General features: G+C 42.0%; 1 protein-coding gene and 5 non-coding genes across 9 annotated transcripts; 1 reads left to right on the top strand and 5 right to left on the bottom strand.

Moving 5' to 3' along the window:
- Positions 1 to 14,295: 14,295 nt before the first annotated feature.
- Positions 14,296 to 14,406, bottom strand: trnal-caa (transfer RNA leucine (anticodon CAA)). The gene is made up of 2 exons: positions 14,369 to 14,406; positions 14,296 to 14,341 (listed from the first exon to the last, which is right to left on the bottom strand). It is a non-coding gene; the product is annotated as a tRNA-Leu (tRNA).
- Positions 14,407 to 14,935: 529 nt separating this feature from the next.
- On the bottom strand, positions 14,936 to 15,008 carry trnak-cuu (transfer RNA lysine (anticodon CUU)). Its single transcript has one exon. It is a non-coding gene; the product is annotated as a tRNA-Lys (tRNA).
- A 716-nt stretch (positions 15,009 to 15,724) lies between these two features.
- On the bottom strand, positions 15,725 to 15,835 carry trnal-caa (transfer RNA leucine (anticodon CAA)). Its single transcript has 2 exons — positions 15,798 to 15,835; positions 15,725 to 15,770 (listed from the first exon to the last, which is right to left on the bottom strand). It is a non-coding gene; the product is annotated as a tRNA-Leu (tRNA).
- A 529-nt stretch (positions 15,836 to 16,364) lies between these two features.
- On the bottom strand, positions 16,365 to 16,437 carry trnak-cuu (transfer RNA lysine (anticodon CUU)). The gene has a single exon. It is a non-coding gene; the product is annotated as a tRNA-Lys (tRNA).
- A 7,229-nt stretch (positions 16,438 to 23,666) lies between these two features.
- trnaq-uug (transfer RNA glutamine (anticodon UUG)) lies at positions 23,667 to 23,738 on the top strand. The gene has a single exon. It is a non-coding gene; the product is annotated as a tRNA-Gln (tRNA).
- Positions 23,739 to 37,438: 13,700 nt separating this feature from the next.
- LOC142391904 (NLR family CARD domain-containing protein 3-like) lies at positions 37,439 to 105,893 on the bottom strand. Of its 4 annotated transcripts, XM_075478083.1 has the most exons (13): positions 105,490 to 105,893; positions 81,440 to 81,533; positions 80,450 to 80,560; positions 80,288 to 80,365; positions 78,803 to 78,864; positions 74,764 to 75,048; positions 70,433 to 72,218; positions 65,805 to 65,978; positions 59,326 to 59,499; positions 45,855 to 46,028; positions 42,717 to 42,878; positions 38,929 to 38,975; positions 37,439 to 38,802 (listed from the first exon to the last, which is right to left on the bottom strand). In XM_075478083.1, the coding sequence occupies exons 4-13, from the start codon at positions 80,335 to 80,337 to the stop codon at positions 38,264 to 38,266; spliced, it is 3,453 nt and encodes a 1,150-aa protein (XP_075334198.1). In that variant the 5' UTR covers positions 80,338 to 80,365; positions 80,450 to 80,560; positions 81,440 to 81,533; positions 105,490 to 105,893; the 3' UTR covers positions 37,439 to 38,263. The 4 variants fall into 4 exon arrangements, with proteins under 4 accessions (XP_075334198.1, XP_075334201.1, XP_075334202.1 ...); XM_075478086.1 differs by lacking the exon at positions 59,326 to 59,499; XM_075478087.1 differs by lacking the exons at positions 59,326 to 59,499; positions 65,805 to 65,978.
- Between the last annotated feature and the right edge of the window lie 33,902 nt (positions 105,894 to 139,795).

Genomic DNA, 139,795 nt, shown 5'->3' with positions numbered 1-139,795 from the left:
CTCTCAGATCACCTCAAAGGAGTCACTCCTGATTCTTGTGCTCAAAAGTGCTTCTCTTTGGGGTTGTCTTGGTAGTGAAAATGTACAAGATCTGAACCTTTGAGACAAACTGGATTACTTCTAGGGATGACATGTGATTTTCCAAGTCAAATTGAAGATCAATATTTTGGTCACGATTAAAATGACACTTGTTTTCTATCAGAAGCGAGACTTTGTCATGATAAGTGCCCTAATAGAAACACTGAGCTGTTCCTCATTATAGTAAGTGCTTCTTGTTGGGGTAGTTTCATGACCTGCAGATCTTCCTCGTGTGAGCTGAATGGCAAGCTCACCGTTATCCACATTTTTTGAGAACATGGTGGAAAGTCGTGTTAAGTTTGGGTGATATTCTGAACAGACTCCTTCAGCGATTGAAGACATTTCCTGGACTGTCTTCCAAAGAATACGAAATGATCTCAAATAGTGGTGTGGATACCTCAGTAGGACATGCACTTCAACTTTATGCACATTCTTTGGCGAAAATGGTGGAAAGTGCTTTGAAGTTGGGGTGGGATTCTTAACTGACTGCTTCAGCGATTGAAGACATTTCCAGGACTGTCTTCTAAATAGTAGGAAACTCTTGAAAATTCATGTGGATTCCTCAGTAGGACATGCACTTCAACTTCATGCACATTCTTTGGAGAAAATGGTGGAAAGTGCATGAGGTTGGGGTGGGATTCTTGCCTCACTGTATGATGAATCCAGACTCTTAAATCTTTCCACAGTGTGGGGAGCCAATTTACAATCCGCCCACTTTTTCTGTCTCTTACACTTGATACCAGACTATACATTTGGTTTTGTCTTGTTTTAAAGTACGTGTGATGGAACTCCAACTGGAGGCTTCCTTTGTCAAACAAGGAAATTTGTCCTCACTGAAGCCGCTTTCATATCTATGTGGAGGAGATGGAGTGGTGAAAACTATCTGCCTCATCCCCTCCCCTGGCAGCTGTTGGTACCAGTACATCAGGAAGTAAGCAGCATCCTTAGTGTGGCTGCAGTTCATCTTGGCAGACTGACTCTCGTTCTTCCACAGCAGAAGAGTCTGGCTCACATCACTCCCGTCAGTTAGACCTGCAGGAGTCAAAGTCACATTGTGTTACAGAAGCTCCAACAACTCTTCTGTGTGCAAATGAAAAAGAACAAGATGAAATTCTGATTATGAATTAAAAGAGAAGAGAACTTCTTTTCCTTTCAGTCCTCAGCATCATCATGTGCATAAAGTACCTGCAATACAGAGCAGAGCTGCAGAGAGTTTGATCAGAGCAGCTGGGATCATTATTGTGTTGGGAGAAGACTGAACTTGGAGACCACAGTCACTGTCAGTGTGTGTGATGGCAGCTCTGACATCACAGCACAGATATGAAGACTTGCATATGGGAGTGTCACATGACTGTGAGACATTGTCAGCTTGTACTTGAGCTCCCCCTACAGGAGAGCAGATAAATACAGATGGGAACAGTGTGCAGAGGTTTCTGTTCAGTGTTCACATGTGTTTGGATCACTGTGTTGACTCACAGCACAGAAATACCAGCCTTTATCTTCTGGCTGCAGATTCTTTACTGTGAATGTTCCTCTCTCAGCTTCAGTCTTGGTGGCTGAGAATTTGTCTTTGCTGAATTCTCCAAAGGTGTGATCTGTTTTACCTGTAGCTGTGAACACGATAAGTTTCATAGTTTCTCCAGGCAGCTCTCTGTACCAGTACATCTGGTGATAGCCTCCACCCTTTGTGTGGTTACAGTGTATTGTTGCATTTTCACCCTGCTGCTCCCACAGTATGGGAGTCTGGTAGACATCACTTCCATCAACATGACCTGTGAGTACAACAGAGAAAGTTACCACAAATGAGCATTTTACCAGTTAACGGTTTCACCGGTGCAGACACCATCTAACTGCTGAAATGAATCTGCTAATAACATACTACTTTACCTTTGAACCAGTGAGCAAGCACCAATAAGCTGAGGAGCCGATGTCTGATAGAGGTCATGCTGTAAAACTCAGGCTCTCAGTTACAGTATCTCACTGTGTAGTCACAGATATGAAGAGATGCAGGGAGGTGTGTCACTGCAAGGTGTGACCTTCTCTGATCCTGTGAACCAACAGGAGGCCACGTTTGTTATGTGGGAGGAGCTTAACTGAAGTGAACACAGCTGTGAAACCAGGAAGATTACACTGTGTGAAGTATGAATCAGCTGATGGAGAAGTTCCACCATGTGATCCGTTCTGATATTGACGTGCACACTTGTAACACTTTGAAATATTGGAATGAACATTTTTCTGTCCTTAACAGATATTCAAACACGTTAAACGGAGGCGGGTTTGTGTGTGGTCGGTACAGGAGTTCGTCAGTGTCTTTGGACATGTTGACGGAGCTGATGGTGCTTTAAAGACAGAGGCACATAGACTATCTGATATACTACAGATATAGATATACTATCTGATATACTACAGATATAGATATACTATCTGATATACTACAGATATAGATATACTATTTGGGGTTTGTCACAGAACTTCTGAGCTTTTTGTCCATTTTGTTTGTTTCACTGTCTGCACATTCACCAGTTTTCTTCACCGTGAAGTTAAGTTTGTGAATGACTCACCGTTGGTGTAGAAGACATCTTAATTCACAATGAAACAATCGCTACCTGTGAGGAAATGATAAATAAGAAACATGATGATCCTGTAGAAGTCTGACATGAGTGCAGTCACTCTGACGTCAGCAATGAAACACAGGAGTGGAATCATGACAGGGTTTCTCCTTTTAACTGAACTGAGAGTGATTTTATGAGCCAACCAATGTGATGTCAAGAGAGGAGTGGCTTCCTGTGGCTGTAAAGCAGACTGATGGCTCCCATTGTTGCCGCAGTTATCCATCATTTACCTGCATTCTGAAACTTTTGCTTTTTCAGAAAACATGAAAAAGGCTCATTACACTTTTTTAAAACCCAAAGTGCTGCCTTGTGTAGTGAGATCTTCCAAACTGGAAGATGAGGAGAGGAAGAAGAAAGAAGTCATTTGATTTATGGCAACGTGTCAAAAACACGTGACATCACATTTCCAAACGGAGCGGCCAACAAACAGTAAATCAACTTCAACAATCAACAGTGCGAGACATGTGATGTGTGTCTGGTGGGAGCGTCCCAGAGGTGAGGGGCAGCTCATCTGCAGATTCTGGATGCCATAGGGCAGGGGTCTTCAACGTTTTTCAGGCCAGGGACCCCCAAACTGATGGAGAGTTGGAGCAGGGACCCCCCTACTATTTATATGGCATACAATTGTGTTTTATATATAACGGGGCCTAGTGCTGTTTATAAATATAGCTACTCTGTTATTGTACATTCAATACTAAGCTATTCAAATAATACACAGGTTAATATATTCATGTTTTTATTTTAAACAAGTGCAAGGTACAAGGTGGCCGTGCCACTGCCATTTATAAACAAACATCTTGCATACAACACTGAGCTATTCAAATATTTCACAGATTTTAACTTTAAACATGCATGTAGATGGGACAATGAATCCTCAAAGCATCTGTGGATGGCACACAATTTGTGAGAAAAAACTGTTTGAAAAAAAAAAAAAAAAATTTTTAAATCTTAAAAATTGTCTAATCAACCAAAGATTTCGTGACCCTCCTGCAGTACCTCCGCGGACCCCCTGGGGGTCGCGGACCCCCTGTTGAAGACCTCTGCCATAGGGTACCAACAAGGACACTTCTGTTTAATGACTATTACCATGAAGGAAATTACATGAAAGAAGATGGAAGATGGAAGATTTAATTCCCTTTTTTTTTGTTTCTTGGCAAACTTCATTACGTTAGAAATTCTGTTTGTCTAAAGGATCTAGCATTTATACCCTCACACCCCATTATAATAAAACCACCTCAGCAGGTGTCCCAGAGCAGTTTTTTTCATCTTTTAAAATTCAAACCCACTGAAGTTGATAAGTCGTGTGCAGTTTTCGTAGAGTTCAGAGGGGATTTGTGTCATTGTGCATTTGGTGCAGCACAGTAGAAAACTGCACTGTGCTTTTGTTGGGCTGCTTTGTTTGTAAGAGAACTATTCTTCACTGTATCCCCGCTCAAATCTCCACAGATGTTGAAGTCCTCTTTATATGGATCTTCCATTGTTTTATCTTTTAAAAACAAATGTTTCATAGCTGTGTTTCCAGGTGACTGCTGGCACCAGAGCATTATCCAGTAGTCACTTTTATTGTGGCTGCAGAAAAGCTGCACTGTATCACCAGGATTTGTGATGACATCAGAAGAAGACTGACGGACCTCAAGACCCAGACTAACAGCTGGAGCAAGAGCAAAAGAGAACTTTAGATCAGGATAATGCATCAGAAAAACATCCACATGATAAAGAAGGAATACTTTTTCAAATGATCACCTGGCATGCAGCAACAAATGAGAAGGCAGAACATTTTCTCCTTCAACAGCACAGATGATTTGTTTAAAAGCCTTGAAAAAAACCCCACATAAAACTATGTTTCACAGAGTTTTGCAGATGTTTTTTTTTTTTTTTAAACATTTGTTTATTGATTTTTCAGTGACATAACAAAATCAAGAGATGATATTACGAGAGTCAAAACAGTGTCAAGTGTAACAAGTAAAAATAATAATAATAAAAATAATACATAAAATAAAATGAAATCAGATAAGGAATAACTAATAGTAAGAAGAATTAACAAAAAAAAAAAAAAAAAAAAAAAAAAATTATATAAATAAATAAATAAAAATGAAAACGAACAACAAATACACAGAACAAAACAAAAACACAAATAGGTCACCCACTGCTAAATACAAGTCTAATAATATGTTCAATTAAGCAGAGATAAATAATAATAAAAAAAAAAACATTCCCAGCATGCTACAAAATCACACAAGAAAAACTCACAACTAGTAGACAATCAGGGTGGCTACTCAGGAATAGCCGTAAAAGTCAATCCCTCAACATGTACGAAAAATGGACCCCAAGTTTTATCAAACTTTGCAAGAGAACCACGTATGGAGTACCTAACCTTCTCCAACTTCACAAACTGAAGGATGTCCCTGATCCAAGAGGAGTGAGAAGGCGGTGCAGAGGACTTCCATCTCAATAAAATCAAACGTCTAGCCAATAAGGAAACAAAGGCTACAAAGTCTGCTTTACATTTAGGAAGCTGCAAAGTAGGAGGTAAGACCCCAAACAAAGCAGTACATGCTGTTGGATCAAATTGAACCTTTGTACAAACAGAAATAGAGTTGAATATCTGTGTCCAAAAATTAAGTAGTGAAGGACAAGACCAAAACATATGGACATGGGTAGCTGGAGCCTGATGACATCTTATGCATGTGGGATCGACATCATTAAAGATTTTGGAAAGCCTTACTCGAGTAAAATGGGTACGATGTAGAATTTTGCACTGGGTCAGACCATGTCTAGCACAAATAGATGAGGAGTGAACGCGACGCAAAATGGCATCCCACAGTTCCTCTGAGATCTCCTCCCCCAGATCCTCCTCCCATTGGGTTTTAATTTTGTGCTGCGGGGTTAGCTGCAAAGAATAGATACGATTGTATAAACGTGAAATAGCACCCTTGATGGTAGGGAATGGGGTTAAAAAGGAGTCAACCAGAGAGGCTCCAGGGAGATTTGGGAAATCGGGGCTAAGATTGCGGATGAAACTACGAACTTGAAGATATCTAAAAAAATGCTGTCTAGGCAACCGGAATTTCTCTGAGAGCTGCTGGAAGGATGCAAATGTACCGGCAATATATAAGTCCCTAAATGCCTTGATGCCATAGTCAGACCACAAAGAAAAAGCCCCATCAATCAAGGAAGGATGAAAAGCCGGGTTAGCTGATAAAGGTGCCAGGAAAGAGAAGGTCTGTAGACCAAAGTAGCGTCGAAATTGCTTCCAAATCTTCAAAGTGGATTTAACTAAGATATTATTGCAAAAAGGGGAGAGAGAAAAACTAAGAGGAGCGTGGATGAGCGCAGTCAGCGAAGCAGGTTTAGCAGAAAACATCTCCATACTCAACCATGTAGGAGGAACTGGCGCCCCCTCCAGAGAAATCCAAAGCTGAATTAGCCTAAGGATGGAAGCCCAGTAGTAAAACCTCAAGTTAGGAAGGGCCAAGCCCCCCAGGAGCTTAGGTCTCTGCAACAGCTCCCTTCGCAAACGAGGGACCCTCCTGTTCCATATAAACTCAGTGATTAATTTGTCTAATTTCTGAAAAAAAGATTGAGGGAGAAAGACAGGTACACACTGAAAGAGATAAGACAATTTGGGGAGGATGTTCATCTTGACCGAATTAACCCTGGCCACAAGGGAAAGAGGCAACAGTGACCACCGTTGAAAGTCCTTCTGTATCTGATCTAACAAAGGAGCAAAATTATATTTAAACAAATCTTCAAATCGGTCTCTAATCTGGATACCAAGGTACTTAAAGCCAAATGGAACAATTTTGAAGGGGAAACCCTGAGCAGCTTCCCGCGCACCCTGATTTAAAGGAAACAGCTCACTCTTGTCCAAATTTAGTTTATAGCCTGAAATCTGACCAAATGAACTAAGGATATCAAGAGCAACCGGAACTGAGACAGGAAGATTGGACACATATAGTAATAAATCATCAGCATAGAGGGAGACCTTCTGTTCAAGACCATATCTTGTTATACCAGTGATGCGTGGCTCTGAACGAAGCGCAATAGCCAGAGGTTCAATAGCAACAGCAAACAGAAGAGGACTCAGAGGACAACCCTGACGAGTGGAGCGGTACAATGGGAAATAATCTGAATGTGTGTCATTAGTTCTGACTGAAGCCATAGGGGATGAATAGAGCAATTTAATCCAAGAAATGAACTCTTGGCCAAAACCAGATTTCTCCAAAGCGTAAAAAAGGTAACTCCACTCCACTCGGTCAAAAGCCTTCTCGGCATCTAATGAAATTATGGCTTCTGGCCCCATTGACGTAGACGGATTATAAACAACATTAAGAAGTCGCCTGAGATTAAAGAACCCATGTCTGTTCTGGACAAAACCTGTCTGATCAGGAGAGATTATCAGAGGCAAAACTGATTCCAGTCGCAGAGCTAATAATTTGGACAGAAGTTTTACATCCACAGATAGAAGACTAATTGGACGGTAGCTTGAGCAAGACAGAGGGTCCTTATTTTTTTTTAAGAGTAATGATATGGAGGCCTGATTTAGAGTCTGAGGTAAATTAGACAGAGTAAGAGATTCATTAAACATTTCAATCAAAACTGGTGCTAATTTGTCAAAAAAGGTCTTGTAAAACTCGGTCGGAAAACCGTCCGGGCCTGGACATTTCCCAGACTGCATGGAAAATGTAGCCCGTTTAAGGTCATCTATGGTGATTGGGCCCTCCAACTGCTCAGCAGTATCAGCATCTACCCTAACCAACTCCAGTGAGTCAAAAAAACTATCCAGGGCTGACAGATCAGACTCAACCTCAGAAGTATATAAAGAGGAGTAAAACTGTTTGAACTGATCATTAATTTTTTTTGGATCGGTTGTGATGCCAGAAGGGGTATGTATTTGTGGAATCTGCTGAGAGGAGGAAGCCTGTCGAAGCTGATGGGCCAAAAGTTTGGTCGCCTTATCCCCAGATTCATAATAACAATATTTAGCCTTAAATAAGAGCTCCTCAACCTCTTTAGTAGAAAGAACATCAAACTCAGCTTGAAGAGAAAGACGATCTTTATATATGTTAGGAGATGGGGAAGAAGCATAAATATTATCGAGCTGGGAGATTTGTAACCTCAATTCCTTTAATCTTTTTTTCCTTTGTTTGTTTGCATAACTGCTGTATGAAATGATTTCACCTCTAATATATGCTTTCAAAGTCTCCCAAAGAAGGGAGGCTGAGATCCCTGGAGTTCTGTTGGTAGCAAGAAAAAAGTCAATTTGATTAGAAACAAATTTAACAAAGTCCTCATTAGATAGCAAGCGCGTATTGAGACGCCAAGGGGGGCGGGTACATTCGCGCTCCTGAATGAATAACTCCAGTGTGGTAGGAGCATGATCTGATATTAGAATAGTATCATAAGAGCAAGACTGAACAGAATGGAGAAATCGGTTGTCTAGGAGAAAATAATCAATACGAGAAAAGGAATGATGTACATGAGAGAAAAAAGAATAGGCTTTACCAGATGGATTAAGAAAGCGCCATGGATCCGAGACTGAGAATTCATCCATAAAGGATAAAATGGTCTTAGAAGACTTTGAGGACACTCCTGGTCTAGCGGAAGAACGATCTAATACAGGATTAAGCCAACAGTTGAAATCACCCCCCATAATGAGTAAATGTGTGGACATGTCAGGTAATTTAGCGAACAATTGGTGGAAAAAATTGTCGTCATCCCAGTTTGGACCATACACATTAGCCAGAATCACAGAATTACTATATAGCTGCCCTGTTACAAACACAAACCTTCCATTAGGGTCAGCTATTACATTAGAGCACACAAAAGGAACCGATTTATGAATCAAAATTGCAACACCCCTAGATTTACCATTAAAACTAGAATGAAATACTTGACTGACCCACCTCCTCTTTAATCTGATATGGCTGCAAAATTTTAAATGAGTCTCTTGAAGGAAAACAATATGAGCACCTAATTGTTGAAGATGGTGAAGAACTTTACTACGTTTAATAGGCTGATTAAGACCATTACAGTTCCAGCTAACAAATCTGAGTCCTGTCCCTGATTGTCGTGGCATCCTAGGCTGCTGCATGCTGATCAAGTAATAGTGTACACAGCAGCGTGGAATGTATAACAGTCAAAGAGATAAAGTAAAACATGGACGACCTGACTAAACAGAACTCAAAACACACAGCAAGAAAAAAAGGCAGAACTCCCCACACACCCACCCTCCCCCAAGCTGAAGCATCTTCCCAAGCAAGACGCAAGCAAATCCCCCAAACTACCAAAAACATCCTAACACGCTCCGTTTACAGCACAAACTAGTAGTGCTCATCCGAGTTTGTAATAAAGCACAGAATGAATATGTAAACAAACACAGTCGCAAAATACGAAAAGTGGCTCAAGTCCAAGTGTCACAAACTTAAAGCAGGGCGGCTTACTAACAGGAAACGGGTTAACTTTACCCAGCTTACCAAACGAACTGCCAGCCGCTTTTAAACTGTAGCTCCAGAAGAGACACCAGACTTTAAGTTCACCTTGACAAAGTCCATTGCAGTGGCCGGGTCTTCAAAGGTGTGTGTAGCTCCACCGGGAAGAGTGATTCTCAATGTTGCAGGAAACCTCAATCCAAACTTTACACCAGGGCACGAATGTAACAGACGTTTAACGTCTGTGAATGCAGCACGTTTCTTTGCCACCGACGAAGTGTAGTCGGGGAAGAGAAACAGTCTCTTGCCTTGGAAGAGGATAGGGGAGTCCCTGGACGTCTCGCCGGCCCGCCGTAAGATGTCACTCCTCACGTGAAAAAAGTGAACACGGATCACAAAGGGCCGGGGTGGTTTACCGTCGCTGGGCCTGGGCCGGAGAGTGCGATGCGCACGGTCGAGTAGGGGCAGCTCATCCAGGCCGAGGGTGTCCATCAACAGCTGGGCAATAAATTCAGTGGGGCGCACACCTTCGGCCCCCTCCGGCACACCCACCAGCCGTATATTGTTCCTCCTCGCTCTACCCTCCAGGTCCTCACATTTATCGGCCAGCAATTTAACCTCAGCTTTCAGCGTGGAAACTGTTGAATCCAGTGAAGACAGTAGGTCACTGTGGTCCGTACATGCGCGCTGTAACTCCTTGATAACTTGATCGTGGGAGCTAAGTTTTTGTTTCATCGGTTCGATTGCATGCCTAAGCTCCTCTCTTACCGAAGAAATGTCCGCTCGAAGCTCGCAAGAGAGCGAGTCTATTTTACCACAAATGTCCCCTTTCAACTGGTTCAGCATAGTCTGGAGGTGATCCAGATTGGGCGCACACTCGGGGTCCGTCACCACCTTCGGCGGAGAAGCGGGCTCAGTCGAGGAAGAAGCCTTAGCACGGCCCGTACGAGCCGAATTTCCACGTGGAGCTGCCATTGTCGGTTGAAATTCCCCCAAAACACACCGAAACTGATCGAATACTTGTTAAACTTGTGCACCGGCCAAACTAATGAAGATAAACTGTGTTAATAAGTTAAAATAAACGCAAACTCGCGGAGCAAAAGGGCGACACGTCCTACATGCTCAGTGTCCGTGACTCCTCCCCCGAGTTTTGCAGATGTTGATACAGTCAGTAAAGTCTCAGCATCTATACTTGTGTTAAGGCTGAAATGAGATGAGTGAGGTTTAAAGAGGAATGAAGAGGATGAAGAAACACCATCACTGTAACTGATGAAGTGGAAGGAGGGAGTGGCTTCACATATTCTTGCTACTGTAGATCGCCTTCCTGGATGTATAAATCGTGCTAAAGTGAGACACCAAGTTAAAGTGTACAGAAACAGAGTTACTGAAGTGTGCTGCGAATGCATCAAACTGAAAGGCAACCACATAGCAGCTGCTTTGGGAGCCTGCAGAAAAAAACTAGTGTGCAGTTTTTGTAGAGTTCAGAGGGGATTTGTGTCATTGTGCTTCTGGTGCTGCACAGTAGTAAACTGCACTGTAATTCACTCCTGCATCTGGGATGTGCACAGATCCATTCTTTGCTGCGTCTCCACCCAAATCTCCAGCGAGACTGAAACCATCTTTATATTTGTCTTCCATTGTGACAGCTTTGTAGTTCAAATATCCAATGAGTTTCGTTGCTGTGTCTCCAGGTGACTGCTGGTAGCAGAGCATCACTCTGTAGTCACTTTTACTGTGGCTGCAGAAAATCTGCATTTTGGCACCAGGATTTCTGATGAGATCAGAGGGAGACTGACGGACCTCAAGACCCAGACTAACAGCTGGAAACAGAAAGACAATAGAACATTTTAGATAATGAGAAATGGTAAATGTCATGAATTTAGTGATTTCAGACAAATTATTGTAATGTACTTTAACCGGGCCGACAGTTGTCCATTACTGCAGTGATACATTTCTGTGGCTTATCTGTCATCAGTGCCCACCCAAAAGAATGATTCTTTTTTATTGACATTCAGAAACAAACATTCACATCCGGTACATGTGCATACATCTTACATCTCTTGTCTGTCCTAAATGCCAAAGTGATATTTTTATTTTATGTCTAAACGATAACAAAAAAAAAAGAACCAAACAACAACAAAAACACACAAGAATATGTACAAAGTGGGGAGTGATCCTTTTTATATGGCATAGTTATTGATTTGTAAAAATAAAATCAGGCCTATGGGGCGTGACATAGATGACCCAGTTTTCCCAGTATGAGGTGAATTTCTCCAGTTTAAAGTGAACAAATGCTGTTATTCTCTCCATTTTATATCTGTCCATTGTGATGTCCATCCAGATGTTGACAGTTGGGCTCTCTTGTGATAGCCATTTTCTTTTTGCAAGCCATTAGCAGGATATTTATGAGGTGCTTATCTCCTTTCAGCCATCCCTCCGGTATGTGTCCGAAAAACATAGTCTTAATGTCGAGGGGTATTTCACATTTGAAGATGTCCTGTAGGGCGTTGTGTATCTTTTTCCAATAGTCCTTCATGAGCGGGCAGTCCCAGAAAATGTGATAATGGTTTGCATTTTGATTTCCACACTTCCTCCAGCAGACTGAGGAGTTATTGTCATAGTGAGATTTCTGGGAGGGTGTAATAAAGCACCTAATCAGGCTTTTCCAGCCAAACTCCCTCCACTTCTGTGAGCTGGTACACATCCATTGATACCTCCATATTGTTGTCCATTCTTCTTCAGATATAATTATTCCTCCTTCCTTCTCCCATTTTGTTTTAATACATGAAGTTGAATGTGATTTCTATTCGACAGACTCTTATATAAACATGAAACAGTTCTATCAATAGTTTCTGAATTATAGGCTTTTGTAAACAGTTCAATCAAACATGTGCGAGTCTTTGTTACATTTTTCATCTTCGTATCAACGTAGTGCCACAGCTGCAGATATCCATAGAAGTCTTGTTTTTCTAATAAATGTGTCCTTTTAAGCGTTTCAAAACTGAGCATTTTTCCATCTTTCATTACCCTGCATAAGGCTGTTATACCCTCAGCTATCCAATCTTTGAATCTAGAGTCCAACTTATTAGGTGTAAACTCTGAGTCATAGGCGCACCATTTAAGAACTGTAATATCACTCTCGAGTTTATGTTCCTTTATGATAGACCCAAAAGAATTTTAAGACCCAAAGAGACAATTTACAGCATCGAGCAGTTGGTTGTACTCACGTTATGTCATCATCACTGAAGCGCATCATCTTCATTCAAAACTGAGAGATGCAATGGATGTCTGCAAGCTGTATATCAACAGTGTTGAAGTTAGTTAAAGGCTTTCACAAACTACTGAAACAGGTGTTACTCTGCACCGGTCTGGTAAGGATCCGACTGCCACGGGTTCCGTATTCTGTACATTAAGGGGGGTTCTGTGTGATGTCACAGGGGGCTCAGCGAATAAATTAGAACATTCTGGGGTTCTAATTCTGCACTAAGAGAAAGGGTCATGGAGTAAAGAGGTTTTTAAATCAAAACAAACATTTCTGTCCAGGCTTCTCATGTGGGAAGCTGAAAATCTGCTTTACTTGTACATACTCGTTCAGGTTCACAGTTCACACCAGTGAGCAGCTAACAACTACGTGAAAACAGCGTTATAGTGGCCATCCCCCTCTATATTCTCACCATTATCTGTTGGACAACCCATAATAAAAGTGGTGGTTCTTTTGACTCCAGGGATTCATTTGATGTTGATCCAAAACCTTCTAAGTACATCAGTCGGGCAGAGAACTTGAAACTGTTGATGAACTTGCTTCGAGAGAACAGCTGAAACATCCAGTTTGAAACGTTCTACGTCTTCAAGGTTTGCATCTAAATGTTTGATGTTCAACCACGTTGTCAACATTCAATACGAATGACTGGAATGTTTATTTAAAAAGGGAAACTGGGCCGCGAGAGGTCACCCAGCCTTTGTGCAACAAAGTTGTTAAATACTGATCTCTTAAATCAGTACCGGTCCGCGAGACATTCCAAACCGGGAAAATAAAAAAAAGTTTTAAAATTTAATTTTTTTTTTCTTTAAATTTAAAAAAAAGACATGGAACTCAGGAATTCTTTAATTTCACTCGCTCCTACACTCGATTCTATACTTGGAAATTGCATAGATTGCATTGTAGGAGGCCGTTGTGCACGTTTATTTTTTTCAATGATGTCTGTCATCATATCCTAATTATCCTAATTTGTAAATGCGTCTGCTAAATGTAATATAAAAGAAGTGAATGCATGTTGAAATACCCCCACCCTCAGTGTCTATTGAACGTAAAGTACAAAAAAAGTAGCTAATTTCGACTGTTTGCTTCTCTTCTTTGTACAGATCAGGTGGAGTCTGGCTGACTGTCACTGAGAGAGGAACCTGTGGCTTTTAAGATTAAGATTAAGAGTCTCATGCTCTACCGACTGAGCTAGCCGGGCTAATCGCATGTTATAAAATATGCCTTCCGAAAAAAAAGACGAGATAAAACAAGCCTAAGTCAACTTTCAGAGATTTAGAATGACATCAGAACACATTCCTCCTTTTCAACCTCTACCTACTCCACTCGACTGGATCCCACTCAGCTGTTAGGGTTTTCCATGAGGTAATACCACCTGGCACCAGGTGGTACAGTTTTAGCACCTACTCGGTCGGGGTCGAGTTGAGTTGAGCCGAAAATGTGACATCTACAGACTGCAGGCCACTGATTGGCCAGGGAGTGATGTCACTGGATGAGTCATGAAAGCCACTCCTTAACAAGAACCGGCAACAGCAACAGTTGGATTTGATGTATTCTGTGATCGTCAACGAGGTGGATTGCTAGACGCAAAGACATAGACCAAGCAGCAGGTAAACCTTTGCCTCGATGTCCTAAATTGTTGTGTCATGTTTGTGTCACATAAGACTGACATCACAGGACTTTTGGACCTCCTTGCTATAACGACCCCACCCACATTGAAGTGGTTGTGAGTAAGTACTGGTGGAAAAGAGCTTAATGTTGCAGGAGAACTGCCTCATCGCACATCAGAATTGTGTATGTTAATGGGAGGAACTGAAGGCCCGTCTTCAGAGATAAATGCCCTTTTTCACCATGGCCTGACATGGCTTTCTTCATGGTCTTCTAATATGCAAGTAAGATTTAAGCATGAAATTAATGTCAGGTGTGGGATTTGAACCCACGTCTCCTTTGGGAGACCAGAAGTCCCTGTGCTAAGGAAGGAATGAAGCCTTGAGTCTGGTGCCTTAGACCGCTCGGCCATCCTGACACCATTACTTCCCTGACTGTGTAAAATACCACAAACGTGAACCAAAATTCAAAACGCTACTCCACTTGACTATATTCGACTCAGGTTTTAGGGTTTTTCCCGAGGGAGTAACAGCTGGTAGCAGGTACATTTTTAGCACCTACACGGCAGGGATTCGAGTTGAGTTGAGCCGAAAATGTGACGTCTACAGACTGCAGGCCACTGATGGGCCAGGGAGTGATGTCACTGGATGAGTAATGAAGGCAAGAGAGGGCCAGAGGCCATGGGTCGTTGTTCAGATTTTTCTTATTTTGTTTTAAAGTGAATGATCATACTTGAGCAAAAAGGGAATACAGAAATGACGTAAGCCCAAAGAAAGGTAAACATAATGCTCTTGCGCAAGTTTGAATGTTTTTGATTCATATTGTGCATTTCAGGAGGTTTGTGATCATTCAAAGAGGCACCACTGAGGACGCTGTGATGGTGGTAACAGAGCTGAACTTTGACTTTAAGTGCTGGATCAAACATCTGTTGATTATTAAAACTGCTACGCCCAACGTGGGGCTCGAACCCACGACCCTGAGATTAAGAGTCTCATGCTCTACCAACTGAGCTAGCCGGGCTAATCGCATGTTGTAAAATGTGCCTTCCGGAAAAAAAAAGACAAGATAAAACAAGCCTAAGTCAATTTTTAGAGATTAAGAATGACATCAGAACACATTCCTCCTTTTCAACCTCTACCTACTCCACTCGACTGGATCCCATTCAGCTGTTAGGGTTTTCCATGAGGTCATACCTCCTGGCACCAGGTGGTACATTTTTAGCACCTACTCGGTCGGGGTCGAGTTGAGTCGAGCCGAAAATGTGACATCTACAGACTGCAGGCCACTGATTGGCCAGGGAGTGATGTCACTGGATGAGTCATGAAAGCCACTCCTTAACAAGAACCGGCAACAGCAACAGTTGGATTTGATGTATTCTGTGATCGTCAACGAGGTGGATTGCTAGACGCAAAGACATAGACCAAGCAGCAGGTATACCTTTGCCTCGATGTCCTAAATTGTTGTGTCGTGTTTGTGTCACATAAGACTGACATCACAAGACTTTTGGACCTCCTTGCTATAACGACCCCACCCACATTGAAGTGGTTGTGAGTAAGTAATGGTGGAAAAGAGCTTAATGTTGCAGGAGAACTGCCTCATCGCACATCAGAATTGTGTATGTTAATGGGAGGAACTGAAGGCCCGTCTTCAGAGATAAATGCCCTTTTTCACCATGGCCTGACATGGCTTTCTTCATGGTCTTCTAATATGCAAGTAAGATTTAAGCATGAGATTAATGTCAGGAGTGGGATTTGAACCCATGTCTCCTTTGTGAGACCAGAAGTCCCTGTGCTAAGGAAGGAATGAAGCCTTGAGTCTGGCGCCTTAGACCGCTCGGCCATCCTGACACCATTACTTCCCTGACTGTGTAAAATACGACAAACGTGAACCAAGATTCAAAACGCTACTCCACTTGACTATATTCGACTCAGGTTTTAGGGTTTTTCACGAAGGAGTAACAGCTGGTAGCAGGTACATTTTTAGCACCTACACGGCAGGGATTCGAGTTGAGTCGAGCCGAAAATGTGACGTCTACAGACTGCAGGCCACTGATTGGCCAGGGAGTGATGTCACTGGATGAGTAATGAAGGCAAGAGAGGGCCAGAGGCCATGGGTTGTTATTCAGATTTTTCTTATTTTGTTTTAAAGTGAATGATCATACTTGAGCAAAAAGGGAATACAGAAATGACATGAGCCCAAAGAAAGGTAAACATAATGCTCTTGCGCAAGTTTGAATGTTTTTGATTCATATTGTGCATTTCAGGAGGTTTGTGATCATTCAAAGAGGCACCACTGAGGACGCTGTGATGGTGGTAACAGAGCTGAACTTTGACTTTAAGGGCTGGATCAAACATCTGTTGATTATCAAAATTGCTACGCCCAACATGGGGCTCGAACCCACGACCCTGAGATTAAGAGTCTCATGCTCTACCGACTGCGCTAGCCGGGCTAATCGCATGTCATGAAATATGCCTTCCGCAAAAAAAAGACGAGATAAAACAAGCCTAAGTCAACTTTCAGAGATTCAGAATGACATCAGAACACATTCCTCCTTTTCAACCTCTACCTACTCCACTCGACTGGATTCCACTCAGCTGTTAGGGTTTTCCATGAGGTAATACCACCTGGCACCAGGTGGTACATTTTTAGCACCTACTCGGTCGGGGTCGAGTTGAGTCGAGCCGAAAATGTGACATCTACAGACTGCAGGCCACTGATTGGCAGGGAGTGATGTCACTGGATGAGTAATGAAAGCCACTCCTTAACAAGAACCGGCAACAGCAACAGTTGGATTTTATGTATTCTGTGATCGTCAACGAGGTGGATTGCTAGACGCAAAGACATAGACCAAGCAGCAGGTAAACCTTTGCCTCGATGTCCTAAATTGTTGTGTCATTTTTGTGTCACATAAGACTGACATCACAGGACTTTTGGACCTCCTTGCTATAACGACCCCACCCACATTGAGGTGGTTGTGAGTAAGTACTGGTGGAAAAGAGCTTAATGTTGCAGGAGAACTGCCTCATCGCACATCAGAATTAATAATAATAATAATACATTTCATTTATAGGCACCTTTCATAGGCACTCAAGGGGGGTATTCCTAGAAAGTAGCTAAAGAAAGTCAGGCTGTAGCCGGAAAGCGTCGCTTGAACTGACATCATCTCCCATTTAAGCCTCAAGTCGTTCCATGAAACCAGCTCAGCTGCATCTCAGTGAGGCTAATCCAAGCGAGGCTTACATAGCCTGGCTAAGTGCGAGTGTACGAGGAACGTAAGAAGCCCTGACGAGTGGATTGTGGAAAAACGGAGATGGCAGAAAAGGAGAGCAAGACAAGAGCTTTTATTTTTTCGGCAGCTGAACAAATAATGCTTATGGAGCTGTATGAGGATTTTAAAAGTTCATCACCAGAAATGGTAATACAGCTGTGATCAATAAAGCGAAGAAACGGCATGGCAAACAACTGCAGACAGACTAAATGCGTAAGTTATGAAAGTTTCATACCATTGTCAATTGTTAGACATTCATTTTACTGTCCTCATGTATTTATGCTCTCCTCTTTGTGTTATAATGTGTTTACATAAAGCATGCTGAATTGTCTCTGTATGAGATGTACAGTACACATATACTGGCCCTGCTCAGTTTATTAACAACCCAATAATCGACATGCATCATCATACTTTGTGACCATATTATCCTGTGTGTGTGACCCAGATATTAATTTTTCACTGTTACATCTCAACAGGAGCAATCTTAGCAGCCAAAAGCGTACCTGGCAGCAGGTGAAGGTAAAGTAAAGGAAAATATTTCAGAGTGGTAAGTAGCCTTTGAAGAAATGTGTTCGTCCAATAAAGAGAGCACCAAACTAGACATGGAATACAAGAAACTGAAAATAAAAAAGATCAAGCTAGAGATTATGAAACTGGAGAGGGATGTTAGTATATATTCAGATAAAGGAGAATTTCGTGTTGTGAACTGTATTTAATTCTGGTTTCTCTCCACAGCTTGAGAAACATGTAATAATAATTAAACAATTCAACACAACTTGAACTCAAACTTGTCATTATTGTACGGTTCATGCAACGTGTTAGAAATGTGTTTTTTACATTTATATTCACAGTGGGGTGCCATGACCTAAACGTGTGGAAAGTTATAAATCATCTCTGTCCATTTAGCCTTCTTACACTTGCTCTGACTTAAACTGCTACTGTGTCAATGCTAAATTATGAAAAGAAGTTCTAACTCAAAGGTCACAACAATAAGGATCAAAGGAAATATGTGTCCCTGTACAGATCCCTCACTGTGTCAGGAGAAACTGAGTCCTTTCAGGCACTAGAACCTCCAGGGACTCAACGAAGAAAAGACTTGAGCCTGAAAAGTTGTCCACAAGACAAAATGTATAAAATATGAAGTATACTATTAATTTAAGATGGCTCTGTCAGAAGTCAGCCATGGTGCCTGAGAACTTTAAGCAATGAACCTGTATTTAATTTGGCCAAAGGTCATTTCTATCCGTGCCCTTGTTTTAGCATGTGCATGTGCATGTGCATGCTTCTTTCTGAACACAACACGCAGTGTGGACACATCATGGCTGGGACAGCAGCAGCAGCCACAGACACGTCCAAACTTTCTGTATTCAGCAGATGTGGAGAGGGCTCCTCAGGAATATATCTGATGGAATATAGCTGATGGATCACTTTTTAAAGAAAGTCCACCAAAACTTTGGACACATTCTGAATATCCACAAAAGAAGAAGAGATGTTGTTGAAAAGTCAGTTTGTCATTTTATCGAGGTCTCTCTGCTCTATGTGTAACTTAGATATTCTACATCTGAAATGATTCTTTATAAAGTATTTTATTCAAATAAAACGATAACCTCTGATCTGAAGACAGCTGATTTAGTGCCGGTCACATGATCACATCAATTATAGGATTAAAAACATGTTAGATTTGTACAAAAGAGCCTCAGATTATCAACACTGATTATTTAAGATCTAAAGAAATGAATGATCACTTTTCTTTGTGCGACACGTTTCCATCAAAGTGTGAGACGATATGAATGAATGAATGAATGAATGAATGAATGAATGAATGAATGAATGAATGAATGAGTTCAGAGTTGGTTCAAACAGCTCTTCAACATGTTGAACTCATCAGTTACAGAGGAGACGGAGAGGTCATTTAAGGGCTGTAAATCATCTTTAATGGTGCCACATGTGTCCAGATTGTTTTTGTTATCATAACTGGACAAACACTGATGATCAGGACTGAATAAATGTTACTGATCCATGTTCAGTTCAGCTCTAATGTAACTCATATCTGCTGGAACTGGGACGGAAGGGGACTTTCCATTTATGGTGATGTCGCCCTCTTGTGGTGTAAATATAAACTGCATGATGTCAGTTTGGCCTCTCGGACTGCAGAAACTCCATATTTTACTGAACTGCCACAAAAAGGACAGATCTGTCAAAGATGAAGAAAATAAATGTAGAAATATAAAGACTTTTCTCATCTTCTTGTTGAAGCTCCAACCTCCATCACATCATAAAGATCTCATCCATCCTTTCCCTGTTCCTGCTGCACACACCTGTTGTAGTATAAGCAGCAGGATATCAGAGTCTCCTGAGGTGACACCACAGTCTGTAATACAGATGTTGGTCAATTGTTCAGAACAACATACTCACACTCACACACGCACCAAATGAAGCACAAGCTGTGTTTGTGGAACCAACAGGAGGCCGTTGATGTCTGCAGTGATTTTAGTGGCATTAAGACTCATTAGAGCGGAGTTATTGAATATTTCTGTAGCAGGTGTTGCAGCCGGCTGCACATGGAGACTAATGTTATTTTCCTGCTCCAAGGACAGCTTATTTGGATTCAAATGTTTATCTGATGGAGAGAGGTGTGATTTGATCTGGAACAACGCTTTATTTTGGAGGTATTTATTCAGCAAGTGCGAATCTGTCAATATGTGTCAAACTTTACCGAACCCTGTTGCTGTTGTTCTACCGCTGCCTTCATCTTTTAGTGTCCGCGTTAAAGCAATACGATGTAACTTCCCAAAAAGCCCATTATGGAGCTCCCCCTACAGGCTTGGAGGTAATGTACGGTTACACTGTCGTGTATACAACACCCTTTCACTTTTCACCGAACCGGCGAGGAGTCAGAAGGTTCAAGCTATGTCGACCGAGAAGGTAAGAGTAATGAAACCAAACAGCTGAAAACGTTCTACTGTATACACTTAAAAACATGGAGCCTCTTGTGTTTGTTCTTGTGGACAACTTTCCTGTGAGCTGAAACATTTCAGAGTTCTCCTCAGACTGTATTCAGTGGGCATAAAGGTGTCTTTAACAGAGGGAACGAGGATTTATCTCTGTGCTTCACCCCGGCAGAAGCAGACAGTGAGGGGGCGGGGCTTGTTCCAAACGCTCAGCTGGTCTCCCATTGGTTATTACTTATGACGTCAGAGACGGACAAAGTTCCTACTGGCTCCTGAAGCCGGTGTAGCGGAAGTGGTTCTGGAGGCAGCAGCGACACTTGTAATGTTCACAGCTTCTGTTTGACACCTCAGAGTTTATAAAACTCATACAACACTATCAGAACACATGGTCACCATGGGAACCTTTATAAGTTCAGGCTTTCTAAAGTAACGGGACACACACACATCAGTCCAATCCAGATGTTTTTCTCATCTTTTCATAGTTCCCTGTTTTGCCTTCATAACTCAGATGGAATCAGTCAGTGAAAAACACAGCAGGCTGTGAGAGAAAGTAAAGGTGTTCACCAGACCAACCAAGCCTGAACCTGAGGGATGTATCACTGAAATTACTGAGCACATCATCAGACAGGAGAAGAAGAAGCCCATTTTCACTGATATCAGCATCAGACAGCAGATCTGGAGGTGCTTTTCTCTCTACAGCTGGCCTTCACTCCTCTGTGTCTTCTCTCCAACCATCTTTGTCCCAACCATTGCATCTGTGGTGTTCAGCACATCTGCAGCATCAGGCCCGCTGGCTCCGTTCTGCTCGTCTTCTGCAGACGGAGCTTTTTCATGGCAGGAAACCATCCAGTGAGTCAGGATTCTGCAGGAACCACTGGAAGACTTTCACTTCCTCCTTTAGTTGAACGCTTCATCAAACTGACATCATGCAGTTCCTCTACTCACCACCAGAGGGAGACACATCTCCATAAATGCAGAGTCCCGCTCAGTATTACTGACAGTACTTCACAGCCACTGAGAGGACACATTTAAATCAGTAACATACAAAGAAATGATTTCTATATTTGAGCCAGGCTTCCACCTCCATATAAGACACACACTGTGTCCTCATACAACAAGCAGCTCTCCTGTCTGAGCTTCACATCTTTACAGTTAGCATCAGCACACACAGCATGTTGATGAAGATTCTCACTCATCCAGGTCATGGTAATCCTAAGAGCTCACATCCTCTGGCCTAAAAGGCCTCTAGCAAAGAGCCAGATAAGACCAGAGCCACCCACTCTCCAGATAAAGGGCCTTATGAGCTGCTGAAGTTCTTCAGATAAATAAGTTTATATTAGTTTCTCTTTTGGTCAGAGGCTCTGGTGCTCTGGAGTTACACCAAGTGTTTCTGAATGTTAGCTGCAACACCTTTAAAACCTGTTTTATCTCCATGCAAACAACAGCTAATCCTAACTGTCCTGTAGTTCGTAATGTGTCAGATCTCCATTTATTCCATCTCTTTCGCTGCAGTTTTAAAACTTCATTACATTTGTTTTGTTGTTGATATTGAACCACCAAACCGGCTCAGAAGACACAGTATTTAAGACATTCTGTTCTAGTTTTGATAAAAACACTATAAAATGTTTTTCTGCTGAAAAACGCTATAAGATGTACAAAAACAGGCTGACCAACATGTTGAGGCAAGCAAAGAAGCAACATTATGATAAAATGTTACAAATAAATCAAAATAATATGAAGCGCACATGGAACATCCTAAATAATGTAATGGTGAATAAGCCTTGATCACCAGATCAACCTAAGTGTTTCATAAAGGACAATAAGGTGTTTGGCAATCTGACTGAAGCGGCTGATGAATGTAACTCTTTTTTTTTTTTGTGAATGTTGACCGAGCTCGGCAAAGGAAATTACAAATAAACATGGAGATACAGGAAGTGGCTGGAAAGGAGAAAGTAAGGTGATGCCGTCAATGTTTCTTGGTGGACTAAGTGAAATGGCGTAAATCTGGTGTCTTCTCAGCCCGTGCATGTGTTTAAAATGCTCGTTGCAGTGGATGCAGTGATAGGGCCGATCGTCCGTGTGGCACTGTGTGTGTCTGTTCAGTGTTCTGACACAATCAAATGCTTTAGAGCAAACGGGGCACACTTTGAGGGCTTTCTTTGCGAAGTGAAGAAGTGTCAGGCCTAAAGAACTATCTACAGAAGATGAACAATATCTGAAAGTGATGTCCTTAAGAAAGAGGAAAAAATCCAGCAAAGACCTGACACAGGAGCTGAGAGATGCATCTGGACCTTCAGCTGATCCATCGGCTGTTGGCCCGAGCCTCATCAGAGATGGGCTCCATGGAAGGGTGGCTGTCAAGAAGCCGTTCTTAAGGAAGGGAAACAGTAAGCGTTGTTTCTAAGTGTTTGTTAAAATGACTATTTTAGATACTAATTATTGTTTTTTAGGCGATGTGAAAACCGTTTGCTGTGACTTTCAAATATGCTTCAAAACCTGGACGTGTTTCTTCAGATAAACTCCTGACCAGCTGTGTAAAAGCAGTGAGAATGTCTGGCCTGTAGAAACTTTGTGATGTCATACAAGATCAGAGATGACATCGATTGTGATGTCACTACAGTGATGACATAACAGCTTTGTGAAGGCTTCTGTTCTGTCTCTTCTGGTCTGTGGTTCCAACCACAGATTCTGGATGGAAGTGAAGTCCGGATTCCAGAATGTTGATTTGTGTTCTCTGTTAATCTCTGGACGACTTCAGCCAGCGACTCAAAGAAACTGAGCAAACTGCTAAAGAAGGCTGGCTCTGACCTGGGGACTGCTTTGGAGCTGTGTTTGATGAGCACTCACTTCACCGACTGCTCCATTCAACATCCACCTGGAAACGCTCGGTAGCCTACCTGTACCTGCCTCAGTCTCCAGCTCCTGTCTCCGTCTGCTTCAAGAGGAATGAACTCTTAAATCTGGCTTTCCTTGTTTACTGAACTGTGGAAAGAAATCAGGTAATAAATCATCTTCAAACTCGTTGGCTTTTGGGCCCTGGAGTCTGGTATCATGACACTAAACTGAACCCTCTGTAACATTAAAGCAGAACTATGTAACCTTAAGGAGAAAGTTGTCTTTGCTTGAAAGTTTGAGCAAATAAAACTTGTAGGTTGTTACTGCTTCCTTTTCTCTGTGCTGGACTCTCCCTGCTGAAACAGACTTTGACGAACCCCAGCTGCTGAGCAAAAATGGCACCCTCCCCATGAGGTAATTGAACCGTGTTCTTCCGCTTGACAGGCAGATTCTAACCTTTGACCATTGAAGAAGATACAGAATGTGTTGCTTGACTGTCGTGCCAATTCTGAGAATACAAGCTGTAAGAGTATCACTGAAAAATTGACAAAAAAAATCACATTGTTAAAACCCTTTCATTGTCAAGCATTTGCATGACTGAGAGCGTAAATTGACTGTGGAAGGGGTTCCATGGTGTAAAGGTCAGCACTCTGGACTTTGAATCCAGTGATCCGAGTTCAAATCTCGGTGGAACCTTCAGGTGTGTGCTGTCATGGTTGTGTTCTGGAAAGAAGATGAGTTGAGTAGGCTAGTCACTTGTCAAGTCACGCTTGCACGATTGATCAATTCCAGCTAAGAGGATCTGTGGTATGTGATGTCACACCTCTGTGTTGCTAGTTGAATCTTTTTTGGTTTCTTCTTGCATATTCATTTACGATGATTCTATTTATCCATGCTCTCCCACAGGAGTGTGTTACAATCCCACTTCTGACTCAATTTGTTGCAACTCCACAATCTCTTTCCGCTGGCAACAAAATTTGGGAAAACTTACCTCATTCTTTGGCTTCCGGAACACTCGTGAACAGATATGGCGCCAGTTTCTGTAGTGTAGTGGTTATCACGTTCGCCTAACATGAGAAAGGTCCTCAGTTCAAAACTGGGCGGAAACATTACTTGCTCCTCCTTTATTTATTTCATCTTTGTGTGAAGATGTATGACTGCACGTTAATGATAGCAACATCAACAGATTCATAATTATGGATAGGAGGGGAGCTTCATCTGCTATTCTTGACATGTAAAGTACATTTTTTCAGGTTATCAAGAGATTCTCCGATGCTAAGAAACGGACTTTGGCGACCCCTAGCTGCTGAGAAAATGACACCCTCCCTGTCACTGTGGCACGGACCACAGTTCTTTGATACTGATGATTTATTACAACAGCCACCACCGTCACCACCATCACCGTTGAACTATTAAACACAACGCACAATTAAACATGTTTCACACATACAGACACATACACAACACAGCACAAGAAATACAGATCACCTCGCTGGCTGCACCCATAGAAATAATATACGTAGTCGCCTCATGGCGTGCTGGAACGTAACAGCGCCATATTGGCTGGGTCTCCTCACTCTAGGCCAACAGAATCAATTGAAGTCGACGGAGAGTGAGCAACTATGTTCGTATTTAGTGCAGTTTATGGTTGCAATAACCGGCGCAGTATTAATACCATCCTAGTTCCTTACGCACTTATTTGTTCCCTAAATTGTCTTTGTTTTCTAAATTGTCTTCCCATGTGTCTAGGTAACCTGACTTATCGCACTTACTCTAGCACTAGTTTTGCTCTTAGCTGTTTGGTTTTGGAAGGAAATGCACTTATGATTTCTTGTGACCTGAAGTTCTTTTGCCTACCGATGGAGAACGCACTTATTGTAAGTCGCTTTGGATAAAAGCGTCTGCAAAATGACCGTAATGTAATGTAATGTAATGTAAGATCGCTTGGGATTACCTTTCACAAGTAAGATTGAACCATAACTTTGGTTATTTTACCATATATAATTATGTCATTCCAACTAACGTTACGTGCAACTCTCAATGGCCCTCATTTATCAAACTTGCGTAAGATGAAAAACGTGCGTAGGTCGTGTGTACGTTCTTTTCTGCGCAAAGGTTGGCATTTATCAAATCCATCGTGAGCGCAGGAAAGATGAAATCGCCACGACAGGTCTGAGGCCGTGTACGCACTTTTCCATTTTGACTTGCGGTGACTGCAATACAGCAGCGTCACTAGTGCGTGCTCAGGAGTCGCAACAAATCCCTAGGTTAAAATTACAGACTTATCACTTTAAAGAAGGCCCATGTTTTATTTGACTTCAACATAAATATAAACATAAACGCAAATTAAATAAATTAAACAAGTACAACTGTAGTACAATTGGAAGAGTGATGGCTCATTATTCAACCGCGCACCCTCACACCGAACAGGAGAGGCGCAACACTGCGCATACGCGCACGCGTGCCACTGTGGAGAGGTGTATAGGGCTCCTAAAGCTGGATCTGTCTCTCGGCTGCGGGGGGAACCCTATCCGCCCGAAAAGGTATGCAATATTATTATTGCATGCGGGGATCTCCATAACATTGCCCAAAAAAATGGAGTGCCATTTCCAGATGTACATCCAGAGTCCCGTACCCAGAGATCCCTTCCACCAGCCTGCACAGCCAAGAGCGCTCAGGAGGAGAGCGGAACTTATTCAGCGATTCTGACTTTCGGTAAGCATTCTGTTATTCAAGGAAAAAAGAAAGGAGAACAAGGATTTCTTTCAGCATTTATTCTGTGACTTCAGTGTTTCATTTATGTCTTTCAATGTACTGTCGATAGATTGCATGGTGTGTGTTAAAGCCATCATCCACTTCACGATCTCTGTTTGTCTTTCTAGGACCTCTGTGGTCAACACGGCTGGCCGGTGTGACGCTGCAGACCGGGGGGCAGAGGCAGGCAGAGGCTTCGGATGTTGACGGGGCCGCGTATTTGTCGCGCGGGTCAGGTTGCCCGGATGCCATTTCGGATTCATCTGTGAATGAAAAATATTAGTTTTATTAGGAACCTCATTTGTGTTGAATATTAAAGCAACTGTTTTATTTAAACGTCTTGGGTGTGCAGTCATTCTTACCATTCTCCAGCTCTAGCATGGGCGCATCAGTGTCAAGTTTCCCTGGCACGCCCGATGAGGACGTAGCTCCGATCACGCCAGCCACCCTCTCCTCCAAGGCACTCAAATCCAAACCTGGATCGGAGCCCCCCCACCCCCCACCCCCGCTGTCCGAAATGCTGCGTCGGACAGCTGCGACCTTCTTTTTTTGGCCAATTTCATATCGGACCACTTCTTCCTGATCTTATTGGAGAAAAAGTAAAACATCGTTCAATTTTAGATTTAATTTAATCTGGAGTTCATCACATTTTATTGACCATCACAGTAGGGGAAAATACATAACTCGTCCGGTCTGCGATTTACATGCCAACGCTGTTGACAGCCGTCCCAGCTGTCAACGCTGTTGGCAGCGTTTCTTTGCCGCCTTTCGTCTATCCATGTCGCAAATTCTAGAGGTGCGGTCTCTCAGCCCCCTTTTGTAGAAGGCGTGGTTAGGATCATTACGATGGATTTCAGCCGCCGGATTTATCAACAGCCGCTCGGTTTTACGATGGGATTGGTGTGGTACGCATGTTCTGTAAATCTCACTTGAGCCTCTGCGTACGACGAGTTCTCCGCTCATATCAACGATGCTTTCTACGACGGCTTGATAAATGAGGGCCATTGTCTCTTGCTGTTTTTTGTTTCTTCTTCATAATTTGAAGGTTTCCCAGTGATACAGGCTTCAGGAGGCAATTAGAAGTTGCTATAAGACGGGAGGGTTTTGTTGCGACAGAGCCGTCAAAGCTCTGTAGTGAGCACTTCAAGCCTGGTGATTTTGACAGGACGGGTGAGATTGTCAGGCTTAGAGATGATGCTTGTGTCATTTCTGGTGTCTGTATTTCACAAAGTAAGGCTGCACCACATCGCAAAATGAACTACCCTGAAGTTACAGAGTGCCAGCAAACACGAGAAGCTGTGCAAAACAGTTATTTTTCAAGGGTTTTAGCTCCCCAGCTAATTTTTCTAGGCCTTTAAAAAAAAATGTACTGAGCTGGTACAGTATATATGTGTAATATTATATTACATATACTGCGTCAATAAATGAGTAATAAGTCATGTAGATGATTAATGATTAAAGTATTTTTCTATTCTATTCTATTTTATTCAATGTTTACTTCCAATATATTTATAATTCGACCATTTTTAGAGACCCAGCCAAGATGGAGGCCGCACTGATACGTCAGCTGCAGTAGGCAGCGTCAGTCTATGAGGCGTCTATGTATATTATGTATATGGCTGTGTTCGAAACCGCATACTTCTCCTACTACTCCTACTACTCATACTGACTTTTTTCCCGAATGCATATTAGATTCGCTGAAATGTTGGGTATGCATCATGAGATTACTACTCATACTTAAACTACCCAAGATGCAACGTAACTTGACGTCGCTAATCGTTATTTCCTGTCAAAACGGCAGTTTCAAGTTAGCTACAACGAGGGTAGGTTCACTTCCTGTTTTCAAAACAAAAGCACCAATTGTATCATAATGGCTTTCCCTATGATAAAAGGCAACAGGTATTTTATTTTTGTGAAAATAACCGGAGGTGCGTTGCTCACTGCGGCTAGCTTTAGTAGCGCCGAATTCGTGGGAACAAAATTGTAAATAGCCGGTATTTTGTCAGGTTTTCAACAGGTTGGGGATCTAAATGCCTACTTTCTCGCCTGAAAATGTTTCAAATGTTGCTAAAGTTTACAGAGTTTAGAGCTTAAGCGAAATCAGCTTCAAGCTGGCTGATTTCGGCTCGGACAGGAACGAAATGCATTGTGGGTAAACGCTCTGCATCCTGTCTGATCGATCAGTATGCCGTATGCAAGTATGTAGTATGCGGTTTCGAACACAGCCTATGATCATAGACATAATATACGTAGACGCCTCATGGTGTGCTGGAACGTAACAGCGTCGCCGCCATATTGGCTGGGTTTCCTCACTCTGGGCTCGCACCAGAATCAATTGGAGTTGACAGAGAGTGAGCAACTATGTTCGTATTTAGTGCAGTTTATGTTTGCAATAACCAGCGCAGTATTGATACCAGATCGCGTGGGATTACCTTTCACAAGTAAGATTGAACCACAACTTTGGTTATTTTACCATATATAATATTATGTCATCCTAACTAACGTTACGTGCAACGTTATTACAGCAGGGACTGGTACTCTCTCTCATTGTCTCTTGCTGTTTTTTGTTTCTTCTTCATAATTTGAAGGTTTCCCAGTGATACAGGCTTCAGGAGGCAATGGGAAGTTGCTATAAGACGGGAGGGTTTTGTTGGGACTGAGCTGTCAAAGCTCTGTAGTGAGCACTTCAAGCCTGGTGATTTTGACAGGACGGGTGAGATTGTCAGGCTTAGAGATGATGCTTGTGTCATTTCTGGTGTCTGTATTTCACAAAGTAAGGCTGCACCACATCGCAAAATGAACTACCCTGAAGTTACAGAGTGCCGAAGCTGTGCTAAACAGTTCTTTTTCAAGGGTTTTAGCTCCCCAGCCCCAGTTGCAAGCCTAACAGGGTAGTATAACGCTGGAATGACCTGGAATTATAACGCTTATTTTTCTAGGCCTTTAAAAAAAATGTACTGAGCTGGTACAGTATATATGTGCAATATTATATTAGATAGATAGATAGATAGATAGATAGATAGATAGATAGATAGATAGATAGATAGATAGATAGATAGATAGATAGATAGATACTTTATTGATCCCAAAGGAAATTCAAGCATCCAGTAGCAGACATAATAAAGCAATAAAAATGTTTATACAATTATAAACACTTTAAAAACAATCAAAGAATTTTAAAAACAGTTTAAAAAAATAAAGTGACCAGTGAAGTAAGACGAAAGTGAAATATAAAGTGATCAGTGAAATTCAGAAGCGCCATCACTGAGAGTTACATATACTGCTTCAATAAATGAGTAATAAGTCATGTTGATGAATAATGAATAAATTATTTTTCTATTCTATTTTATTCAATGTTTACGTCCACCATATTTATAATTCCACCATTTTTATAACTGTATATATTGTAACGACCCAGAATAAGGTTAAAAGCACACGGATTGGCTTGTTTCCTCCTCTCCCTGTCAATCACTGGACCGCAGGTCATGTCACTCAGGTGTGGGCTGGTGATTGGGGGAGAGGAGTGGGCGTGGGCCAGTCTGTGTGCAGGTTTGGTGTTCTCCTGGGGTTGGTTGCGGCGCAGGACGGAGAGTCACCCGTGTTCTGCGATTGTACTGCTTATCTTAATAAAGAGCCGTTCGGCAACCGCCGTTCTCAGAGCCTCCGTGAGGTAATTACAATATCTTTTTCTAATATATTTATAACTGTTTTTATTACGCAACACTTTTTTTTTTTATTCACAACACTTTATTTTCCTCGTTGTTGTTGTTTTGTCTGTTGTTCTTGAGTGCCAGCAAAATTTTGCTGTAGGAATTCAAATAAAAAAATCCTTGAATCCTATTTAGAATTTCCCCTCGGGGATTAATAAAGTATAATTGATTGATTGATTGATAGGAGCTTGTATGTATATGTGTTACAGAAGGGTTGTGTGTGTGTATGTGTGAGAGAAATAAATTCAAATGAACAATCAATCTTGTCTCTTTATTAAAATATAAAATTGATATTTAAATTAATTTATACATTTATCAATATGCCATAGCCTACCATATGTCTTTGTTAAAGAGCATAATGTGTGACAGCGTCCTGTATCATAATTAAATCTCTGTTGTTTGTAACAAAGCAAACAGTGTGAAAATCCGGTAAATATTCGGGGAGTTAAGATCATTGTAGTTGGGGATATAAACCTTCCTCAGTCGAAATAAATGCAGTGTGGGGGCATTAGAGACCCAGCCAAGATGGCGGCCGCGCTGATACGTCAGCTCCAATAGGCAGCGTCAGTCAATGAGGCGTCTACGAATATTATGTCTATGCATACGGCAATCAGACTGGAGCACGAGAGGAAGAGCAAGTGACCTGAAACGAGAGGAGAGTTAATCTTTCAAAATAAAACGGGAAATGACGAGACATGACATGGAGACGAGACAAAAACCCACTTGACCTCACCTGCTGTAGGACATTTTCTTGTGGGACATTTTCCTGCTGTAAACATTCAACACATTAGTTTTTAAGAGGTTCAAAGCAAAATATTGCAAAGGTGAAAATCTTTCTCTCAGCGGCTGAAATCTTTGGGAATCACCTTGTTGCTGCAGAAATCCTATTTTCTGTCTGTCAAACTGTGTTATCTTTGCTGTTTTTCATAGATGCAACTAAAGAAATGGGAACAAATGATATGTCTCTGTGACAGGCTGCTAGTAACAAAGTGCCTAAAGATCCAATTTAAAATTTAAAATTCGCTAAGTTGTCTGTTCTGTGTGGACACAACACTGGTTCATACCTTCTTTCCCTCTTTTATAGCTGCATCTGTTTTAGGACGCCACTTTCTGTCAGTTTCTGTCGTGCTGGCTGATGTGGGAGTGTTGCTGTGTGCTTCCAAACATATCTATAACTACACATGCCTGGAACTATCCAAATGCATGTGTATTTATGATGTTTCTGCCCGTGTCTGGTGCAGAAATCCCTGCACAGTCTGTGGCTTTCACCTGAGTGAGCATCAGTCTTATGGGGAGCCGAGGTTAACACGAGGCAGCAGAAGCCACCAAACCAGCAACCTAACCACAATCTCTGCACCACTTTTAAGAAGAGATTATTTTCATTTGGAGGCTGCTAATGTAAAGTGAATTGCTTCATGATAAATGACATCAGTTAATAATGTGGCTCAAGCAGAGCTCGGATGATAAGAATGGTTTGATGAACTTCTGAGGAATAAGTTGGATTTAAAAGAGCAATAACTGTCTGATCTAAAATGCACTCAGATAAAGATCAAGTCCGTGCATTCATTCATTCAAGCTGTGTGTATACCACATTAAAAATGATCATGAACTAAACGTTTCCAATCAGCTGAGCCCTCATTTCACCTTCGTCAGTTCAAAATTGACAGAAAATACAAACTCCAGGCACAAACTCTGCTTTAGATTGATTTCAGAGGTGAAACTGCTGCACCTGCTAGTCAGAATAAAGCAACCTGAACCTGGGTCAGTTTCTGAGCTTTCACTCTCCACTTTAAACTTCAATAAAGATATATCAGTGTTTGCATTTTGGGGATTTTATGTTACTTTTGCCTTGTTTTTTTTAACCTGTTGGTGTTAATGTATCTGTATGTGTGATACTGTTATTCTTAGTGGTGGGCCGTTATCGGCAATTAACGTGCTGCGATAATTTGAGAGTCTCATCGGGCGATATAAAAAATATCGCCGTTAATCTATTCTCAAAGTTGGGTTGGGAACTGGGTCAAAATAGGTAAGCAAACTGTGATGACTTTTACCTTGATATTTTAGCTCGGGTGTAGGCCGATGTACGTCTGCCGTTAGGTGTGATGAAAACAGAAGAACTCCACTTTGCAGATCCTGTGCTAGGCAGTTTATGGAGGTCGCTAATCTGTGGGGGATAGTTGACAAAATCTGCTCTGTTGGAACAGACAGCGCTCCTAATATGGTGGCCGCAGGGAGGATACTGCCCTTCGAGCATCTGCCATGTGTTGCACATGTTGTACAGAGAGCGATTGTAATGTCACTGCGAGATGGTGGGACATTTCAAACACAGTCCGGCCAACGCAGACGAGCTGAAAGTCCAGCAAACCTCCCTTGGGCAAGTTCAGGAGCCGCTCGTGCAAGATGTTCCAACACGGTGGAATTCCACTCTCGAGATGATCAAGCGCGTGTGGCGCAACAGAGACGCACTGCACACAACGCAACAGCAGCACCACCTGGCCCTCCCAACAAGTGCTGAATATGAGAAGTTGGCGAAGCTAGAGAAACTGCTGGAGCCATGCATGTGAATAAGCTGCTCTGCCTAATGCTGCGTGTTCACCAAGAGCGACCTCGCTGGAGAAGCTTCGCTTGAGAATTTGCTTTGGTAGCTTTGGTAGCTCGTGACGTCACATTTAGAATGTTCAATTCTTAAAGGCCCCGTGGCTGTGCAGCACCCCCGTGAGAAAAAAACATGAGGAAAGTGAGGGCAGGGACACGAATAAACGTGTTGTTATTTACAATTTGTTATACAAGATATACATCACGTTACAAATGATGTAAAACTACATTAGGTACACCTGAGAAGAGCAGGAATAGCAGAGGCAGCTGTGAAAAAGAAACTAAATTCGAAATAAAATCCGAAATAAATCCAAAATAAAACTTAATTGCAGTGAGAAAGGTATGCGTGGGGTTACTACACTATTGTATTGAAGCACTCGACACGGCAATTGCAACAGTCTCAGGATTAAACGACTATTGTTTGGATAGGAACTAAAGTTTACACGTCTTTTTCCGCGAACCCCACGGATTGTCGGACCCCTACAATCTGTGGATTGTCATTGGTTTTCCCCGAAACGCGTCATAGCTCATTACCATAATGTTAACTTTAGTTTAATCGCTTGAATCCGCTCTGGTAGCCCAGGTAGCTCACCCTCCATAGAGAAATAATGATTTCCGGCGCTCAGGTAGCGTAGGTCGCTCTTGGTGTACACGCAGCATTAGTGACTGGTAGAAGAAGGAAAAGTAGCGCTTGGACTGATTAACAAAAAGCTACTGATGTAAACCTTGTAGGCTTACCGTACTAATATTCATGTTTAACTGAATAAACCGTTTAACACACGTACATTTTATTGAGAATGGTTTTTTTTCTTCACCAAATATCAAAGTAGAACAGCTTTCTCAAGCAATCAGTGATGGGTTTTGGAAACAGGAAATGAGCCCCTGGTTTAATGCACCCCCTGTATTAAGAAACCCTAACTCAAAGACTGATTTTTAGTCATTACTTGGGTAGCACACATATTCTGAATGAGCCATTTTAATCTAGATTAATCTAGATTAATTTCAAGATTTCAGTGAGATTAATCTAGATTAAAAAAATTAATCTATGCCCACCACTAGTTATTTTTAAAGTGAGTGAAATTTCTCTGTTTGGTGCAGCTAACATGAACACATGACAGATGGGCAGTAAACCTCCTTTTACAACATTAAATAATAGGCGTCTGTGAGGTGAATATGGAGCTCCTGGTTGCATCAGGCAGGTCTTTGTCTCCTCTGTGAGGAAGTTTAGAGTTTTTCTGTGTGAAAGCAGCTGAAACTCTAAATGATGAAGATGCCTGATGTGTCTCACCTGCAGGAATCCTGTGAAGACGTTCAGCAGGACAAAGACGGTCAGAGTTAGCCTGGCGACGCCATCCTACGTACTTCCGCCCAAAGATTTTGGCTCCGCACATAGTCTGGCCAAATCCCCCTACCTCGGTTCGCTCAGTGTTTTGCCAATCAGCAAACAGTTGCGAGTGGTGACGCAGAACTCACGCGCGGAGTCCATTGTAGTCCATATAATTGTAGTTCAACCGCAGCGGAAATAAACATGGCGACGGAAGAATGCTAGAAGCTATCCATGAAGTTGTCTCAACTCTGGAGATCATTACACAATTAAAACGAGAGCAAGAGGAGAATGCCTCGTCAATTTTGTTAGTGGCAAGGATGTCGTAGCTCTCCTTCCAACTGGCTTTGGGAAAAGTTTGATTTATCAAATGGTACCGGTATAATGAAAGCGGATGTGGGAAGCGTGATTCGCGAGCTAGAGCCTCGCGAGAGTAAGCATGAACCTCGGCGCATTACCAACGTCATTTCTAAACATTATGATTGGTTAAGGGAACTCCGTTACTCCAATGAATTTAAGTTGCTGGGTAAGGTCCCGCCCTCCATGGAAACGGATTCCTCTTGGGTTTTCCCAGACTGTTTGACAGAGTCAACAGTCGGCTTTCGCCCAGGCTAGGTCAGAGTATGCTTCGTCATGGTTCACCTGGAGACAAACAGACAGATGTTAACATGTGGCATCAGAGCAGCAGCTAAATCAGCATGATGATCAGCTGTCATTTCACATCTTTATGGTCCCACCAGAGGACAACAAAGCCTGAACCGTCTGTACTTAAACTGTAATGTGATCTTAAAGACTCTTTGTATTGTGAGTTCCACATTTGACCCTAATCAGTGTAAAATGAAAACATTTTAACAGCCTTAAAACATATTTAAAGAAGCTAATTGTTAGTTCAGCCAAAGCTATGGTACCTGGTTCTGGTTCTGGCTCCTGGTCCTGGCTGTGGCTCTGTGGTTGGTTGCTTTCAGCTCTCAGTCTGCTGTGTTTGAAGGTTTCTGCCCAGTTTTCCCTCCTCATGCCTGATCTGACCTCTCAGCTGCTGTTTTTCACAGCAGGACGACACTCGACTTCATGAGGTGGCTAAAACAGCAGCTTCATTGTTTTAGTGACGTTTCCAGTCCAGTTGGTCGCGGGACAGACATCAGACCGCTCAGAAAAACACAACCGCTGTGAGAGAAAGATTTTCATCTTTCAGAAATATTTTGCTTTGAACCTCTTAAAAACTGGTGTTGAATGTTTACAGCAGGAAAACCAAGAATATTGTTAACTCTTAAATATCTGAATAACATCAGTGATTAACAGTGATGCCGGTAACGCGGTAATTAGTAACACGTTACTGTAGTCGGACTACTTTTTTCAGTAACGAGTAGTCTAACGCAACTACTATTTCAAAACTAGTAGTCAGATTGAAGTTACTTATCTAAAACATCGTGCGTTACTATTTCTGCATTTCAGGGGAACATATATTTGGCTTTTGTCAACATATAGTCACGATTATTACAACCATACATTTGTATTGAAATAATTTGGGATAATTTCGTTTTCTTATGAGTTATATCAGTGTCCGCGACGGGAAGTCACTCGTTATTTTACATCTACCTACCCAGTAAAAGGGATCTGTCCCACTAAAATGTTAAACACCAGCGATATCATTTGTTACATTTTACTCACTTTCCCTAATCATTTTCAATAAATACACCAGTCTAAACCACAGTTTTCATCGGTGCCCGTCACAGACGATAGTTGATAGGTTTAGCTATTCGTGCTAACTTTATAACATATAGCCTACGTTTCAGGCAGTGCTATGGAGAGGGCTAGCTAGTTACCTGGTTGCAATTGATGACTCAAAGATGACTTGTTAACGTCTTTGTACTGTATTACATCTGATATCCAGACATCCCAAGTCTCCCGGAAGTTCCGGGAGTCTCCCTGATAGTGATAGTTAATCACGGATGCCCGCGAGTCGGATAAAATATCCCGGATTTTAGACTGTCGAGGGAGTTTTTTTTTTTTTTTTCAATGCGAGTGAGAGCGTGCAGGCAACACAATAACTCGTGCACCATGCGCGTTTGGACTGCGCAGGCACGAGAGAGAGAGGGGTGTGGGGAGAGGTGTGAAACCTGTGTGTATCTGTCCAAAGCGATGCTCTGTTCAACCAGCGTTCAGAGCGACTGCTTGTCAGAGGGCGCGCTGATTGGTTTAGTCAGCAAAATAAGCCAATAACGTTCGGTGTGGGAGGGCTTCGATTTACTCTCTGACAGTTACCTAAGTTACCACTCAAAAACTGTGCATCCTGCCAAATGGCAGAGGGTGAATCCTTAAGTAAAAAACGAAAATATAAGACTCATTTTACGGCAGAATACTAAAGTATACCCATGTGTAGAGAAGGTTAGGAATGATGACACCGTGGCGAGGTGCACAGTATGCAATAGTGACTTCAGTGTTGCCCACGGCGGACTTAATGACTGTAAAACATGTGGAGGTAGGCTAAGTTGAACGCGCCATCATCTGCATTTTATTTCTGTAGGTTAAATGCTATATATGTTATAAAATGTTATAAAATAAAGCAAAACGTATCAAATACTTATTTAAAGTATCAATACACATTTAGTTACTAAATTGTGTAGGCCTATATCTAACTAGCCAGCTACAGTATCTAACTATCTATATCCAGCCTGTCTAAGCCTTTTAAAAAAAATCCCCAATTTAATATGTTGATAAATAGGCAAAATTAGAGACCCCCAAAATTAAATAGGCGCGCGGGGTGGGGGGGGGGGGGGGGGGGGTGCAGTTGTAGGCGACTAGCATACAAACATTTCTGCAAAGCGACGGGTCTGACGATCAATCAGGTTTGTTTAAGCTTTTATTGGTCAACGGGTGGATAAACATGACATTTTTCGTTCAAAAACTTGACTGTCATACTTGGGCCCATAATTATCAGCAGGTTACGTGTTATGACCGTCCGTTTGTCTGCATCGCTGCGAGTGAATGACTGATGTTTTGTAAAACCACTCCTTGCTGCTCTGATGCGGGACAACTACATGTTCAATATAACTTAAGTGTTACCGTAATTCATAGATAGATGCAATCAGAGTTAAATGCATGGAGTCAAGAATGTCTATTGTATTTTTTTTTTTTTAAAGAAGTGTTTATGTTAAATTGAGTCAAGAAACGCTACTTTATTTTTAATAAGAAGTATTTAAGTTATATTTAATGAAGTCAAAAAAGCATTTAATTTGTAATAAGTATTTCAGTTAAATGAAGTGAAGAAAGAGTATTTAGATTTATTTATACTGTTTTTGTTTCATAAAACCACTTCTTGCTGCTCTAATGTTAGACAACTACAGGTTCAAGGGATGTTCAATATGTATTACTTTTTTACGTAAGAGGTTTGTTATATTTTAAGTAAAGTCAAGAAAGACTGTCTTATTTTTTTTTATTTAAAAAACATGTAAGCCTATTTCCAGAAAAAGTTTGCAAATGCCAGTGTCATTTTTGATGTTCCGGTTAAAATGCATGTCAATAAAGTGAGTATTGGCAGAACTGGTAGTCATTTTCATGTTATAGGGGCGGGGGATCAGCCTCGGCTGAAAGTAACTAAAAGTAATCTAACTTAGTTACTTTTGAAAGCAAGTAGTCAGTAACTTAACTAAGTTACTTTTTAAAGAAGTAGTCAGTAGTCGGATTACTGTTTCAAAGTAACTATGGCAACACTGGTGATTAAATAAGTGATCAAAGCTGTCTGGATCATCACACATGCGCAAATCTGCTCTGTGATGGATCCTGATGGAAAAGCATGACTCAGTTATTTCAGAATAAAACTCTCTCTGCATAAACAAGTTTTGTTTTAACGGAGAGGTGGAAGATTTACACATTTAATGGGGTAAAAAAGTCCAGTCAGATATCAATATATCCAAATCTTCAACAATCAGACAAACAACAATGTAGTAACATTTCTATGGAACATCAGCATCAGATTAATTGAATCATTTACGCTTTAAGGAAGCACGGCTGCATTTAGGTTGAAGTTCAGCTTTATTATAGTGAATAATCAGCAGAGAAGACAAACAGGAAACAGAACAGATATAATGAAAACAATAGTTAGAGTAGGTAACACCATATTAACACAAATACTCAGTTACGTTGCTTTCTTTATATGATCCATGTTTTTTAAAAGCTTTTACAACACAAACTAAAACACATTTGAATAGAAAGACACATCTGCTGTTTTTTTCTAACAATTTGACCCAATTTTCTGAGGTCCTAGTATGAGACAGGCTTTGGTCAAAATATCTGTTGGTGTCCTCACAGAGTCATCACGCCTATGACAAGTTAACCGGGGCAGGAAGAAAGTTTCTAACAGAACTCGACTGTCTCTGACAGAACTGAGTAATTCTATCAGTTTAAAGCAGAGTCCCTGAACATTGGAGCAGAATCAGTGAAGATCTGTCAGCAGGTTGGAAATTCATCTGGGCTGATTGCAGCTCAGTGATTCCTCTCTGTTGTCACAGTTTGTCACGTGTGCAGCAAACTAACTGCAGCTAACATGAACTGAATGGGCTCAGTTGAAGTGAGCTGCAGAGAAACGCAACATACTGATATTCAGTGTGAAGCTTTGACTGGAAACACACAGAAAAACAACATCCTGGAAGAATGGCAGCTTCCATCTTTAAAGGACCGGAAGAGGAAGAAGTTTCCAAGGAATCATTTAGAAGAGTTTCAAACAGAAACTGACTGAATCCATGAATCTGAAAAGGTGTTTCTGAGTGAAAGAGACAGACATGTACAGACTGAAATATCTGTTCAACAGTGATTCTCTGATAGGAGGAAACTCTTTATACTCAACACAGAGACACTGAGGAACCAGGAAACCAGAACTTAAATCCAGGATGCAGAGGTTCTTCAGTGAATGATGTGTTGAAGGTGTGGAGGTGGATCAGTGTGTCAGAGGAGACTCTGTAGAAGGACAGAGTGCCAGCAGGACGGTCCACATACACTGCTGCTCTGTTAGAGACGGAGGAGGAGGAGGAGGAGGAGGAGATCTGTGTTTCTCTGTTATTGTGACAGACAGAGTAACTTCCATCAGAGCATCTCAGACTCCAGGATTGATCATTCCATCCAAACACACAGTCACTGCCTCCTCTCCTTCTGATTCCTCTGTAACTCACTGATATAGAAACTCCTCCTCTCCACTCGACCTCCCAGTAACAGCGACCAGTCAGAACATTGCTACACAGCAGCTGAAGACACCAGCTATCAAATTTCTCTGGATGATCAGGATATGACTGAACCTCCTTCACACATGTCACCTTCCTGTTGTTGTCAGACAGTTTCAGTTTTCTGTTCACTGTGTTTGTGTCGATTGTGAGTCGGCAGGAATCTGATGGAAAGAACAAACACAATCCAGCTGCAGTTATTGATCCATCATCTGTTCACTTTGATCAATGAGTGATGTGACAGTGTGAAGATGGTTGGATGTCATGAATCAGATGAAGAACACACTTACACTTCCTCAGACCTGGTGTCAACCATCGTTCTCCAGCAGGCTCCACCCTGAAAGGAGGAGGAGAAAAATGAGAAAAGAAAAGAAAGTGAAGAAAGAGGAGAACGATGGATGGAAGGAAATCTGTCTGTGTCAGGATCTGGGTGTTTAGTGGTGTTTTTGTGTTTAGTTATTTTTATTCAGTGCTCTTAGTTCTTTCTTTATTAGATCAGCTTTTGTTTAACCTTAGTTCTGTTTCTCATAGTATTCAGTTATGTTTAATTAATCCTTGTTTATTCTTTGTGTTAGTTAGATTCATTTTCATGGTGTGCTCTCCCTCACCCCCTGTGCCATCTCTCTCTCCTCAGTCCGTCTCCTGCCCTCTGCTCTCTTCACTCTCACCTGCGTCCTGTCAGTAATTACTATATATGTCATTCTAGTTTCACCACTCCTTGCCAGATCCTTAGTCTTATTCGTCTTATTGGTCTTTCTTGTCTCGCCCATCTTACCTTCCGTTATCACCCCTAGCTTGTTCTTAAGATTCCTTAGTCTGCTTTGGATATTTTTCTGTGCTCCCCGTGTTCTTTGGATTTTGTATCATCATTTAATTTTCATTAAAACGTCATAATCTACTCCCCTTTTCTGACGTGTTCTGCATTTGGGTCTATTCCACAACTCCGCAGTGTGATAGTCTGAGCTAATTCTGAAGTTTAAAAGCACCAAATGTTTTGTACAGTCAGATTATGGAGATGAAGTTTCTGTCTCTGAATTCAACTCTTCAAGTTTGGAAGAATTTTCACTTTGATTTTTCACTCATTTCTGAATCCAAATATGAGCTTTAAAAACTCTAATGAAATCACTTCAGTTTCTGACATCATGGTCTCTCCTGATGATCACATTGTTTCTGCTGACTCCTCTTCTCAGTATGTTTCAGGGCAGCCAAACATCCAGATCCTTTCTCAGACCCATTGGTCCATCTGAAAGCTGCACAGCCAGCCAGGGGAAGACATTCATCTAGAAAAGTTAGACTAGAAACAATCCTCTCATTCTACCCTCCACACTGAACATTAAAGGCTCAAAATAAGATCAGAGGAGAATCTATAGTCATTGGAAGTATATTAGCTGCCAGATGTTGTGCTTTTATTGATTTTGCAGAGCTATCTGGCCTTAAGACGACCATCACCTGTGGAGGAACACCTGAGCACAGTGACTGAACAGCAGCACAGAACCACGTTAACAGAGGACACACTCAGTGCACACACACACACTGGCCACTGAGACGGGGCTCTATCAGAGATCATGGCTCCCTGTGGAGCAGAGAGGATGTACACAGTCCAACAGCAACACTTTGGAGACACAGCTACATTTTCTAACACAATGTGACTCATTTTAACAGCTGCCTGAAAAGGATCTGAAGAAATGTCCCTTCATATAGCCACAGTTCTCCCTTCTGCCCAGCACGGACAAACTGCCCGTTCTGTTAGGAGAAATGAAGCAGAGCTGGACCAGGCTTTGTCTCTGCTGTGGATGGCTTCAGAGAGCTGTGTGGAGAACCAAGGACTGGATCTGGTTCTGACTCTGTGCTTTTATAAGGGCCACATCTGTCAGCAGGAACATTCAAACACTGTGAGAAGTCTTCCAGAGTCACAGCAGGATCAGTAACAGAGAGTGTATGATCAGAGTCATTTCAAACATCCTGAAGACTCAAATGATTCTCATTTCCTGTGCTGATCATTAGAGACTGAGTGATTTTAGTGTCTGTGACACAGGTGATGGAGCAGTGATCACTAACATCACAAACTCCAGAGGCAGGGTATCTGTGTGCTCTGTCAGTAAGTCTGATATCAACTCATGTGGAGCTCAGAGGATTGTTGAAGTTTGCTCTGGTGGCTTTATCTCTGAGCTGAAACACATCCAGTTCCACACACTGTTCTCTGAATGTGTTGGAGCTCTCAGAGAGCCGGTCCAGGTCAAGATCCCCCATGTGGGCGTATGGAGGGAGGGACACAGGTTTAAAAATAGTTGAATCTTTAGTCTGCAAACAGGACTTGATTTAATTAATTAATTTATTTTAGGTCTAATCCACATGTACACATTTCCAGATGTATGGTGAACTTGGTTTTATAAATCTTTGTGCTAAGCTAGGCTAACACGTCCTGGACCCATCTCTGTATCTGATCCAGGGTCAGAGGACCAACAGACACTTCTCACTGTTGTTCCTGCAGATGTTCTCCTTGGAGACCTCCTCCACAAATATCTGCTGTTTATGTCCAACCAGGGTTTCTGCTGTGAGCAAAGGAAAAAGGCTCCTACATGTGTGATTGTTCATGTAACACTCAGCAGGAAGCAAAAACACAGGGCTGAGTGCAGGACAGAGAACATGTTTCCAGCTCTTCCTCCTCTATCAGACATTGGGCCTCATGCAAGAACATTTTCGTATTTTTATTCTAAATTTCTCTCACTTTTTTTGTATGAAGGTCTCGTACGAACACGCCACGTCAGATTCAACAAGCGCTCTTAACTTCAGAAAAAGTGTGTAAAGGATCTGCGTAAAAGATGAATCCCACTCGTGCGTATCTAAGTTCACGTGCACGAGGATAGTAGATTCGCATACTCCACGCCCAAAATGATACCATATTAGGAGCTGTGCTTCCTCACTCCTGTGCCTGGAAGTGTCGAGTGTTGAGTCATGAGAACGGCATCAAGGCACAAAAAGAACAACTTTACGGGCTCTGAGACTGAAGTTCTGCTTTCAGAGATCCAAAAAGGAAAATCTGTCATTTTAGCAGTGTAAGCAGTGGAATTACAGGACCTGCTAAAGTGAAGAAATGGGAAGCAATTACGAGTGCTGTTAATACCATGTCACCGAAATAAAAAATAAATGGTTTGATATGAAAAAAAACGTCTCGCCATGGGCAGGCGCTCGATGACTGCAACTAAAGCCGTGCAATCAGTTGTTGCCTCATCATGATGGCACTTTGATGGGGTGGTCCATGAGGGGGGTCTTCTGGCACCACACCTTCTGGTCTGCCTGGGCTGGTTCAGGTTTTAGGAGACCCTCGTTCATGGCAATATTGCGCCATGAACGAGGTATCGAGACACACCCACCTGGCCTTCAGCTCAGTGCGCTCCACGACAGCACGGGTGCTTTGATGCGTATATGTGTCTCATGCTCCAATTATGATTGGCAGTCCAGCCACGGCATGAAAGTCCCTCTTAATTTGTACTTGTTGGACAGCGGTGTATGGGAATTTGATAAACTGATGAGCGCTTTGATGACCAAGAGGAGCGCACGACTCACAGAGGACTGGGACACCCCCGATCTGTCTCCAATCTCCCTCTGAAAGGTTCCAGTGGCCAAAAATCCAAGGGTGGTGAGGACCTGGACTTGTGGTGGAATTGGGTTTGATCGGCGTGTTTTTCTCTGGAGTTGTGGCTCTAGCAAGCTGCATATTTGTAGCAGCACAGTCCTTGGCAATCTTAATCGCGATGTCAGCCATTCGTCTGTCTCCACACGGTCTCTTCCAAGAGCCTGACGCACTAAGGCATCCAAAAGTAGCAAGACAGCCGCTGGTTACGCTTCCCATTGACCTTGTTATATACAGAGTCAAATTAACCTTCAATTAGTGCATAATTTAAGTCAAACAGAATAATGTCAGCATCATTATTGGGTATAATGTATATATTTATTTATGTTTGCTTCAAAGTAATTAAATATACAATCCATTAGTCAAGCAAACTTGACTAAATCTGTGCGTACGAACGGTTCTTGCATGAGGCCCATTGTGTGGCTGCACCAGGCCTCTCCATACCTGAGTTTGTGTGGATCTTTCAGAGCAGCCGTCAGCAGCTTCACTCCTGAGTCTCCTGGATGGTTGTAGCTCAGGTCCAGCTCTCTCAGATGGGAGGGGTTGGAGGTCACAGCTTCAGCCAGAGAAGCACAGCCTTCCTCTGTGATCAGACAGCCTGACAGGCTGCAGACACACACAACAGAAACTCTGAGAGAACTGCTCTGAAACTGAAGCTGAATGTCATCAAATGTTGGCCTGATGATGGAACTGAATAAAAGTCAGAGAACTACTGTAACTGGTCCCTCTGAGGACGACAGGAAACAAATGACATCACAATCTATGATATGTTGAGACATTTCAGTCTGAACCAAACTGGTGGATCAGCTTCAACATTTCAAACTGTGGGAGATGTTAACAGCATTCAAACATGTTGAAAAGTGTTCCTGTTAATGGAAGAATAAAAACATGTTGCATGCTGAACATGTGACTTCACACACAGAGGAAAATAGTTGAATCTATAGTCTGCAAACAGGACTTGATTTAATTTCTTTATTTATTTGATGTTATTTATCAGATGTGTTTTTAAATAACTTTAAAGAAGATTTTCATCATTTTGCTCCAGTAACAAAGCGTTTAAGAGAAAATGAGAAGAAAATATGAACAATCTTCTGTGACAAACAAAGTGTAAACATGGCAGCAGTGAATGAAAAACCTGATGAAAAGAAAACCTCTGAGAATTAAAAACTTTAGATTATTGTGAATATTTCAACATTTCACTCTGCACTGTACTCTCACTGTTTTTCTTCACTCTGCGCACCTCAGGCTTCCAGTACACCCAGAGTCCTGTCATTTCCACAGATATTCTGATGACTCAGAATATCAGTTGTTGTGGCAGTGGTTGGCTGGATCAGTCAGCACAGTTACGTGCACATTTGAGTGGAGCTTTGCTCACAGCCTGACTGGAGCATTTAACTGGAACACCATCCTTGTAACTGTTCACATGCAGAGGAGCAGAATCCAGTTTCTGACTGAAGTCTGTCTGACACTGCAACTCTGTGGACTGAGTGAGAAACATCTACATCTCATAGTTGGACATTTTCCCAGCAGAGCACTTTGCTCTCAGACTGCAGGTTTACTGGTGGTTCCCAGAGTTTCTAAAAGTAGAATGGGAGGCAGAGCCTTCAGTTATCAGGCCCCTCTCTGTGGAACCAGCTGCCAGTTTGGGAGGCAGAGCCTTCAGTTATCAGGCCCCTCTCTGTGGAACCAGCTGCCAGTTTGGGAGGCAGAGCCTTCAGTTATCAGGCCCCTCTCTGTGGAACCAGCTGCCAGTTTGGGAGGCAGAGCCTTCAGTTATCAGGCCCCTCTCTGTGGAACCAGCTGCCAGTCTGGGTTCAGGAAGCAGGCAGCCTCCCAGACTGCTGGGGGACCTCCTATGATGCACCTCTCCTCCCTCTGCTCTCTTTACTCTCCGTGTACATATGACATTATTGTTGTCAGTAAAAGAGTTTTTTCAAGTTTTTATGTTCAAACATGAAAAAAAAAATCAGACAGCAAAACTACACTTCAGCACAGAGTGAAGAAATGCAGCTGTCTGTGCGGAGCTGCTTTTCAACAGCTTCTAGATTTAGTCTCATAAAAGCTTTAAATATCCTTTTTTGTGCCATTTCAAAATTTTAAGACTTAGTAAGCAGCTAGGACTTTAAGATCCTGATTGTAGTCATCTACAGGCATCCATCAATCCATTTTCTATACTCGCTTTATCAAACTTAGGGTTGCGGGGGGGCTGGAGCCTATCCCAGCCGCCACTGGGCGAGATGCAGGGTAACCCTGGACAGGTCAACAGTCCACTACAGGGCCACACAGAGGCAAATGAAACCCACAACCATGCACGCTCATTCTCACTCCTAAGGACAATTTAGGCTACGGCTACACGAAAACGAAACAAGGGTTTTTTTAAAACGGGTACGAAAATGATTGCGACCACACAGGGAAGCTTCTGTGTCCACATGGCAACGTGACGCTTGCTGAAAACGATGCAGTACACACGAAACACCTCTAGGTGCGCTGTAAGCCACCCCCACCGGTTACACCAGAACAATAGAAGAAGCAATGCGCATGCGTGTACGCCCCTACTTCTACCAGCGCGAAGCTCACATTGTTCCTTCAACAACGGCGCTGTAGTTAGCAGTGTCTGCAGCAGTGCTGCTATCAATGTTGTGGGGTCCATGATGATCGCTGTCTGTCCTTGTTGTGTTGTCTTCTTCCTCCGGATTTTGAATGGAAGCCGCTTTTTGTTCTGGTCACTGACGTATGTGTATACGTCACTGGCGTTGGCCATGTGGCTGTGACGCAGATGTAAACGAATCCGTTTTGGCTGTAACAATGGAAACGAAACGACGCCGTTCTCAGATCTTCCCACTCTGGAACCCGTTGTCCAAAACTATCGTTTTGGGGTAGTGGGAACACCGGCTCCGTGTGGCCGCGACAGCCAAACGATAAGAAAAAGTATCGCTTACAGTGAAAAACGTTTCCGTGTAGCCGTAGCCTTAGACGCATACACGGGGAAAACATGAAAAAAATGGCCTCAGCCGGGACCCCAACATGGAACCTTGTTGTTGTGAGAAGACAGTGCTAACCACCACACCACCGTGCAGCCCTCTATGGGAATCTGTTGAAAAAAATAACTTGGACATGATTTTTTTCCAGTGTGTTCAAACATTCTTATTCTTAGTCTTATTCACTTCCAGTAACACTTAGAAGGATTCTGTGTGTTTGGGAAATACATTCAGCTTCTGATTCACTAAAGGATTATGTGGCTTTGTTGCCCGTTAAATGGCAGCAAACCAGAGGCTGCACATCTGTCTAATTCACAAAGGGTCAGGTTCACCTCAAACCAAATAACCATACAGATATCATCACTGTGTTCCAGTGCAGTGTGAGGAAAAAACAGCTCATATTTCTGTAAAGTAGTTTACTTTGGGTATGTGATGGATCTGTGTTTTAGGACAAATCTACAGGAATGGAAAGGAGTAAAAGAGCACTTTGGTATTTATTTAAGCTGTGTGCGTTATATTTCATATATATATATGTTTCATTGATCAAGTTACCTGGAAGCCAGAATTATATCAGCTCTCAGCTGAAAAGGTCATGAATCCTTACCCGAGTGTTTCCATTCTGCAGTTTGGACTCTTCAGTCCAGCAGAAAGCTGCTTCACTCCTGAATCCTGCAGGTTGTTGTTACTCAGGCCCAGTTCTGTCAGGCTGGAGGACTGGGAGCTGAGAGCTGAGGACAGAGCTGCACAGCTTCTCTCTGAGAGGTTACAGCCACTCAGTCTGAGGAGGAAATGAGATGGAAGGAAATAACTTGATCCATTAATCAATTAAACTACATTCGTATTTGATAAGTGGAAGAATTCTGTTTCCCAGTTTGTTTCTGTTTATTTGTGAATGACATTAAAGTGTGATGGAAAATGTCTACATGTACTGTCTTAGCTTAGCAGATGGAGAAACCTAAAGATGTATCCTCTGCTGTTATTGGCCCATCCTGTTTTGTTAGTGATGATCTCAGCTCAGCAAAGAACACCATGTGAGCAAAGCATCTTCTCACACTAACAGTCAGCTGTTCTGCCGGCACCACTGTGTTATCTTGATCAGTTCACATTAACAAATGTGGCTGTTAAGGCCCTCGGCCTCTGGAGAAGTCACTCAACCTCCCTCCATGCAAAGTCGAGTGTCATCACACAGCAAGGATTGGCTCTTTTGACCCTTCTGCTCACCTACTTCAAGGGCACATTGGACTGGCCTCCAGACTCTGCTCTGGGAATCACGGCTGATGGCAGACCATCCATCCATTTTCTATACCCGTTTAATTCAATTTAAGGTCATTGGGCGAGAGATAGGTACACCTGGACAGGTTACCAGTCCATCACAAGGTCACACACAGACAAACGAAACACAAAACCATGCACGCTCACTCCCAAGGACTTAGAGTCAACAATTAACCTAACATGCATGTCTTTAGACGGTGGGAGGAAGCTGGAATACCTGGAGAGAACCCACGCATACACGGGGACAACATGAAAAAGGCCTCAGCTGGGACTCGAACTTGGAACCTTGTTGCTGTGAGGCGACAGTGCTAACCACCACACCACGTGCAGCCTGATGGCACACCTGAAGAGACCCTTTCAGGGGGCGGCTGCAGCTTGGTGTGCAGTTTGCTCCCTCTGCTTGTGTTCAGCTTTTGATGGTTGTAGCAGTTCCAGTGTTGGATTAAGAGGCCTTCAGCCTCTGAAGATACCAGCATTCCTGTGGGGGATGTTTTCTGGGTAAAAACCAGATCTTAAATTCTACACAAAGGAGAGAGACAGAAAACTGCCTAATTTACAACGACCTTCGGCCCTTTGAAAGCTTTTGGGAGTGGAATTAGCAACAGACACTTGCCATAAATTCGAATAAACACAATTGAACAAAGAATCCTTTTTGGAGACTTACCTATCTTATCTGGACCAATAAATCGAAGTTGACACTCTACCCCCATTTCCCCAGATAAGGGGACCAGCCGGAAAAGGGTGGAATGCCCTCTCCGGGTCGGGAACGAGATCCTTCCCCAAGTGGAGGAGTTCAAGTATCTCGGGGTCTTGTTCACGAGTGAGGGACGAATGGAGCAGGAGATTGACAGGCGGATCGGTGCGGCGTCTGCAGTGATGCGGGCTCTGCACCGGCTCGTCGTGGTGAAGAAGGAGCTGAGCCAGAAGGCGAAGCTCTCGATATACCGGTCAATCTATGTTCCTACCCTCACCTATGGTCACGAGCTGTGGGTAGTGACCGAAAGAACGAGATCGCGAATACAAGCGGCCAAATGAGTTTCCTCCACAGGGTGTCTGGGCTCTCCCTTAGAGATAGGGTGAGAAGCTCGGTCATCCGGGAGGGGCTCGGAGTAGAACCGCTGCTCCTCCGCATCGAGAGGAGTCAGATGAGGTGGCTCGGGTATCTGGTGAGAATGCCTCCTGGACGCCTCCCCGGTGAGGTGTTCCGGGCCCGTCCCACTGGGAGGAGACCCCGGGGAAGACCCAGGACACGTTGGAGAGACTATGTTTCTCGGCTGGCCTGGGAACGCCTCGGGGTCCCCCCAGAAAAGCTGGAGGAAGTGGCCGGGGACAGGGACTTTTGGGTTTCTCTGCTCAAGCTGCTGCCCCCGCGACCCGATCCCCGGACAAGCGGAAGATGATGGATGGATGGATGGGACCAGATGGCTAAATAAGACTGAAATAAGACTTTACCAAGACTCACTTTCTTAAATCTTAAAACTGTATTAAATGTGTTTGATAACTTTGTACAAGTTCTTTCAGGTTCCCAGTGAAGTTACAAGGTGCATAAAGAAACAATTTGCATGATTCTGGCTTAAAGTGTGACGAAGAAATAATCCTGTTGGAAAATGACCAACCCGCCTATGGAACCACATTGCCCCCTAGTGGTCTGTAGTGTTGAATAGTTAAATCCACACGGAGTCAGTAAACTGGACAAGATATATGCAACAATACAACTTCTAACGATGTCCCGTCGGTATCTATTTGTTATTGTTTGGTATCTCCATAGTTAACACAGAAAATTAACATTGTGTGGTTCGCTATTCATATGTCACAACTTTACAGATATTCATCTGAATTTTGAGAACTCATAATCATGTTATGTGTTATTTGATATCCTTATATCATAAGTATGTTATATCTTTAATCTGCATATCTTAACAAGTTGTGGTGTTTTCAGAATCATCGAGACAAATTTTCTATGAGACGGAATTAATGGAGAAATAAGAGTTTCTTTGTTATATTTAGAAGTCTCTTTAACGCTTTGACGCTGAACAGATCACCTCACACAGACACCCAGGCAGACGTCACCACAGTTCAGGCATATCATTGGCTGAAAGAGTAGTGTAATTCTACGTCATGGCCCGCCTCCACGAGTCAAACCACGGACCCCGCGAACCCAAAATCAGACTTGGATTAGATTTAGAGATTTGGAAAGAAGAGAAGAGTTCACCAGAGTTTTCAGTGTTTTACAGAGTCTCAGGAGAGAGCGGAGAGACAATAGAATGATGCGGAGAGGATGAGCGATGCAGACGGAGACAGGAGGGAGGAATAAGATGGCAAAGACTCAAAGGAAGACAAGAAAGAAAAATCGGAACAACGATAGAGACAGAATGAAGTAGTCTAAGAATACACGCTTTCTGTATTTTTGTTCGTCCATCGTCATCCATGTTCTTTTTACGTTGCACGTTTTAACCTCCGCTTTTGCACGCCATCACAGTTTTTCCTACCAAGAAAGCCAACTCCAAACAACCTTTTATTAATCTTCTGTGAACGTAAGTTCACTTCATCAGAGAAATCAACAACCGACCAACTCTGACACTCGGAGGATTTTATCATTCTGTACGGTGAGGTCCTCGACACCAGCATTCCCGTTTCCCGGTGAAAAGAAGCGACCAGGCAACTGCTGAGAAGTCCAAGAGAGTCCGCTGAAATCAGCCACAACCAGGCCCTGAGAGCGGAACCCATAAGAAATCCACTCGGACTGAGTGGCTACTACCTGCTGTGTTCCGAGCTGACTAAGGGCTTCAGTAAAGTAAGGCCGACCCGTTTTTCATCTTAGAGTGGGTTAGATGGATGTCTCGAGACTCTCACTCTCAATGATAAATGAATCCAAGATGTCAGTCTTTAGCTTCAAATAGTAAGCCAACCTAAACTATTTGAATAAATCCAGTATCTCTCCATTCCCCATATTTTTGTTTTCCATTCACTAAGTGTTGTATATAATCACCCATATTCAATGCATCTCCTGTTTGTTTAAGGTTCATGTCTTTGGTCATATCATTTTAATAAATAGTTCATATATCTATATACTGTATATGTATAATCACAGGTTGTGTCGTGTGCTTTCTTTACGTAATGTCTGTCCAACCAAACGAGAATTCACGAAAGTAGCGAGATATGAGACTGATTATTAATTGAAACATTAATTTAACATACCAGGATCGTAAGAGTTTGTGTTTTTCCTTCATTCGAAGGTGGTGCCCTACATTCGAGGTTTAAGGTTTATTGAGACTGTGAGAACGTCTGATAAATCCTTATATTTGATATATATATTTGCCCAAATATCGCTACATGGTCCAGCCATCTTTTTTTTGATCCTGGTTGATCTTCTTGTGGGATCTTGTAATTTTGATAAAGAGCCTCTAACTGCTTCTGAGACTAGGCTTGACCCGCATTAGTTTTGCAGCTTGTTCAGTTCCTTTGTTCTGCATCGCGGAGGTTTAGTGGTGCTTCTCTTTGGGTATTTCTGTTTGGTTCAGTTAGTGTAGAGAGGCTTTTTAATTGCTCTTCCTGAAAGTAAGTAGTTAAGTTACCAAAATGTTTTAATGATCTACTTTCTGCTTCTGAAGAGTGCAGACGTGTCTCTGCTTCCTCCTGCTTCCTCCTGCTGCTTACTGCTTTATTCGCTTTTAAATCATTCTACTTCTTTCCACAAGTCTTGGATCTAATTTTATTCTTTTATTCTTTTTCTTTTAATTGTATATTTGTAAACGGTACTAGCCCTCCTGTTTACAAAGCGAATGGGACAGAACAATGTCTCCTAACCCTGCAGTATCAGTGAGCTGCACACAGTGTGAGCTACTCTTTGTGGAGGTAGCACAGCTCGAGAAGAGGATTGAAACGCTGCAAGACATTCGTAACGACGAGGAATTTATTGAGTCTATTATAGCTCCTGTGCAGGCTGTGGAGCCTTCATGTGACAAAGGACTAACTCAGATCTTTCTACACGGGATCACAGCTGATGTGGAATCTCACACTGCAGCCCTGGCTGACACACTTCCCTGGATGTGTCCAAATGACACTGGAATATCTGGTGAAGCTCCCAAACCGAACGGTCCGACTGACATCGCCCACTGGAACAGTGTTGGTGCCAAACCCAAATCATCAACCCCAGCCAGGATCTGGTCTCATGTTGTCCGTCGCAGAGGTAAATCCAGCACGAAACCTAAACCTCCAGCACTTACTCCGCCACCTGAAGTTCCATTGCATAATAGATACGATCCGTTGATTTCAAATAGAGTCTGTGATGATGAATGTAACCCAAACATGAAGACAAACAAGAGAAATGGCCCCAAACCTCAACCAAGGGTTAACCAGATCATCAGGAGAAGCCCAAATCCCACAACCAAGGTGAGGACTACAGAAGCGATCGACACCTCCACACAGAAAGCAATAGACACCATTCTAATCGGGGACTCTATAACACAGCATGTCAGAATGGCAAAGATGGAAAATATAACTTTTTCTGATACATCAGTCAGGGAAGTGATAGATATTTTGCCGAACATTCTGTCTACTCATCCAGATGGCATGAGGATCATTGTCCATACAGGGTCTTTTGATATTCTGAGAAGGAAGACTGGCTCTGAGATCCTGAAGAAGGATTTTTCTCTGCTGTTTGAGAGACTGTGTCACTATGGAGCACACCGTGTCTCCATTTCAGGCCTCATTCCTAATGTGGGTAATGGAATTGAACTTTTCAGGAGACTTCTTGGCCTAAACACATGGTTGTCAAATGCATGCATCGCCCATGGGATTAAATTCATTGATAACTTTAATATCTTTTGGAACTGTAAGGAGCGTTTCAGACCTGATGGCGTGCATCTGAATCGAACTGGATGCAGATTACTTGGTGCACACTTACATCATGCTGTTGGGACGGCAAACCCAAACATGACTGTACAGATTAGACTGAAGGACACAGCAGCGAGGCAAACAACCTCCAGCCCTCCCCCTTCACCAGACCCTTTACTGCACATCACCCAAGGTCTCAAAAGGATGTCTCTATCCCAGCCAGGACTCCAGCGACCTAGCCTGGCTGACGCGTCCACAATCTCGATGAGATGGTGGTCTGGGAACTAGGTGTGCATTTTCTCGTATTTGAGGCGTGGTTTACGAATGCCTAGAGCTGTTTATTGGGCGCTACGAATGTCTATCAAATTGTGTCTGGTTTTTCCCATGCTGCTTTGCGCGCGATTCATAGCCAATTGTATCACTTATACCAGATGACGACAGAAATTCGACGAGGAAGAAGAAGAAAAAAAAGTAAAATAAAAGTAAACTTGCGCTCTAAGCTACTTAAAGTGATGGTTCAGAGTAGATTCACCCTAGGGTCATTTGAACCGTGACATCCAGCCAAGTTTTTCCGATATTGGCTGAACATCAGCCGAGTTACTGAGTTATTCCGAATAGCTTAGTACAAGCGCTAACTGACCCTGGCAGTATCTCCAAAATTACCACACTAAAATCACATGCCATGACACCAAACTTCTACAAATATGGTCTGTACTCACAAAACGATGCATTTGGAAGTTTGTACATAGTCCAGGAGTTTATTATTATCAACACAAGCCTAATAGCTTCTCTGCTGCTAAAGCTGTGTCGACGTCACTTCCTTGATCTGGGAGCTTAAATGTAAGATGAGGGTTGATCTACTACTGTAGACAACAAAGCAAGGCTGCTCAATTTCTCCATTGATAAAATAAATTCACAACTCTACAACATAAAAATTCATGTAGAATATAGCATATACTTTGTTGTCTACAGTAGTAGATCAACCCTCATCTTACATACAACCCTTACATTGAAGCTCCCAGATCAAGGAAGTGACGTCGACGCAGCTTTAGCAGCAGAGAAGCTATTAGGCTTGTGTTGATAATAATAAACTCCTGGACTATGTACAAACTTCCAAATGCATCGTTTTGTGAGTACAGACCATATTTGTACTACTGTAGAAGTTTGGTGTCATGGCATGTGATTTTAGTGTGGTAATTTTGGAGATACTGCCAGGGTCCATTAGCGCTTGTACTAAGCTATTCGGGATAACTCAGTAACTCGGCTGATGTTCAGCCAATATCGGAAAAACTTCGGGTGGGCTACTTGGCTGGGTGTCACGGTTCAAATGACCCTAGGGTGATCTACTCCGAAACACTTTCTAAGGCTGCATCGAACGGTAACGTTGTGTCCGCTGCCATGTTGGATTAACACTCTACAAGCTTCGGTGTAGCGCATAAACGTCGTCATCGTCTTGCTGCCCTCCCCCCGTTCTGTGATTGGTTCCCAAACTCAGGCAAAAATAAGGGCGGTGGTTTCCAGGCTGACTTTGCAGTGAGAATGAAATCGAGCGCAAAGCAGCATGGGAATTCCCAGGCTACCAGCGACCACCATCTACCAAGAAACGCAGGGCACCCCCTCCTCCTCTTACATCATCTGTCCTGGCAGAGCAGGACACAAGGGGATGTGCAGGATGTTCAAGGAGCAGCAGAACATCCAGAGTTCAAAACAAAGATATCATGCCATGATGTGTTCAGGGTCCCTGCTATAGTAGTCCGACTACTGACAGCTGTTCTGAGAACAAGCTGGGACCCAATAGGATTCCTGTATTAGTTAGTAAAAGAAGGAATCGAAAACAGTCAGCCTGCTGGGTGAATCCATCTAATCTGTTAACGGTACCACGTACAACTCAGAATACAACAGAGACCAGTGTAAACTCCACAAAGCTAGCCTTACTTAATATTAGATCACTGTCTAATATGTCACTGTTAGTTAATGACTTCACAATTTCACACAATTTAGATTTTCTTTTTCTGACAGAAACATGGTTAACAGAGAGCACAAGTGCTACTGTTCTTAACTCATTGGCTGCCAGCCATTTTCAGTTCAGAGCCACCCATACTGCCAAGTGTTTTTCAGTATTTTGACTGATTTTCCAAGACCCACAGAAAAGTGTGTCTTATGACTATGTACACACCGAAATTACCAAAAGAAAGAGTAGACTCTCTTCTTTGATCAGGAAAAAAAAGTTTGTTTCTACGATTTTCAGTCTTTTAGTAATAGACAGTAGAACATAGGTTGGTTTCACCAAAAACAGCTGTTTGACCCAAAAAATGGAGAAAACAAGCTCTTTTTTTTTGTGCATAGTGGCACTGCTGCCACCTAGCGGGTAATTTTGCCAGTATATTCTCTGTTTAGTGTTTACAAGCCTAAGATTTAGTGACGAACTCCGCTAGATTGTCCCCCAGCCCGCTCCGTTAAAAAACGCAATTGACGTCTATAGACGTCTTTGGCAGTGAACGTTTTTTTTTAAATTGACGTCTATAGACGTCAATGGCACCGAAAGAGTTTTTAATGAAGCAGCTCCCCCAAACTTTAGTTTTATGGATAAATGCCGAAATGGGAGGAAAGGTGGGGGGGAGGCTGCCTTATTTAAAGATACATTCCAGTGTAAAGAGATCTCATTTGGTGATTTCACTTCTTTTGAATATCTTAGTTTTATTTTAAAGGGTGTTCCTAAAATCCCTTTCTTAATCATTTACAGATCTCCAGGATACCGTGCAACTTTTATTGATGATTTTTCTGAATTATTGTCTGTTATTTCGACTGATTTTAACCATTTTATCTTGACCTGGGATTTTAACATTCACATAGTGTCACGCCCATGGACTTATGTTTTTAGTTTCATGTTTTAGGTTACGGTTTTGAGTTTCAGTCCATGTTTAGTTTTTAGGTTAGCCATGTTTTAGTTTCCCTGCACTCTATTCATTAGGTTCACTCACTTCACCTGTGTCATTCCCCTCCAGCTGCACCCAGTCACCCATCACTTACTCCCTATTTAGTTTCCTGCCTCCCCTCTCAGTTTGTTGGTTCTTTGCTTGTCTTCCCTGCCTGCCATGTTTTTCACCTGCCCTTCATGCCATGCCTGTTCTGACCTAAAGTTAAGTATTTATTTAATCCATGCCTTGTTGAGACCTTTGTTTGTTTTTTCACAGTTTGATTTTTGAATCCGGCCTAGCCGCGCTTTGTTGAAACTTTGTTTTTTGTTAATAAATCAGCCTTTGTTTTTGAAAAAGTCCGCATCCGTGTCCTCCCCACACATCACCCTGACACATTGATAATATGACGGATGGTAATGCCAAAGAATTTTCTTCTGTGCTGGACATGTTTGGTTTGTGGCAACATGTAACAGAACCTACCCACCTTCGAGGTCACATTCTGGACCTGGTCATTTCTAAAGGTGTTGATATTTCTTCTGTTGTGGTTATTGATTTGGCCTTGTCTGACCATTTTTGTATTTTATTTGATTTACATATTACTCAGAATGTTCAAACAACCAGCTTCTCAGTTAAGAAGAGGTACATGAGAAAACAAGTGCTCAGCTTAGGGAGGCCATAGCTATGTTACCAACAATCAGCGCAAAGTCGGTTGAAGGAATGCTGGATCATTTTAACTTAATAAATTTTAATGTAATGGAAGCTGTTGCACCGATAAGAATCAAGAGCACCTTGATCAAACAGAAAACACCACAACGGTCAAAAACCTGAAAAGAGAATGCAGGAAAGCTGAACGTAAATGGAGGAAAACAAAGCTTCAGATTCACTATGAGCTGTACAAAGAAAGCCTGCGTAGTTACAACAATGAGCTGTGCAAGGCCAGACAGCTGCATTTATCTGAAATGATGAATAAGAATGTCAACAATTCTCGAACTCTGTTTGTTATTGTTGAAAAACTCACAAATCCTCCTAAACAGTCAAACCCAGACCTCCTCTCCACAGAGAAATGCAACAAATTTGCCAACTTTTTTTTAGCCAAAAAATCAAAACGATTAGACAAAACATTCACGCAACACAGACAAACAAGAAAACTAATCTGTCTAAAACCTAGAAATAACTCTGACGTTATGTCACAATTTAATATTGTAGATTTAAAAATCCTAGAGGAAACAGTTCGGCAGCTGAAATCAACAACTTGTTCTCTGGACATAATACCATCCGACTTTTAAAAAACTGTTTTTACCTCAGTAGAAAGTGATCTCCTACGAATAGTTGGCTGGAAAACTGGGTTGGACTTTCTGGAGCGGTCCTTAACTGGTTCAGGTCCTACTTAGAAGGCCGGAGTTATTTTGTTACAATTGGCAGCTATGAATCTGAGCGAGTGGCCATGACTTGTGGAGTCCCCCAGGGGTCAATTCTTGGACCTCTTCTGTTTAACTTGTATATGCTCCCTTTGGGTCAGATATTGCAGAATTTTAACATCAATTATCACAGTTATGCAGACGATACACAACTTTATGTGTCTCTGTCACCGGACGACTGCAGCCCAGCAGATGTACTGTGTCAGTGTCTGGAGGAAGTAAACACCTGGATGAGAGAATTTTCTGCAATTAAATGAAGACAGAACTGAGATCATTCTGTTTGGTAGCAAAGAGAAGAGGGTCAGCGTTGGTAAATATCTTGAGACTCGGGACCTTACAATCATTGACCAAGTTCGTAACCTCGGAGTGTTGATAGACTCAGATCTGACTTTCAGCAGCCACATCAAAGCTGTCACCAAGGCAGCTTTTTACCACCTCAGAAATATCAACAGAATTAAAGGTTTCCTCTCCCAAAAAGACCAGGAGAAACTCATCCATGCATTCATCTCCAGTAGACTCCATCACTGTAATGCTTTTTTAACTGAACTTCCCAAAAAGAGCATTAAACATCTGCAGCTCATCCAGAACGCTGCTGCTAGAGTTTTAACCCGGACTAAGAGATCTGAACACATCACACCAGTTTTAAAATCTTTACACTGGCTTCCAGTCAGTCACAAAATAGATTTTAAAAGCCTGCTGATGGTTTACAAATCCCAGAACGGTTTAGGCCCAAAATACATCTGTGATATGTTCAGAGAATATAAACCTAGCAGAGCTCTTAGATCCAAGGACTCAGGTCAGCTGGTCCAGTCCAGAGTCCAGACTAAACATGGAGAAGCAGCATTTAGCTGTTATGCTGCAAACAAGTGGAACAAACTGCCAGTGGAGATTAAACCTTCACCAAATGTAGACATTTTTAAATCCAGGTTAAAGACATTTCTATTCTCATGTGTCTATGCATGAAATATCTTTTAACTTATCTAGACTGTTGTTTGTTTTTAAATTCATTTAAATGATTTTATTTGTTTCTCTTTATATTCTTTTATGTATTTTTAATGCTTCGTCCACTCCCCGCTGCAATGCTTTTATTTTATGTAAATATTCAATGTTTTTTCATCCATTTAAAGAAGTTTTTTTTTTTTTTTAACCTTACAGGCATGTTTTTGGTTGGTGGGAGGAAGCTGGAGTACCCAGAGAGAACCCACACATAACATGCAAAATGGCCTCAGCCGGGACCCCAACATGGAACCTTGTAGTTGTGAGAAGACAGTGCTAACCACCACACCACCGTACAGCCCTTTATGGGAATCTGTTGAAAAAAAATCACTTGGGCATGATTTTTTTTCCCAGTGTGTTCAAACATGTCTTATTCACTTCTAGTAATACTTAGAAGGATTCTGTGTGTTTAGGGAAATACATTCAGCTTCTGATTCACTAAAGGATTATGTGGCTTTGTCGCCACTTTGTCGCCATTCGGCTTAACCCTCATAGGGTCTTCGGGTCTGTGGGACCCATTTTCAGTTTTTAGCTTCATAAAAATGATACAAATAATTATTTTTTCAAACTAAGATTCATTGGCCTTGGCTCATTTTCTGTGAGGAATTTAAATCAGAAAAGAATTTCAATGACCCCCCCCCCCCGTATACCCCCCCTTCACATTTATATTACATACAGGGTCTTTGGGTCCACTGGACCCGGGACTAGTGAAAGTGTGGAAATCATAGCTTCTGTGCACCCATATTTTCCCATATTCCTCTCTGGGCCTCTGTATGTGTGTATGTTGGTAATTTACCAACTTTGTTGCAAAATTAGAGCACCCAACACTGTCTGAACCCAGATTCCCACACATTTCGACCTATGTCTTGCAGGAACCAATCTTGGGGACCTGACACTATAAATAGCTCTGTCAGCGTGGTTCCATACCACAACTGATCAAGATGGCAAAGCGACTCTCTGTTCAGGCTGCCTCACAGTTGATAGTTGAAGAGACAGAGGGTTTTGATGGTGATGCAGAGGAAGTAGAATGTGAGGATCACCCGAAATGATCATGGACCATAATGCCACAAAAGGAGGGATGGACAACCTCGATAAGCTGGTGACGGCTTTGATATGTTGGATATCTCCTCGTAGAACACCTTCGTCATTTGGATGTCACTGAGCCCAGAGTGGAATGGGGGAAAGCTGCAGAAGAGGCGTCTCTTTCTTGAGGAATTGGGGAAAATGTTGGTGAGACCTCAGATTGAGAGAAGACGACATCTTCCAAGAACCCCAATCTCTGCAACCATTGTGTGGAGGATTCAGGGGGAAGATGATGGTGCCACATCCTCCCAAATGACAGAACCACCATCTGCAGAGCCTGAGGTAAGTGTTTGATGCTGTTGCAGTATAAAAATCATGTTTCTGAGAGAGAGAAGTGTTAATAAAGATCCTTATCTTTTCATTATTCTAGATGGCCGGCAACAACAAAAAGACGCGCTGTGAAGTGTGTGGACCCAAGAAGGACAGAAAAACACAATATACATGCACCCAGTGCAAGAAGTACATATGCAATACACACACAGTGAAACTCTGCCCCTCATGTGTGGTATAGTCTGGTATGAAAGTAGCCGTGTTCAATGGGGCTACTGTGTTGTTCAGACAGATGTTGTGTAAACTGACCTGACTAGGTTGAATATCTAATGAAATTCAAATAAATAACACTTGCTTCATTTGTACATTTGTTGATTACTTTCCAGTTATAACTGTTTTATGATGCATTTCCTTATTTTGTTACATTTTAATAAGAAAATGAACAAAAACGAGTGGCATTTTTATGCATAAATTTAATTTAACAAAGGTAAAGGGAAAAAATTTAACATATGTGTTGTTTATAATACTTGCAATTGGGATGGAGTAAACATCTTCAGAGTATTTTAACAAAAAAAGGTTTGATTATGTTGAATTAAAAGCCCCAAAATGCAATGGGTCCACCAGACCCAGCAGGACTCTCTGTGTAACAAAAAGACGAGGACCCTATGAGGGTTAAAGTATTGGTGAAATAAAAACAGATAATGCCTTATTCAGGCTGTATTGTCTCTGCCCTGTTCTCTCCCCTTATATTCATGTAGAATATATGCTATATTCTACATGATTTTTTATGTTGTAGAGTTGTGAATTTATTTTATCAATGGAGAAATTGAGCAGCCTTGCTTTGTTGTCTACAGTAGTAGATCAACCCTCATCTTACATTGAAGCTCCCAGATCAAGGAAGTGACGTCGACGCAGGTTTAGCAGCAGAGAAGCTATTAGGCTTGTGTTGATAATAATAAACTCCTGGTCTATGTACAAACTTCAAAATGCATCGTTTTTGTGAGTACAGACCATATTTGTACTACTGTAGAAGTTTGGTGTAATGGCATGTGATTTTAGTGTGGTAATTTTGGAGATACTGCCAGGGTCCATTAGCGCTTGTACTAAGCTATTTGGGATAACTCAGTAACTCAGCTGATGTTCAGCCAAGATCAGAAAAACTTCGGGTGGGCTACTTGGCTGGATGTCACGGTTCAAATGACCCTAGGGTGAATCTACTCCGAACTATCACTTTAAGCCAGAATTATATCAGCTCTCAGCTGAAAAGGTCATGAATCCTTACCCGAGTGTTTCCATTCTGCAGTTTGGACTCTTCAGTCCAGCAGAAAGCTGCTTCACTCCTGAATCCTGCAGGTTGTTGTTACTCAGGCCCAGTTCTGTCAGCCTGGAGGACTGGGAGCTGAGAACTGAGGACAGAGCTTCACATCCTTCATCTGAGAGGTTACAGCCACTCAGTCTGAGGAGGAAATGAGATGGAAGGAAATAACTTGATCCATTAATCAATTAAACTACATTCGTATTTGATAAGTGGAAGAATTCTGTTTCCCAGTTTGTTTCTGTTTATTTGTGAATGACATTAAAGTGTGATGGAAAATGTCTACATGTACTGTCTTAGCTTAGCAGATGGAGAAACCTAAAGATGTATCCTCTGCTGTTATTGGCCCATCCTGTTTTGTTAGTGATGATCTCAGCTCAGCAAAGAACACCATGTGAGCAAAGCATCTTCTCACACTAACAGTCAGCTGTTCTGCCGGCACCACTGTGTTATCTTGATCAGTTCATATGAACAAATGTGGCTGTTAAGGCCCTCGGCCTCTGGAGAAGTCACTCAACCTCCCTCCTTCATGCAAAGTCGAGTGTGACATCACCCAGCAAGGATTGGCTCTTTTGGCCCTTCTGCCCCAAATTCCTCAGCTTTATCTTGTCTTTTTAATTCCCTTGTTCCCTCAATAAACCTTTAAACTCCAACTTAGCACGTAGAAATATTTCATTTTACTTTCCTCTAACCCTAGCCGAGCGGGGCTCTGTAGCTGCAGCCTTTGTCTGTCACTCTGCAGACCGCCATGCTTTCTGTAGGACTGACAGACCTTTCTTCCAAGATATTAATACAGAAAGCAACCCAGTCTCACAGAAAAACGTGTAATAGCTACGTTGGTCCACAAGGGAAAACGTGGTATTGTCACAATTTGGCCCCCAAAATTGTGACAATACCACATTTTATTTGGCCTATTAATTTACATTGCTTCGCAACCAGGTCACGTGACTATCAAGTTTCCCTCAGCTAAAAAAGGAAAATAGCCGACTGTCAACCTTTTTTCTGTGAAAAGCATAACATTTTAAGCAAGCATCTGCATTTGTATGCATTTCGATGGCATTTCTAGCGAGAACTATGCATAATATTTTCAGAATCTTCGTTCAGAGAATGTAGACGATCTTTTGTGTATTAGTTTCGCCGAAGAATAACACGTTTTTAAGGTGGTTACTATGGACGCTGCTATCTCTACGTCACCGACCTGCGCCGACATTCCCCGTAATTTCTGTTTATAAATAAAATAATAAAAAATGGGTATATATATATATATATATATATAAAGATATAGCCACATAACAATAGTGACCTTATCATAGAAATGGTTGATAAAACATTATCAACCATTTCTATCAGTGGGCCATTATTTCAGTGAGACAGTAGAGAGAGAAGGCCTGTTATCAGGCATGGGCTTTTTTTTTGTTTTTCAACTTTATTGACCAAACGTGTATCTTTCAAAATATATTCATCATAAATATATAATACGCACAAAATATATACGTATAATCTGTCTTTATGCGACTATAAATAACCCTTGCAAACTGGAAGTACTACGAGTATCGTGTTGATTTTGTTTGATATTACATGGTGCGGCTCTAAAAGTATCTGAAGTAAATTTATTTAATTTTTCTTTGTATTTATCATCGATATCAAGTGTAATTACTAGTTCGGCTGTACTTGATATTTGATATATTTAGTAGATGTATGTTTTTCCAACCCTACTTTGCAAAACGGAAGAAGCTGCTAACCCAAAACCACATTTCTACAATAACAGTTAGAATATCTAACATATACCAACATCTTGACTTTTTTCAAACCTCAATCATATAAATGAAGTATAATTACTAATTCGGCTGCACCAGATATTTGATATATTCAGTATATATATGTTTTTAAAACCCTACTTTGCAAACTGGGAAGAACTACAAATATGGTGCTAATTTGGATCAGATACATAGCACGACACAAGGAAATTGTAGTTTATTTAAAAAACGGGCGTATTTCTTATAATTTGGAATGGTAAATACTAAATTGAGAGTACAAGGAGAGATTTAAAGGGGTGGAAAACACATGATGTATTTTACCATATTTGATAGCGCCCCCACTTGGTGGCCATACCCATATGGGTATAGTCATATAGCTGAAGTCAAGAGCTCTCTATAACAGTTGGTTCCATATCGGTAGCCTCTTCTGTTAATGAAGCCTGGATGAAATCAAGTCTTTGGATTTTTTTTTCATTTTTGGTCAGAAAGAACCTTCAAGGTATTGATGATTTTCCTAATCATGTTCATAATTTTGGATTTGGATCATTTTACTCATAGGTGGGTGACAATGAGCCCCTGGGCATGGGTATGTAAACATCCCATACCCCATAGCAGGGCACTCACTTCACAAAAAATAAATAACAATAAAGATCATTCTTCAACAGGTAGCCCTCTCAGCACCTCAATTATCCTACCCTGCCCCTGCAATACATCTTCTGTAAAGACAGACTTATGTGTGTGTGTATGTTGTTTGTCCGCTATATTCACTAGTAAATACTACTACTCTTTCATCACTATATTAATCAGCCCAACTTCTTCCATCAAATCAGATACACATATAACCAAATAGACATATGTATGTTTATGTCGGCATACATACATACATAAATACGAGTCATGTTTTTTTGATAAGTAACTCTTTAAGCAGCTCAGTGTGGTTGCCAGGTTCGCTAGTACCTGCGTTTTTTACGCATTAGGTGACCAGTCCGTGTCTATTGCAGAACTTTAACATCAATTATCACAGTTATGCAGACGATACACAACTTTATGTGTCTCTGTCACCGGACGACTGCAGCCCAGCAGACATACTGTGTCAGTGTCTGGAGGAAGTAAACACCTGGATGAGAGAGAATTTTCTACAATTAAATGAAGAAAAAACTGAGATCATTCTGTTTGGTAGCAAAGAGAAGAGGGGCAGCGTTGGTAAATATCTTGAGACTCGGGACCTTATAATCACTGACCAAGTTGGTAACCTCGGAGTGTTGATAGACTCAGATCTGACTTTCAGCAGCCACATCAAAGCTGTCACCAAGGCAGCTTTTTACCATCTCAGAAACATCAACAGAATTAAAGGTTTCCTCTCCCAAAAAGACCAGGAGAAACTCATCCATGCATTCATCTCCAGTAGACTCGATTACTGTAATGGTCTTTTAACTGGACTTCCCAAAAAGAGCATTAAACATCTGCAGCTCATCCAGAACGCTGCTGCTGGAGTTTTAACCCGGACTAAGAGATCTGAACACATCACACCAGTTTTAAAACCTTTACTCTGGCTTCCAGTCAGTCACAGAATAGATTTTAAAAGCCTGCTGATGGTTTACAAATCCCAGAACGGTTTAGGCCCAAAATACATCTGTGATATGTTCAGAGAATATAAACCCAGCAGAGCTCTTAGATCCAAGGACTCAGGTCAGCTGGTCCAGTCCAGAGTCCAGACTAAACATGGAGAAGCAGCATTGAGCTGTTATGCTGCAAACAAGTGGAACAAACTGCCAGTGGAGATTAAACTTTCACCAAATGAAGACAATTTTAAATCCAGGTTAAAGACACTTCTGTTCTCATGTGTCTATGCATGAAATATCTTTTAACTTATCTAGACTGTTGCCTGTTTTTAAATTCATTTAAATGATTTTATTTGTTTCTTTTTTTATTCTTTTATGTATTTTTAATGCTTCTTGCACTCCCTGCTGCAATGCTTTTATTTTATGTAAAGCACTTTGAACTGTTTGTACATGAAATGTGCTGTCTAAATAAATTTGATTTGATTTTGATTTGATTGGGTCAACAACCACAATGCTACAATAGCGACCAGGCAAGCTAAGCATAAAAGACGAGATCTGGCAACCTGATAAAAAAAAACGCAGCAGGACTCATGTATGCTGATAACGTCTATTGAATAGACTGATAACTGTCAAATAGGGTGCATAGATATACTTATATTATTATTCATGATCAAAAAATTATCTTTTGTTTTTTGTGAACACATGTTCCAAAAAATGTAAAATGAACAGAGTAAAGCATATTAGAATGCATACACAACAGAAGTTCTGTTGTGTCATTTGTAACTACACACAATAAAATTGTTGTTCCTTCACGTCAGCCTAAATTCCTTTGCATTGTCCTGGTCGGGTTGCCGTGCCTCAGCCACTGGCGCATGCGCCACGCAGATATAGTGTGGCTATATCTAAAAAAAAAAAAAAACACCAAAAAAACCAAACCAAATATATATATATATATATATATATATATATATATATATATATATAAATATATAAATATTTATTTTTTTAAACAAAAAGTACGGGGAATGTCGGCGCAGGTCGGTGACGTAGAGATAGCAGTGTCCATAGCAACTACCTTAACAACGGTACAAAAAGTGTTATTCTTACGTTTTTTTTAAGGAGATACCAAAATCTTCGGCGAAACTAATAAACGAAACATCGTCTACATTCTTTATTATGCATAGTTCTCGCTAGAAATGCCATCGAAATGCATACAAATGCAGATGCTTGCTTAAAATGTTATGTTTTTCACAGAAAAAAGGTTGACTATCGGCCATTTTTCTTTTTTAGCTGAGGGAAACTTGATAGTCACGTGACCTGGTTGCGAAGCAATGTAAATGAAAAGGCCAAATAAAACGTGGTATTGTCACAATTTTGGGGGCCAAATTGTGACAATACCACGTTTTCCCTTGTGGACCAACGTAGCTATTACACGTTTTTCTGTGAGACTGGGTTGCATAAAGGACAACTTTTTTTCTCTTACTTTAACTCACTTTAAAAAGTTTCCACAGAAAAATACATTAAAAAGCTTAAAGCGGCAGTAGGCAACTTTTTTTGAGTCATATTAGCTTGAACTGTGATGGGATTCTGGAAGTAGAATATTAAATAGGCTGTTTAGGAAAAATAACGAAATCTGTAGCTCCCTCTGAAGCCTGTAATCCTGCTTACAAAAACCGAGCGCTCCCGGCTGTTTTTAACCAATCAAGTTAGGGTGGAGGAATCCTACCTGTCAATCACAGCTTGTGCACACGCTGCTGAGCGTGAGTCTGCCCCCAGCTTGTGTGCGCTCACACTGGTGTGAACTCACGTGCACAACCTCGTCCACAGAGGGGGAGGGGTTTGGGGGGCGATTCGGAGCTTGTTAGAGGTTGGGGGAGGGACCTGAAAGTTGTATCAGTTCGAATTTTCCGATTTTAGACTCGCAATTTTGAAAACTTGCCGACTGCAGCTTTAAACTGCACTTTGGTTATTTATTTATTTATTTTTAGAGTTTCTCATGTTCAAAACGGACAGCAAAACTAAATCTACACTTCAGGACGTACTGTGATAGAAAAAATCTGATCCTTTATGCTCACATTATCATTTCTACTTCTGTGTAACTGCTTAAATTTACGTATGCATTAGATTAATAGCTGCACTCTGGAGATCACCACTGTCCGCTCTAAGAACTGAGTGTCCCACAGCCTGGGCGGTATCAACACCACTATCTGCTCCCAGCAGGACAGAAGGAAATGTCTCATGCATAGACGCAAGCATCCGCCTTCTCTGCCCTATAAAAGCTTCCTGAGAACTCTGTATTTTGAATTTCAGACAGTATTCCTGAGTATTCTTATTCATTTTCCTGACATACTGAAAACATGCAGTCATCATGACTCTGAGGAGTCTGGGGAGGAAATATCTGATAAAAACAGCAACATTTCTGTGGACTGTGGGGAGCTGCTTTTGGACAGCTTCTAGATTTAGTCTGATAAAAAGCTGTAAAATATCCTTATTTGTTCCATTTTAATATTTGGAGTCAGACTTGGTGTGCAGTAGGACTTGGAGATCCTGATTGTAGTCATCTACAGGCATCTGTTTATAAAAATCACTTGGACATGAGGTTTTTTTCCAGTGTGTTCAAACATGTCTTATTCACTTCCAGTAACACTTAGAAGGATTCTGTGTGTTTGGTAAATACATTCAGCTTCTGATTCACTAAAGGATTATGTGGCTTTGTTGCCCGTTAAATGGCAGCAAACCAGAGGCTGCACATCTGTCTAATTCACAAAGGGTCAGGTTCACCTCAAACCAAATTACCATACAGATATCATCACTGTGTTCCAGTGCAGTGTGAGGAAAAAACAGCTCATATTTCTGTAAAGTAGTTTACTTTGGGTATGTGATGGATCTGTGTTTTAGGACAAATCTACAGGAATGGAAAGGAGTTAAAGTAAAAGAGCACTTTGGTATTTCTTTAAACTGTGTGTGTTATATTTCCTTATCAGAGTTATCAGAGTTATTTAAGTCAGATAATCAAAAGGCAGAACAGATCAACTTGTTTCATTGATCAAGGTACCTGGAAGCTGATTTTAATCCATTTAAGCTAGAATTATATCAGCTCTCAGCTGAAAAGGTCATGAATCCTTACCTGAGTTTTTTCAGTCTGCAGTTTGGACTCTTCAGTCCAGCAGACACCTGCTTCACTCCTGAATCCTGCAGGTTGTTGTTACTCAGGCCCAGTTCTGTCAGGCTGGAGGACTGGGAGCTGAGAACTGAGGACAGAGCTGCACAGCTTCTCTCTGAGAGGTTACAGCCACTCAGGCTGAGGAGGGAATGAGATGGAAGGAAATAACTTGATCCATTAATCCATCAAACTACATTTGAATTATATGTATTTGTTAATTTGTCCATGGAAATAAAGTATATAAATAAAATAAAATAAAAAAAGCTCAACATAGTTTTTTTTACAGAAAAACTAAATATAAATCTGTCTAATTCATATTGATTATTAGAGTTAGTTAAGCCAGATAACTAACTAACGAGATGGGAGCAAATAAACTGATAAATTAATTAATCAATTAAACAAATTTACTTTAAAATTGATAAATAACTGTCACCAAGTTCTTCCTCAGAGGAACTGCTGAGTTTCTATTTCCAACTGTCAGGTTTGGGAACTTGGCTGTGGATTTTTGGATGCTGCTTACAGTTTTGTTCCAGGAGGTGGCATTTGGCGTCAGGAGGCATCAACAGGTGCAACCCATTATCCGGTCATCAGGGGAGGCTTATAAGAACCACTGTTGCCAGCAGTTTCTCGTCGGAAATACTAAGCGACTCCACAATAGGGAGCGACCATTTTCCTGTAATGTGCAGAATAGGAATGGATGTCGGTAAGGAGGATGACTGGTACTCAGGGAGGTGGGGCTGGGAGAAGGCAGATTGGGATAAATTTAACCAATTCTGTGAGGCCCAGGTAGGCAATATCACAGTGGGAGGAAATGTGGACGAGGCAGTAAGAATGTTGGCAGATATGTTATCGTTGGCCACAGCAGCCACTGTGCCAAAGACTACAGGGAAACAAAAGAAGAAAGTAGTGCCGTGGTGGACACAAGAATGCTCCGAAGCCATACAAACAAGAAACAGAGCATTCAGGGTGCTGCGGAGGACACTTACTCCTGAGAAAGTTCTAGAATATCAAAGGACAAGGGCAGTAGCGAGGAAGGTCATCAAGGAGGCAAAAAAGAAATGCTGGAGAAATTACTGCTCCCAAATAGGGGAAGAGGTACAAGTACAAGAGATATGGGGCATGATCAAGAAAATGATGGGGGTAGCTAAATCAAAGAAAATGGCAATTCTAGTAGAGGGGGACAGGGTGGCCAGCTCCACCAAAGAAAAGGCAGAAATGCTGAAGAACGCATTTGTGAAGGCACATAGCTCCACCAACCTGGGTGCTGAGTGGGCAACACATCGTCAGACACTGATGAGGCAGTGGGGAGATGTATGCAGGAAAAGAACAGAGTTTGAGAGCCCTTTGGATGCAGAGATAACCCTGTTTGAGCTCAAAAGTGCTTTGGCTAGTACGGCCCAGACGTCACCAGGGCAGGACGGAATATGCTACGTCATGTTAAAACATGTGTCTGATGTAGTGTTAAAAAAGGTGGTGGAGGTGTATAACAGAGTGTGGGAAGAGGGAAGGGTCCCAGCAACATGGAAGCATGCATTGGTGATACCAATTGCAAAGCCAGGGAAGGACCCATCAAAGGCATCTAATTATAGACCGATCGCCCTTACCTCAAACCTGTGCAAACTAATGGAGAGGATATTGGTAAATAGGCTGGCATATTATATGGAAAGCAAGGGTTCATGTTCCAGCTACCAGTGTGGGTTCAGAAAAGGGCGGTCAACCATAGATGCAATGATAAGACTAGAAACAGACATTAAGAAGGCACTAGTCATGAAAGAGGTGCTAGTCGCAGTATTCTTCGATATCGAGAAGGCATACGACATGTTATGGAAGGAAGGATTAATGATGCAATTAAGCAGGCTGGGAGTGGGGGGGCGCATGTACAACTGGATACTTAGCTTCCTATTTGGGCGTACAATACAGGTGAGAGTAGGAGCAGACCTATCATCAGTTGCAAAGGTGGAAAATGGAACTCCGCAAGGCAGCGCCATTAGCCCGGTATTGTTCAACATCATGATAAATGACATTTTTAAAAATGTAAACCTAGATATAGTGGTTTCACTGTATGCAGATGATGGAGCACTTTGGAGAAGGGGGAGGAATGTTAACCTGGTAGTCAACAAGATCCAACAGGCCATTATGGAGGTGGAAAAATGGGCAGGAAACTGGGGATTTAAGTTTTCCATATCAAAGACCTGCTGTGAATTTTTTACTAACAAAAAGGTGGATACCAACGTGAAGCTGTATTTGTATGGCGAGCCACTGGAAAGGGTGGAGGTAGTGAGATACTTGGGACTATGGTTCGATAAGAAACTGACATGGAGAATCCATATTCAGAAAATTGAAACAAAATGTAAAAAAGTAATAAACGTGATCAGATGTTTAAGTGGACTGGACTGGGGGGCCGACAGAACCTCCCTAATGACTATGTATTATGCGCTGGTAAGGTCAGCAATTGATTATGGTTGCATGGTGTATGGATCAGCCTCAGACACACAGCTGAAGATTTTAGACAGAGTTCAATCCCAGGCACTAAGACTGTGTAGTGGAGCACTAAGGACATCCCCAGTCGTCAGCCTACAGGTGGAACTGGGGGAAATGCCACTGGCATTAAGAAGAAAGAAACTGGCCCTGGCTTACTGGGCAAACCTAGGAGGCCATGGGAGGGAACACACATTGCTCAGGCAGTCCTGGAGCAATGCTGGGAATACGCAGCAAAGCGGGGCTGGGGTTTTGGCTGGAGCATAGGGTCCTGGGTACAGGAAGCAGGGCTTCAGAGCATAACAATTGCTCCAACGGTGCCTTTATCTCCAGTCCCGCCTTGGGTTTTTCCACAACCGACAGTCGATTTGGCAATACTGCAATATATACATGAGGAGACAGAGACAGAAATAGAAAATCTGGCAGGATATGTCAACAACTACATTAGAGACACACACCACCCATGCACTGAAATTTACACAGACGGCTCTAAGGATCCAGTGACTGGGCGTGCAGGGGCCTCCATGGTGGTCAGGAGAGTAGGGGTCAGCCAGATGTGGAGACTGACAGATGATCTGTCAGTGTATGCTACCGAAATGACCGCAATAGTTAAGGCATTAGAGTGGGTGGAGGAGGCACGGCCAAGAAAGGTGGTGATATGTTCAGACTCTGCTGCAGTTATAAACAGCATACAGTCATCAAGGTCGTGTAGGATGGACTTATTGATTGAAGTGTATATGGGTTTATATCGCTTGGAAAGGTCTGCAATCACAGTGAGTTTCATATGGATCCCAGCACATGTTGGAGTGTGGGGAAATGAACGTGCCGACAACCTTGCAAAAAAAGCCTTAGAGAGGCCAGAACCTGACGTAGCAGTTCATTTAGGCCGGGGAGAAGCGAAAGCACTCATTCAAAGGGCAGTAGTGAAGCAGTGGCAGATGGTGTGGGACAGGGAGAGAAAGGGAAGACACATGTACAACATTCAAAAGGAGGTGGGGAAGGTAGCCAAGGTGGGTGGCAGTAGGAGAGATGAGGTTGTCATCGCCAGAATGAGGATAGGCAACACATTACTGAACAGCACTCAGTGTAGGTTTGGAAGAGTGGCATCAGGGCAGTGTGTGGGATGTAGGTTGGAGGAGGAGACAGTCCAACACGTATTGTTTGAGTGTCCTGTGTATGAAGAGGAAAGGAAACAGTGGAAGGACGAGCTGCTTGGGGACGGTGGAGCTGGCTTTGATCAGGCCACAGTGCTGGGAAGGGACGTCAATATAAGGGCAATTTTGAGGTACCTAAAAACCACAGGGCTATATGCCCGCATCTAAGCAGTAGGTAGCAGAATCTCCCAGGAACCGGTAGGTGGCGGTATGCGCAAGCACAGCGTAACCCGCCAATAACTCAAAGAAGAAGAAGAAGAAGAAGTTCCTCGTCGGAGTGTTCACGCGTGTGGCACGTTCGTTACCTCCTGACCAAGCTAAGTTCTTGTCCGAGCTCATGTATTTTGTTGTTGCTTTTGACATCAGGTGTTCACGGAACTATCACGTCTCTTGGATCAAGTTAAATGGACCACCTTTCCTGGACCAAGAAAGGAACTCAGCCGAGAAGATTACTTTTGCCCATGAGACCTTGCTGACTCTCTGGATTGCCTGCTCTGACCGAACGCTGTTCACCCTCCGACGCACGCCACCTTCGGATTCCTCAAGAGCCTCTCGAGACTCCTCCCTGGTGGATGTCCTGTCCTCATATGTAAGCCGTTCACCCACTTACCTTTCCAGTGTCTATCAACGATTCATCGCTAACTACCTCCTCTTGTGCAGTGCTAATCCAGTTCCCGCATCTGCGGTTACCTGACCATCCGTGTAATCATCAATAAACATTTATTCTTTACATTGGTCTCCTGGGTGTGTTCTGCTCGTGGACTAATCAGTTGCTAAAACCATGACACCAACAAAGTATCATCTCACATCACTTGTAAGATGATATTTTGATGTGAACTGACACTTTATAAATAAAGTGAAGTTCATTTGAAACTGAGTTTAATGCTGATTCTGCTGTTTTTCTCCAGCTTAGAAGTAAAGAATGTATTTAAAAAGAAATATATCTATGTTTGTACGTACAGAGCTTTGTTGGAGGCTTTGACCACTGGCAGCAGCCTCAGAAGAGCCTCCTCTGAAGCAGAGTATTTCTTCAGGTCAAACACATCCAGATCTTTTCCTGATGACAGTAAGATGAAGACCAGAGCTGACCACTGAGCAGGAGACAGATTATCTGTGGAGTGACTTCCTGAACTCAGGGACTGTTGGATCTCCTCCACCAGAGAACGATCATTCAGTTCATTCAGACAGTGGAACAGATTAATGCTTCTCTCTGCAGACAGATTCTCACTGATCTTCTTCTTGATGTAATCGACTGTTTTCTGATTGGTCTGTGAGCTACTTCCTGTCTGTGTCAGCAGGTCTTGTAGGAGCTTCTGATTGGTCTGCAGTGAAAGACCCAGGAGGAAGCGGAGGAACAGGTCCAGGTGTCCATTTGGACTCTCTAAGGCCTTGTTCACAGCACTCTGGTAGAAGAGAGTCTCTTTTAGTGTTTTAGACTTCTGAGACTTTGATTGTTCTCCCATCAGGTTGACTCCAGAGCTGATGAAGGTCAGATGGACATGAAGAGCAGCCAGAAACTCCTGAACACTCAGATGGATGAAGCAGAACACCTTCTTCTGCTTCAGTCCTCTCTCCTCTTTAAAGATCTGTGTGAACACTCCTGAGTACACTGAGGCTGCTGAGATATCGATGCCACACTCTGTCAGATCTGATTTATAGAAGATCAGGTTTCCTTTCTGCAGCTGCTCAAAAGCCAGTTTTCCCAGAGACTCCATCATCTTCCTGCTCTCTGGACTCCAGTGTGGATCTGTCTCAGCTCCTCCATCATACTTGTCTGTCTTTACTTCGGCCTGAACCACCAGGAAGTGGATGTACATCTCAGTCAGGGTGTTGGGCAGCTCTCCTCCCTCTCTGGTTTCCAACACATCCTCCAGAACTGTAGCAGTGATCCAGCAGAAGACTGGGATGTGGCACATGATGTGGAGGCTTCGGGATGTCTTCATGTGGGAGATGATCCTGCTGGCCTGCTCCTCATCTCTGAATCTCTTCCTGAAGTACTCCTCCTTCTGTGGGTCAGTGAACCCTCTGACCTCTGTCACCATGTCAACACAGCTAGAAGGGATCTGATTGGCTGCTGCAGGTCGTGTGGTTATCCAGAGGCGAGCAGAGGGAAGCAGGTTCCCCCTGATGAGGTTTGTCAGCAGCACATCCACTGAGGTGGACTTTCCTGGGTCAGTTAGGATTGTAGTTTTCTTGAAGTCCAGAGGAGGTCGACACTCATCCAGACCGTCAAAGATGAACAAAACCTGGAACTCTTCAAAGCTGCAGATTCCTGCTTCTTTAGCTTCATTAAATAATTCATGAACAAGTTCCACCAAGCTGAACTTTTCCTCTTTCAGCAGATTCAGTTGTCTGAAAGTGAATGGAAACATGAGCTGGATGTCCTGGTTGGCTTTGCCTTCAGCCCAGTCCAGAGTGAACTTCTGTGTTAAGACTGTTTTCCCAATGCCAGCCACTCCCTTTGTCATCACTGTTCTGATTGGTTCATCTCTTCCAGGTGGGACTTTAAAGATGTCTTCATGTCTGATGGTTGTTTCTGCTCTGCCTGCTTTCCTGGATGCTGCTTCAATCTGTCTGACCTCATGTTCATCATTGACCTCTCCGGTCCCTCCCTCTGTGATGTAGAGCTCTGTGTAGATCTTATTCAGAAGGGTTGGCTTTCCTGCTTTAGCAATCCCCTCAAACACACACTGGAACTTTTTCGTCAAGTTACACTTGAGTTTGGGCTGACACCTGTGAAGAAGCTCTGAATGACAAAATGGGAGATAAGAAGATTTCCTGTTACTGACCAGCGTATGGAGCATAAACAAGTAAAAGAAGTGCCTTTAAAGCTAAATTTACCTCAATCTCTGATGAGAATATAGGCTATTATTGCAAATGAAAGACATAATTTCGATATCAATTCATTCACTCAGTGTAGATGGGGAGGATCACATGTCTGCAAACCCTATACAAAAACAACTTGTAACAGTTTGGTGTAAAACATTTGGAGTTGTAAGTCACACACCCAACTCAAAGCTCTTAGTAAGCAAGTCACAAGTCAAGGCCTTTCCTCAGAAAAAACGGAACACAAGTTTTTGAAACTAGTAACCATAAGTGAACAACACAAACCAAGAAAAACAAGAAGATAATCCCACTAAAAACACTCCAAGTGAAAAAAAATAAATACATCAAACAATTTTGAGCAACTTGAGAAGATCCTCGACACCGAACTTTACTGCAAACCCTACATTCACCTGCTGCTGCACAGGTGGAGCTTCCTTCTGAAACACACATCCAAACGCATCTTGAAATCACAGATTCCTTGCTACAAACACATTAGCAACCATAACCCTGTTCAAAGCCCTCAGAAAACAGGCTACTACAGACTTTTCCTCAGATAAACCAAAAGATAAACCCTCAGAAAATACCACTGAGGAGCATCTCCCAAACACGTCTTTCTCCCACTTCTACCGAGGTTAAAGATGGACTCCACTGTATCATGCCACACAGATGCAGCTACTACACAAACTAATGTGGAACTGAACTGGTGTTGGTTCAAGTCTGTAAAAATGACACTGCTCCCCTACAATGATTCTCTCAGACCTCATGTGACAATCCCACCAATCTAATCCATTAATTTCATTGACTTGCGTTGTGTAATGATGGTTTGTCGCTGTGCGGGAAAAGTGCATGTCAAAGCAAAAATGGAGGACAAGCTGGTTGTGTGGGTGAATTATTCACAATGATCCCTCCTGCACCCACAGAATCACTGTCAGTGCAGCAGTGCATTGCCACATAGATGGCAGGCACGGACTGAGCGGTCTGGCATTCGGGCACATGCCCGAAGGGCCGCGGCCCTGACAATACCCATCGTGGCCCCGCAGTCACGGTCGGTCATCACGCTCCCTTGTCATCCTAAAAAGTTCCTTCTTACTGACCTTTCAATGGCACCTTTTCGCTATTTATACCAATGAAATCGCTATACATTACACACTGACGGTGGGACCTTGATGATGTGTTTTATTATGGTTCATTTACATTACATTAGTTTATTTTATCTGAATATATCTTCGTACGATGTAAAAATGTTTAAAATGAAAGAAATGTATATTTATCTATATTTTGTATGTGTTTGAGACAACTGGAGTAAAGCACTGCCTTGTGGGAATTTCATTTACCCGGCTCCCGCCAAAAAAAAATAGAACGTAGAAGATTCAACATTCTGTAGCTTGTTGGTCAAAGTAAGAGATAAACGTGGACGGTAGATGTCCTGGATGGATTACTTACAACAATTTAAAAAAATGAATCGAGGACCAGGAGGAGGTATTGGCAAATGCTGGGTCTACAGGGCTGCTTGTGGGTGCAAAATGCCAGGGCCGTTTTTTTTACCCCAGTCCGTCACTGATAGATGGGAACAGGACTCTCATGAGTGCACTTGGTTGTGGTGTGTTCTGAGTTCTAGGCGGGGCGGAGCAGGCATCCAGGAAGTCCAGGCGGAGTCTGGCCTGATCCTGTCTGCCCACCTGTTGTCCATCTGCCGCCATTACTGGTTGGCGTTTTAAGGATCAGCAGGAGTTCCAGTCTCTGCCAGATTGTTTCACAGTTACCTGTGGTAATCCTGGCTGATTTTGAGTTCTTGGCACGCTGAGTATTACTCAAGATTACTAACCTACCTTTGTATTTTCCAGTTTTTTCTCCTTGAGGTGTTCCCCTTGCTTTGTGGACCTCCAGTCTTTTGCTGCTGCTGCTGCTGCTGCTGCCTGCCTGCCAGCCATGCCACTATCCCTGATCAGTCACACCACAGCCTTGGACTACCCCACCCCACGGTTCACTCTAAGCCACTACATTCTAAATTTTGATTTCCACGGAACCCCTGAATTGCCTTTGTTGACACTCTGCTTCTCCCCAGTGAGTACCTGAACTGGAAACAACCTCTTTGGACACACTCGCCAGTCACTACTATTAATAAACTGTTTTTTGATCTTCCCACTCAGTCTCGATCTGCATTTGGGTTCTTTTGTGTGTACTGCCCTTTTCGGGTGTGACAAGGACAGATTAACCCTACTTATTGACTATATAAAGCCTACAATACTAAAACTAATAGCTTCCTCCCTGCCAACAACAAAATATGTCTGTACTTTGTGACCAGTGTGCTGAACTAAGGCTAAGCACATGTCACACTTGGTCTTAAAGGGCCTTAAGGGATGTCAGCTCTTTAAGAGTTTCAATTATTAGTCCAAAAGACTAATCTTGTCAGTACAACTGAATATAAAAATATAAGCCCTTATAACAGAAATATGTGGCCTTACCTTTTTGTGCTGATGGGCCAGACAACAAACCCAGCTCAGAGGAAAGTGTACGATCAAATTTTTGAAGATGTTCCATCATCTTCCTGCCGGCTTCCTCTCCTTTTCTTCTTACATCATCGATGAGTCTTCGTGCCTTATCTGCTCTGTTCTGGTTCTCCTCAATTATTGCTTCTTTCTCCAAATCACTGAAGACACCATCTGCTAAGAGGGCATCAAGCAGCTGCTTGAGGATTTCTGCTGGCACCCTCTTCACAAACTCCGCTCGTATTCTGTTGAGTTCGCTCTCTGCAAGGTGTCATAGACATGAACACGAATCTCACTCAAACTTTGGTCTTTTCAGTAAATGTTCTTGAAATGTAAAAATAATACGTCGGAATCATGATTAGTTCAGGGGTTCATGTACATTTTGAAAGCTGACACAATAAAGTGCTGGATAATATGAAGCGGGAGCCCATAGAGACAGTCAGTGATGAATGATGTCATGAACATAGCTTTCATTGTGCTTTTGTTGATCATATGGCTGTGAGGCTCAGGGAAGAGGAGCTCGCTTTGTGTGGAAGATTTCCCAAAAAGTGTTTCTTCCTAATATCACACACCCAAACCAAATGAGAAAATGGGACCAGGGAGTTAAACAATATTTTAATGACATAAAAGGTTGAAAGTCAAGGTATTCCAAAAATTGGGGTATATCACAAGAAGAGTGCTTGTGATTTTATGAACCTTCCAGGCTGTCAGAGTCATTGCTGTTGTCCCTGTTTCAGAACAAAGATAACTTGATCAGAAATGATTTGTTCTATATTTAACCAGATGGTTTTTGATGGGTGGATCTGTTTGAAGATAAATTAAAGCTAATGCTAAAAAAGTAGTGATGAAAATCTGAAGCATTTTCAAAATAAACACAATTAGAAATAAAACATTTTTAGACTTTAGTTGCCAATACCAAAATGAAAACTTGTATAATTTGTGCAAAGTTTACAGTATATCTATATAAATATCTATTTATATCTATATATAAAAACTTCCTGCTTCTGAAGAGTGTAGACGTGTCTCTGCTTCCTCCTGCTGCTTAATGCTTTATCAGAATCAGAATCAGAGAATCAGAAAAAACTTTATTTATCCCCGAAGGGCATAAATAAATTTACTTTTAAATCATTCTACTTCTTTCCACAAGTCTTGGGTCTAATTTTATTCTTTTTCTTTTAATTGTATATTTGTAAACGGTATTAGCCCAGCTGAGTGAAGCTGACACCCCACCCACGTGAAAAATTCAAGCAAATAGATTGATCGGTTAGTGCTCCGTTTGTGCTGGTTTGTGCCGTTAAAATTTTCGTTTGTGCTGCTTTGGTTTCTGAGATATTAAAGATTATTTTTTAGGTCATCCAAAGGTCACCATCCCCCCATCTTGCTCCAAAACAAACCAGAGTGGTTTACTTTTTTAGTGCTCCGTTTGTGCAGGTTTGTACCGTTAAAACTGGCGTTTGTGCTGCTTTCGTCTCCGAGTTACGTTTTACTTTCAGTTGATCACATGATTTCACTATATTGATCAGGAGGCAATGAATTTCATCTGCTGCAGGTTGTAGTCATTCTGTTTTGTTCCAGTAAGTTCTTTTCGCCAATTTAGTCAGTGGGAAGTTGTCGGATATGTTGCTAACGCAGGAGAGAACAGAAGGTAAGTTTGTTTTTTAAAATCTCTTTCTACAAATAACAGTGACATTAGCTTGATAATGAAGATATATGTATTTTACGGTGTCAGTATTTTTTTATTTAGTTTATTGATGGTTGGCAAGGAAATTGGTGCATTACCGTCACCGAATGTCACTCAAGGGTTATATGTGTTCATTCTGTTCTCTCCTGCGTTAGCAACATATCCGACAACTTCCCACTGACTAAATTGGCGAAAAGAACTTACTGGAACAAAACAGAATGACTACAACCTGCAGCAGATGAAATTCATTGCCTCCTGATCAATATAGTGAAATCATGTGATCAACTGAAAGTAAAACGTAACTCGGAGACGAAAGCAGCACAAACGCCAGTTTTAACGGCACAAACCAGCACAAACGGAGCACTAAAAAAGTAGACCACTCTGGTTTGTTTTGGAGCAAGATGGGGGGGATGGTGACGTCATCGGCCGAAATTATAATTCATAATATCTCAGAGACGAAAGCAGCACAAACGCCAGTTTTAACGGCACAAACGGAGCACTAAAAAAGTAGACCACCATTTGCTTGAATTTTTCACGTGGGTGGGGTGTCAGCTTCACTCAGCTTATTAGCCCTCTTGTTTACATAGAGAATCGGACAGAACATTGGGCCTCATGCAAGAAGCGTTCGTACGCACAGATTTGTTCTTAAATCGTCCGTACGAGTGATTTAAGAGAATTTGCGCATTCACCAATCTTTTCGTATTTTACGTTTTCTTTCAGGTACGAACAGAATTTACGAGTGATCCAGAGCTGTCGTAGGAGTTTCGTAAAATAGTCCGCTGTTATTCCAATCAAGTTTGCTTGACTAATGGATTGTATTTTTAATTACTTTGAAGAAAACATAAATAAATATACATTATACCCCATAATGATACTGACATTATTCTGTTTGACTTAAATTGTGCACTAATTGAAGGTTAATTTGACTCTGTATATAACAAGGTCAATGGGAAGCGTAACCAGCGGCTGTCTTGCTACTTTTGGATGCCTTAGTGCGTCAGGCTCTTGGAAGAGACCGTGTGGAGACAGACGAATGGCTGACATCGCGATTAAGATTCCCAAAGACTGTGCTGCTACAAATATGCAGCTTGCTAGAGACACAACTCCAGAGAAAAACACGCCGATCAAACCCAATTCCACCACACATCCAGGTCCTCAGCACCCTTGGATTTTTGGCCACGGGAACCTTTCAGAGGGAGATTGGAGACAGATTGGATGTGTCCCAGTCCTCTGTGAGCCGTGCGCTCCCCTTGGTCATCAAAACTCTCATCAGTTTATCACCCATGGTACATCAAATTCCCATACACCGCTGTCCAACAAGTACAAATTAAGAGGGACTTTAATCCCGTGGCTGGACTGCCAAACATAATCGGAGACTGCACACATATACGCATCAAAGCACCCGTGCTGTCGTGGAGCGCACTGAGCTGAAGGCCAGGTGGGTGTGTCTCGATATCTCGTTCATGGCAATATTGCCTAGGCTCTGGAATTACCTTCCCTGGCACATTCGATCTGCAGGATCTTTTGAGGCTTTTAAATCCTCCTAAAAAACCCACTTTTTCTCCCTGGCTTTTAATCATATTTAAGTAGACTCTTGGCTGATAACCTTGATTTGTTTCATATCTTTATTTTATTTATTTTAATGTATTTTATTTGAACTTATTTTATTCTATTTTATTGCACTGTGTTTTAGTATCTATTGATTTTAACTGCTTGGAACGGTAGCATTATCTGAGTCACTTTTACCTTTAATGCAGCTTTTATCATGTACAGCACTTTGGTCAACCTCGGTTGTTTTTTTAAATGTGCTCTATAAATAAAGTTTGAGTTGAGTTGAGTTGAATGACCAAATCAAAGTTAATTTTAATCTGACGTATACTCTCTTATATGAAGGCTGATGTGTTGGATCAGATATCAGCGGGATAGAACAGGCTTCTATACTTGTTTCTGGTTATTCTGAACAAGACATCACCTAAAAACTCATTCTACATTCTGTTCAATGATGGCATCAAACCGATGGCAGGCTGCAGAGATCTTTAGATTAAAGGAATTTAAATCACATAAGACTGTTGTGAAGCGCTTATCACCATGGTAACTGGTGTTTTTCCTTACATATCAGAGTTGTGACTGACAGGTGAATGTGGGGTGTTGTACCCTGCCTCCTGCCCACTGCTGCAGTTGTATTAAAGGGTTTATAACGTAGTTAAAGAGTCTAACAGTCACTGCTAACTGAAGGCTGAAGGAACCACACAGAAACAACGGGAGCTGTGATTGGTCAGTTTGAGCATCATGTGTCTTACTGGTGTCTCCATGCAGAAACTGTTGGACTCCTACCTGCTGAAGGGGGTGGAGCTGCCTGGGTTGGAGGGTCCTCCACAGGTGTCTCCATCTTTGCTCTAAAAGAGAAAAAGAAGCCGGAAAGTTCTCTATAATGCAACAAAAACTAATAAAACTGATGAAAAGTAAATTACTAAGTACGTAAGAAGAGTGTGTGTGAAGAAGGTTTAAAATATTTCACCATGAAGCTAATCTGAGTAACTTTCAGCTTCAGTTTACTTCAGAGGCTGTCTTTCAAGAGCTGAATGCGGTCCAGACTCTAGTCTTGGCTCGACTGGTGGTTCATATTCAGGTTGAAGTCTGGATGTGACTGCTGGTGCTGGTTCACATACTTTGGGCTCATATTTAGCACAAGCTTCAGGATGTGAGGCAGGTTTAGGTTCAGAGGACGCTTCAGAAGGCCAATAATTAGGTTTGTTTTTAGGAACTGGTTCTTCAGGTTCAGTTACAGGTGTAGTGAACAGCGAGGTGGACGAACAGGAAGGGAAGCGTTTGTGGGTTAGAATATTGAACATTTTTAAAAAGTTAAAAAATTTGCTTTGCCCTGTTCTCATGTTCAGCTCACATTCTGTCTGTCCACACAGAGACAAACACAAGGTGAAGCTCCATGAAGGGATGTGTGGATGTGAACAGTGGATCAGAGGACTCCCTATAGTGGAAAGCTTTACTGGTCCTGCTGATCCCACTGAGAACCAACAGCTCAGTCTGCAGCTGCTTGGAGCTTTCAGCTCACTTTGGTTGGGTCCCAGCAGCTCTCACCAACCCCTTCAGAAAGCTTTCCCTCCCTGCTGAAGTGGCCTGGAGCAAGGCAGCCAGAGCCAGTGTGTGCTAGGATCGGACTGGTTGTACTGGGCAGCTCCCAGTGTGAAGGCCTCAGACGATGACTGTACAACATCATCTGATGATTATTTCCCAAAGACAGGAGACAAACTTTCATTGTAGCTTCCAAAGCTGTGTTTAGTTAACTGGAAGAAGCAGAGTTCCTGTCTGCTTACCAAGTTTCATCTCAGTCTTTCAGGACAAGCTTTTGTTCTGTTGCTCACTAATCTGAACTTATTAAAGCTTGAAGCAGCTAACCAGCACCCTGCTGACTGTTCCTCTGCTGAACCTGGAACACATAACACCTCCATCAGCTCCATGTGGTTCAGACGTTCAGCTTTTTAATTCTGAATAAATCTGTCTGTCCTCCTCCATCCAGCAGCACCGGCCCCCTGAGTGGAAGTTCCTGCCTACACTGTGTTAGAGCCAAAGCACAAAGGCGCCCCCTGCTGGACCAGCTGCTGTCCTATGGACACTCAGAAACACCTCCTCCAACATCATTCTTTCCTCTCTGACTGCTGTGTTGGTGGGAAACGTTCAACACACACCGCTTCACATATGAACATAGAAATGGATGTGAAGCAGAGCTGATCTCACATTAAACACATGTTGGAGGAAAAACTGTTCAAACTGACTCTGTTACAACATTTACACTCAGCTCACCTCTTAAAGGATGGATGTTGGTCTGATTCGAAGTGAAGAGGAAGATCCATTTACATTTGATCTTATTCAGGTGGGTTCCTGTGAATAAAGGAGGTTTGGTGATGTGAGCGCTGAGCTCTGACATGGAGAAAAGTCATGGACAGTTAGAGATGGTCCTCTCACCTCTGAGCTTTGCTCTGGCTCTCATGTTCCCCACACAGAGAGGTTTTAGTGTCCTCACACTGATCCATGCTGCTGAATTCACATCAGCTCACACACACTTTCTACCTTCATCTGCAGAGGAAACACAAATCATTCATCTGCACATCAACTCACATCCTCCTTTCCATCATTTGGGCTGTAAAAAGATCAGCTGCTGTACTTCCATCAGTCCACTACATGGAGGCATGGAGCAGCCACCCAGCACATCATGATGATGACGGACCACTGCGTACATTTACTGACATGAAACAGGAGGGAGATCAACTGATTTAACGTCTGAACCAGAAACTGACTGATATGCTGTTATTAAAAGAACCTTCTACCCTGGGAAGGTTCCATCTTTGTCTGTAGGGTCCATCTTATGTTAAAAAGTACAAATAAAATGTCCCTGATATAAAACTTGAATGAAACATTTTAACTTTTAGTTGAATTCAACAAACAAAAAGAAACAAAGATGAAGGATTGTTACTCACATATAAAGGGAAGGAAAAAGCTGAATAAAACATCACAAACTGATCCATAAAGTAGACAGAACACCTGAATCTACTTCATTTCATCATCAGACAATATTAGTGGATTATATGTTCCATCAGAGCTGCACACAGCTTCATAACTGACTACAGTCAGACACATTTTAACTGTTATTTTATTCTGAAAGGGGACACAGGAAGCAGCAGGAAGCTGCTGTGTCTGACTGTAATGGAGGAGCTGACGCTTTAATTCTATGAAGATCAGTTCTTCAAGTAGAAAACAAACATCATCAGCTGATCATCGTGTTGTTTGATTCCAGTTCATCAATAATCTGAGAATCATGCAGATTTGTCTTAAAACTCAAAAGTGATCAAAGTTTGTCCTGAAATAAGAAGTGAACGTGTTCCCCAAACATTACAGAGCAGAAACAAACAGCTCACAGGTTCCAGGCAAGTTACTTAAGACAAATTTCATACTTACAGTTTGTTCAAACTGTCCAAAATTTTGAAGAAGACTCCGCTCTTCAGTCTGACACAGATGAGCTGTTTCCTGGAATTAGTCAGGAGCTCCACCCCTGGTAGGATGAGCACAGGTAGGGGGAGGGGATCACAATAAGAACAGGTTTTACAGGACGGCTCAGGTGACACAAGACACAAAACACATTGGGCCTCATGCAACAACCGTTCGTACGCACAGATTTGTTCTCAAATTGTGATTGATTTAAGAGAATTTGTGCATTCACCAATCTTTTCGTATTTTACGTTTTCTTTCAGGTACGAACAGAATTTACGAGTGATCCAGAGCTGTCGTAGGAGTTTCGTAAAATAGTCCGCTGTTATTCCAATCAAGTTTGCTTGACTAATGGATTGTATATTTAATTACTTTGAAGCAAACATAAATAAATATATACATTTACCCCATAATGATGCTGAAATGATTCTGTTTGACTTGAATTATGCACTAATTGAAGGTTAATTTGACTGCACAATTAGTATTAAAAACGAGTGTTTACTTCCAGCTTTATAATAATTTATAAAAAGTATTCTATTAAAATAACACCAAGAAAATGGAGCTTTTCCTGATAAGTTCAGGAAACTTTAGTGATATTAAGTAACTTCCAGATCGGTCAACATGTCTTGTACTGAAGTTACTGCATAAAGTCTGATATTATATTCAAAGTTTACTTTCATAAACTAAAAAGAGGTTGAGAAACAGTCAATTCAAAGTCATTATAGATTCACTTGCTGTGTCTTTAAAGTTCACTGCTCATACACAGAAGGTGGCTTGAAGAAATATTTTACTAGAATAAATGATGGACCCTGTAGTGACTGTAATGTACATAATTCACCAACATCTTCAAAAGCAGCAAATTCCATGTTCAATACTTAGTGATGATAAGTGTCACTGTTGGTCTTGGCCCCTTTAAATGGCCGCAATGTTTGATGACGTTTTGTGTTTGGTTTTGTCAGCCATAAAGATATTGGCACATTCGAACTTCCGGGATCAATAACTCTTAAGTGAAACGTTGTTAAAACACAAAACACACATATTTTCAACCATAGTAAGATAGACAACTAGCTACAACCTAACTTTCATCAAAACAAGCCATCCTCGGAGCCACACCAATAACATTGATGTTTACGTGCAGCGGGCTGTGAGAGCAGCGCGCAGGGACCGTCTACAATGTGCAACACCTAAAAGAGACATTACAAAAATATTCAATAACTTCACTATGATAAAGTGCAGTGTCACCAAACTCACTACACACTTCATTGGCCTCCTAAAGATTACACTACAACACTTGGTTTGAAAAAAAAGGCATTTTTCATCATTTCGGGGAATTTTTATTGTGAATATGAATCAATAACTTCAATACTGATCAATAGCTTCACTGTTATAAAGTGCAGACACTCCAAACTCACTACATACATCAGCAGTCTCCTCCTGGGGTCCGTTTCACAAAGCAGGTTCAACAAACTCTGAGTCTATTCCTGAACTCTGAGTTGATCTACTCTGAGATAGAAAACTCAGAGTTTTCGGTTCCAGAAACGCTGATTTGAGTGAGGTTAATCAACTTTTGCCTGTGCGCCACAACTTTAAAAAACAAGCATCAATGGAGCCCTGATTCGAAATATGGTGTGTAAGAAGGTTGTTAGGGAGGAAACCAAAATAATTATAAAATTCAGGAAAGAAGATGAGGGTATTCAACTAAGTCCATTAGTTTTATCAAGGGAACTAAAAAAGAAGTTTGGACAGTTGATTCTGGCTAAGATTCTGAGAGATGGGAATCTGTTGATTTTAGTTGGGAGTGAAGAGCAGAAAAACAAAGTGTTGAGTATTCAGACATTTGCAAAAAAATGGTGAATGAGACTGTTAAAAAGGCCATATACTGCGCTGAAGATTGTGAGCTTGCGCTTACGTCATCACGCTTCGCGGGAAGTTCAGTGTTCACTCGTCTTCAGTGAGGGGCAGTTCAGGTAGAGAGAGCTGCTTCCAGTCTGTGTGCCACGGACATTTGGCTTGATTTTCGCCATGAAGAGACACTTTATTTGCCTTTTAAACTTATTTCTTTTACCTTGTGTGCGTCATTGAAGATCTGTGAGTACTCTTTGTCCCGTTTTAATGTAATTTGGTTTGGTAATTTGGTTCGTTTTGAGAGTGCAATTTCGCCAGCCTTAACAGTAATGTAGAGGAATGCAGAGCCTTGTAACATATTCCTGTGACTTCGTTGTAATCTGTAGTGCCTTATTGTGATGTCAGATGCCTTATTTGTCCTTTGGAATGTGTTAATTGCCGTCTTTTGTGTAGTTAATGTGGTGAATTTAGCGCCTTTGATAGCCTGTTTAATGGGCGCCATTGTGTTGTGTAATTACCGCGAGTTTGCCTCTAGTTGGCAGTGTTTCCCCATTTTATAGCAGCCTTGCAGTATTTTCCTATGGAAGCTAGTTTGCCTTAAATAACTGGTCAGAATGCCTTTATTTCAGAGCTTGTTTATTGATAATATATTTTGTATATTTTTTGCTTCCTTCCTTTCTTAGACCACACACACACACACACACCAGAAATACCCACAAGCTGGTTTTCTAAATGTTACAATAAGAAGAGTATCACCTGATTTCTCCATTGACCCCTGGTGTATTACTGTGCTGCCTTCAAGTTCACTAAAAGTCTTTAAACTGCATTCTGGACTCAGTGGCGTTCTTACGGACGCACCAGGAAGACACCATACCATTCAACTAACACCTATACAGTCCACCCACCTAACCACCTGATACCTAAACCCTCCTTAACAGAGACAAAGATTTTGGGAGAAGCTAAAATAGCTAGAGGAGTATTTTATGGAATACCGGTGGAAGAAGATCTAGAAAAGTTCAGACGTGGTATTAGTGGAAGTGAGGTAAGCAAAATTAAAAGATTAATGAGAACAGTGGACCTCCCCATGAGTCACCTTACCGTGGTGGGGGAGGTTTGCGTGCCCCAATGAGTCTGGGAGCTATGTTGTCTGGGGCACAGCCCGAAGAAATTACACGGGTCCCCCTTCTGACGGGCTCACCACCCGTGGGAGGGGCCATGGGGATCGGGTGCAGTGTGAGCTGGGCGGCAGCCGAAGGCAGGGACCTTGGCGGTCTGATCCTTGGCTACTGAAGCTGGCTCTTGGGAAGTGGAACGTCACCTCTCTGCTGGGGAAGGAGCCTGAGCTGGTGCGCGAGGCTGAGCGGTTCCGGCTAGATATAGTTGGACTCACCTCGACGCATGGCTTGGGCTCCGGAACCAGCCTCCTCGAGAGGGGTTGGACTCTCTTCCACTCTGGAGTTGCCCGCGGTGTGCGCCTGTACATTGTGATTCACCCCGGTAGACGAGAGGGTAGCCTCCCTCCGCCTTAGGGTGGGGGGACGGGTCCTGACTGTTGTTTGTGCTTATGCACCGAACGGCAGTTCAGAGTACCCACCCTTTTTGGAGTCCCTGGAGGAGGCACTGGAGAGTGCTCCTCCGGGAGACTCCCTCGTCCTGCTGGGGGACTTCAATGCTCACATGGGCAATGACAGTGAGACCTGGAGGGGCGTGATTGGGAGGAACGGCCCCCCCGATCTGAATCAGAGTGGTGTTTTGTTGTTGGACTTCTGTGCTCGTCACGGACTGTCCATAACGAACACCATGTTCAGGCATAAGGGTGTCCATATGTGCACTTGGCACCAGGACACCCTAGGCCGCAGCTCGATGATCGACTTTGTGGTTGTATCGTCGGACTTGCGGCCGTATGTCCTGGACACTCGGGTGAAGAGAGGGGCGGAGCTGTCAACTGATCACCACCTGGTGGTGAGTTGGCTCCGCTGGTGGGGGAGGAAGCCGGTCAGACCTGGCAGGCCCAAACGTATTGTGAGGGTCTGTTGGGAACGGCTGGCGGAATCCCCTGTAAGGAGGAGTTTCAACTCCCACCCGGGGGAGGTGGGGGACATTGAGCCCGAATGGGCCATGTTCCGTGAAAAAATCTAAATAATAGTGAAAGGAGCAGAGAAGTTCTTTGGGATAAAGGACATATCTTGGGAGCACATAAATAAAAAGTTGGGGGGAGAAGGGAAGACAGGAAGAGAGAACATAATGATCATCCTGCAGTGGAATGCCAGGAGTTTAATTTCAAATGGACAGGAGTTTAAAGGATTTATTAAAGAATTTAAAAAAGATTTGGAGATTATATGTATTCAGGAAACTTGGCTTAAACCTAGTTTAGATTTTGTTATTAAAGGATATGAAAGTGTTAGAAGAGATAGAGAGGGAGGGTCTGGAGGAGGATGTATAATATTTATAAAAAATGGAGTTCAATTTAGAGTAGTAGCTAAAGGAAAAGAATTAGAATATATTATTGTTGAAATTTGGACAATAAATGGGAACATTAAAATAATACATTTTTAATTTAGTTAATGGAGGAATTTGGGAAGTATTTAGAGAGTAAAGTGATTTGGTGTGGGGACTTTAATGGGCATAACTCATTATGGGGCTGTCATAATGATCATAATGGGGAAGTAATTGAAGAAATAATGGATGTTAAAAATTTGGTAGTATTAAATGATGGGAGTGGAACAAGAGTTAATTTTAGAGATAATACAGAGTCAGCCATTGATTTAACAATAGTTTCAAATTCTTTAGCAGGTAATAGTTTATGGAAAGTACTTAATAAAACAACTATAGGAAGTGATCATTACCCTATTATGATAGAAGTTAAAATGCATATAGAGAAATATTGTATAAATGAGATGGAAAAATGGTGTTTTAGATCTGCAGATTGGAAAATTTTTAGGAATAATAGTGAATTAAAAATACGAAAAGTGGATTTAAATAGTAGTATTGAGGATTTGAATCTTTATATATGTAATGCTATAGTAGAAGCGGTCATCAAACTATAAGGATAAAAGGTGGGAAAAAGGAAAGGAAGTTGGTACCATGGTGGACAATAGAATGTACTGCAGCTATTAAGAAATTAAATAAAGCGTTTAAAGTATTAAAAAAAATCATAACCCTCAGAATTTGAATGAATACAAAAAATTACAGGCGATGGTAAGAAGAACTGTTAAAAATGCAAAAAGAGATGATTGGAGGAGTTTTTGTAACTCAGTAGGGAGGGAGACAGAAATATCTAAGGTAAGGACAATGATTAAAAGAACGAAAGGAATTAAAAGAGTGAATGGATATCCAGTATTAAGTAATGGAGAAATAGCAGCAGTGACAGATAAAAATAAGGCAGCGATGTTAGCAAAAGTGTTTGTTAAAATTCATAGTTCTGAAAATATCAGTGTAGACGGGAAAAAAGGGCGAGAAAAAACAATTCTGGAAAATAAGGAGCTATTGGAAAAAATGGTAGAATCGAATGACGTATTGAATATGTCATTTACAATAATGGAATTAAATAGGGCACTTAAAAAATATAAATTAACAGCACCAGGGAAAGATCAGATTTGTTATGTAATGGTAAGTAATTTAAGTGAATTTTCTAAAAACATTGTATTGCAATTGTATAATTGAATTTGGGAGGAGGGAGAATTACCAAAAAGTTGGAAAGAAGCTGTGGTTATACCAATTAGAAAGCCAGGGAAAGATGAATCAAAACCAGAAAATTATAGACCAATAGCTTTAACATCCAATATATGTAAAATAATGGAGAGAATGATAAATGAAAGATTGATATATTATATAGAAAGTAAAGGACTTATAACAGAGGTTCAAAGTGGATTTAGAAAAGGGAGGAGTACAATGGATCCAGTAATATGTCTAGAGCATGAAATTAGGAAGGCTCAAATAAATAAAGAGAGTGTAGTAGCAGTATTTTTTGATATTGAAAGAGCGTATGATATGATGTGGAGGGAAGGGTTATTAGTTAAAATAAGAAGAATGGGTATAAATGGTTGCATGTTTAAATGGATTAAAACATTTTTAGAAGGAAGAAAAATACAAGTGAGAATAGGGAAGGAATATTCTGGAAATTTTAATATAGAAAATGGGACACCACAAGGAAGCATAGTAAGTCCAGTATTATTTTCTGTGATAGTAAATGATATGTTTAAGGAATCAGAAGGAGGAATGGGTTGTTCACTGTTTGCTGATGATGGAGCAATGTGGAAAAGAGGAAGGAATTTAAAATTTATTGTAAAGAAGCTACAGGAAGCAATTTCAATGGTGGAAAAGTGGTCATATAAATGGGGATTTAGGTTTTCAGTGGAAAAAACTAAAATAATGTTAAAGGAAAAGAGTTGATGGAGAAATAAAGTTGAAATGATATGGTCAGGAATTGGAAAGAGTTAAGCAATTTAAATTTCTTGGGTTATGGTTGGATGAAAGAATGACTTGGGGTGTACACATTAAGAAAATAATAGATAAATTTAGGAAGGTTTTGAATATAATGAGATGTTTAGTTGGTACTGAGTGGGGGGCTGATAGAAGGTCATTGAAAGCTATTTATACAGGTTTAATTAGGTCAGTATTGGATTATGGGTGCATAGTATATAATTCATCTGCAGATACGAATCTACAAAAGTTAAATTTTATTTAATATCAGGCTTTAAGAATATGTACAGGTGCCTTTAAAACATCTCCTATAGCAGCATTACAGGTGGAAATGGGTGAAATGCCTCTAAAAATGAGAAGGGAACAATTATCCTTAAACTACTGGTGAAATTTACAAGGACAGAGAAAAGATCATCCAATTTTAAAAGTATTAGAAACAGGGTGGGAAAAAGAAAAAATTTAAATTTATGGAACAATAGTAAACGCTAAAATTAGGGAAAAATATTTAGATAAAATAGTGTCGCGGCCTTTTAAATTTCCAAATGATATATCCAAGAAAGGCCGTGGGTGGCAGCAGGTGGTTGTGTTCTTGACTTGCACGCACTTCAGTTGTTAAAATATATGTGGTTTATTTTTTCTCTTACCAACAAAAAATATGAACAAAACAATAACAAAAAATTCTTACGATTGAGATGAAAACGAAAGTTAACTTGTTTGAAATTAATAAGATCTGAAAGTGGTCAAAAAATCATTTCACCACCACCTCCCATCCTCACACCAGACATTTGCCAAACAAAAAAGAGCCCCTGGTGTGTTCTTAATCTGTTTGATTAATGGGCGGGTCCAAAAGTCACCAAAATAATTTAAACAATCTCAAATACAAAATTAACCCCAGATCTTGACTCCAAATCAACCAAAGTATATTCCAACATACCAAAGAAAACCAAACCGATAGAACCCATGAATAAGAAACATAAATGGCCACAACAAATAGATATAAGTCAAACGGTTCCATTACATACAGTTCCACCATGGATAATACCTGAAGCAAAAGTAGATTTATCATTATTAGAAAAGAAGAATAGATATAATTTTAGTATGAATAAATATATTGTACAAGAACATATAAATCAATACTATAATTATGTACATATATAAACTGATGCATCCAAAAATTTAGATAATAGTATAGGGATAGGTCTTATTGTACCGCAATTTAATATTAAAGTGGGGAAAAGGGTAAGTGATGGAGTATCAGTATATACTGGAGAAATGATTGCGGTACTTTTAGCAGTTCAATGGATAGAAGAGGTTAAACCATTAAAATCAGTTATTTGTTCAGATTCTAGTTCTTCATTATTCAGTATTCAAAATAGTAAGTCAGAAAGTAGACCAGATGTATTAATAGAAATAGAACAAATTCTTTATAGAATTAGTATGATGGGGCTTATAGTTAATTTTATATGGGTACCAGCGCATTATGGAGTTGAGGGAAATGAAATGGCAGATAGAATGGCAAAACAGAGTGTAAAACGAGTAATGATTGATATTAATGTAAGACTGAGTGTAAAAGAGGTAAAGGGTATTATAAAACAAAAAATGGAAGAGAGATGGCAAAAGTTATGGGAGGAAGAAAGAAAAGGACGTTGGTTGTATAAAATACAAAGGAAAATAGGGAAAATGAGAAGATCAGAAAGAAGTAGGAGAGAAGAGACGATTACTGTATAACAAGACTTAGAATTGGACATAATGGATTGAATAAAAACCTATATATGATAGGAAAACATCAATCAGGGAAATGTGAGTGTGGGGAAGATGAGACATTTACATGTTATTTCATATTGTAGAAATGATCAGGCTCAGAGAAATAAGTTGGTTAGAAATCTTAGTAGGATGAAAATGAAATTGGATATAGTAGATTTATTGCAAAAAGAATCAGGAAACAGAGGATATCAGGTTATTTTTTTATTATTTAAAACAGTGTAGGTTGTATAATAGAATTTAGTATATATAAGAGTATATAAATGAGTGTATATAGCCCCTTTCACACTGCGACCCACTACCTTAGCGGGTCCAAATTGCACCTTCGACCCACATCGAGCAATGTGAACGCTTGGCGTGTTATGTGACCTGTGTCGCCTGAAGCCGAGTTCAGGGGGCGTTGCCTAGTGGCAGAGCGTCACACGAAACACATAAATGCTGGGCGTGTACAATGACGTAGGCACAAGCCATGCGTCGGAGGTAGGGTTAAATACACCTTGAGGATTCGTTTTTGCAATTGTATATGCAGTTCATGGAGATGTTATTTTACGGGGTGTGGATGGTTACAACGTGGGATGCCGCCGAAGAACATATGCGGAGAATACAAGAGCACTATAATCTCCAAGTTGAGGAAATCCAGCGACAATTTGAAGTAGAAGAAAGCTTCTACAGCGGAACTTTTCCTCATGGCCTTTAATTTGTTGGTCACCTGCGTCTTGCTGCGTGGGAAACCGCACTCTCCCATCTTTCTCGCCAGCCGTTCCAGCAGAGGTCCATCTTTCACGGTCCCCGAAATGTGGCGGTAAATAACGTCCTCTGCTCGGAGGCTGAGGAGCTCGCGGACCTCCTTGTCTCCCCAGTTGGCCATATTAAAAAATGTCTCGAACTTGATGTAGGCTAAAACAGAGTGAAACTTGTCCTCACCTGTCGCTGTTGTTCTGAATCAGCTGTCCATTCTGTCTTTTAAACTCCTCACGTCACGCCACGCCCACGTCTGACCCGCGTCGATTGCGTTCACACCAAACCCGGCTCGGCAAAAAGACTAGGGTCCAACGCGGGTCGAAAGGCGAGTCGAGTTGACGCGGCAGCCCGGGTCGGCAGTGTGAACGCAACAGCGGACACGCTAAATTCGCGAATTAAACGCGGGTTATTCGGCAGTGTGAAAGGGGCTATTGAGTAGGGGCTATGTAAATGTGTAGGCATATGTAGATATAAGGGTGTATATGTGGATGTGGATGTATATATGTGTGTATGGGTGTATATATATATGTGTGTGTATATACATATATATACATATACATATATGTATGTATATATATATATATATATATATATATATACATATATGTATGTGTGTATATATAAATCCCAAGTGCCTTTATAAAATATATAAAAGGCCTGTATATATTTTTTTTTTGGGGGGGGCTTTTTATGCCTTTATTGATAGGACAGTTGGAGAGAGACAGGAAGCAGGGGGCAGAGAGAGGGGGGAGACATGCAGCAAAGGGCCGCTCGGTGCGGGACTTGAACCAGGGCCAGCTGCAACGAGGACTATAGCCTCTGTACATCAGGTGGCTGATTAACCCACTAGGCCACCGACCGCCCCATATATATCTTTTTTAAGCCTATTCATACAAATATTTATTTGTCTTTTATGTCTTTTTTTTCTTTTGTCCCAACAAAATTCTGATGGTACCGCTCAAAAAGATAATTTTCTGAAAATGCTAAAACATCTATGCACGGTCTGATAACCATCTCCCGACAAATATTTAATTCTCTGCGCAATAATGCTGCACCTTCATCCACGGGATCGTTGTCAAAAGGACATGTTTGTGAAAAGTCGCCTCCTACTGTGCCTAATGGACTTCTAGAAGTAGAAGAACTCGCTCTGCTGACTGAATGAATGAGGAAATCAAATGGCGTGTGTGGCTGAAAGAGGGCGGAGACAGAAAGAAACTCCAGGTTTCTTGAGTTAGGTTCATGGAGTCTGTTGCTACGGTAACTGACCGAGAGGTTAAAGGCTCTAGCATGGTTGCCGCGTCTGCTCGCGCGAGCGGTGTTGATGACGTCACGAGTTCGTGCCCGCCACAGGACCCTATATAGTGGCGCAAGTCGTTGCCCGAGTAGTTGCAATTTTCTCCATCACAGAGGTGGCGCTGCTACGTGAAGGTTACCTCTACTCTACAACCACGAAAGTGGAGAAGAAAACAATGCCGCTGTCAAGAGCAGGAATACTGTAATTAATGATACTGCTGCAGTTTTCGGATCATTTTAATTTTTTAATTCAGTTAAAAGAGGTGAAGGTTTGAAGCCCCCGGCATCAACAGAGTCTCTGCCCTCTTCTTTGCCTTCACGTATCTGTCCCGTAGCTTCTTCCACACATTCTTACAGAACTCTCCCTCCTTCCCCAAAGTTCTGCACATCTCTCTGCACCAGTTTGGGGAGTTTACGTGCTCCCTGTGCTGTTTCACTGCAGTTTCGTACAGCTGCCTGTACAAACGCACCTCCTCACTGAGCCTGGTCTCACATCGGTCCATCCGGTTCGTTGTGCTCGGCGCCGCCAAGTTACAAAAATCGACTGGTGCACGACAACGCGCTGCGCCGTCTTTTCAAGGGAAGCGCCATGCCTGAAACGTCATTTTGACGTCACGGTGCGACACCGCCGTGACAGACGCGGCAACCATGCTACCGCCTTTAGTTACCTCTCTTTGTGAAACAGGCTGGAGTTACCCCTCTTTCTCGAGGTTGAGTTACCTCCCTTTGTGAAACGGAAAACTCAGAGTTTCCCTCATTTCAGGGTTAATAAACTCAGAGTTTTCACTAAACCTGCTTCGTGAAACGGACCTCAGGTCATACTACAACAGCTGTTTTGGACGAAAAACGTTGTGGTTGCACCATTACGATTCATCACAAATCAACAGTCTCCTCATGGTCCAAATGCTAATTTTGTGAAACTGATTTTGAATCAGGTCCGGATATTCACAATTCTGTAACCCTGTAGGCATTTTTGGGGAAAAGTTGGCATACAGCATTTTTGTACATTTCAAAGTCATCTTAATACAAATCCACCGTATGCCAAAAAAATTGGGCCCCCATTTTTTTGTAATTCTTGATTAAAAATGTCTACTTCCGAGACTGGAAATTAATGGCAGATAGGCTAAAATTTTAAACTTTTGCATATCACCTTGAAATCTTAGCTGTTTCTTCCTGACATTAGTACAAACACTTTTTGTATTACAAGTTGTCTGAAATGTTATGTTTACATATGCAAATGAGACCTAAAATACTGAAATATAGGCATAATCCAAAACTGAGGAAAATCAAGTGAAACTTAAAAATTAGCAAATCATTTTTTTTTTATGCAAGCCATAAACATGTCATTTGTTGTTTTGCTGAATTTGAACATTGTTTTTTCATGATTAAATAAAGAAATATTAAATTGGGATGAGCCTGATCAATTTAAAAGTGGGGCGAAATAAACAAATACATTTCCTTGCAATCAACTGATTTCTGTTAAATAGCATTTCTTGAGTGTATGCTTGCAAAACTGACCATCCCCAGCACATATTGTGTCTTAATGTCATTCTAATCAAATATTATTCATGAAAATTGTTGTTTGAGCCCTTGAAGTAAGTTTTATGGGATGGGATCTGGGACCTGCACCTTTGTGCATTCCAACGAATGTTACCTTATTTCATGAGATATAACCACATCAACTATGCACGATGGAGAACTATCTACCTACATGAAATGCACCAACTTCCTCAGCCAGTGAAAAGGGAGTTTGAGGCAGGAAACTTCGTAGTCAAACGCTCCCTACATCGCTTCAGCCAAGTGGACCCCGATCACAGTCAGGAGTGGCTGGGTTGTATTGGGAAAAAGGGTGGTGGAATTGTTGGAATTACAAAGACATCATCAGCTCTTAGCAGGTGGGCTCTGTCTTTTAACCTCCGATCCCATCTTGCTCAAGACACAAAAGTTGCCTTTGGTCAGGGACCAGATGATGACTACATCTGCAATGAAACTGGAAATTCCAGAATGAAAAGGGACAATGCAGATGAAGATACTTTACTTGCAGTATTGCAGAGGTTTGATCTTTTCTCTGCCATCCTGTCCCAGACACTGCAGAACATTGCAAACAAAGATTTGGTCACGCCAGAGATTGAAAAGGAGCTGTTGACTGTGCCACAGAATGGGCAAAGTCAATTAGATGCTTTCGTGGCGGAGAGGCTGTTGCCATCTAAAAGGAGAACAGTCACTTTCAGGGACAAATTGAAAAAAAACAAATATTTGACCTTTGCTTCTCTTTTTGAAGTTAAAAGATCAGACCCAAAAACTGGGAAGGCAAAAACGATCAAAGCAGACAGAAACATTCTGCAGCGGCTCATCTCTGCATATGATGCAGGGCGGCCAGTCAATCTGAACAGTATTATGGCACATGAACTATTTGTTGTACCCTTATCTTTGGCAGAGGTAAATGGACAACTTCGTTCAGGTTCAAAGGCTGTATTGGCTAAGATCTTAACTGCTGGTGTTGTATGTCCTGATCACCTTGATGACAAAGACCTGGAAGAGGAGCCCATGCTCATAATTGATGGTCAAGCTCTGGTCATTGCTATTGCTAAGCCACAAGGAGCAAAGACAATTGGGGACCTTGCTTATGTCTTTGTAGTGGCTGTACTCAAAAGTGGAGCAAGATTCCAACGGATTGATGTATTGTTTGATCGCTACCAAACACACTGAATCAAAAGTGGAACACGAAAGCGCCGCGCAAAAGGCTTGGTGGCAATCCGAAGACCTGTTGAAAGCACAGACTTGCCTCTTCCAGCAAAGTGGGAAAACTTCATTGCTCATCAGGACAATAAGGCTGACCTTGCTCGATTCCTGTCGCAACAGCTGATTCTGAGAGCACCAGTCAACAAAACCATAGTGGCAGCAGGTGACTTTAGTGATGAAGAGGGTGTTGAAGCGTCCAATGCAACTTTGAACACCGACTGCATGGAAGCTAAGCATGAGGAAGCAGACACCTGAATTGTTCTCCATTGCATAACAAGCAAGGCATCAACCATTGTTGTTTCAGCAAGAGACACAGACGTCTTTATCCTACTGATTGCCTACTTCCACATGATGCCATGCAAAAAGCTCTGGATGAAAGCAGGTACATCAAAGGAAAGAAAATACTTCCCAATTCACACTATTGTGAATCAATTGAAGATGGAACCACAAGTTCTAAAGCTACTTCCAGCTTTCCATGCACTGACAGGAAGTGATTCCACTTCATACATTGCAGGACACACAAAAAAGTCATGTTGGGATGTGTTTGTACAGTACCATCATCTCTTAAAGGAACTTGGTGAAGGTCCAGAGCTTAGTGAACACACCATTCAGAATGTTGAACAGTTTGTCTGCAAACTATATGGTGCAATGGATGCTGACCACATCAATGATGTCAGGGCAAGCATGCTTGTAAGGGGCATGACGATAGAAAGGCTGCCACCAACTGGAGATGCACTGTACTTCCATATTCAGCGCTCTCACTTTCAAGCTTTAGTCTGGAACCAAGCTAACTTGCAGAAGCCAGTTCTCCCACCCCCTGAGACCATGGGGTGGAAAATGGAGGAAAACCTGCTTGTTCCTCAGCTCGTGTCACTGCCACCAGTTCCAGAGGCTTGTGAGGAGTTCATCTCCTGTGCCTGCTCCACGGGATGCAAGACAGGCCGATGTGGATGCAAGCCTAACCCATGTACTGCATCGTGCAAATGCAGAATGTCAAATAGTACTTGCATGAATCAATAGCTTTTGTTATGCCAGTAGGTGACACTACAGTGTCTTCTTTTTGTTTATTGTTGAAAACTATCCAATGGCTGGATTAGAATGAATAGGCCAATAGGCTATGTTTTTATTCAAATGTTCATGTTTATAATATTACTGTTATTGTCATGTACACAGTTTTCATGGATAAATGTTTTCATTATTAGCATGTTTGAAATCGTGTGGATGTGTAGTTAAGTTTCATTGAGCAATGGTTAAACTACATGTTTATTTTTTTATCATATTTTATTGTTTTTTTTTGCCCCCCCACCCACAAAAAAACAAGACAAAACAAAACATAAAACCATCAGAGTAGTACATTAAGCTACTGCCATCTTAACCATTTCAGTCTTAGTTCATGTACTTATCAATTTGGTGCAAATCCATTCACTCATTCAAAAGTTAGCGCGCAAGCTAAAAATCGGCCATATTGGCAGTCGGCCATCTTGATAGCGTTGACCTCCAAAATTGAATCAATTAATACACCTATTATAGAGTGTAAACACACAAGATTTTGTGAAAATCCGCCAACATGTTCCAAAGTTATTGCACAATCAAAAAGTCGGCCATCTTGAAAGTCGGCCATTTTGAAAAAGTTGGTCTCCAAAATGTTGTCAATGCATGTGTCTGTCATAAAGTATTAGTACACAAGATTTGGTGCAAATCCATCCATCCATTCCAAAGTTATTGTGCAAACACCAAATATAGTGGCGGCCATGTTGTTTTTTGTGTTTTACGGCTAAACCGTAGCTTTTAGAGATTGGCATATGGCAGATTTGGATTCAGCACCCAAAAATCATTTAGAAACAACACTTGAATTACTTTTCCTCAAAAATGCCTACACCTTCTTATTTAAAGCCCTTTTTCAATTTGGGGACCAATGTGGTCATCCAATTGCAATAGGGGCTGTTACAACCCAAGGGTCGGATATAGTGCGTGTGTGTGTGTGTGTGTGTGTGTGTGTGTGTGTGTGTGTGTGTGTGTGTGTGTGTGTGTGCGTGTGTGTGTGTGTGTTAGGACTGCAGCCAGGTGAGTTGGTGAGCAGGTGAGTTGTCCCATCTGTGACTGACTAGGTCTAATCAGCTGGGCTGCTTTTAAAAGATGCTGGAAGACGCAACCTGTGTGCCAGTGGAGCCAGCTATTGTGGAGTGTTGTTGCAGTAGCTTGTGCAGGTTGTCTGAAGCGTAACTCTTTCAGTGGAAGGAGGTTAACAGTTTGATTTTGGGTTTTGTTGGTCTGTTAATCATTTAGGTTCTTGTTTGTCCTCAGCAGGTTCCGTTGGGTTTGTGTTTTTCTTCTAGGTTTTGGTTGAATATTATTACTTTTCTTTTCCAATAAATAACCTTTTAACATCAGCCATCAGTTCTCATTGTTTTATTTCCTCAGCTCGGGACACTTTATTGTTCCCCCGTAACAGGGGCTGTCAGCTCAATGATTCCATTAAAAAAAATGTTGTGTTTGTTTTGATTTATCATTGCCTGACATTTCTTTTAGTTTTTGTTTTTTTTTCATTATTATGAGTGAATGTTAAACAAAGAGATTAAAAAAGTTCACACTTCACCTTCCTTTTTTTTTTTACATTCATAGTGAATCACATGGTTAAGTTATGTTAATTTAAAATGACAGTTACAGTTTTATGAACTTACAAGTTTTTTATTTCTATTTACTTTCACTTGAAAAATAAAACCCTTGCCTTTCCCTTTTTTTCTTGGATTCTAATTTTAACCCTTTTCAAATTCAAAGTCAAAGTCAGCTTTATTTGTCAGATCTGTATACGTACAGGACATACACAGGCTTGAAATGACGTTTCTCTCCAGCTCAATAGTTCAGCGCAGCGGTTGTATTTAACTTAAGTTAACACTTTAATACAATAAACTAAACTATGGTGACCGGTAATCAGAGTGACAGCACAATGTGGATATATATATATACAAGGTCTCTGATATTGACATCAGAGTAAAGTGGCGTAGGCAGAAGTAAGTAAAATAAAATAAAATAAATTAAATATGTTTATGTGCAAATATATACAGGATGAGGTTAGAAAGGCAGAGCAGGGAGGGAGTTGATCCTCCTGACTGCCTGGTGAACGAAGCTGTCCCTCAGTCTGTTGGTTCTGGCTTGGAGGCTCCTCAGTCTCTGATGCAGTGTTCATACTCCAGGACAGGTCCTCCGAGATGTCTACACCCAGGAACCTGGTGCTACTCACTCTCTCCACAGCAGTACCATTGATGGTTAGAGGAGCATGCTGGGAGGGCAGCTTCCTGAAGTCTACAACCATCTCCTTTGTTTTTTCCACATTCAGAGAAAGATTATTGTGTCCACACCACTGGACCAGGCTGCTCACCTCACTCCTGTAGTTTGTCTCGTCGTTTTTGTTAATGAGACCCACCACAGTCGTATCGTCCGCAAACTTGAAGAAGAAGTTGGAGCTGTTTGTTGGAGTGCAGTCATGTGTCAGCAGAGTGAATAGAAGGGGGCTCAGCACGCATCCTTGGGGTGCCCCTGTGTTTAACACGATGGTACTGGATGAGTTGCTGCTGACCCGTACTGCCTGTGGTCTTCCAGTCAGAAAGTCTAACAGCCAGTTGCACATTGAGGCACTGAGCCCTAGACTGTCCAGTTTCTGAATAAGTTGTTGGGGAATGATAGTGTTAAATGCCGAGCTGAAATCAATAAATAGCATTCTGACATAAGAGTCCTTAGTGTCTAAATGAGTGAGAGCTGTGTGTAGGGCAGTTGAGATGGCATCATCGGTGGAACGATTTGGCCGATATGCAAATTGGAAAGGATCCAGAGTGGCAGGAAGGACGGATTTGATGTGTTGCATGACTAGTCTTTCAAAGCACTTCATGGCGATGGGGAGTGCTACTGGCCGATAGTCATTCAGAGAGGGGGGTGATGCCTTCTTCGGTACAGGGATGATGGTGGTGGATTTAAAGCAGGTGGGGACGATGGTCTGACTCAGCGAGATATTGAAAATGTCTGTGAAGACAGCTGCTAGTTCCCCTGCACAGTCCTTTAACACCCGGGCCGGTATGTTGTCAGGGCCAGGAGCTTTTCGGGCATTGATCTTGCTGAAAGATCGCCTCACACTGTCTGTGGACAGCATCAGTGCCTGGTCGCCAGGAGAGATGGGATATTTCTGTGCAGGTGTGCTGTTATGTGCTTCAAACCGAGCAAAAAAATTGTTCTGTTCATTTAGCATAGATGTGGTGTTGTCACATGTCTGTGGAGTCGGCTTATAGTCCGTAATGGCCTGAATTCCTCGCCATAGACTTCGTGCATCATTACTGGTTCTGAAATGGTGGGATATCTTCATGGAATACTGTTTTTTGGCTTTTTTAATGCCCTTGGACAGGTTGTTTCTGGCTGTCCTCAGGCCCACCTGATCTCCTGCTGTGAAGGCAGCATTTCTGGCTCTCAGTAGACTGTGTACCTCCTTTGTCAGCCATGGCTTTTGATTGGCCCTCACAGTGATGGTCTTGAGGTCAGTGACATCGTCAATACACTTGGTGATGTATGAGCAGATGGTGTCTGAGTACTCCTGGAGATCTGTGGTGTTGTTATTGTCAGTAGCAGCTTCTTTTACCTCCAATAATAACTGTCTGCCTGGTCCTTATTCTCTTTTTCCATCAATAAATGTCTCTCAATGTTCTTTTAAATGTTATAGATTCTTTAAACTATGTGAAATAACAAACAAAATTGGGGAAAAAAAGGTTTGAATTTTCCACAAGTTGTCTCTTTATAAACACTGTAGATAACCAGAATTTAATTTTGGTCATCTCAAAACCAAAGCTCAACTATAATACAATAACACAAGCATTTTTGCTTTCCTGGATCTTTTGATATCACTTATACTCTGTATAAGTGATATATTCTGGGGACTGTACTCTCACCATTCCTTTTCACTCTGTACACTTCAGACTTCCAGTACAAGTCAGACTCCTGTCATCTACAGAAATATTCAGATGACTCTGCAGTTGTCGGGTGTATCAGAGATGGACAAGAAGCTGAGTACAGAGAGCTGGTGGACCGCTTTGTGGCATGGTGTGGGAACAATCATCTCATCATGAATGTTAACAAAACAAAGGAGTTGATTGTAGATTTCAGGAGAAACAGGGTCAGATCAAACCCTGTTTCCATCATGGGAGAAGAAGTGGAGGTGGTTGAGGAATATAAATACCTTGGTGTTCATCTGGACAACAGACTGGACTGGAGACACAACAGTGAATCTACAAGAAAGGACAGAGCAGACTGTACTTCTTGAGGAAGCTAAGGGCCTTCAAGGTTTGCAGCAAGATGTTGCAGATATTCTACAAGTCTGTTGTTGAGAGCGTCATTTCTTCTTGCGTCATCTGTTGGGGCAGCAGCATCAGAACCAGGGACCTAATAAGACTCAACAACCTGATAAGGAAGGCTGGTTCTGTTCTGGGGACGACTGTGGAACCTCTGGAGACAATAATGCAAAGAAGGATTTTGCATAAAATCAAGGGAATTATGGACAACCTTGAACATCCTCTCCATGAGACTGTTATCGGAAAACAGAGTCTCTTCAGTCAAAGGTTTCTTCAGTTTGGATGCAAAACGGATCGCTACAGGGAATCTTTCCTGCCCACAGCCATCAGCATCTATAATAACTCCTTGATTTAATTGAGTTACATCAACATTTAATTTCCCTCTGGGATAAATAAAGTATTTTTGAATTTGAATTGAATTGAATTGAATTGAATTATACTGCTTGATAAAGTCCAGAAATGAACAGGAACCTTTTCTCTGTCTCCCTTTTTGTTTTGGGATACTTGTTTGTGCTTTCACATAATACTGATTACACCTATGTGTGAAGAAAGACTCCAGGTGCAGAGGGGGTTGACCACTACCATAATGCACAATGCATGTCAGTTCCTGACACCAGCGACAGCTCCTGTTGTGGGTCACATGGACCAAAAATAGAAAATGGGTGAGGGATTTCTTCGAAACAGAAAGTGAGTCAGCCATGACTGAAGGAAGGCATCAGTTATGAGTAGAAGATGAAAAACAGAGTACACAGGACGCAAATGAGGAAGAGATAGAGGAGGAGAACCAAAAGGACTCAGATGGGTAACAGAGGGAGCATGAAGGAAACGAGGAAGAGATGGAGGAAGAAAAGCAAACCAAACAATGGAGAAAGTTGCCAGTGGTATCGAAGAATTTTGTGATCACTTTCAATTCTAAAAAGTGGAAAAGAATTGAGACAACCACGGACAACTGTGTTATGCAACAGTTTCCGGGTAAAAAAAATCCATGCTGTACTCTTTCCTTTAAGAGTCAACATGTGAAAAAATATAACAGCTGTAAAATAAACAGTCCATATTTAAAGGTAAGTACAATCTGCACATTCCCTTCCTGTAGCACAACATACCACTTTAAAATGAAAAAGAAGCCAGTGGGAGACAACCTGGTGAAAATATTTGTCAAACAAAAAGGCAAAGTAACTCACAAAACCGGGGAAACTAAATTCCGCCCCGCAAAAGAAACTAAAAGGGGTAAAATTGCCAGAGTTTTGTCCCAAATCTAAATAAATAATGATAATAATAAAAGCATTTGATGTGAAAGTGTCATGAGTTGTGCTGTATTAAAACGATATCCAAGTCCATTTTCAGTTCATAAAGTCTGCAGAGTGACCACTGACAAACTTAGCTGAAGTGCAGAAAACCTATTAAAACACAACCTTAACTGACATTTTTGTAATATTAATTTCCCTTCAATATCTGCCATAGGCTATAGAATGTTACATCAGAGCCGTCCTTAACTCACAGGACACTGCTGGCCGTCTGCTCCTGTTGAACCATTACATCATTGGTGTAATTTTACGTAGAACAAGACAGCAAATGGTCAGGCAAGGATTGAAAAATGTAAGTACAGCTGTAATGATTTTTGTTTTTGCATGACCATTTTCTATATGAATGTATGAAAGCATCCTCATCGTGTTAGGGGTTATGTACTAGATAGTTGGGAACTCTCTATCAGGTGTTGCCCCCATGCACCACCGCTGTTTGGTCCATCAAGGTGTTTGTTATGATGTGGGTGGTCTGAGTTGTTACAATGGCCTCCACCATCTTTAGTGTACATTTCTCCACCACATCTCCAGTGAATCCATCAGGGAAACATGATTGTACTCATGTGATATTATAAAACATCTGTACCACCTCACTACATATGCCAGGATATCTAAGCTTCCTTAAGAAAAAGTGGAATGTGTGTGAAAGAAACTACAAGTTTGCAAGTCTGTTTAACAGTCATGCAGTAGCATTTTTTGCCCATATGAAGTCCCACTGTGGTTTTACATTTTAGGCTTATTGCTACATTTATAAAAAAAATATATATTGTATTCAGTAGTTTGCCATAATCCTGCAGCTATTAGACTGAATTTAATTGTGTTTACACCTAGTGTAAATAAAATTTAGAATACCATTTTCTGCTCGGTCCTGTGGAAAAAGACACATTTACCATTTACATTGCTTTCCTATCTGAATATCACAGAATAATTTAATCTTTGTCCTGAAAACATTTCAGGTAAAATTTGGTGATTATGATGGAGCCATTGGTTTTGTCAATGTCAGAAATGTTCACTGGAAGTTTGTGGTGAGTATAAAGCTACTCATGTAAATCCTTTAGATGTACTTTAGAGTACATATTTGTGGTTCATGGTTTGTTTATTCAAAAGTTACAATCTTTTTTATAAAGATGAATGAATTCCTATAACGAAACGCATACAATTCAAATACACGTTACTTTATTTTGTTAAATAATAAGTGTAAAAATAATCCCTTTTTTGTAGTTTTTCTGCTGTGATTGGTGACATTTTTGTAGATGGTATGGTTTCATTGTTTATTCTTCAAACATCTTCATGCCGTGAAGATGTTAAAGATAACCACATATTTGTGGTTGATCTTCTGCAAGGGACAAATGAGTTGGAGGACTCCAGAAAGGCGGCATACAGATTTGGGTAATATTCAATAGAATGTGGGAAAATTAAAGGTAATTAGAGCCAAGTGGGGCTGCACGGTGGTGTGGTGGTTAGCACCGTCGCCTCACAGCAAGAAGGTTCCAGGTTCAACTCCCAGCTGGGGCCTTTCTGTGTGGAGTTTGCATGTTCTCCCCGTGTATGTGTGGGTTCTCTCTGGGTACTCCGGCTTCCTCCCACTGTCCAAAAAATCATGGATGTTAGGTTAATTGGTGACTCTAAATTGTCCTTAAGTGTGTATGGTTGTTTGTCTCTGTGTGGCCCTGCAATGGACTGGCAGCCTGTCCAGGGTGTACCCTGCCTCTCACCCATTGACCACTGGGATAGGCTCCAGCCCCCCGCGACCCGACCAACAGATTCAGTGGTATAGATAATGGATGGATAGAGCCAAGTGCAAATGTAAACCAAGCTTCATATTCTTTTCTTCTTACAGACAGTATTTCAAGATGCGACGCAATAGACTCGGAAAAGAGGACTGGGTTGACATCAAGTGGCAGCCTGGCAAGATAGCCCACAACTACCAGAAAGATGACAGGAGTTGTGGGGGTTTTGTCATGCAGGTGGTTTTATGCAAATGTAGCTCTGATAGAATGATGACATATCTGATACATATGATGAAAGAAAAAATTAAAACATTTTTCAGATCATGTATAGCTCATACACAGTTGTCTCGCCATCCATGACAATTAAGGAATTCCCAGAAATCCCAAAGCAGTTTAAAATCAAGACTTCCAAAAAATCTCTTCAAAATATTGGCTGCCGAAATACTCAAAGGATCAGGTACCTTTCTAAATATTACATGAATCTGTTTAGCACTTAATTTACGAATGTACCCACATAAATGTGTGCGTGTTTTCAGTTTCAAAGGATGACTTCTGCTCCTTCTGTGGAAGTGAGAACCAGCCCAGTAATGCTGCTAATCCTATTTGGGTAAGAGTGATGTTTGATTGTTATAAAACATTTATAAATACTCTCAATTGTGGACAACTAGTGAAATTGCAATGATTACAAAACCCAATATTATATGCATTTCATTAGAGCGTTGATAAAGCTATCACTTTGTTCACATATTCATTTCTATGTAGATTCAGTTCGGAACATGCAAAAGATGGTTCCATGCAGATTGTCTGGGGATGACCGCAGATGCAATACCCAATGAAGAGATACTGCATGGTATTGTGTCTTATGTGACACCTGGAACTCAAGACATTGAAGGTGCGTCTGGTTAGCTCTTACCAGTGTGTGTATGCAAACATGTCAGGCCAAAAAGAAGTTTAGCTTGTTGGGTGTATGTTTACCCCTGACAACAATAACAACACTTCGGCCCCCCTTGTACAGAGAGGCTCTGTGGACCCCAGTGCTTTGTTGTCTGAGGTCTGTGTGTGCAGTAGTGAGCCAGTGAGTGTCTCTTATTGCATAGAGGCCTTGATGAGTGACTGTTTGACTTCATTAAACATTTGTGTTTATTATTTTTACTTCTACTGATTGTTTTGCTTATTGCTTGATCTGACTAGTCACTTCTGAACTTTGATTGAAGTTTCTTGTCTGACAATAATTTGATTGTATTGAAGTTATTAATGATGAATCACAATACAAAAATTCACCAAAATTATGCTTTTTTAAACAGCTGCTGGAGTATGATCAGGAGGAGACTGCTGATATGGGAAGTTATTTTAGCGTCTCCATCCTGTACAAATGTGGAGTTATTGATTTTTGTTTACAGCGTCTTGCTCTTGTGTTGCAATTTGCAGACGGTCCCTGCGCACTCTCACGGCTGCCGGCTGCGAATATAGATCAGTGTTATCACAGCCCTTTTACAGACTCTCTGGTGTTATCCGCCCAGCGCTTATGTTTGTACAAATCGGGGTTTTGGTCCTTGTAGCTCGTAGTCTATGCTATTATGATTGGACAGAGGCATAATTTGTGTTTTGACAGTGTTTGGCTTTAGACTTATTGGTCCTGAAAGTTCGAATAATCTATGACTATCTTTCTAACTTTACCGAACTTAGATTGCTATAGTTTATATAACTTACAAATGAGGATATAATGATGCAGCTAACAGCAAAGCTAACAATAAGCTACATAGAAGGGAAAGCATCAGCCAGGCTCTGTCAGAGGTGACAGTGTAGAAACAGAGTGCAGGCATAGCCCCGCACGGGACCGGGGTTCAATTCCCCGACGGGGAGAAACATTCTTTTCTTTTTTGTTGTTGCTTGACAAAACGTAAACATCATTCCATAATTATGGATGAGTTTTGAGAGAGTTCAGAAGTACAAAAACAGGTTGATGACGTCAGTCAGTGAAGACGGGCTTCTGACTGTGGATGTGTCTTATGGGACTGGAGGACCTCCCCTTTACGACGTGGAGACGTCACATGAACCAAAGCACCTAAAAAATGGCAAAGAAATCTATCTGGTAGCAAATAATCTGTCTGACTTTTCAAATATGAGTTAAATGGTTAAATATGACCTGGAAATAATTACAGAGTTTTAAGTTTTGATAAATAACAGTTTTTTTTTTTAATCAATAACAACTTTTGTCACCACCATCCGCCTGCAAACAAATCCACCACCAGCTTTTACCAACTGACTGCACCTCATCTTTAACATCTCCTCTAAACTGACCTTTAGACACTTCAGAGTTTCTTTTCCTGCTGACACCTGAAAACAGCAGCATTTGTACTCTGAATGTAATGAATAGATATCAACAACAGAAACTAAAGGATGATGTTAAAGAATGATTTCAGTCTGAATGTGAAGTCTGACTGAAAAAGCGACAGAATCCCACACGGCAGGTTCTGATTGGTCCAACTGGATCCTGCAGCAAAATGCAGGAAGTGAAAAGACTGAACCACAATGAACTCCTCACATCTTCATACATACATTGCATCACAGTTTTATAACGGAAGCTCTGACAGGAAGCTGCTCTTTCTGACTTTAAAGGTGGAGACGACACTTTGATTCCAGGAAATAAAAACATGAAGCAGTTTGTTTGTGAAGGAAACAAACAAACAAAAAACATCAGCCGATCATCATGTTGATTGATTCTAGTTCAGTAATCTCATAATCATGTAGATTTGTCTTCAAACACAAACTGATCAAAGTTTGTTCTGAAATAAGAAGTGAACCCTTTTCTCCAACATTACAGAGCAGAAACAAACAGGAAAGTTTGAACTTACAGATTGTTCAGAGCTGAAGTAGAAACACCAGAAATGAACAGCGTTCAGTGGTGGAACTCCTGATGTTATGTGTGATGTGCGGAGGCTTCGAAGTGTGTGTGTTAAAGGCTTGCTTCATTTAGGGGAGGAGCCGAAAATGATGATGTCCAAAGCTTCACTACCCGGCTGTACCACATTATTTCTGAATAAAAATGAATAAAATCTCCCCTGTTTTGTACATTATTGTCCAAGTTCCACAAGCACTTTCACTGTCCTCTGCCTGGCATTTTACTAAAGTGACAGAAAAACATACACAACCTGACATATCATATGATACTACCTTCCTGGGAGAATTTACACACAGAATACATTAAAAAACATTTCATTATACACACATGTGATAATTCATGTGGAGAAAATATTTGTTAATACATACTCTGAAATGTACTTTTTAGTCTAAAAGTACAAAGTAACCTGTTGAAGGGAAATTCCAGCAGCTCTGTGAATGCAAAGCTAACGGAAGCTCACATCATCGCCTTTATTCAACCAGGAAGTGTCTCACTGAGATCAGAGAGCTAATGCAAGAGAGTCCGGATCATCATCTGATCTGAGGAATCTTAACTCTCTGGGATTTTAAACTGCATGGATGAAGAAGAAATTACTGAAAATAATCTACACTGTCAACACATTTTCCCAGAATCCTTCCTGCAGCCGACAGCTTCACACAGTTAAACACGGTGATGGGTGAGGACTGACCTCCTGCTCTGAATCTGCTGTGTGCACAGTTCACTTTCATCATGTCATTAGTTACTGGTTCTTCCTGCTCAGTCTCTTCTTCTCTCTTTAGTTATTTTGTTGTGTCCCGTTCCTGTCCCATCCATGCAGGCAGAACTCAGTCCTGATGTTGGGAAGGCTCACAGTGATGGAACAGAGTAAGTCTGTTCGCTGATAATCAGCATCAAATATACCAAAACCAGGGTTTAAACTGGGATTTGTTCTGTGCAGGAGCTCTGTAGCTTTAGTGCTGCTCCAGATGCACCAGATGTGTGCAGGTAGGCTAAAACGTCTGTCATCATGTGACAAACTGTGAACACATCAAGGTGACATCTCTGTGGTCTGCACAGCAATCAGAGTCATCCTGGATGCAGCCGTCTGTGTGTAAAACTGATACTAATAAACTGTTAAAAGTCCTCTCTCCTGTGTTCATGCATCAGCTCCAACAGTGGTGTTGTCATGGTGATGATGGGATGAGACATGAGTACCACAGTTTGTCATATTTACAGAAAACTGGAGTGGATTTATCTTGATTTATCTATTGTCAGGAACAACAAAATAAAACTAAATTATAAAAAGCTCAGGTTGAAATTTGGTGTAACACAAAGGTTGACCTTTGTGTTGTTAGGGTCAGTTACAAAAATAAGATGATAAAGCAATAATTGGAGCCACAGCTGACATCATAAGTGCAGTGTCAGCAACACATTGACAGCAGCTCCTCTCCTCATCATGTGAGCTTCAGGGGATTCTCACTTTTTCCTGCTTCCTGCTTCTGAAGAGTGCAGACGTGTCTCTGCTTCCTCCTGCTGCTTATCGCTTTATTTGCTTTTAAATCATTTTACTTCTTTCCACAAGTCTGGGATATAATTTTATTATTTTTCTTTTGAATGGGTCGCCGGATGTGCTTTGCCGTGTGAAGACGTGCGTGCGGAGGCTCCGTGTAAATGTTGTCAAAAAATATCAATATCGCCATATTTCTATCAGTTTGGGGGAGTGGCCGAATACTTTTTGTTTCGGGAGCTAACAAGTGCGCTCTCGGTGCATTTTAAGACCGAAAATGACTTCAAGATCGACTCGGACGGGTGGAGAGAAGCAGCAGGTGGTTAGCAACGTGGCCTCCTCTACTAGCAAGGACAATGTTAGCCCATCACAAGCCGACGACGTACCTCAGTGGGCTAAGGACATGATGTCCGAGATTAAAAAAGCCAACGCTGGAGCTACGAAATACAGAGAGGAGACGAAGACCGAGATCGTGAAATGTAAGGAAGAGATAGAAAAAGGAAGAAAGGAGATGATGATTGAGATGGAAAAATGGACCAAGAGTTTGGAAGAGAGCACGAAAGCCCAGTTTGAGTTGCTACGCGGGGAGGTGAAGCTGATTGGGGACAAAACTAGCAGTCTGGCTGATAGGATGGAAGAACGAAAAAAGGAGGTGGATGAAACGTTAAATGATCAGTCGGACACCATAACCACCATGGAGACGAGACTGAAAGAAATGGAGAAGGAGGTACTGAAGCTGAGGGGACGGAGTGAAGATCTCGAGGCACGATCACGGCGCAACAATATCCGTGTCGTAGGGGTAAGAGAAGGGGCCGAGGCAGGCAAAAAGCCGTCGGAGTTTGTGGCGGGCTTACTGAAAGAAAAGTTGGGTCTAGCAACAACGCCGACGCTGGACCGTGCGCACCGGACACTCGGCGCGAGACGAGACGGGAACGGAGTTCCGCCGAGAGCATTTGTAGTGAGGTGTCATTACTACACAGAGAAAGAGGAGATACTGAAGAGGGCGAGGGAAATGGAGAGAACACCCGAGGGTCGGAGCGGACGGATTCACATCTTCCCGGACTTCACCCAGGAGGTAAACAGTAAGAGAGCAGCCTTCAGAGAAGCAAGAAGCCTCCTGCGGACCTGCACCGGGGTCAGATACGGGCTGCGTTACCCGGCAACACTGGTGATTACGCCAGAAGGAGGACAAACGAAAATCTTCGAAAACCCAAAAGATGCCACGGATTACATCAAGAAGGAACTGAGCCCCGGGTGAAACCTATGGACTGATTGGACTCTGGCTAAGTAGAAATTACGCATGCTTACACTGTTGAAATGGGGGGATTAATATAGGCAGGATATTGTTGACCAGTCCTTGCAATATTGACAAAGTATCTGGTTCCAGTGTATATTTAAAGGGAAGGTATACATATATTTATAACCCCCATCTCTTTCTAGAAGCTATTTTTGTTCTCCCTCATATTATTGTTTTACTCTATTCAAGGTTTAAGGGTTGAATGTTCCCCCTTGACCACTGTTGCCTACCCTCTATGGTGAATAAGTCAGAAGGGTGATGTTATACTTTGCAGACTAAGAGGATGATATGCACGGAGCTGCACACGGTAGGCTGTGTGTGCAGGAGATGGTGGACCGGTTGGCCACGAGCGAGCTTCTTAAGAGCGTTATGTGTGGGTTAGCGTTCATATATGTTATGTGTTATGTATTGGTTGTGTCTGTGTGCGTGATGCCCCCCTCCTTCCTTCCCAGACCCCCTCCTTTTAACTTTTTGCTTTTGCTGCCTAATCTTCAAGGTGTGATTCGGATAATGGGTACCATAGGGGCGCAATGGTGACATCAGGCTACGATCTCCGGACATGGCACCAACCATGGATCCGAGCAGAATGGCTACAAAACTGATGAGCTGGAATGTAAGGGCGATCAATAAGCCAGCTAAACGGAGTAAGGTATTTTCACATTTGAGAGACCAGGGAGCAGAGATAGTATACTTACAAGAGACACATTTGTTGAATAGGGACCACATCAAGCTCTGTAGGGGGGGATTTAATCAGGTTTATCACTCAAATTTCAATAGTAAGAGTCGGGGAGTGGCCATCCTCATACACAGGAATGTACAATTTATAGAAACAACTACTATAAAAGATAAACATGGTCGGTATATTATTGTAGTTGGAAAATTATTCAATATGCCAGTGGTCCTGGTAAACATATATGCACCCAACTGGGACAATGTTCAATTTTTTAAGGATCTATTCTCATTATTACCAAATTTAGATACTCATAATTTGATTCTAGGGGGAGACTTGAATTGTGTCCTAGATTCAACTATGGACCGCTCTAGCCCAACATCCAATGTATTAAGCAAATCAGCACAATGCGTTAACTCCTTCTGTAAGGTATATGGTATATTTGATCCATGGAGATACATAAACCCAACCTCCAGGCAGTACTCCTTTTACTCCCCACCACATCGGACGTATACTAGGATCGACTACTTCTTATTAGATAATAAATTGACCACTATAGTAGCAGGTATAGAATACTCTGGTATAGTAATTTCTGACCACAGCCCAGTCATATTGAAACTTCACTTTCCTGAGAATACACCACCTCAGAGAGTGTGGCGCCTTAATAACAGGCTATTGGCAGATGATAATTTTACAAAATTTATAAATTCGCAAATAACCTTTTTCTTAGAGCTTAATGATACCCCTGACATAAGCAGTACCACTTTGTGGGAATCCTTAAAAGCTTATATTCGAGGACAAATAATTTCATATAATGCTGGTGAAAGGAAAAGAAAGATGAAGCGTACTACAGAACTAACAGAGGCAATAAAAGAAGTTGACCTGGCAAACTCTACTGCTCCCTCTGAGGAGCTACATAGAAAGCGTATTTTGCTCCAAACTGAATATGATATTTTAATGAATCAATGTGAGGTGGATCTATATCTTAGGTCGAGACAGGATCTTTATGAACATGGTGAGCGCGCAGGTAAGCTCCTCAGCCACCAGCTGAAGCAGTCAGCAGCTGCTGGTATGATAGTGGAGATAGGGGATAATCTGGGAAATAAAATTATAGATCAGAAAGGTATTAACAACCAATTTAAATCTTTTTATAGGGATCTTTATACTTCCGAAGTAAATGACAGGGAGAGAGTGAAGAATTTTTTCGAAAATCTGGAAATGCCGTCCCTAGAGAGGGTAGATAGGGATAGATTAGAGGGACCCCTGACTGCAAGGGAGATAGAGAATGCGATTCGAAACATGAAGACAGGTAAAGCGCCGGGCCCTGATGGGTTCCCAAGTGAATTTTATAAAACATTTGCTCCTAAACTGATACCCCTGCTCTGTAGACTATATAAAGAGGTCCTTGATAAAAAAACTTTACCTCAAACAATGTCACAGGCTATGATCTCTGTGCTCCTTAAGAAAAATAAGGATCCACTTAAATGTGAATCATATCGCCCAGTGAGTTTACTTGGATGTGATTATAAGATTTTGACCAAAGTACTAGCAGCTAGGATTGAGCCTGTTATAAGTAAGATAATACATCCTGACCAGACAGGGTTTGTTGCTGGCAGACAACTTTCCAGTAATCTTCGTCGCCTCTTTAATGTGATATACACTGCCGAAGACAACATTGAGCCTGAGATTGTGATAGCCCTAGATGCCCACAAAGCCTTTGATAGAATAGAGTATTCCTATCTGTTCACGGTCCTTGAGAGATTCGGATTTGGTCCTACATTTCGTTCGTGGATTGAGATAATAAATGCGAACCCCCAGGCCATGGTCAGAACAAACAATATCATATCTGAACCTTTTCCTCTGTTCCGGGGAACAAGGCAGGGGTGCCCCTTGTCACCCCTGCTTTTTGATATGGCAATTGAGCCCCTCGCTATAATGCTGAGGAATGCTGCTGGACTGGGGGGAATACGCAGGGGGATGCAAAACCATAAACTTTCGCTGTATGCTGATGACCTCCTCCTTTTCCTGTCGAACCCTGTCACAAGCATCCCGGTGGCTCTTGCTATCATTGAGGACTTTGGGAGGGTTTCGGGTTATAAAGTTAACCTAGAAAAAAGTGTTCTTTTCCCAATTAATAAACAGGCGAGGAGACTATCATTCCAGGCCTATCCCTTTACAACACATAAAGATAAATTCACCTATTTAGGCGTTAATGTAACAAGTAAATACAAAGACTTATTTAATCATAACTTTAAAGTAACGCTGGATAAGGCAAAGTTAGATATGGAAAGGTGGTCATCTCTCCCACTATCATTAGCAGGGAAGATAAATTCTGTTAAAATGACTGTAATGCCACGATTCCTGTATTTGTTCCAGACAATACCAATTTTCATTCCTAAATCATTTTTTAAAGAACTGGATAAATGTACATCTACCTTTATCTGGAAAAAAACAGTCCCCCGGATAAGAAGACAGTTCCTTGAGAGACAGAGAGAAGAGGGAGGCCTGGCCCTACCAAATTATATGCACTATTATTGGGCGGCTAATATACATAAGCTGTTGTTTTGGGTCTCTCAGTTAGATGATGATGAAACCCCAGTGTGGGTACATATGGAAAGATATGCATCTAGCCCAGTATCCCTACGCTCCCTGATCTGCGCCCCTCTGCCCATAAGCAAGCACCTTTACACAAACAATCCTGTTGTACATGACTCTATCAAAATCTGGGTCCAATTCAGAACTCATTTTAAAGACAGAAATGCCCTTCTGTCCGCTCCCGTCTATGGCAATCACTTGTTTTCTCCGGCCCTTGGGGGGACAGCATTTAGAGAATGGTATAGAGCTGGGGTGGAATGTGTTAAAAATCTTTTTAAAGATGGTGTGTTTATGTCTGCTGCTCAGCTGGAGAAGGAATATGGAATCCCCTCAAGGACTAACTACCTCAGATACTTTCAGATTTGAGATTTTGTGAAAAAGACATTCTCCTCATCCCTTGAATTGCCGCGGAGTGGGTGGATAGATGGGCTATTGGACTTGAACCCGACTCTTAAAGGGATGGTTTCTATGCTATATGTAAATATCCAGAAGGTGGCTTCCCCATCCCTTGATTACATAAAAAGGAAATGGGGGGAAGAGTTAGAGCTGGACATATCGGATGTTGACTGGGGCTGGGCAGTAGAATTAATACACTCTTCCTCTGTATGTATTAGACATGGACTGATACAATTTAAGGTGTTACACAGGCTTCATTTCACAAGGGACAAACTGTCAAGAATTTACCAGGGTGCTGATCCGACTTGCCCTAGATGTAAACAGGTGCCAGCCAACATATCCCACATGTTCTGGTCTTGTCCCAGGCTCAAAGAGTTTTGGACCAAAATTTTCAAAACGTTCTCATCCATATATAACAAAAATATAGAGCCTGGTCCTCTTGCAGCCATTTTTGGTGTGGCACCAGGGGAAACACAACTAACGATGGCTCAAAGGAAAGCAATAGCATTCTCGTCACTGTTGGCCAGGAGATTGATCTTATTTAACTGGATAAAGGCAGCACCGCCAACTCACAAACGATGGGTAGAGGAGGTGATGGCACACCTTAAATTAGAACATCTTAGATTTACTTTACTGGACAATACTAAGAGATACTCTAAGATCTGGCAGCCTTTTATTTCTTACTTTGAACATGAGTTTTCATCTGCTCAAACATAAGTGGCAGCTTCTGAACCCCCCCCCCCCCCCCCCCTTTATTTTTTGTTTTTGTTTTTATGTTTGAATGAATATCACTATTGTTATTACTGTTGTCATTTTTACCATTTTTATTTACTTATTTATTTTTAACCCGAGAGTGTCTGGACCACACGGGTGGTGGCTATGTCTGTCGTCTAGTAGTAGTAGGATCTGTCTTGTTACTGTTTTGTCTGTAGTTTAGACCTGTGTTTGTGGTATATATTTTGAATCCTACTATTTTGTCTTGTTTGGGATGTTTGATGTTTGTGATATGAAAATCAATAAAAACACTTTGATTATTATTATTTATTATTTTTCTTTTAAGTGAACCCAGACTTTTTAAAATCATTTTTATTCTTTTTACAACTGATCTGACGAGCCAGCGACTACAATCCTTTCAACATGCCCTGTGAAAGCTGTCGGATATATCAACAAGAAATTTGGGCGCTACAAGTAAGGATTTTTGCCTTAGAAACTGAAATGGGACTTCATGAAACACTCCCAATGGAATCCAGTGGTAAGAAGTCCACATTTACTTCCAAAGGAAAGGGTGAAAAAACTGCTACCTCCAACTTAAAGCTAAATGATACTGTGTCTTTTCCAAGACTCTGTAAAGACACGTATGATGGACTTGGTGCTAAGCCCAAGAAATGTCAAACTGTTGGTATCAACAGAGGATATGTAACATCACCCGGAATAAAGTTAACAAACATATTTTTACCTCTGTCAGAGCCAAATGTGACTGAGTGGAACAGACAGAGAGACGGTACAAAGCAGCAGATGGACAGAGAAACTGTGCCGAGTGTCACGGTCAAAGATTCTCTTGTGCTTGGAGACGGAGCCATATCTAATATAAACATAAACAGAATGGTTACATGCAGCTATCCAAGTACCACTGTCTCTGACATCACAAGATTACTACCTGAGGTGCTGGCAAAACACCAAGGGGTGCAACAGCTGACTGTGCACGTGGGTGCAGTGGACATCAGAGAGAATCAGTCTGAAATCTTAAAAAAAGACTTTGAGAAACTGTTTGAGAGTCTTGATAAAGTGACGATACCAACATTCATAAGTGGACCTCTCCCAAACATCGACAGGAGGATCAACAAATTCAGCCGGCTGCTTCAGTTGAACACATGGCTGTCCAAAGTCTGTGAGCCCAGAGGACCTCGTTTCATTGAGAACTTTAATCTTTTCTGGCAAAGAGATGATCTGTTTCAAGTAAAAGGCCCACACCTGAACAGAGGTGGAGAGAGACGACTGACGGATAATCTTCTCCACGCTCTGAGGCATCAGAAGGGGCCAGGGGCCAGGACCAGGACCAGGACCAGGACCGGGTCCTGTGCTGCCGCAGAGAGAGAAGACGAGCCAGAGAAGAGCTCCTGCCTCGCCACCCAAGGACCCAGCAAAGGATTCAGCCACAGCAGCCACAGCAGCACCTCCAGCATCCCGAACACAGGATTCAGCAGCTCCACCATCGCCTTCACCACGGCCCTCACCACAGGCCTAGGACCCACCTGCTGCATCTACACCCTCCAGAGATGTTTCACCAACGTTCTCTTCTCCACCGTCACCCAGGAGATTTCCTGATCACCTTGAAAGCTTGGTGAAATCAGGGATTAAAATGCTTCCTCTCACGCCAAACATGGCAAGATCAAGAATTCTATCCTCAAAGAATCATCGAGCCCCTCTCCCTCCCCAGCCTACTCCATCGACCAAAGCCCCCCCAGCTTGGCCCCCACCACCGGTGCCCACAGCTGTCATTTCCAACAGCGTCAATGCTGTTGTCTAGGATGCTAAGGGCCTCTATGTTGGTAAACACCATCTCAACCAGAGGTCCAAGGATGGAGGGAAGACAGGGACAATCAGACTGTCCAATCAGAGAAATCTCATCCATATCCCTTGCAAGAACACAGCATCCAGTTCAACTATAACTAATCTCAAACACGCAGTACTCAATGTCAGATCTTTAAGTAACAAATCATTCTTAATTAATAGTTTTATTTCCTCTCACAATCTTGATTTTATGTTTTTAACTGAGACGTGGCTCGACAAAAACACAGCTAATGCAGTCCTGATTGAGTCTAGTCCACCTCACTTCAATTTTGTGTCTGAAACACGAGAAAACCAGAGGGGTCGGGGTGTTTGTGCCATGTTCAGGGGCAATATACCCACCCACAAGTTGTCATTTGTTTTTTTTTCATCATTTGAGTATGTGTCATTCAAAATGGAGATAAAACAATCTTCAATACTTTATATCACCATTTATAAACCACCACATAATTGTTTTATTGATGATTTTACTGAACTACTTTCAATTGTGTGCACTGTTTTTGACTGTTTAGTCATAACAGGGGACTTGAATGTGCATGTGGACGTAGCGTATAACAGGGAAGCTAAAGAGCTCACTGCTGTCCTTGAAATGTTTGGTCTAACTCAGCATGTGACTGAGCCCACCCACAACAGAGGGCACACTCTAGATGTGCTCATTTCAAGGGGTGTTGTTATTTCAAACGTGAATGTCGTCGATGTTGCTTTATCTGATCATTTCTGTGTTTTCTTCGACCTATCTATTTTACCCAAAACACCAGCTGGGTCTGTTCGGGGAAGACTCATAAATGACAGAACAGGGACACAGTTTATGGAAATGATTAGGTTTGAGAACACCCTGTGTTCTGATGTTGATGATCTTTTGAACTCTTACACATCAAGTCTCTTAAATGTTTTGGATACCATTGCTCCTGTCAAGGTTAGAATGGTTAAAAGTAGGCAAAGGGCGCCATGGAGGAAAGAAGAGTCGGTCAGGGCACAGAAAAGGGAGTGCTGGAGAGCCGAACGGAAATGGCGCAAGTCAAAGCTCCAGGTTCATTATGAGACTTACAAAGAAAAGCTATGTGTGTTCAACCAGACTTTGCGTAGAACAAGGGAGAGTTATTTTTCTGAAATCATCAAAAACTGCAGTGACAACTCTCGTGTCCTGTTTGCTACAGTAAACAGATTAACAAACCCTCCAGTTTCACTGCCTTTAGAACTCATTTCTACATCTAAGTGTAATGAGTTTGCAATATTCTTTAATGACAAAGTTCAAGGCATTAAAAATGCAATAATTTCCACAACACAAATAACTACTCTGCAGCCAGCTAGACACCTAGCGCTGACACATTTCACACCTGTTACTGACAAAACAGTCGAAGAGACCATCTGCAGTCTGAGTTCATCAACGTGCTGCCTTGATGAATTGCCCACTAGATTCCTAAAGTCTGTGCTGAGCAGTTTGTTACCACAACTCGCTCATCTAGTCAACATCTCACTCCAGACTGGAACATTTGCAAAGGCCTTAAAAACTGCTGTCATTAAATCCCTTCTAAAGAAGAGCAATCTTGATGCCAGAGCACTGAACAACTACCGGCCCATATCAAACCTGCCATTCTTAGGCAAAGTCCTAGAAAAAGTTGTATACCAACAGCTTAGTGACTTTCTCCTGTCTAACAATGCTTTTGATACTTTCCAATCAGGCTTTAGGCCCCACCACAGCACTGAGACAGCTCTGATCAAGGTGACAAATGACATCCGCCTGAACACAGATGCAAGTAAAGTCACAGTCTTAGTTCTGCTGGACCTGAGTGCTGCCTTTGACACAGTTGACCATGCGACCTTTTTACAGAGGTTAGAAGACTGGGTGGGAATCTCTGGTCGTGCTTTAAACTGGTTCAAGTCCTATCTGGAGGACAGGAAATATTTTGTTGAAATTGGTAACTGTGTCTCAGACCAAATGGCTATGACCTGTGGGGTTCCCCAGGGGTCAATCCTGGGACCCGTATTGTTCAATCTGTACATGCTTCCACTAGGCCAGCTAATACGCAGCTATAATGTGTCCTATCACAACTATGCAGATGACACTCAGATCTACGTGTCACTGACAGCAGGAGAACACGGGCCTGTAGATACATTGTGTCGCTGCATCGAACAGATCAGTGTGTGGATGCAAAACAATTTTCTCCAGCTAAACTGAAATCATTGTCTGTGGCCCACAGAAACAAAGAGAAAGTGTTATCAGTCACCTTGAGACTCTCTCTCTGAAACCTAACTATCAAGTTAGAAATCTCGGGGTAATATTGGACTCAGACCTGAACTTTAACAGCCACATTAAATCTGTAACATCAGCAGCTTTTTACCATCTAAAACACATTGCCAGAATCAAAGGAATAGTGTCTAAACCAGACTTAGAGAGACTGATCCATGCGTTTGTCTCCAGCAGGTTAGACTACTGTAACGGCCTGCTCACTGGGCTCTAAACGGGCTGTAAGACAGCTGCAGTACATCCAGAACGCTGCTGCTCGAGTCCTGACTAGAACCAGGAAATACGGCCATATTAGTCCAGTGCTCAGGTCTCTGCACTGGCTTCCTGTCGCTCAGAGAATAGACTTTAAAACAGCTCTGCTTGTGTACAAGTCTCTTCATGGTCAAGCGCCAAAGTACATCTCTGACATGTTAGAGCCATATGAACCAACTCGGGCTCTGAGAACCTCAGGGAGGGGTCTCCTGCTGGGGCCCAGAGTCAGGACTAAACTAGGTGAGGCTGCGTTTCAGTTTTATGCTCCTAAAATCTGGAACAGTCTTCCAGAAGATGTGAGACAGGCCTCAACTCTGACAATGTTTAAATCCAGGCTGAAAACAGTTCTATTTAGCTGTGCATATGACACCTGAAAGTATTTTATCTGCACTCTTCACTTTTTAATTACTTAATGATTATTTTAATGGGTTTTTAATATATATATATATATATATATATATATAAATATATATTATTTATATTTTTATTTTTTATTTCTTTTTAATGATTTTATTGCCTTCTTGTGATTTTATGTAGCTGTGAAGCACTTTGAATTGCCCTGTGTATGAATTGTGCTCTATAAATAAAATTGCCTTGCCTTGCCTTGCCTTGCCTATACACCTTAATCTGACAAAAAATTGGATCGGATCGGGTTACTCGCGATCGGATTAAGACCCTGAGATAATTCGGTTGTGCATCGCGTTTGTGCAATAAGCAGCTCATCACAAACAAAATGTAGAGGGACGTAGCGTCATCTTGCCCTTCGTTCGCCATCTATCTCGAATGCCTGAGTTTGTTGTTGTTGGTGGTGGTGAAGAGGTCAACCGGAAGTGGCTCTATTAGCAATAGTTGAAACGGGTACAGCGCCACCTATCGTATCGGGGTATGACGTGCTTTGTGCCTATGATTCGATTCATTCACCGCCATATATCCAAGGATGATTACCCTTGCTCAAATAAGGAGCATAACCCAACCATGGCTATAATGGATTTAATCTCATCATATAGACCCACTGAATATCACCTCTCACCTCCACCCTCCTGTCTGTGCTAAAGGCACTTAGTCACTGCCAAACATTGTACTGTCTGTTGTTGTGCACTTATTCTGAGTTTCTGTCGGAATTCTCAGATTTTCTATTTAGTTACATGTAGAAGCTGAAAATAACATCCTAGATGTTGAGTTTTCACACCGACCCACTCACACATTTAACAGGTTAACTGAGGCCTGTAGAGTCTGAGATGTAGCTCTTATTGGTCCTTTAAAGGAGACATGTTTTGCCCTTTTTGGTCCAATTTCCCGAGGTCTTACTGAAATGTGTGAGACAGGCTTTGGTCGAAATTCTTGAGAAAGCCAGATTCTCGTTACCATGGTAACTGCTGAGCAAGCTGCGGGGGAGGAAGAAAGTTGGTCAGAAGAACGTTACTCTGGTAGAATGGAACAACAATATCAGTCTGAACTGGAGTCAAACCCTGAACAGAAGGAGCTCCCAGAGGTTCCACCATCAAAGCTGCAACAGGATGCTGATGAAGCGTTAGTTTATGCTTCTTTGTACGTTGGCTAAGGACACACTGTTATGCTGGCTGTTGCTGTCACGAGTTTATTTCATACAATGTATTTACCTGATTCACCCGCATAGGCGTAGGAACTGGCGTAGGAACTGGTGTAGATGTAGACGTGCCCCCCCCACCCCAATACTGGAGAGAGTAATTTATGACATATCTGTCAGGTCTTGATATGTGCCCCCCCCCATGTTAAACTCATTCCTGCGCCCTTGCTGCTTCCACATCTCTTACTGTCTGTAATGCAGCTCCAGGTGTTATTTGATGTCTTTTCTGGAAACATCTAATCACCTCATGACACATCAGGAAGTTAACCAGCTTGGGCTGCTGCTGATTGGTTGGCAGACACCTCTGTTTGGTTTTGGCTCTCAGTCTCCATGTTGCTGATCCTGGATCTGCTGAGATGTCCCAGCAGGCCATTGTTGGCTTTGATCCTCATACATTTAACTTTGTCCTGAGAAAAGACAAGTTCCAAAAAGTCAAACAGGGACTGATTTTGCATTTGACATAGCCTATATAATGCCGACGTTCATCTGGGGCTGCAGTTTTTTATTTAGTTTCAGACTTGTTGTTGGATTCAAATGTTAATGAGTTTCTGTGACAGATAGGCTCCAGCCCCCCTGAAACCATGTAAAGCAAATGGAAGGATGGAGAGTTTGTGGGACATTTATTCATTCATTCCACTTCAGTATTTCTCCAGTTTTATTCAGCACTATATCTGTTTTGGGGAAGATTACAACTTTAATGAAATCTTTTTGTTCCATCGGAACGACCAACTGGAAAATTCTTATAAGTGAACAATACAAGTCTGTGGTTGAAGTGAACTCCCTGTGAGCTCAGGGAGGGTATAAAAAGACTGCCGGCTCTTCCCGGTACTTCCAGCAGGGGCTGACAGCAACTCCCATCGGTCCAACAACACCACATCTCCCATATCAGTTCTGTTAAGAAGTACTCAAAGAAATCTGAAATAATACAAAGTAGATTCTATGCTGGTGACTGGCAGTAGGAACCAAACTAATGTGAGAAAAATCGAAGACCTTTCAGCATCTACAGCTGGACTGAAGATATTTCTGTTAATTATAGACACTCAAACACATGGAACTTCCTTTCAAATGTTATTTTAATACGTTCTCAGAAATGAATAATTTGAGAATCTATTAACTGGACAGCCTCCAAATGATGACATTTAAGCTGTCACAAACGACTTAAAGGGTTGTAAATGTGCACAATAAGACATTTTCTCTTAATAATGATGTTATCTGTCTCTAAATGAGAAACGTGCATGAGCTAGCCTCTCCAAAGAGTGCACGAGGCTTTGGAGCGGTAGGCCCAAAGCAAACTGCTGAGAAGAAGGTACTTTCATGTCATAGAATGAAAAAATCTGATTGAAGTTAATATCTAAATCTTATGAGGAAGGATCAAAGATGGGACTTCAGTTAAAAGTAAACATGATGACTGTAGATCCTATCTGACAGAGGCAGCTACGTGGCTGTTAAACGTGTACGTCAGCATTTTCCCCCATTTGCTTGTTTCATGAAACAGAGTTTGAAGTTGGAACCTGTTAAACTTTAGTTAAAAAAGGATTGCTTCCATAAAAATGGAATTTGGACTGCTTTTTAAACAGGTTTTATTAAACTTTGACCAAGAATGGAACTCAGGCTCATTCACTTCAACAGCTTTATTGTTTCCAGGCTTTTACAGGCAGCTGCTCAAGTTAACCTTCACAAACTGAAGCTCCCGTTTGTGTTTCTACTCTTCCGGGTCACGGACTCCCTATCCGAGTCGGTCTGCGGAGGGAAAGTGAGCCCAAAAGGTTGTGGCCAGATCCTGGATCCGGTCGCAGCCGGCATGTTTTCTGAGCTCCTCCACCTGGCCGAAGGAGTCAGAGGAGGTCATGGCCCAGTTTGGGACGCCACGCTTCTGTCGGCCCTCTGCAGAGGAAATGAAACGGCTTTAAGCAGAACCACGTGTGCTTCCTATGCTTCATAGCTTCACTGTCCTTCCACACACAGTTTGCTGCTTCTTTGCATTTTGTAAAGTTAATATATGACCAAGATGAGACAATTTACCCAAAACAGCTCAAATCTAATCTGCTGATATTTGTTATAGTTCTTTTTTACAACCAAATACTCAGACTCAGAAGAGAAAATACTTTTTCTCTTTTCTGGCCTCAGTTTGGCTCTTCCAGCACATGAATGCTGAGCAACACCACTCCCTGTTTGCCTGTTGAACTTGACTCTTTTATCTTTAGCCTCAAGGCCTCTGAACTGCTTGAAAGTCAAATTTCGTGCCCCCATTTGTTTCACAAATGTTTACAATAGACTGAATTACAGGTTAAAGTTACTGGACGTTATACAGCAAAAAGGATGTCACAATGACTGATCTTGTAAGAGGTTTAATTTTCTTTTATACACCAGCCTGCCTCTTGGATATTACCCAGATACATCTCCAGCAGCAAAATAGTTGTATATGCAACTCAAGTTGGCAACTTTGTTGATACGCCATGTTTCACACCTGCAGGCCGTTTGAAGTGCTTAACATAAGGCGTTAAGAGAAAAAAGCCTAAAACTTTCAAATGGCAGCAAAATGATGAAAGCCATCATATAACCCAGTAAAAAGAATATCTCCCTCCTTCTCTGGGAGCACAGTAACAGATCTAACATGTGTTTTATTACATCCATGTGTGATATGCAGCTTTGATGCTGAAAGCAGAGCCGTGACTGCCACCTCTACAGTGGGGGAATGTGGTGGCCTCTGCAGGGAGAGTCCAGGGAATCAGAGCTGAAGCACAGAGGAAAGGGAGCAGTAAGAACCTACAAGGTGTATTTGCTCAAACTGTCAAGCAAAGACAACTTTCTCCTTAAGGTGACAGAGTTCTGCTTTAATGTTACAGTGGGTTCAGTTTAGTGTCATGATACCAGACTCCAGGGCCCAAAAGCCAACGAGTTTGAAGATGATTTATTACCTGATTTCTTTCCACAGTTCAGTAAACAAGGAAAGCCAGATTTAAGAGTTCATTCCTCTTGAAGCAGACGGAGACAGGAGCTGGAGACTGAGGCAGGTACAGGTAGGCTACCGAGCGTTTCCAGGTGGATGTTGAATGGAGCAGTCGCTGAAGTGAGTGCTCATCAAACACAGCTCCAAAGCAGTCCCCAGGTCAGAGCCAGCCTTCTTTAGCAGTTTGCTCAGTTTCTTTGAGTCGCTGGCTCTGTTGCTGCTGCCACAGCAGATGCTGCTGAAGAAAGATGGCACTCTGCACCACAGACTTATAAGAGATATGCAACAGGTAAACTCCCAGGTGTTCCTCAGCCACCTCTTCTCCTGGGATGGAGACGCTGTTTGGCTTATTCGTGCTCCTCCTAAAATCAGCAGCTGAGGTGATTATTCCCACACCAGGCCACACAGTGGCTGCCCACCTCCCTGCCCAGGAAGTAATCAGCTGAAGTCGTCCAGAGATTAACAGAGAACACAAATCAACATTCTGGAATCCGGACTTCACTTCCATCCAGAATCTGTGGTTGGAACCACAGACCAGAAGAGACAGAACAGAAGCCTTCACAAAGCTGTGATGTCATCACTGTAGTGACATCACAAGCGATGTCATCTCTGATCTTGTTTGACATCACAAAGTTTATACAGGCCAGACATTTTCACTGCTTTTTCACAGCTGGTCAGGAGTTTATCTGAAGAAACACGTCCAGTTTTTGAAGCATATTTGAAAGTCACAGCAAACGGTTTTCACATCGCCTAAAAAACAATAATTAGTATCTAAAATAGTCATTTTAACAAACACTTAGAAACAACGCTTACTGTTTCCCTTCCTTAAGAACGGCTTCTTGACAGCCACCCTTCCATGGAGCCCATCTCTGATGAGGCTCGGGCCAACAGCCGATGGATCAGCTGAAGGTCCAGATGCATCTCTCAGCTCCTGTGTCAGGTCTTTGCTGGATTTTTTCCTCTTTCTTCAGGACATCACTTTCAGATATTGTTCATCTTCTGTAGATAGTTTTTTAGGTCTGACACTTCTTCTTTTGTCCTCCACTTGTCCAGTTTCCTCAGATGTTTTAAGGACACACTGCAGAGCAAGAGGCTGGAGCAGATTCTGGCAGGCGCTGACGCTCAGAACTGTGACAGCGACACAAAGGAAGCTCATTTAGAAACACCTCCTGGGACGTCTGAGGAGAGCCCATCTGCACCTGTTCAAAACGTGGCAAAGAAAGCCCTCAAAGTGTGCCCCGTTAGCTCTAAAGCATTTGATTGTGTCAGAACACTGAACAGACACACACAGTGCCACACGGACGCTCGGCCCTATCACTGCATCCACTGCAACAAGCATTTTAAACACATGCACGGCTGAAAAGACACCAGATTTACGCCATTTGCCAGAAGAAGAGCACCCGTTTCTTTTGGAGAAAAGAGTCAAGAGCAGAAGCGAGCGGCACCGACCACCAACAGGGGTCGTCGCTGAAGATACCGTGTGGTGCTCAAACTGCGGCAAACACTTCCAGTACGCGTCCGCCCTGAAGGAGCACCAGGAGAACCTCGTGGAAATGAGGGACCTCATGAAATGTGACGACTGCGGGAAGGAATTCAAGAGCATGACGATGCTCAACGTGCACCAGAGGATTCACGAGCCGCTGTACTGAGTTACATTCATCAGCCGCTTCAGTCAGATTGCCAAACACCTTATTGTCCTTTATGAAACACTTAGGTTGATCTGGTGATCAAGGCTTATTCACCATTACATTATTTAGGATGTTCCATGTGCGCTTCATATTATTTTGATTTATTTGTAACATTTTATCATAATGTTGCTTCTTTGCTTGCCTCAACATGTTGCTCAGCCTGTTTTTGTGCATCTCAGCGTTTTTCAGCAACCTCTGTTCTAGTTTTGATGAAGTCTCCATAAAGTTTATTTTTCTTCTTACATGCATTTTTTAATGCCTTTGTTATCCGAGGTTTCTCAGCATAACTATGCTTATGTGAACATAAACCTGTTGGACCGTGTTTATCATAGAGAGATAAATAACAGTTGAAGAATGAATTGTCTGCAGTGTTTACTTCATCTGTATGAAACTCATTCCACTCTTGTTTTAAAGCTCATTTCTGAAGCATTAATTGCTTTAACAGTCCTTACCCTTTCATATCTACGCTTTTCTGTTTTCTTCCTCTGTAGCTGATCATTAAATGTTGCAAATACAGCTAAATGATCACTTACATCACTTATTACCAAACCACTATTTATACCAGTGTCCAAGGAATGTGTAAAAATGTTGTCAGTTAATGTTGCACTATCTGTGGCTGCTCTGCTCGGCTTTGTGATCAGTGGATACAAGCCTCTACCGTATAACGCAGCCAAGAAATCACAAGTTTGTTTAGGAGTATGTACCTTTAAGAGGTCCATGTTGAAATCACCACAGATCACAAGTGTTTTATTATCTGCTATAATTGTCTGTTTCAACGCTTCAGTCTTGTGCCTCTTGTTTAAAACTTAATAACAATTGCAGGCTTGGATTTGTTATCCTTTCATGCAAAAGTGCAGCAAGCTGATAATTGTTGATTTTCAAGATGAATGTTCGTACTTGCCTTGAAGTGAACCACTTGTTCATTTACATCCTCCACTCAACCTGATAGCCATTAAATACTGTGTCTTCTGAGCTGGTTTGGTGGTTCAACAACAAAACAAATGTAATGAAGTTTTAAAACTGCAGCGAAAGAGATGGAATAAATGGAGATCTGACACATTACGAACTACAGGACAGTTAGGATTAGCTGTTGTTTGCATGAAGATAAAACAGGTTTTAAAGGTGTTACAGCTAACATTCAGAAACACTTGGTGTAACTCCAGAGCACCAGAGCCTCTGACCAAAAGAGAAACTAATATAAACTTATTTACCTGAAGAACTTCAGCAACTCATAAGGCCCTTTATCTGGAGAGTGGGTGACTCTGGTCTTATCTGGCTCTTTGCTAGAGGCCTTTTAGGCCAGAGGATGTGAGCTCTTAGGATTACCATGACCTGGATGAGTGAGAATCTTCATCAACATGCTGTGTGTGCTGATGCTAACTGTAAAGATGTGAAGCTCAGACAGGAGAGCTGCTTGTTGTATGAGGACACAGTGTGTGTCTTATATGGAGGTGGAAGACTGGCTCAAATACAGAAATCATTTCTTTGTATGTTACTGATTTAAATGTCTCCTCTCAGTGGCTGTGAAGTACTGTCAGTAATACTGAGCGGGACTCTGCATTGATGGAGATGTGTTTCCCTCTGGTGGTGAATAGAGGAACTGCATGGTGTCAGTTTGATGAAGCGTTCAACTAAAGGAGGAAGTGAAAGTCTTCCAGTGGTTCCTGCAGAATCCTGACTTACTGGATGGTTTCCTGCCATGAAAAAGCTCCGTCTGCAGAAGACGAGCAGAACGGAGCCAGCGGGCCTGATGCTGCAGATGTGCTGAACACCACAGATGCAATGGTTGGGACAAAGATGGTTGGAGAGAAGACACAGAGGAGTGAAGGCCAGCTGTAGAGAGAAAAGCACCTCCAGGTCTGCTGTCTGATGCTGATATCAGTGAAAATGGGCTTCTTCTTCTCCTGTCTGATGATGTGCTCAGTAATTTCAGTGATACATCCCTCAGGTTCAGGCTTGGTTGGTCTGGTGAACTCCTTTACTTTCTCTCACAGCCTGCTGTGTTTTTCACTGACTGATTCCATCTGAGTTATGAAGGCAAAACAGGAAACTATGAAAAGATGAGAAAAACATCTGGATTGGACTGATGTGTGTGTGTCCCGTTACTTTAGAAAGCCTGAACTTATAAAGGTTCCTATGGTGACCATGTGTTCTGATAGTGTTGTATGAGTTTTATAAACTCTGAGGTGTCAAACAGAAGCTGTGAACATTACAAGTGTCGCTGCTGCCTCCAGAACCACTTCCGCTACACCGGCTTCAGGAGCCAGTAGGAACTTTGTCCGTCTCTGACGTCATAAGTAATAACCAATGGGAGAGCAGCTGAGCGTTTGGAACAAGCCCCGCCCCCTCACTGGCTGCTTCTGCTGGGGTGAAGCACAGAAATAAATCCTCGTTCCCTCTGTTAAAGACACCTTTATGCCCACTGAATACAGTTTGAGGAGAACTCTGAAATGTTTCTGTGGTAGACTGAGTGACTAAGTCTTGCAGTTGTGGTTTGCGCCTCTAGGGGGAGCTACCTTTATGTGTGGTGTTGCACTTATGGGAACAGAGAGAATAAGAGAGATCAAGTCACAGGTTTAACAGGTGTGCATCAGTTGTTGTGTGAGGTGGATGAATAAATGGCACGGAGCCAAAGAGAAACAACCCCAGTGTGATTATTGCTACCCGCCACCGCAGGATATCACATAATTGGCGACGAGAATTTAAAGGATTTTCAAGTTCAGATGAGTCACGGAGGAACGAGCTCCAGGGAATCAGTATCCAGCAGTTCCAATTCTGAAGAGGAGAACGAAGTTTCCCCATCACCACGCCTGATTTCAACACCGCGACAAGTAAGAATGGCGGCGGTAATCGGCTCGGTAACTCCTTTTGATAACTCAACTCAGTCTTGGGAAGAGTATAGTGAAATGTTGGACTTTTTCTTCGAAGCTAATGAGATAACAGAGCCAGAAAAACGGAAGGCTGTACTGTTAAGAGGAGTTGGTGCTACTACGTATAGCTTGCTGAGGAATTTAGTCAGTCCTGAATTGCCAAAAGCAAAAACGTATGACTAGCTTACCGCTGAGCTCAAGAAGCACTTCAACCCCACACCGAGTGAAATAGTGCAACGATTTAAATTTAATTCACGCATACGGAAGAACAGCGAGTCAATATCTGAGTATGTGGCTGAATTGAGGAAATTAGCTCTGCATTGTGACTACAAGGATGCATTGTCAGAAATGTTAAGAGACAGATTGGTGTGTGGTGTGAATGATGACCGAATGCAACGGCGACTTTTATCTGAAACAAAACTAACGTTTGTTAAGGCTTTGGAATTATGCCAGGCTATGGAATCAGCATCCAAAGACGTGATGGAAATGCAAGGGAGGCTAGTCGAGGACACAGCACTGCATGGACATGCGGCGAAGACTCAAGTAGGTGTCCACAAAGTATTCACTGACAAAACTCCGCGCAAATTCTCTAGTTGTTATCGCTGCAAAGGCCAGCACAATGCTGCTGAATGCAAGTTTGCCACTGAGCTGTGTCATAATTGTGGCAAGCGAGGGCACATTAAGAAAGCTTGTAGATCGAAGGCGGGCAGTTCATATGTGCAAAAGGCAACGTTCAAGGGGCAAAAAGGCGAAAGCAAGGGCCCAGGAAAGGAACAGCGAGCGAATCAACTTAGAGGGGAGGGAGAAAGTGATACAGAGGATGCGAGTTTTCACACAATTTACAGCATGTCAAATGAGCCAACCAAGGTAGCGCCCATTACACGCACCATGAATGTCATTGGAATGGAAGTAACATTTGAAGTTGATACTGGCTGTGGAATAACCATAGTAAGCAAACAGCAATATGCACAACTGTGGAAGAAAACAGACACAGAAGAATTGAAGCCCTGCTCGCTAAAATTAAATACATACACAGGAGAGAAGTTAGCAGTGCTGGGCATCGCACAAGTGAAGGTGCAACATGAAAAAACAGAAAAGATCTTACCTGTAGTAGTAGTTGGAGGAGAAGGACCAAACCTACTAGGGCGAAGTTGGTTACAAGAGTTGGCCATGATGGATCAGTTAGTGAACAAGGTGAAATCGCAGCCCAAGTTGCAGCTCGAGGGGATCCTTGAAAGGCACGCTGAGGTGTTCAAAGAAGGGTTAGGACGGCTCAAGGGTGTCACGGTGAAGATTAATGTGGACAGGGAGGCCCAACCACGATTCTGTAAACCCCGACCGGTTCCCTATGCAGTAAAGCCACTGGTCGAAAGTGAGCTACAGAGGCTCCTGGACGACAAGATAATCGAGCCAGTGCAGGTTGCAGAGTGGGCGGCGCCCATAGTCCCAGTGCGAAAACGGGATGGCTCCATTAGAGTATGTGGGGATTATAAACTCACTGTCAATAGAGCTTCGCGGGTGGATCAGTATCCAATTCCCAAAATGGAGGACCTTTTCGCACAGCTGAACGGGGGACAGCACTTCACGAAATTAGACATGAGTCATGCCTACCAACAGATAGTCCTGGACGAAGAATCCAGAAAGTATGTAACCGTGAATACACACAAAGGCTTGTTTACCTACACACGCTTACCATTCGGAGTAGCTTCCAGTCCTGCGATATTCCAGAGAACCATGGAGGGCATCTTAGGAGGAATTCCGAATGTTGCAATTTATTTGGATGACATACTTTGTACAGGCCCAAATGAACAAGAACACCTGAAGACGCTGAAGGAAGTACTTCAAAGGTTGGAGAACAGCGGCCTGAGGTTGAAACGAAGCAAGTGTGAGTTCATGGGAAAAGAGGTGACGTTCCTAGGCCACAAGATCAACGCCAGTGGTCTACACCCTCTGACAGACAAAGTGGAAGCCATCGCGGAGGCGCCTGAGCCACAAAATGTGAATGAATTAAAAGCTTACCTTGGCTTGTTGAACTACTACCATAGGTTCATCCCAAAGCTCTCCACGCTGCTGGCACCGCTGCATACCCTGCTAAGGAAAGAAGAGAAATGGTCATGGGGTGTCCAGCAGCAGAAAGCATTTGATGAGTCGAAAGTGTTACTTCAGTCCTGTAGTGTGTTAGTACACTACGACTCAAACAAACCTCTCATCTTGGCGTGTGACGCATCACCCTACGGTGTGGGAGCCGTACTTTCTCATCGTATGGCGGATGGCTCGAAGAGACCCATAGGGTTTGTCTCAAGAACTCTCAGTGCAGCTGAGAAGAACTACTCCCAGTTGGACAAGGAAGGCCTTGCGGTAGTTTTCGGAGTGAGGAAGTTCCATAAATACCTGTATGGGAGGCAGTTTGCGATAGTGACTGATCACAAGCCACTAATTTCACTGTTCAGTGAAATGAGAGCCATACCCCAGATGACATCTCCGAGGATTCAAAGGTGGGCAGTCACGTTAGCAGCGTATGAGTACCCCATCATCTACAAGGCGGGCCGGGACCATACGAATGCTGACGCGCTGAGTAGGCTACCCTTGGAAGGGGGAAGAGAGAGCCCGCCTGAGGAGGAGGAGAGAGTGCTGTTGTTTGAGGACATCGGCGTGCCACTGGTGAACGCACAGAAAATTAAGAAGTGGACAGACAAAGACCCTGTGCTAGCGAGAGTGCGCGAATACATCTTGCGAGGCTGGCCAAAGATGCACAGTCCTGAGTTCATCCCATACGCCCGACGCCAGGATGAGCTCAGCACCCAGGAAGGATGTATCCTGTGGGGAGGGCGCGTTGTTGTTCCACCACCGGGACGCAATGCCTTACTGAAACAACTACACCAAGCACACCCCGGCATCACTCGAATGAAAGGTTTGGCAAGAAGTTACATGTGGTGGCCAAACATCGATGCAGAGGTGGAGGCGCTGGTGAAGGCGTGTGTGACATGCCAGGAGAACCGTAACAGTCCGCCAGTGGCCCCATTACATCCCTGGGAAGTTCCTGATAAACCATGGAGGAGAATCCACATCGATTATGCGGGTCCATGGATGGGAAGAATGTTCCTGATCATAGTGGATGCGTACTCGAAGTGGATCGACGCATATTCCGTGAGTAGCTCTACATCTGCAGTTACCATTGAATGTCTTAGAAAGAGTTTCAGTCAACATGGCATACCTGAAATCATAGTGTCAGATAATGGTACCTGTTTTACGAGTGAACAGTTCCAGGAGTTTGCTGAAAAGAATGGCATACGTCACATCACGACTGCGCCATACCATCCTTCTTCTAATGGATTAGCCGAGAGGGCCGTGCAGACGTTCAAGTCACTCATGAAGAAGATGGCAGGAGATTCTATGGAAACTAAAATGTCTCAGGCTTTGTTCAGCTATCGCATAACACCCCAATCGACAACTGGTAAGTCACCAGCTGAGCTGTTGTGTGGTAGGAAGTTGAGGTCAACTCTTGACTTAATACATCCAGACTTTAGAAACAGAGTACATGACAAACAAGAGAAACAAAAAAGTTATCATGACATGCATGCTCGAGTGAGAATACTTGGAGATGGAGACGTGGTCTACACACGCAACTTTGGCTCAGGACCAACCTGGGTACCAGGAGAAATAATCGAGAAGACAGGCCCTGTGTCATTCCAAGTTACTTTAGGTAATGGACAAGTTGTAAGACGGCACATTGACCAAATACGGGGTAGAAGCTCCACACCACGGGCGACGACAGCAGAGGTGTGGCCTGACATCTCGCCTGAGGAGGACTTCCCTGAACCACCACTTCAGGTAGGACCTGAGGTAGCCATCTCTTCTGACTCTACTGGCAGCACTGCAGCAGAAGTAACTGTGGAGCAGCCTGAGCCTTCACCTGCAGTTGACTCACCAGTGGTGAGAAGATCTCAGCGAGCCAAGAAAGCTCCAGCTTACTTAAAGGACTATATTAGTTAGTAGTGAGTTCCACAGCCACAGGACAAGAATGCGTCCTGGAATCTCACTGGGATGCGGTAGTCAACCCAAATGCCTAGTTAAAATGTTATGTGCTGTATGTATAAAAAAAAGAAGGGAAATAAATTATATGTATGACACATGTGTAAAACAATGTTATAAAAAAAAAGTAACTGTGATAGTTAAGGTTTAATTGGGAGTTCCAGGATGTTTAGTATAACGGTGTAGTGTAAATGGCTAGTAAGTGTAATTAAAGTCGTTTAATCTAGAGGGGAGGGATGTGGTAGACTGAGTGACTAAGTCTTGCAGTTGTGGTTTGCGCCTCTAGGGGGACCTACCTTTATGTGTGGTGTTGCACTTATGGGAACAGAGAGAATAAGAGGGATCAAGTCACAGGTTTAACAGGTGTGCATCAGTTGTTGTATGAGGTGGATGAATAAATGGCACGGAGCCAAAGAGAGACAACCCCAGTGTGATTATTGCTACCCGCCACCGCAGGATATCACAGTTTCAGCTAACAGGAAAGTTTTCCACAAGAACAAACACAAGAGGCTCCATGCTTTTAAGCGTAATTTTCTTTCTGAGGGTTCACTCCTCAACCCCAAAAAACTGATTCAACACGCCTAAAAAGACACATATTGACAGGTTCGCACTTGCTAAATACTGATATTATGATACTGCTGCAGTTTTCGGATCATTTTAATTTTTTAATTCAGTTAAAAGAGGTGAAGGTTTGAAGCCCCCGGCACCAACAGAGTCTCTGCCCTCTTCTTTGCCTTCACGTATCTGTCCCGTAGCTTCTTCCACACATTCTTACAGAACTCTCCCTCTTTCCCCAAAGTTCTGCCCATCTCTGTGCACCAGTTTGGGGAGTTTACGTGCTCCCTGTGTTGTTTCACTGCAGTTTCGTACAGCTGCCTGTACAAACGCACCTCCTCACTGAACCTGGTCTCACATCGGTCCATCCGGTTCGTTGTGCCAAGTTACAAAAATCTACTGGTGCACGACAACGCGCTGCGCCGTCTTTTCAAGGCAAGCGCCAGGCCTGAAACGTCATTTTGACGTCACGGTCCGCCACCGCCGTGACAGACGCGGCAACCATGCTACCGCCTTTAGTGTCCATGTGCAGCCGGCGCAGAGGCGAGGGCCAAGAGACCGTCTACAAAGTGCAGAACCTGCTACAGAAATATTCAATAACTCCGCTCTAATGAGTCTTAATGCCACTAAAATCACTGCAGACATCAACGGCCTCCTGTTGGTTCTACAAACACAGCTTGTGCTTAATTTGGTCCGTGTGTGAGTGTGAGTATGTTGTTCTGAACAATTTACCAACATCTGTATTACAGACTGTGGTGTCACCTCAGGAGACTCTGATATCCTGCTGCTTATACTATAACAGGGGCCTCATGTACAAAGACTTGCGTGGATTTCCTACTGAAACATGGCGTACGCTCAAACCCAAATGCCCTCCAACGTCGGATGTATGAATCTGTGCGCATGCATTAATCCAAGCACATTTCGTTTTTACATCCCAATCAACGTAGACATGAGCGCACATGTCGGAGCAGCCGACTCATCCCTGTCCACGCCCCTACTTAAATACGCAAATCATATTTAAATGAGCCCTGCACCCAGTCGCGGCCGCTGTAATTGGGCAGGATGGGAAGAGCCCCGCCTGCCACACCCCCAACCTTTCCGAAATAAATAAAATAAAAAAAATAAAAAATAAAATATTTATTTCAACTTCAATCACAGTGGGAATAATATTACACCATATTGTGGCTTGTGACGGACTTTGCGAGTGGAATCTGTTTTTATTTTTGCTGAAATATAGCCTACCTCCAGTGTGGCTGCTTAACGTTAGATCTATGGCCACTGGCCAGGGCAGATGCCTGGTCTGCCCTCAGCTAAGCCCGGCCCCGCCGCCCCTTCTTAGAACTCTTGAGCACATTCTACCAATCAGAATCACTGTGGGCCCCTACGTAGCATAATATCATGTAACATTTAGCGTGCCTGTATAGATGCTATTGGGGCAGGTGTATGATCTGCCCTGGATATGGAAAGGACTCAAAGGGTTTAAGAAATATATTACTCCCCCCATCTAGCCAGTGGGAACTTCAGTGCCGCCAAATTCCCCTACAAACTTGTTGGATAAAACAGATAACTATGTCGGATTTGATGAAGGATATTGGGTGTTTAATCCGGATTCACGTTTGTGGTAGGTAAAGATTTTACTTTATAGTAGCTATCTTACAAAGTTTAAGTGATTGTGAACGAAGTCTTTGCAAAATGGGAAACTGGGAGTGATTTAATGAAATATCTTAGCTTGATTAGCCAAGCAATGTTGAGACAGTAAACAATGTGTTGACAGCTTCGTACATGTACAGTAGGTTACTTGTCTGCTAGCTTAGGTTTCCCCAAGACTAGCTAAAAACGTTGTAAGGATCTCCTCCGAGAATCTTTGCTACACACTGTCCCGCCTACTGCTATATTACTCTGCACCTCAGGAGCGAGTCAGTCTGATAGTAGGCTACAGTGAGTGAAAGCAGGAATCCGCCGGTGAAGTTTTAACCATGGCTGCTAGCATCGAACCTGTACTCAATAGCGTTGAGTTTCTCTTGGAGAACTCATTTGAAAGACTAGATTTGGGAACAAAATGGGCCATTAAAAACGTCGGCCCCCATAAACCTGATATTAATATAGTTCAGCAAACAATGGATAAGGGTAGGTCTTTCAATCGGACGTTTTCCCGTGCGTGGTATGACAAAAAGCCCTGGCTCTCTGGTTGTTCCAATAGGAATAAAATGTTCTGTTTCACATGCTTCCTCTTCCAATCGCCTGGCACGGGGGGACAAGGGGATATGTGGACCACTGTCGGTGTGTGTGACATGAAGCATTTTTCAGAAAAGGCAAAAAAAACACGAGTCCACCAAGGCGCATCTCTTTGCTCATTTTCATGGTTCTTTTGTGTTTGTTGTATGGCAGACTTTTATGCGAGTGCGCACATCTCCCCCTGCGTATGGTCGCATAGACTATTGGCCTATTGCGTATGCTCCATAAAAGCTTGCATTTTGATAACGCAGATCATCTGCCCTGCCCATTTTCCAGACCACGAGCCGCTACTGCCTCCCAGGTGCCTGCTCACCTGTGACCAGTGTTGCCATAGTTACTTTGAAACAGTAATCCAACAACTGACTACTGATTACTTCTTTAAAAAGTAACTTAGTTAAGTTACTGACTACTTGCTTTCAAAAGTAACTAAGTTAGATTACTTTTAGTTACTTTCAGCCGAGGCTGTTCCCCCGCCCCTATAACATGAAAATGACTACCAGTTCTGCCAATACTCACTTTATTGACATGTATTTTAACCGGAACATCAAAAATGACACTGGCATTTGCAAACTTTTTCTGGAAATAGGCTTACATGTTTTTTAAATAAAAAAAAATAAGACAGTCTTTCTTGACTTTACTTAAAATATAAAAAAACCTCTTACGTAAAAAAGTAATACATATTGAACATCCCTTGAACCTGTAGTTGTCTAACATTAGAGCAGCAAGAAGTGGTTTTATGAAACAAAAACAGTATAAAAAAATCAAAATACTCTTTCTTCACTTCATTTAACTGAAATACTTATTACAAATTAAATGCTTTTTTGACTTCATTAAATCTAACTTAAATACTTCTTATAAAAAATAAAGTAGCGTTTCTTCGTCTGTGACAGGCACTGATGAAAACTGTGGTTTAGATTGGTGTATTTATTTAAAATGATTAGGGAAAGTGAGTAAAATGTAACAAATGATATCGCTGGTGTTTAACATTTTAGTGGGACAGATCACTTTTACTGGGTAGGTAGATGTAAAATAACGAGTGACTTCAGGCGAACCCCGCTCCCGTCGCGGACACTGATATAACTCATAAGAAAACGAAATTATCCCAAATTATTTCAATACAAATGTATGGTTGTAATAATCGTGAATATATGTTGACAAAAGCCAAATATATGTTCCCCTGAAATGCAGAAATAGTAACGCACGATGTTTTAGATAAGTAACTTCAATCTGACTACTATTTTTGAAATAGTAGTTGCGTTAGACTACTCGTTACTGAAAAAAGTAGTCCGACTACAGTAACGTGTTACTAATTAACGCGTTACCGGCATCACTGCCTGTGACTGCCTGCCCATCTAAGTAAACTCTCCCAGTGCGCCCAAGCTAACCAGTAGCGATGGGAATTGGTAAGATTTTTACGATTCCAATTCCATTTTGGATTCTGCTGAACGATTCGGTTCTTTATCGGTTCCCTTATCGATTCTCATTTGGAGAAAAAGGACAACAATCATTTATGGACTATTCAATGAAACCAGGTAGTGTTAAACAGAACCATTAGGTCACATTTATTTTCTATATTAACCAGAAATTAAAGACTATTCAAGTGAAGCTTTATTGGTCAAAAACAGTTTCCAATCATGAGAACCAACTTTCTCTGGCAGCTGGTATTTCAGATTGACCCCGACTCTTGTTCGTGTTTGGAAGTGGCTCTGCTGTAAAGATATAAAAGCTGCTGACAACACAGAGAGCTCTGCTGATTTCTGGGATCAGTTAGTGGCGGAACTTCCACACAAAAACATGTTGATCTGCACAGTGTGATAGAACAAGCTGCTAAGTTTAAACTGGTGGTAATGCTTATACCACCAGGTGGCAACAATGTACTGAAGCTGCTTTACAATGTGTGTGGGGCTGTGACATGAGATGCTGCTGGGGAGAAGTTGGAGAAGCTACAAAAAGAATGAGAGTGATGCTAACTCCTCTGCAACCCAAACCAAAGGCTCAGACACCAACACAGCTGAGGATCAGCTGCAACAATCACAACTGAATATGAGATCTAGCTTGACTTTTGTAGTTCCACTGCTTATCTTTTTTAGCTACTCAGCTTGACATGCTACCATTTACAGTTCATGTCTGAGCAAATGAATATAAGAAATCTGACTGAACTGCCAACCTAGTTATGGTTGCTAAGCTGTCATGGAACGATTTGACCAAATTTGAAGCCCACTAACATCTGGTGTTGTTGAGTATTGCAGGAAAATGATCAGAATTCAGTCCTGCATCAAGTGACTCTGCAGTGTTCGGGGGTATTTATCGGCTCTGGCTCTGATCAGCATTACTTCTAACCCAACACCTGGATGCTTACACTAGTTTTCAATGAGAATGCATCACACGGAGCAGCAAGAGTGGGCGTAGTTCACGTTTTCTGCATAGAAAAGATGTGTTTAGTGACCACAGCGTCCCACTTGGAGGGTTTGAAACGGACAGCAATGACTTAGGGACAAAAAGAAACGTGATTGGTCAATTTTACTGGCTCAGTTGTGATGGAGGTATTCATCATGTGACTCAACTCGGTGAACACCATGAAGTGTGATGACAGGTTGTAATGGTCTGTGTTTTTCTGTGTTTGTTTGATAGTTCCTTTCTTATGTTTTGTATTCTAGTCCATTTCTGTCAGTTATTTATCTCATTTTATATAATTTTATTTACTTCCTGGTGTATTCAGGTGAGTTTTACTTCCTTTGTGTGTCCAACGTGGTCTTCACCACTAATTAGCGCTCATCCGTCTTCGATCCCCTCGTCACTGCCTCAGCATTTACGCTCCCAGTCTTCTGTTGGTCTTCGTTGGATCGCTTCATGTGTCATGTCCATATCGCTGCCCATCTGAGTGTCCCAGTCATCTTTCTTTTTTTATTTTCTTTACTTTATGAAAACCTAGCAGACCATCTGCTCACCTCTCTTTAGTCCTGCATTTGGGCTCCGTTCCTCTGCTTTTTTCCTAAAAAGCTGTAGAAAACATGATTATTTCCATCAAACCACATTCACACTGTGTTAACAAAGGTTTTTCTGCCACATTTTGGTGCTGCGTTCTGACCAAAATTCAGTTTTTACTTGATCTTTTACAGCTCCTGTCATTTGAGGACATCACAGAAAAGAAGATGACATCAAATTCATGCTTTAAATTCAATCTATATTGAATCAATAATCAACCAATCGAATCCTGAAAAAAATCCATATACACAATTTAGAATAAAGTTCACTTTGTAGATGTTGGGAGACGAGGCTGTCATGATGTGTTTAAGGGAGGACCCAGGTGCAGACACGACGGGAGGCAAAATAAAGTTAAAGGGTTTATTTGACCAAGGAATATGAACCAAAAGCGCAGCAAAGCTGGAATATCAAAACTAAACTGGACATGAAATTAGAAAACAACAAAACATTAGCAAAAGGACAGACGAGAAAAAACCAGAGACCAGGGGAACAAGACCAGACCAGGGGACATGACAAGACTCAAGACAAAAGCATCGAATTCCAAAGTTGGGAAGGTAATGAAGAGGATCCGGCAAGGAGTGGTTGGACTAGACAGACATATATACTGGGGAGGTGATTACTGGAATAGGAACTGGTGGTTGATTGGAAACGGGTTGCAGGTGAGTGAATGAGAGCAGGAGAGAGATTGCAGAACACAGGGGGCGAGAGAGAGCACACTAAGGGAATACACGAGGAGAAAATAAAACATAACTGAATAAACAGAACTACAATGAAACAAAGACTAAATCTAAATACAGAAAACACAAAGTACTGAATAAAGACACCGATAACCAAGTACAAGACACAACTTAAAATCCAGATCCTGACAGAGGCCAGTGACTTTTGGACCACAGTGTTAATACACATGTGATTAGATTGTATTGATTTTCTTTAATATGACTCGTCTTAATGAGATGCTTTACAGTTCCATTTTGTGTCAAGAGAAGAAGAACATTATGTGAATGAGAGCAGCTTTATTGGAAATTCAGCTGTATTAATATACATTTACACTTTACTGGTTTTAATAGACGATGCAAACAGATGGAGCTTTGGAGCATTTACAGAGCTCTAAGGCCCATTTGATACCAGTTGAGTGTAAACATGCTGGAGTGATTCGATCCACAACTGCATCATCTGGGAGTGTTATTCCAGATCTGAGAAGCTTGATTCAGTTAAACTTTGGTTGGACTAACATAATAGTTTGTTTCCCTTAAGCGTCATGTAAACGTGCACGCTGTGGGCAGAGTAGAAGCCCCTAATGTAGGTTCATTAGGGGCTTCACACAGCTGCACCAAAAACATAAAACCATAGAAAGGACACAACAGATCACAGAACACAGAGTGATTCAGAACAGCATTTGGAGGATTTTTATTGAACATGCAGATAAAGTCTACAGTCGAATTAATAAATGCAGAGTTAATATATGATGAAAAAAAATCAGAAATGATAATCATTAGAGCTCTGTTGTTCTGTGTTAATCTGGAAGTGTTGGATTAGAACAGAAAAGAGTCATGAGCAATCTGAGATTATCCTTGTTGCTGACATGGCCGGATGCATCACAGCTTCTTGGCACAAATGAAAGGATTTTGAGTACTACAACTCTCATCGTTCCAGAACGGTCCTGTTTAGGGAAAAAAAAGCAAAAAGCAAATGTAGACAACAGAAGAAACATGCATTGATTTAAGTTTTTACACAAGATTGTTACTGTTCCACTGCATAAGAGTGTGTTGAATATCTCCGTCTGTGAACATTTTCAAATGCTTCTTAAACACGACACTGTGACCCTACAGCACAAAGCGGGCTGTGATGTCTCCAAATATCTCTGTAAATCAAATACTTATATTTGGGCCAAATGTCTTGTTAGGCAAATATTTTCCATCATTGAAAACTGGAAAAATTTGAAAGACATCTGTCATTTTACCAGATTTAAACGTGGGAACGAGCACCAGAATCTTTAGTAGTTCATGGCAACACTGTCTCTAAACCACATGCAGTAGACCTTTGTCCAGTTCGGGGTGAGAGTGTGTTATTCATTAGCTGCTCTACAGGCTCATGTGCTCATCATCTATGACCTTTAAACTGTACTTCATATAACTTACTATCCGAATGCAGAGCTATGAACTGCTGGCCTGAAGCTCATCTGTGGACCTGTTCAGACTTGGTGCTAACATGTGATCGTCATGATCCAATAACAGGTTCACAGCTCCAAAAACAGGCGTGAACACAGTTGGGATGGATTTAGGACTCATTCAGATCCAATCCCTCAACTACGTGTTTTTCATACAGAGCAGGTAACTGAGATCAGCCTTTGGAGCAAAATTAATACATGTTAAGTGGTCTTTCTGAGGCAAAAACACAAAGCCAAATGACACCTGCTTCTGCAGCAGCCTCCTTTGTTTGACTATGCTTAAGCCAGCACCCATTTTAAGTCCAGGCCAATGTCGATAAAAGTGTAGTGTAACCTCTGTTTGTACCTCCGAAATTGATCTCAATACATCGCTCTCTAGTTCCTCCAAAGTTGTTCGGCTCTCCTTCAGACCAGCGGTTGTAGTCAAAGGGTGATCCATCACTCCACTGCCACAGTCTGTCCTGAAAGAGGAAATACAATGTGTAGTATGGAGAAATGCACGACAGTATTATATAATCAGATTTAACAAAGCTGCAAACTGTTGCCTCATAAAAGACCATTTATTAAGTGTGTGTTTGATGAGTTATGTGTCAACAAAACATTAGAAGTGAATAATTGTATTTTATTCATGTAAAATACTCTCACACATTCAGTCAAAACTTAATTTGATAAATTGCACCGTCTAACGTACTGCAACTCTGCCTGCCTCAAAACCTCCAACCCAGGTGCGGGAATCAGCGCCGGTCACTCTCTTAACGAGGTCATTGAGGAAGAGGTTCTCATCAGCAGAGTGGATTGAGGCCCGATTCCCACCAACAGATATGCAAAACAGCTAACAATCAAAACAGAGTGGGAGAAAAAGAGATTTTAGGGAGAAGTGCCTTCAAGTTAGAGGAACACCATTTCTCGCTAGTTAATCTAATTCAGGCGGCACTTATTTATCTCAGACTGTTTAAAGAATCTGTCATCGTCACTGACAAGAGTGAGAAGAGTTCATTCAAAAAGTGTATTTTTTGTGCTGAACTTTAAGTAGACATATTCAGTAAAGATGAAGAGTGTAATATGAGCATTCAGAGCTCCACTGCAACATGAACACAATGTTCAGACAGAAAATGTGTGAGGATAAACTTTTCCTGAGCTTAGCTCACCTGAAGCTGCACAGCTACAAATAAGACCGCACTTGCACTGTCACAGTAATAGAGTTTATATCTTCATAAAGATGACACAGATACCAAGAAAATACTTGATATCTTTTTCAATAGAACAAAGAAAAAAAAGGTCTATAGACGACCCTTTTTAAAGGTTGAACTTTCTCTAAAAATATTTGAAAAATTCGTACAATTTGCAGAAATTGGCAATTTTTTGCTTTATTTCAAAGGAAATAAAATATCGCTCTGTTACATACCTCTGCATCTCGCGAAGTCTTTGGTATGTTGTAGAAAATGAAACAGCGAGAGCCGAACTGACTCCAACCAGGAGGACAGCCAGAAGCTGCCACAGTTGTTGTATTAGACAGACCATAATAAATGCAAAATACATCAATTTTACCCATGATCAAAGCTGCACTTTTACTGTCATAACTGTCCCAAAAATATTTTATTGTTCATAAATTTGCACAAAATCCTCCAACAGCTGTTCAACGGTAAATAAATTATAACT

The sequence above is a fragment of the Odontesthes bonariensis genome, chromosome 11 (genome assembly GCF_027942865.1).
Source record: "Odontesthes bonariensis isolate fOdoBon6 chromosome 11, fOdoBon6.hap1, whole genome shotgun sequence".
Taxonomy (NCBI): domain Eukaryota; kingdom Metazoa; phylum Chordata; class Actinopteri; order Atheriniformes; family Atherinopsidae; genus Odontesthes; species Odontesthes bonariensis.
This window is presented reverse-complemented; position numbering and strand designations above follow the sequence as displayed.

What these genes read in the sequence shown, in the direction of transcription:
- LOC142391904 (XM_075478083.1), bottom strand. Translation starts at nt 80,337, where the DNA reads ATGGATCTTCCTCTTCACTTCGAATCAGACCAACATCCATCCTTTAAG. An exon ending in AGCTCCACCCCCTTCAGCAG is followed by an intron (nt 75,049 to 78,802) that starts GTAGGAGTCCAA and finishes GACACCTTGCAG; the next exon opens with AGAGCGAACTCAACAGAATA. An exon ending in TGCAGAATGGAAACACTCGG is followed by an intron (nt 46,029 to 59,325) that starts GTAAGGATTCAT and finishes TTTCCTCCTCAG; the next exon opens with ACTGAGTGGCTGTAACCTCT.